General features: G+C 45.7%; 2 protein-coding genes and 1 long non-coding RNA gene across 5 annotated transcripts; 2 read left to right on the forward strand and 1 right to left on the reverse strand.

Moving 5' to 3' along the window:
- Positions 1-2,857: 2,857 nt before the first annotated feature.
- Positions 2,858-63,207, reverse strand: Fam120b (family with sequence similarity 120 member B). Of its 3 annotated transcripts, none has more exons than XM_060373311.1 (10): positions 63,066-63,207; positions 41,979-43,357; positions 35,065-35,245; positions 33,383-33,484; positions 24,522-24,694; positions 21,482-21,574; positions 14,050-14,256; positions 12,756-12,864; positions 4,592-4,643; positions 2,858-4,492 (listed from the first exon to the last, which is right to left on the reverse strand). In XM_060373311.1, exons 2-9 carry the CDS (start codon positions 43,338-43,340, stop codon positions 4,603-4,605), a joined length of 2,268 nt encoding a protein of 755 aa, XP_060229294.1. In that variant the 5' UTR covers positions 43,341-43,357; positions 63,066-63,207; the 3' UTR covers positions 2,858-4,492; positions 4,592-4,602. The 3 variants fall into 3 exon arrangements, with proteins under 3 accessions (XP_060229294.1, XP_021513086.1, XP_021513085.1); XM_021657411.2 differs by lacking the exon at positions 63,066-63,207 and adding an exon at positions 46,062-46,414 and having other exon boundaries at positions 2,858-4,452; XM_021657410.2 differs by lacking the exon at positions 63,066-63,207 and adding an exon at positions 46,062-46,414.
- Positions 46,425-51,086, forward strand: LOC132649487 (uncharacterized). Its single transcript, XR_009587941.1, has 2 exons — positions 46,425-46,897; positions 49,239-51,086. It is a non-coding gene; the product is annotated as an uncharacterized LOC132649487 (long non-coding RNA).
- A 665-nt stretch (positions 63,208-63,872) lies between the features above and the next one.
- Dll1 (delta like canonical Notch ligand 1) lies at positions 63,873-71,787 on the forward strand. The gene is made up of 11 exons (XM_021657412.2): positions 63,873-64,009; positions 64,244-64,537; positions 65,222-65,282; positions 65,498-65,755; positions 67,537-67,597; positions 68,188-68,318; positions 68,442-68,611; positions 68,726-68,942; positions 69,985-70,783; positions 70,899-71,016; positions 71,115-71,787. The coding sequence occupies exons 1-11, from the start codon at positions 63,956-63,958 to the stop codon at positions 71,118-71,120; spliced, it is 2,169 nt and encodes a 722-aa protein (XP_021513087.1). The 5' UTR covers positions 63,873-63,955; the 3' UTR covers positions 71,121-71,787.
- Positions 71,788-143,656: the final 71,869 nt, after the last annotated feature.

The following is a 143,656-nucleotide window of genomic DNA, read 5'->3' on the forward strand; positions in this document are numbered from 1 at the left end:
TTCTTTATGATTGGAGAACATTCTTTGCACATGTAGCTTTTGAATCTATTAAGACTCCTTTTATGCTGGAGAGATGGCTCATTGGTTAAGAACTCTGCCTGCCTTTCCAGAGAACCTGGGTTTGATTCCTAGCATCTACATGGTTGTTTAAAAACGTAACTTCAGTTCCAGGGGACCTGATGCCTTCTTCTGGTCTTTGCATTTGCCTTTCAAAGCATATAGAAAAAGCAGATTGCAAATCAAAATTACAATAAATTTAGCTTTTTAACTTCCCATGCAATTACCTCTAGTGGAGGTCTATATTTCTTCATTTGGTTTTGTTAGTCTGTCCTCTTTTCATTTCAATCTGAAGGACTTTCTTTTGCATTTCTTCCTTTAAAGACTTTAATCTGAGCGATGTGCAGTGAGTCATGCCTGTAATCCCAGCACTCAGGGAGGCAGAAGCAAGCAGATCTCTGTGAGTTTGAGGCCAGCCTGGTCTACAATGTGAGTCCAGGACGGCCACAGCTACACAGAAAAACCCTGTCTTAAACAAAACAAAATAGCTGTTTACCATTTTTTTTTTCGAGACAGGGTTTCTTTGTGTAATAGGCCTGGCTGTCCTAGACTCTCTTTGTAGACCAGGCTGGCCTTGAACTCACAGAGATCGGCCTGCCTCTGCCTCCTGAGTGCTGGGATTAAAGGCGTGCACCACCACTCCCGGACTACCATTTATTATGTGTTTGTATGTGTGCCTATGTGGGGATCTGAAGACAGCTCTTCCTTGCAGCTGTCATCTCCTTCCCGTGTGGGTGCTGGGATCTGACTAAGTCTTCAGGCTTGCAGCAGGTGCTTTCGCCTGCTGAGCTGATTCACTGGCTTTCTTTTTGCATTTCCTACAAGGCAAGTTTAATGGTAAATGAATCTCTTTAGTGTATGCTAATTGGGAATACCCTAACCTCGTCCTTATTTTAGGAAGATAGGTTTTCCTGATAAAGAATTCCCATTTTGACAAGTGTTCTTTTGCATTCATCTTTAAAAAGCTATTTTATGTATATATGCCTGCTTGTCTGTGCACCACATACAAGAAGTACTCGTGTGCCTGCTGGTCTGTATGTGCACCACATACATAAAGTACCCATGGAGACCAGAAGGCGGCGCTGGATCCTCTTAGTACTGACATTATAGGCAGTTATAAGATGCCTATGTGGGTGTAGACTGCTAAGCCATCTTTGCAGTCTCTCTTCTGCATTTTGAAAAAAGAAAATCAAGTCTCAATTTTTCATAGTTTCTAAGTAGAAGTTAGTATTGTGCCTTCCTTTAGAGTTGTAAGCATCTTTAAGATCTGAAGTCTTGTCCAATGACTGACAGTTTATCTGGCTTTTGAATACACTACATTTTCCTGATTATTTGTATTTGTGACTTTATTGATGGAAGTTTAGAATGTTGAGTCTTGGGGCTGGAGAGATGGCTCAGTGATTAAGAGCACTGGCTGTTCTTCCAGAGGTCCTGAGTTCAATTGCCAGCAACCACATGGTGGCTCACAACCATCTATAATGGGATCTGGTGCCCTCTTCTTGCATGCAGTGTACATGCAGATAGAACACTCATATACATAAAATACATCATAAAAAAGTTGACTCCTCTGGAATCTGAGAATCAGCACTTCTGTAGCATCCTGATTTGTCTTCTGTGACATCACTCCCTCCAGTGAATTTTTAAATGTAGTACCTTTATCAGTCTTTCTAAAACAAATTTCCAAGTTGTTTTCTCAATAAATATCTTAGAATGGCAAGTTAATTGCTACTGGCATTGTCTTGCCTTTATCTTTTTGCTGTGATTTATGTTATTTTCTTATATGTAGAAAACATGATTTTAATAAATTAGCTTTTTATTATTTTGACTGAGGTTTACTTTGGGGCCTAATTCATAGTTAGGTCTTAAAAACTGTCCACGTGTGTTCAAAAAAACCAAAAGACATTTACTGCTCTGTTTCTTTTAGAACAAGCTTATTAACTTGTTCAAATATATGTCATTATTTTTGTTATACTTGACCTATTCGTTCCTAAATAAACATGTCATACTGTTTACCTTTGCATTTTACTTGATTCCAGCACAGAATGTAAGCGGCTTTCTTTTTTACTCTTTTTTTTTTCTAGTGCATATCACATTTTACATTTTAGCATATAGTTCTAAAAATAATGACAGATGATGAAAATATTGTTTTCTAAGCAAGAAAAGGAAATACTCCTTTTCATCTCCCCCAGAGCTACTCATTGCTTTCCTTGTAACAATCCGGAGTGGTGGCTCCCCTGTTTTGTTGGCTTACTTGCTTTCATAGTTCAAAACTGCCCAGTGATACCTACATATTTCGCTGATGTCTTTGCCTAACCCTGCTTCACAGTCTCTGTGTTCCCTGGGGGGAGCCTTCATTCTACCACGATACACCTGTTTCCTCTTAGAAAGGATATATGGGTCAAATTTTTGATTCCTAAAAATGTGTTTACTTTTTCCTATTCTATGAATACTGACTACAGAATTCTGGGCTAAACATTATTTTTCAATAAAGAAAAAGGAAGATATGGCATGTCTCCCTAAAAAGGTAACAGAAGGCTATATACAAAAGGAGAATACGATTTAGGCCTCAGGACTCACAGGGCTGTCTGGGTAATAGAATAGGACTTTGTCTAAAAAAGAAGTGAAGCATGAGTTTTAAAAATGTGTTTTGTTTTGTTTTTTTTTTTTTTTTAATTTTAAGTTGAAATGTGGAAATTCTATCACAAGATTTGACTGGAAAACAACATAAACAATATTCTCACTGGAAGAGCTCCACACACTAGATGTTTAACTGTGGTAAACATTCCACCAACACAATGGATTATTTAAGCTTATGACTGACACATACATTTTATTGACAAGTCAAAATGGAGATTCTGTGACAGAAAAAAACTTTCATAGAAATATACTTTCAATCTAAGAGATCAGAATCTTAATTCAGAGTTGCACAAGTAAACAGCCAAGAAACAGGACTTCTAAAGGAAGCAATGTTTGAAAGTAGCAAATGAAGAATGAAAAGGACAGGAAGTAAATATTAGAGTGAAAGCCAGCTCCAAATCTAGGCAGCAAAGTCTAGGCTACAAGCTCTGCCTATGCGCTATGCAGAAGTCCTTCAGGAGCAGAATGAAGCTGAATAAATACAACTGTTTCCACATGTGGGAGATAAATATACCTTTCTTATAAATACAATAGTTTCAAGGAGAAACCCCAGAGCTCCACACAGCACATCTGAGTCAGTGGTCTGGGTAACTGTCAGTGTAAAGATGGAAACGAGCATTTCTAGAAGCTTACTGAAATCTTAAAGACAGCAGCACTGGAAGGATACATTTTCTAATGACCAGAAGTACGAGCATCTCCCCAGAGATACAGTATCGCCATAAGGGCTCCGGGCAGGCACAGCTACTCTCATGTTCCCCGTGGAGATGACAATAACCTCACAGTTTAAAGAGGCTCAAACTTCTAAGTTTAACCCAGCGTGTTTCTTTAAAAAAACGTTTTACTGACTTATTTCATCTTTATGGGTGTTTTGCCTCTGTGTATGTACATGACTCATTGGTGTGTCTGGTGCTCACAGTGGCCAGAAGAGGTTTTAGATCCCCTGGAACTGTAGTTACAGAGAGTTATAAGCCATCACGTGGGTGCTGGGAATAACACCTTGGGTCTCTGGAAGAGCAGCCACTATTATTATTCTGAGCCATTTTTCTTCCAAGCAGAACCAACTCTCACACAAGAAAGCAAGAATTTAGTTTTTTTTTTTCCTATCCAAATACTTTTGTAAGTCAAGAGAAAAAAATGGTTGAACACTTACTTCTGTTAGTGTTAGAACTTCTATTAAAAAGGAATTTCTGACAGATTGTATAGCTATTAGATACCATGTGTGGTGGTTTGAATGACAATGACCCCATAGGGTCAAAGAATGTTTGGTCTCCAGTTGGTGGAAAAAGATTAGAAGGCATGGCCTTGCTGGTGGAGGTGTGTCACTGGGGGTGGGCTTTGAGGTTTCAAAACCCCAAGCCATCCCCAGTTAGATAGTCCTCCTTATCCTGCCTGCGGTCATGTGCCCCAAAATGGTGGACACGGGCTCTACTACCCCCTGGAACCTGAAGTCCCAAATTAATGCTTTCTTCCGTAAGTTGCTTTGGTCATGGTGCCTATGCCCAGTAATAGAAAATAACTAAGATTTCAAAGAGAGCATTTATGATGGTAGCGATGAGTTCCAGGTCACGGAGTCAGGAACAACTCTCAAACAAACTGATGGAAACTATTTACAATATATGTGGGAGAAACCTCTGAAAAGTATTTTTCCTTCCTTTAAAGTGTGGTCCCAGTTGCCATCTCCTTGATGATGAGACTGGGTGACATCACATCTTGGGAGGAGGGCAGGGTCTAGGTGCTGCATCCTCTTTCCATACTCTTCTGGAAGAAGCAAACATGTCTTGAATTAGGTTGGTGGATCCTGTCGGGAAGCGGGCACATGGGACAAATTAACCACTTGGCCTTCAGCTATAAAGACAGAACATCTACTGAGTCCTTAGGATGCTGGTGAGGGCTTTACCTGTATGACACCTAGTATCTTCTCCACTGGTCATGCTCATACTGTCTGCTTCCTGTACCAAACAGAAATAAACACTGACATAAGAAGAAACATCTCCAAACACCAACTCAAAGAAGTGGCACAGTTCTAAGTATGCAAAAAGACAGAATGCTGAGTTGTACTGGAAGACATAACATTTTTCAGTTGTGACCACCTGTCATTAAATTTTGCTCTATAATTATTCCATTAAAGTGGAAGCAATTAATTAGGAGGTAGCGCTAATAGTAGAAGGAAACTGTCAAAATCGTTTCTCTTGGTGCCAGTTCTGGCCATCTGCAGGACATCTAGATGTTTATTACTGCTAATGACTTTGGAAATGGAAATTCATATGCAGATGGCTCTCAGAGGACTTCCTGCCAAGCACAGAAAGAGCTTTTCCAGGGCTGAGCACACAAGTGCCCCAACCCCACAGTGTAGCTGGCCACTTCCTGCCTCTGACAGACAAGGGGTGCTGGGAAGGAGCTTGGAGCAGAACTAGCCTTTAAGAAAATGGACAGTTCCCACATCTTTAAAACAGCTCTTTTTGGTTGGGTATGGTGGTATTCAGGACTAAGAGGCAGGTGGATCTCTGTGAGTTCTAGGAAGGATAATGCCACATAGTAAGATCCTATCTCAACAATAACACACTTTTCTGCAAGTCTTGCTCTTGGCTTTCTTTGGTACATGGAGCAATGGCTTTAAAACGCCCTGCCTAATGGCCCCTAAAGAGTGAGGATGATGGCTCAAACAGGTGTCCAGATTAATCGGACCTTCCCCACCTCTGCTGTTGTCTCTGCTTCCACCCCTGTAGTGTCCTAGTGTGCAGGTCCCTCTCAGCCACCTTGAGAAGGGGCAAAGTGAGGAATCTCATCTAAGTTTACAACCCTTAATGGAATTTAGCACATTTTCCCTCACCAGCTGGGCAGAGGGCAAAGCTCCCACGCTGCATCCATTTGTTTACAGTGTGACTTTGATGTTGGCTACCGGTGGGGTGCACTCCCGCCCCATCTGCCAGGCCACAGTCCCCGCGGTGACCCTGAACATGTGGTGGCTGCCCAAACTGAGCTGCCATTTTGAACATAAAACATTTGAGTCTTTTCTAACATGAAGAATTTTGTCTATTTTTCTAATCTCAAATTAGTAATGACTTTCTACTTTACATGTTGAAGAAATAAAAAATACTAAGGCAGGAAAAAAACCCACTAGCAAAAATATGCTGACCCTAGTTGAGCGCAGTGGCACACACTTATAATCCCAGCACTCAGGGAGGCAGAGGCAGGCGGATCGCTGTGAGTTTTTGAGGCCAGCCTGGTCTACAAAGCGAGTTGAGGACAACCAAGGCTACACAGAGAAATCCTGTGTCGGAAAAACAAAACAAAACAATAAAAGATGTGCTGGCCCCACACAGAATCTCAGTAATTTCACTGAAAAAGTAGGTTGCCTGATCTTCAAAACAATAACAAAAAGCTCTAATTATGGACCAACTGTGCAAAGACCACATAACCAAAGAGTGCAACACAGCAGCAGGTGGCCTGTGGACCTCTTCCCACATGGACAAGGTGCCAGTGAAGCACTGTCCTTGCTCTCAAACTATCCCTGGCTGCTTCTAGACTTACCTCTAGCCATTAAACCTGACATCAGCTGAGCCAGGCCACTCAAACTGGCTTCTTTCTCAGGTCCCTACAACCTTTTCCAGCTCAACCTTTACAATCAAGACTGTGATTATGTTTCTTTTTTCTTTTTTTTGTTTATTGGAGTTGCGAATTTATTTATTTATTATTAGTTACATTTTTTTTATTTTTTATATTAATCACAGGTTATTTACTTTGTATCTCAGCTGTAGCCCCTCCCCCATTCCTTCCCAATCCCACCTGCCCTCCCTGTCTTCTCCCTGCCCCTTTCCAAGTCCACTAACAGGGGAGGACCTCCTTTCCCTCCATCTGACCCTAGCTTATCAAGTCTCCTCAGGACTGGCTGCAATGTCCTCTTCTGTGGCTTAGCCAGGCTGCTCTTCCCCCATGGGAGGGAAGGGACATGTATGGATATTACCTAGAACCCCTGTTCGGATATAGCCTATGGTATCTCAGTGTCCAAATGGGTTCTCTAATAAGGGGAACAGGGACTATTTCTGACGTGATTATGTTTCTATTATAACCCACAGCAGTAAAGTAGAACTGTCCTTCAAAGTTCCAAGTCTCAAACCAGGATCAATGTCTATGTAGAGTTTAGGCTTTAACTAATGTGTTCAGGATCGTGTTTCTGTTTCCAACTGACCAGGAGTACATGGGCTTCTCTGGTCCTGAAGTAAGGTGATACACATGCCACTTAAGAGTCTCAATGTGTCAAGTTTAGTGTGGCCATGTAGGTGAAGGGTGGAAGCCAACTCCCAGAATTTTCCAGCCTGTTGGTAGCTGTAAATCAGTCAGTCGAGTAAAGAGGCTTATGCTACTTCATATTCAATCACCAGACCAGACTAACTGCCCAGGGCCTGTGTGCCCCCAGGACTTGCACATCAGAGCTGGTGAGGGCAGCCTCACACTGTTCTTTTTGGGGTCAGTAGAACTGCTTATTGCTTTTGATTATCTGGCCTTTTAAAAAAAATACAGTCTTTTAAAAAAACAAGTCTTCAAGACATGTATTTCAGAAACGAAATATAAAAAAAATTAGTAGTTGTGAGTGTGCATACCAGATTAACAACTAAAGCGCTGGAACATATGAGGAAAGCATGACGTTATTTACTGGGCCCAACAAGAGAAGACCTTTGTTTTTGTTGCCCTATGGAATTGAAGGACCATCCCACACTGAAGAACATACATGCACAGAGAACCAATGTAGAGCACATGATCAGGAAACATTTCTGTCCAGACCTCATTCACCATGTCTGTTTCTTTAAGCTGGTTAGTGCCGAGTTCCCAAAAGGGATGTCAATGCTGGGCTATAGGACTGTGGTCCAGAATGCAGACAAAGGGCCAGGAAGTATCCACATGCAGGATGCTGGGGATGTAAGGGTCCACAGCTCAGGGAGGACCATATCCTGAAGATGCAAAAACCCCAGAAGGACAGTTTCTCTTCTCAGGCCAGGCAGCTGGGACCACTGATGTGTATGACAGAGCTGTAGACCAGCTGGGTTGAAAGACCAGGAAATGGATGACATACATACATAGAACCAGAAGAGCTGAGGCTGAAGTCCTGAGTTCTTCACTATGCTTCCAATTCCCCATTGGTAGTAGCTGCTTTTACAAACATGAACTGAAGATACCTCCAGCTAGGATAGGATTACCTGAGGGGCTTTGGGGACAACTGAAGACCAGCCTTCCAGCTCACTCACTGTAGTTCCAGTCCTAGAATTCTGACTTCTGACCCATGGTTTCCTCCTCAGGTAGGCCCAGTAGGAGGTTGCCACCACTTTCTCACTAGCCTTCAGTCTTATTGTCCTAAAAGTTGTATCCACTCTACATGTGGCTAAAGCCATCTAGCCCCATACCACTGTCCACAAGGACAATATTGCATAGGTAGGATGCATTCTGGTGCCATGAAGATAGCTGTCAGACATACAGATGCCATGATGTCTCTGGGCTATTGAGTGAGGTGGGTTCTTGGGTAGACATCTCTCTAACAGAAACCCAGGATTCACAAAGCATCTTTCCCACAAAGTTACTCCATTATTTTCATCTATATGAAGACATGTTCACTTCTCTTTTAAAGAATGTGAAGAAATCAACACCTCCATGACCAACAACAACCCAAAGAAGGATTGATTACCCCTAGCATATCTGCATATCTGCAACATGTCCCTGTAACCTCTGTCACCTCACTAAGGGTGAGAATAATTCAGTCTTGTGACAGTCTTCCTGTCTAGAACAGGGCTCTGTGGATATAGACAGCTCTTTTCATTAGATTTCCTTGCTTATTGTTTTTTTTTTAAGCACAGAACCAGTATGGGTTATGAGATGGTAGTCCCTGTTCTAAGAGATGCAGGAATAGTGACTAAGGCCCAAGGCTACCCAGAGCAGACTGGCATGAGCCTGGCTCTATGGTCCCTTCCCACTTCCTTACTCACCTGGAGCAGTTGTACTCAGTCACCAAGCATGAATCAAAGAATCACAGCACTGCAGAGCTGTAAGTACACAGGCTCATTGATGCCACGGCCTGACAGAGAACAAGGAGCCAGGACAGTCACCTGAGACAGTCATCAGACACAGTCTGAGTGTGGAGATTTGACAACACTGGTGGTGCTCTAATGTAGCTAGTGGGGGTGCTAGCCCCCCTAGAGAACTATAAGCTCTTATTATTCACAAGTGTACAGTTGAATTCTGTCCCAGCTTTGAGACTCTGGACATGGAAATGGCAAGCCAAGGAGGACAAAAAGAAGGCATCACCTTCCTCAGCAAACCAGGCAAGTTGGCCTGCTGCTGCTGGCAGGGAAAGGCAGGGTGGGAAAATGGTGACTTCTGCAGGAGAAGAACCGTCAGTGAGACCGGCTGCCTCAAAGAAGGGCTACCAGTTTTCTCTCAGCATAAGGGCAAAGGGCAAAGCCTCAAGAGCATTAGCATGACTTTCAGCCTGGTGTCTTTTGTCAGGGATTCAGGCTATGCAAACATTTCTAGGGTGGGATATGCACATGGCTGGGCCTAGGCCTGGATCCTACCTCACCCAAGTGGCTAAAGCCACAACCAGTGTCATAGCTTTACAAAGAAAACCTACAGGTTTTCATTATTTTTGGTAGCCTTTGGCCCTAAAAGATATCGACTTAGTCAAACCTCTGTCTTCCTCCTTGCCATTTTTCTGGATAAACTTTTGTCTGGGTCAGCTCAGAGTCATCGGCCAGCTGGTAGCATGGCAGGAAGCCCCAGGCACAGGCTGTCCTGCAGAGCTTCAGGGAAACTTCAGCTGGGCCACCACAGGCCCCAGAGGTCAGTCAGTGGCAGGCTGTGGTGGGGTGGTCTCTACTAAGCTCAGCTAGTTCAAGGAGAGCCCAAAGCTAACCCTGTGCACTGACCCTGCTCCTCCTTCTCCAGGGATGAGTCTCTTAAGGGTGCCAACAAGGAGCTGAATTATTCTAAACTACAGAGCAGCTTCAACATTTTCAACAATCACGCTCAAGACGGTACGCCTGGGCTCTGTACACGTGTGCTGTCTACAGCCCGGGCTCTCTACACACGTGCTGTCTACAGCCTGATGAGAGACCTTCCTGGCCTCACCGCAAGATTGGCCTGTGCTCGCTGTGCCCAGGGACTGCTAAATGTGCCACTGGGTTGGTACTGAAGAGCAGCCCTGACGCATGCAGTAGTCTGAGCAACACGTGAATCTTCACGGTTTACGAAAGTAAAATGCACATTTGAGTTTCTATAAAAGGACAAAACCATAAATCTTAGGTAATTTCAGTCTACCAATTTTAGCTGTGAAACCTATGAGGGATTTGAATTTAAATACTGATGAGCGGTTCTCCATATATTTAAATGCAAATAATTATATAACAAAATAAGTATAGTGTGACTATCAATACATCTGTAACATATAAGAAGCTGTACTTCCAACATTTCAAATATAATCCATGATATGAGAGATACAAGACCAATCCTATTTGAACCCTCTATTAGCAGCCTCCAGAAAAGCCTTTGAATAAATTATGAAAGTTTTTAAGAGATGAATGAACTGGTAGAAAATAAAGCGGTAAGGAGCAGACATCACCATCAAGCAATACCATTATTATTTGTCTCTATTCCACTAGCCAAAGAATTAGGAAAGCCAGCACACTGGTTTGTTTTCTAACTGTAAATATACAACTTGTTTTGAAACACGAAAGGGTTTTCAGCACAAACACAGTGTAAAGGGGTACAGTACCTACGAGCAGCTGGTGGCTGACACGGTAGCCTCTTACCTGGACCCTGATCTCTCCATGGCTGCCCTTGCCCAGAATGGCTACATGTGGAGCCTGTCCTGTGGGAGCTGGGGCCCTCTCTCCCCAGCCTCCCTGCGGGAACATGCTCACCACATCAGCACACTCTCACTCATTCGGTCTCACACTTAATAGTGTAGCAGGTGATACCAGGCCGATAAACCTTCAGTGTGCTCACAACAGCAGAGAGGGACTAGAGGGCTACAGATAAAGGCCCCAGAAGAGATGCAGCCAATCCGAACTGGAAACCAAATGGTAGCCTATGGCCAATACTAAGAAATATCTCACCATGTGCCTTTAAAATGGAGTCTTGTTGCTTACCCAGACTCTGCCCCAGAGGCAACAACTGCAAAAGCTATTTCCCCCAGCAAGGAGGCCCACCTCCAGGTTCTTTAGTAACACAACCATATGGATGTTTTTCCCTTGAGCATATTCCTGGGACGTGGTGAGCTCTTCCATGCTTCCTCAAATGTACAGACAAGTATTTTGTATACTCTGATGTCTTACACTTGTATCACTAATTTCAACTAATTCTACATTACCTTGTACTTTTTAAGGTATCTTTATTTCATGTGCTCCACAGAAAGAGGATGAGTTCCTGCCACATGTGCCAACCACAGACTCTGGGGTATGTCTGGACAGTACAGCATTTGGCCAGGAACCCCCAAGTATGATAGATACAACATATGATACACATATGATAGATACACACATGATAGATACAACCTTCAGAGACTAAACTCCTCTTCTGCTTGGAGCCACTGTGGACACAAAGGTACAAGGACCCAAGCAACACACTCATACTTCTAGATTCACCCAGCAGTGAGGGAGAAGATCAAAGCACAATTATGTGATGGCTGAGAGGCACTTTTCCCAGGACCACCTCCTGCCTGGGGCCCAGGACAATCTCTCGGCCATCTCCTGATCCCATTCCCCTCCACTGCTGGGACAGCCACTATCCTAAGAGCACATTTCCGATAACACCACCTCAAAACTTTCAAAAGTTCCTCAATTAGTAATGGATATAAACATCAGCTCTTTTAAATTTAGGATTAAGAATTCTATACCCAACTCCCACTGAACCTCCTTGCTTTACTGCCTGCTCCAATTCACCCAGAACTACAGTCACTCTTCCCTGGACCTTACTTACTTATCAAGGCTTCCTTATTGAGGCTACCAACAATCAGCTTAGAGGAATGCCTGCTACCAACACCCTCTCTTACTGCACCCTGTTACTGCAGAGTCCCTGGGTTGTCTAGGACCCACTGGCTGTGTGGCATTTTGCCAGGAACCACCCCAAGTACAATACGTGTATGATATGACCTTCAGAGACATGAACATATATGTCATGGACAATAGTGATAGAAGACTGGCCACTGTTTAACATGATGAAAAGTGCTATGTGGAAGGATGAGAATCTTGAATTATAAGACAGGAAGGTACTTCAGAACTTTATTATTGTTCAATAGTTGTCATTTTGGGTGATAGAACCATAAGTCTTTTATAGTTCCTCTAAAAATATTTTCTTTTTGAGATTATAATTTAATTGCAGCATTTCTCCCTTCCCTTCTTTTTCCTTTCTTCAATCCCTCCCACTTGCCCCTCCCTACTCTTCTTCAAATTCATGACCTCTATTTCCCCACTATTTGTTACATATTGAATTTTCTAATGTCCCTTTGTTATGAGAAAAACTAAACCTCAACTTTTAAAAAATTATTTATTTATTCACTTTACATCCTGATTGTAGCCCCCTCCTCTCATCTCAGCACGCCCCTCATATACCTCTCCTACCATTCTTCCCTCTTCTTTTGAGAGAAGGGGGAGATCGCCCATGGGTACCAACCCACCCTGGCATGTTAAGTCGCTGCCGAACTAGGCACCTCCCCTCTCACTGAGGCCAGACAAGGCAGCCCAGTTAGGGGAAGGGGATCCAAAGGGAGGCGTCAGTCAGTAAACCTCAACTTTTGTCAGGCAGACAAACACTATCCGTGTAGTCTTCGACTAATGGATCTGTGAGAAATCCCCTAGGGATGCATTAGAGAAAGAATTCTTCATTCAATTAACAAATGGATCCTTTTTGAAATGTTTTTCCTTTGGGGACCAAAATTTAAGCTACTGAGTACAGCCTCTTCATATTCATTTGTCAAAACTGCACCATTCTTTTAGCAGTAAACCGTAGGAAAGCAGATAAGTCTTCCCTGGGCCCCAGCACATCCAGGGACAGGTAAGGGGGAGGACCCTGCCCACCTGTGTGGTGAGAGCTCCAGTGTGTTCTGCCTACAATGCGGCGGTTCTCCTTTGAGCAGGCCTTGCAGACCACAGCCTTCAGGTTGTGGAACTTGGTGAGCCACGATCTCTGCAAACAGATCAGAGGAAAATGCAAGCTCTGTCAAAGAGCTAGATGGAAGAGAGCAGTGTGTGCAATGGCAGAGATGGGACACAGCCTTCCAGTGGTCTACAGCATCCACCGATGGAGGGGCATGCTCTGCACCAGGTGAAGGGCAGCTCTCCGTTAGCATCATGTCAAGAGGGAGTCAGATGACTGTTCTCTCCTGAGTCCCCTGTAAACAGCAGCAAATTTCTATGATGCTTGCTTCTATCTTGTATAGTTTAAACAGTCATGGCTAAAAACCTACTCATGTCACAACCTAGGAACACCAAGTGGAGATGCTGGAGACACCACACAGCAGCAGAGAGGGGTATGAACATTAGTACTGTTCTTGTAGCTTCTTGAATTACTAGTGAAATTTCCACCCATTCTTTTAAGTGGGCTTGGTGAGAGATGGGGTGCTTAAGAGGAACTATGTATTTTGAGGTACACAACAAGGATAACTGGCAACTGTGCTCAGGGCTGCATCTCCTTCAGTCAGTGCTAGCATACCATCCGAATCTGAGAAAAGGGCTTTCCTCTTGTTCCGATCCTCTAAGTCCTAAACACTCACAAATCCTGCAACACCCTGGAACTTTGGTGAGAAATGGTGACAGCAACACATTGCCAAATGTTTTCCCTTTGGTGTGAAAACTTGGGAGTGTTTTATCTAACAGATCAGCATGTTCTCTCACAATCACACCGCCTTCTCATCCCTGTGGGTAAGAAAACATTCCAAATGAGCTTGGCGGGAAGCCTCATTTGGAAAGCTTCCAGGAATCATGAAGCAATTGTACTTAGAGAGCTGGGGCAGCAGTCACTGTCCCCAGGACATGGGCAGCCTTTGTAATGGGAGAGTCTCCCCAACTAGTCTGCTGTCTGGGAAACCCCTCAGCAGACAGTGCAGGCCCTCTCAGTGCATTCTCCTGACAGAAGCTATTCGCTGTGTGGACCCCAACTGATGCTGCTAAACCAAGCTAACCTCGTGTGGAGGGCAGTTACAGAGGCGTAAGCACAGCCCTAACAGCTGTGTGAGGTGATGGGATGGCAATGGAGAGCACGCCTATTTTCCTAAAGCTTCCTGACTAGCGAGACAGGCAGACTTTCCAGGCCCACTAAAGTGACTGACTTCAAAATTACTTATTGATCCAATATACAATAAGCAGAACTCACATTTTGTTCCAAAAGAACTTCCTCAGCATACCCTTTTTCGGACTGAAGGTACTTCTGATGGAAAAGCTTGCCATCGAAGACATTCCAGGGCATCAGCTCGCTCGTTGTCCAGGGGAAGCCGCATGCGCTGTTGACTAGTACCAATGTGGTGAGGCCACGGACCAGAAGAGAACCCAATTGCACAGCTCTGGAGTTAATGTAATCCAGCTGCGGAGACAGACACACACAGAAAGCTCAAAGCAGAGAGCTCGAAGTACAAGTTAAATGTGTGCAGCAAAATGGTCAGAGTCGAGAGTCTCAGCCTTTACAATGTGAAATCTTCACAAAAGACGCTTGCCAAGCACCGAATAAGACAATGGGCCTCCTGAGCACTTTTGAAAGAGACTTGACAAGCAAGCTACACCAAAGAAGCATGACAGGAGTGACCCCCGTGCCCAGCATGCCTCTGTTCACCATCCACCCGCTAGGGCAGCAGGTGCTCGCTTGGGCTCTCTCCTTAAACGGATCTGTAGCACAGCCATCCCGGTTGTGGTGGTCAAATGGGACTAGCTCCCATGGACTCAAAGATTTGAATGCTAGGTCCTCAGTTGGTGGAACTGTTTGGAAAGGATTAGGAGGTGTGGCCTTGTTGGAGCAGGAGTTTCATTGGAAGAGCTGTGTTATTAGGGGTCCACAGCATTCCCACTTCTTTCTCTGAAACTGTAGCAGGCCCCAAATTAAATGCTTTCTTTTTTAAGTTACTTTGGTCATGATATCTTGTCACAGCCATAGAAGAGTAACTAAGACCCTGCTCTAGGAAAATCTGGGCTACCACAAGACGTGGCCACTAGGTAGAACTTACAAGATAATTCATTGTTGGCTTTATTCCCCTACAAGAAGGTTCTTCAAAGGAAAAAGGAAAGGGAGAGAAGCTCCCTGTGTTTCTAAAAACCATACTTAATTTCATTTCAACTGAATATCATTGATGTAATCTCAAAAGGTACGTAAGTTCTTACAAATTAAGAATGTCTTGCCTTAGCTCTGGAGAGATGGCTCAGTGGTTGAGTGGCTGCTTGTACAGAGGACCTGGGTTGGATTCCCAGCGCCCACACTGTAACTTTAGCTACAAGGCCCTTCTGGCCTCTGCAGGTAGAGGACAGAGGTGTACATGTGCACAGACGTATATAGAGGCAAAACATTCTGGGGTTTTTGTTTGTTTGTTTGTTTTTTGTTTTGGGTTTTTTTGTTGTTGTTTGGTTGGTTTTTTGTTTTTGTTTTTGAGACAGGGTTCCTCTCGGTAGCCTTAGCTATCCTGGACTCGCTTTGTAGACCAGGCCACAGAGATCTACCTGATTCTGCCTCCTTGAGTGCTGAGATTAAAGGCATGTGGCACCATGCCTGGCCAAGACATTCATACACATAAAAGAAATAAGCCATATTCCCTATAGATCTGTAATGCTGACCACACTTCAGGCATCAACACTACAAATGTCCAAGAAACCTCACTGAAAGGGGCACACAAGTGAGGCCATCACCCTCTGGATATCTGTTTCACTAACACTGACTAATGCTACCTTAAACACCATTATATATTTAACAGAGTTAACAAAACTGAAAAAAGGTAGAAGAAAGTAATAGGTGTTTTAACCCTTTTATGCAAAAGGCCTCTCTTAAATGAATCTGACAATTATTTAATACTGTATTATGTAGTTCCAGAACTACAGAGGCAGAGGCACACTGGCTGTCACAAGTTCATGACTCCCCTGATCTACACAGTGACTTTCAGGCCAGTAGGGGATACAGTGTGAGAACTTGTCTCACTAAATAAAAGTTGCTTATTATGAACCTGGATCACTGCAGACTCAACCTTTACTCTTAGGGGGAAGGCTAAAGCTGCACAAACTCTTTACGGAGCTGTCTCTGAAGTGTTCATTCTTTAGAAAGAGCCACTTGGCAAGTCTCTGTAGCCTCTGCAAGGGATCTTCACTAACATAAAGCTTCTATGCCTGGTCTGCAGTCTACCGTGAGCAGAAGTGAACTTAACAATATATGTCCAAAGCCCACGAATACAGCCCTATTTTCCTTTCATGTTCTGTATGAGTAAAGTGAACTGACTCTTGAAAGTTCTCCTCTGACCTCCACATGCATGAGTTTTCTTTCACTTGTTTTATCATGACTGTATTTTTTTTGGGGGGGAAGGGAGAGTAGGACTCTTTATATACAGGCTTGGCTGTCCTGGAACTTGCTTGGTAGATCCTGCCTCTGCCTCCCCACCCCATCAGGAACTAGAATTAAAGGTATACACCCACACCCAGCAAGACAGCAAACTTGGACCTACAGATCATACATATGTTTAATTTGTACCTAGGAAATTCAATTTAGGAAAACAATTATGAATGGCATTGCTTTCATAGTTCAGCTTCTGTGTGCTCACTGATAATATATAGAAATGTAATTGAATTTTGTACATAGGTCTATCATCCTGTTTGGTTTTGCAATTCCCCCAAGACCTTCCTTTTAGAGGACTTCTGGATAAGATGCAGGAAAGAAGCCATGTTGGACTCAGTTGCTGATTACAGTTTGGGAATTAAAGGGAATATGAATATTTTATCACTCCATCTGCTGCTTTTCCAAGTCCTCAAATAGATTTGATCAACACCTCAACAAGCCTCTTCTACCATGGGGACCCATGGGATAGCATGAATGGATTTGCTGCTGCCAATCAACAGCCATCCCTTCCAAAGCAGCATTTCCCCAAAGCAAAGTGGGATAAAAGATTCCAAACAGGAAATCTAAAACAGTAGTGGTAGGAATTTCACATAAGGGGTTCCTAGTGACTGCCACCAGGAAAAACAAGCTAGACACAGATTCTCAGGGGGCTTTGGGTACTGCACAGCCACTAGCACCTCCCAGTTCTGTGGGAAGGCAGCAATTTCAGCTCAACTGAGCTTACTGCAGCTCTCCACAGCCCACAAAATAGTTAAGAAAACTCCATGCACACGGGAGCTGGAAGTGTGCAATGGGGAAAATGGGACTTTAAAAGTAAAAGGGAACACAACCTAATCCAGGACCAAGATACAAAGCAGCAGGCCAGCCAAAGAGAAGAAATCAACATTGAAGCCCGTGCCCACATTTCCTTTCATGTCCACCCAGCTCTCCTTCCCCGCTACAGCTATTGCTTACCTATAGCACAGGAAGGCACTGTAACAGGCCAACACTGTCCCCTACTGTTCACATCACACTCTCTTCTGTTCCCCTTTCTCTCTTTTTCCTTTCTTTTAAATCTTCCTTTCTCTTTCCCGATACCCCTCCCACTTGGTGTAGTTCCCAAAGCTCAGCGTGACTGACAACCACGAAGTACATATCTTTATCTTTTTAGTCTACAATTAATTCAAACCCCCACATATCTATCCATCTTCCCCTTTGCCTTAATTATCAACAGTCCTTCGTATGCCCCCTCTTCTGCTTCCCATATGACAACCTAATGCCTATTGCTAGTTTCACCATTATTGTTTACCTCTTGTTTTCTACTTTGCATTCATACTAGCACTGTTATTATTCATCATACCATAGGCATCCATATACTTTCTAAACAAATCCCAATTCAACAAGTGTTTGCTCTGCAGTCACTTGAACTCCATTACTGGAGTAGCTTAATTACCAGAGCTGCAGACAAGACCCAACACACAGGGCAGAGGGCAGACAGAGCCTGGTGCCTGGAACCACAGTCTAACAGATGAAAACATCGTAATTATATGATAACCTGTCTCTTCCAAACATTGCAAACATGACTACTTAAAGAAGAGAGGCAAGCTGAATTAAAAGAACACAACCAACAAATCTTTACCCTATAATCTAACTGCAGCTGGGCAAAACTCAATGCAAAAACACAAGTAATATGAAAAACAAAGGCAGCTCATCGCCTCCAGAAATTATCAACCGCATACTAATGACTCATAACTAATGTTATTTTGATAAAATTCTGATGATTAAAGAGAATGATTATAAATATGGCAAACATTATAAGGAGGACTCTAATATTTTCTATGAGAACACAAGCAGGCTGCAGAATGAAATAAGGAAGCCAATCTATAATGTAAAAAGAGAATGAAAGTCCAGTGGAAAGTCTTGCCAACAGAATGAATCACATGGAAGCAGAATATCAAGGTATGAACTCTGCTCCTTGGTGTAGACCCAGGATCCCCCTAGATTTCTCCCAATGCCTCTTACAATCTTCCTTATAGTCCATCCCTACCCCTTTATGATGCTCACAGACCCATGGAACAGTCTTCTGCCAGGAACCTCCAGTGGCCACACTAATCTTGGGGCCTAGCAGGCAACCTTTATTATCCTATCTGTCCCCCATTCCAGTCTGTCCTGCTGAAGTCTGCCATTGGGAGCCCCTCCTCTCAGCCCACCTTCACTCCCTGAGGACTCTACCTCCTGGCATGGACCTAGGGTCACTCTAGTTCTTTCCCACAGCCCTGTTTAGCCTTTCCTTCTAGCCCATCTCCATCCTCTGTAACCTCTAACCTCTAGAAATGCTCTCTACAAGGATTTCCGCAACCACCACACCTGACTAGGATCCAAAGTGAGCAACAACCACCGAAGAATGAAATACCCACGCAGCGAAGACTAGACAAGATGCTTACAGCAAGAAACACTCCAAACATTATAACTCCAAATGCCTAGGTCTCAACAAAACACAAACATGAATAGTGAAGACAGTCTGCCCCTACAGAAGGCAGAAATCCTATCGTAATAGGCCCCGATAAAAGCAATTTAGCTCAAGCACAGAACAAGGACTTCAAAACAGCAATTATAAATATAAAGTCCATAAAGAGAATATAAACAAATACCTGAATAAAAACAAGCAGCTGAACAAAATATATGAAAGTCGATTTTAACAAAGAAATAGGATCACTAAAGAAAAGTCAACTTGAAATAAAACCAGAAATGAAAAAGTTAGGATGCCAAACAAAAACCTCAGCGGTAAGCCTCACCATCACATATGAACTTAAAAGCCACTTAGAGGAAATGAATAGCTCAGTCAAATAAAATTCTAAATCTAACAAAATTCAGACACAAACATCCAGGAAATCTGGACACTATGAACAGACCAAACCTACGAATGATAGCTACAAAAGAAGGAGAAGAAACCCAAGTCAAAGGCACAGAAAATACTTTTAACAAAACTCATAAAAGAAAATTTCCCCAATCTAAAGGAAAAGATGCCTATAAAGGTACAAGACGCAAAGAGAACACCAAATAGATAGGACCAGAAAAGAAAGAAATTCCCCGTGACAAAATAATCAAAAGATTACATGTACTGAACAAAGAAAAGACATGAGAACCTACAAGGTAAAAAGACCAAGTCATATATAAAGGCAGGCCCATTAGAAAAACATCTGACTTTTCAACGGAGGCCCTCGAAGCCAAAAGAGCCTGGATGGACTGTCCTACAAACTCCGAGATACAACAGATACCAGCCCAGACTACTATATACAGCCAAACTGTCAATCACAATCGGCAGACAGTCTACAATAAGTCAAACTTACGCAATTTCTGTCTACTAGCTAGGTTTATAGAAAGCACTAGAAGAAAAACTAGTCTCAAGAAGCTAACTACACAAAAGAGGACACAAGGAATAAATAATCCCAGAATAGTAAAACAAAAGAGGGGCAAAATCACCTATACAACAACAACAACAACAACAACAACAAAACACTGCTCACTGGTAACTCTCAATATTAATGATCTTAATTTTCCAATAAAAAGACAGAGACTAACAGACTAGATTAGGAAACAAGAGTCATCTTTCTGTTGCACCTGTGAACTACACCTCACCATCAAGAAAAGATATCACCTTAGGGTAAATTCCAAATGTATCTTTGTTAATATTTTCAGAGGGGCTGCATCAATTATTTGTCATGGATCATGTGTTCTGTTTAAAGTACCAGAAGCAGGTATGTCCTATGGGAGTATAAGCTGGAAGTCCACACTGAGTTATACCTGTGAAAAGAAGACCTGAACACATGGTCTGCATTCAGAGGTGGTGCAGTTATAACCAGGCAAAGAGCTCAGTTCTCCTGCATATCCTTAGGGCCAAGTGGCAGCAGACGTCTGTGTCACAGGAACAGGACTCTCCTTTGCACACTTCCAACAAGAGGTGATAGCTTTTCTGAACTGTAAGAAACTACCTTTATTTATAAAATTATTCTAAGTTATGTGTAGTCCTTGATTTCACGGTAGTTGATTTATACATATGAATAATATATATAAATAAATTAATGTTCTTCAGTAACTACAAAGGATTTGTTCCAACACACCAAAAATCCACAGAAGCAACAAGCCCCTCATACAAAATGATTCAGGAATCTGAGGGCAATCTAGCCACAGTGTCTGTACCACACTGATTACCAAGCTTGATTCAGCGGAGTGGCTGGCTGGGTGGGTGTTCCCTGGCTCCCTCGCCATGCCACCGTCCTTCCTGAAGCGGCACCCAACCTTAGAGAACAACTTACCCAAACATGTCCCCTGCTAGAACCTCCCAACAAACTGATTCAGGATTTGCGCATGCCCCGCACACATGCCCCTAAGCACTTCATGCCCTGCGCACACACTCCTTTATACTCCGTGGCCTGCATACATGTTCCTATATGCTTCAGGTCACCTCTAGATCAGTTAAACCCAGTGTAATATAAATATTATCTAAATAGTTGTTATGCTATGATATTTGGGGAATAGTGACAAGAAAAAACATCTGTACATGTCCAGATAGATGCAGTTAAAAAAATTATTTTCAATCTATGGTTAGTTGGGGAACCTATGGCTATAGAGAAAACGTTGGTATAAAAACATGTACATAGATCTTGATACATATAGCACAAGCCTGGATTTTTAAAACAGTGTATAGATAAATATATACTTTTAAAGCAATTATGAATGACTGTATGCTCAACATAAGCAACTTTGAACAGCAGACTTTGTACATGGCCTCTGGGGCTCCATGTCCTCACAGAAAACAGGACAACAGAACTACAAAGTGAATGCAGAGCAGGCCATGATGGGTGAGGATATAGGAAGGGCAGCCTGGCTTCACCCTGATGTGCACACAGTGGACCTGACGGGTGAGTGTGGACCAGGGAAGCCACTCTGACATCAAAGAGGCTGACAAAGGCTTCTCTTCAAACTGTGAGATGACCAGGCCAGGACCTGGAACAACCTGAGCTCCCGAGAAGTAGGGTATAGCAGCTGTCAGCGTCCAAAATGACAGCCATCTTGGAGCTGCTGACCAAGGACGACACTCCTCCTTTTACTTGTGCAGACACGGTCACCAAACATGCCTGCCATGCACTTGCTATGAGGTACCAACTACAGCAGGAAAACGGCTGGAAACAGTGCTGATGCTGTGATCACAGCATTGCTGTCTCCATGGCTGTGCTGACTATACCTGTAAATTCATAAGCTGAGAGGTTGATTTTCCTTGGAGGCACAAGGCCTGAGCGATAAATGCATGCAGGTCTTCCAGGGAAAGAGTGTCCACCTGAAAAGCACAGAAAAGGGCCAGTGTGAGCCTACTGAAAAATCAACACTTTTTATAAGTGTATCTCAGTTACCAAATATGGGTATGTTTACCACACACACATGCACACAGAGGTGCACACACAGGAAAACATACATGTGTACATACACATGAACAGTGATTGAACAAGTGACATGACATGGGGAGATGGAGAGACCACAGCCTCTGCTCTCATCATTCACAACCCTAGGCCACAAGCTCTCAGCAGTGTAATGGGGCAACCTGGTCGCATGAAATGTACGCGACAGATGACTCAGAGACTGAGGTGGTGTGCCCAGGGCTAAAGGAGCATCCAACTTCAACAATCCTGGATGTAACCTTTGTCTTTGGAGCCCAACAAAGTAAACCAGGGCCCTCCCACTCTGTGGAATCAAAAAGCAAAAGTATGGAAGAAGGCCAAACGGAGACAGAGAGGGGCTAGCTCGGCCTTTAAAGTAAGTTACTAGGTTAAGAGACCTAAAGACACGGTGCCTGTGTCCACTCAGCCTCACAGATCCCGAGGCTGACATGGCCTGTGCTTAGCCACTACAATAGTAAATCTTCAGTGCCGACTCTATTGGACTTTGGGTAACCATGGAAACACACACTTCTGGGTGTGTGTACAAGGGTGCCTCTAGAAAGGCTTCATGTGGAGAGAGACCCACAGTGACTGTGGGTGGCACCACCCCATGGGCAGGGGTCCTGGACTGACACAAGAATGAGCTGAGCATCAGATTCATATTTCTACGCTTCCTGATTGTGAAAGGAATGTGACCTGCTGTCTGATACATCACTGCTTCCCTACCTTCCCACCATGAACTATACCTCCCAAAATAAAGCCTTTCTCACTTAGGAGGTTGCTTCTGCCAGGAATTCGAACATAGCAATGAGAAAGGTAGCTAAAATGACCATCTAGTTAGCTTTCAAGTACTGGGATAAAACAGCATGAGGCAGTTTGGGTGGGGTGGGGAGTATGTCACTTAAATTTCCAAATCACAGCACATCATCAAAGGAAGTCAAAGCACCTGGCGGTAGGAAGTGGCAGAAGCCATGGAAGGTAATGCTTACAAGCTTGCTTCCTGTGGCTTGCTCTGCCTGTTTTCAGATAGCACCCAAGACCGACAACCCAGGGATGGCATCAGCAATAGTGAGCTAGATCCTCCCATATCATTTATCAATCAAGAAAATGCACCACAGGCCAACCTGGTGGGGACATTTTCTCAACTGAGAGTCCCTCTTCCCAAATGACTCCGGCTGGTGTCAAACTGGCATACAAGTGGCTGGAAGTGACCTGCATCCTGACCACACTGGTTATCAAGTAGAATCAATATGTTAACCACTCATGAAGCAATTCTACTCTTATGCAAGAGCTCTTTCTGACAGGAAGGTGTGCACAGTGGCAGCAAAAACCAAGCAGAAAGAAACAGAACAATAACAAATCCATTCATGAAATTTAACCAAAAGCACCTGAAAAATAAAATGCTTGCATATCTCCTTCAGATCAAATGGCCCCCACAAACAGAAAGAACCCTGGCTTTATGCCACCCTAACCCTGAAACACCCCTGGAAAAACACTGTGCAGCCCTTGACCCAGGCACAAAGCTATCACTAAAGTGTTCAAGGGAAGACACAGGCCACTGAGATTGGAAACGCTGACCTATCTCTACCCTGTTCCGTGTTTAATCCAAAGGAGGCATCACCGTTATAAAAATGAAAACAAAATCCTGCAAACATAGGGTTTGTGACAAGGCTGAGCACATGTATGGATTAAAAACCCATAAACCACCATCTCTACTTAGACTGAGGTTTGCTAGTATGTAATTTTGTCCACAATTAGTTACGTTTGCAGGCTGGTCTTAAACTACCAGCCTAGCGGAACCGCCCATCTCCCATGTGTCTTTTCTCACAGGGAACTAGGCATGATTGGTAACTCCATGGGATTTAGAATTCACTGTGGGTGTGTCTGTTGGGGAGTTTCTAGGCTGGGTTAGCTGATATGAGAAGAGCCACCCCAAGTGTGGGTGGAACCATCTTGTGGGCGAAGGTCCCAGGCTGAATCAAAGAGGGAAAGTAAGCTGAGCACCAGCGATTACCATTCTGCCACATGAATAGGTTCAGCTGCTGTGAGCGCCTGCCACCATAGCCTCCCTGTCCTGAAAGGCTAGGCCCTCAAACTGTGCGCCAAAATAACTCTTCTTTCTTTGAGTTGCTTTGGCTGGGAGTTTTATTGTAGCAATAATCAAAGTAACTGGTATAAACCCATTTCCAAGATTTCCCCAAATCAGACTTAAGTCTTGTGAAGTAGGCTGGACCAAATAAGACTAGTTTCAATTCAGTTTTCATATAATGAATGTTAAGCAATTTTATTCCATGCTGCACACCAAAAGGGCTAATTGAGGAGCTGGCTCAGTGTTTAAGAGCACCTGTTGCTCTTGCAGAGGACCAGGATTCAGTTCCCAGCACCCACATGGTGGCTCACCACCACCCGTACCTCTGGTTCCAGGGAACACAACGCCTTCTTCTGGCCGCCATCGGCACCAGGCACACAGGTACACATGCATACGTGGAATGGTGGAACAAAATACCCATAAACATACAATGAAATAATAATTTTAAAAAGCCAATTTAAGCTTAATTATATAAAACTATGATACTTTATAACTTATCCTCTTAGGATTACCACAGTGTTCTGAGAGAAAAGTCAACCCTGTAAACAAATATATATGACCACTGAGTTGTTGACACACTAGTTTTTTGTGTGGAAAGTCCTGACTTAACGTCTCCATGAGCACGTTAGAGGATTGTGTTCTGTGGAAAGAGGCCGTGGGAACTGGCCCATGGAAACAGTTACTGCATGCCAGGAAGATAAGGCCAGAAACGCAGGACTATCCATGCTCACAGAATCACAGAACTGTTAGCTCTGCTTTACCTGGACAAAGAGGTAGATGAGGAGGCAGCATAGCGCTCGCAATGGGCTTTCCACTGCCTGAAGCTCTTCTCTGGAGGAAGAGAGGTTGAAGCAGGCTAGCAATGTGTCCAGGCGCCGGGCCTGGGCTTCTGGCTCTTGGCTCAGCCACAAGACTTCCAAACTAGGTGTACCCCCTTAAACAAAACAAAACAGAAATTCACATAGCATGATCGTAGTACACTTTTGGAAGGTCAGTGAAGAACAGTCACCTCCTTCCTATCTGATTTACTTGGGGACTCGAGGCTTGACAGAACCAGAGGGCCAATGTGAGCACAGCTTCTTAGTTTCAAGGAAACAAAGCTAGTGGGCCAGCACATAGCCCAGTGAAGACCCGTCCTGATAGCTAGGTTTTTAGGGAACACGGGACTTTCACTTATGTTCATGGTGCACACCTACAGTTAGGAGTGTTTTCAGAAAAGACACAAAGATCTAGTAACAGGATGCCATCCTCTGAGGAGATGCCATTCCCCCATCCTTTCAGTTGGCTCTAACTCCTCTAAATTGGTGGGTTTCTTTTCCTTTTTTTTTTTTTAAGATTTATTTATTTATTTTGTATACAATGTTCTGCCTGCACATGTGCCTGTAGAAGAGGGCACCAGATCTCATTATAGATGGTTGTGAGCCACCATGTGGTTGCTGGCACTCAGGACCTTTGGAAGAGCAGCCAGTGCTCTTAACCTCTGAGCCATGTCTCCAGCCCTAGTAGTTTTTTATATTATGCAGGTATATAGACAGTTAAAAAGAAGAGATTTCCTTCCTGTTAACTTGGCAAGGACAAGCTGCCATGAGTGCGGGTGACAAAAAGCAGCAAACTCTACACAAATATGAAGGTGCTGCTCCAAGAATTCTCCTGGCAGCTGTGGCTCTCTGCTGGGCACTGACTGAAAGCCAGTGCCAAAAGTCCAGAGCAACTACGGTGGAATGTCTCACATGAAAACAAAGCAGCTAGCCAAATGGCATCACGAGCCAGTGACTTAAAGGCAATTCTTCTTCCTTTGTCTTAAACACTGTCATTCACTCCTCCCCTAGTGAATTTTGCATCACCAGAAGCAAAACAATGCAATAAGCCGCTTGCAGTCCTGAAAATGGTAAAGTGTTTCATTTACCAAATACATTTTTTTGTTATTAACTTTGGGAAAGCATTTTCTCTGAGAGGAGGAAAATGCTGTGTGTGATTGTCCTACAAGACACTGGCACTTAACAGACCGCACACCAAGGTCACACAAGGGGTGTCTGAGAATCCGTCAGAAACTGCTCCCCAGTGAGTATGACGGGGTGCTGCCTGCAAGCCTGTGACCTAAGAACTGTTTTCTGTTTAAATGGTTGAAAGGAAATAAAAAGAAAACTGCTATTTCCTAGTACAAGCAAATACAAAACCCAGCATCAATTGAGTGTTCATCGAGTGTAACCGGAAGGTTGCTGGGCTCACGTGTGCACATATTATCTGTGATTATTCCAGTTTGATGACACAAGTTCCAAGTAACGGAAAGCCACAGGGCCCACAAAGCCTAACACGTTTACTATGAGACATTAAGAACAAAAGGCTTGCCAACCTCTGATGGAAGGAAAATAATGAATTTCTGCCATCATAGTCATTTTAAATATTAAAGTACTATAAATAAAAAAAAAATAAGCAACACTCCCACACTTTTCTACCCAGACATTACAGTATTTTAAAATACAGGAGTAGAACAGTATGAAGACTGTTATCTCTCCCTGAAGAACACTGAAGTAAAGACTGAAGAACTTACCTAGCTGTTCAAGACAGTGAAGACCATTTTTCCATGAAAATGATACTTCTGGGTAGTTTAATATTTAAAAAAAAAAAAGATTTGTGAAATATATCCAGAATCACAGGCTTTGGAGATGAGGAAATTAGTCATTCCTTGAGTAAGTGAGTGATGATACTCACTCATGGCCTTCATTTGTTCAGGGACTCAACTCTAAGAGACAGCTTTAGATATCAAGGTAAGATTTTAAGCATCTAATGAAAAAGTGCGTGTCCTAGGAGGGAGGGGTACTCAGTGGCAGAGTGCCGACACAGCATCTAGAGGACCTCCCTTTGATCTTCAGCACAAAGAAAACGAAAACAAGCCATAAAAATGACGGCCAACTGCTGCAGCCTGGGAAGAGCTTGCAGTAAAAGGTTATGCATTAGTGCAGTGCTGCATGGCTTTAATCTCAGCATGCAGGAGGTATCAAAGGCAGGTGGAGCTCTGTGGGTTCAAGACTAGCCTGGTCTGCACAGAGTCCCAGGATGGCCAGAGATACACAGAGAGAGCCTGTCCCAAAAAGAAAAAAAAAAAAAAAGATTATGCAAGCAAACTGAAATTTAAGAATGCAAATATTAAGGGCTGGTGTTTAGCATGCAGAAGTCCCTGGGTTAAATCCCAGCTGTGTAAAAGAAATGTAAAGATTTTACCACAAAATTACTGCAGGTCAAATGGAAAACCAATCGTACTCAGGAAGGGGCTCTGAGCAGATTTCAAGAAGAAAGGCAGGCACCTGGGCACTGTTGCCATTGCAGGCAGAGCAACGTGCATGTGCTAAGATCAAATCCTTTCTCCCCTTCTAACCAAACAGCAAGCACAGCAGAGCGAAGAGCCGCTGACACGGACGTGAGATTTCACCTGGTGCTCCCTTCCCTTACACATAAAAGCCTAATTTCACATTAGCTACCAGACAGAGCATCTAAAGAGCAAGAGTTATTTCAGCTCGCAGTTTCGGAAGATTTCAGCATGTCACAGTGGTGATGACAGCAGGTGACGAGGCAGCAGGCGCTCACACTGCCACCCACAAGTTGCAGACATTGGCCATAACCTGAAGCAGGCGAGGCTCACTTTTAGTGACCCACTGTCCCAGCCATACCCTGCCCCAGAAAGCACCACCACCCGAGGACCAACCGATAAAAATACGAGCCTGTCGGGAATTCTGGATGTAAGGAGTAACAAATACAAAAATGTCTAATTTGTGGAGAAAGTTCAGAGCGATTATAGACGACAATCAATCCACGTGACATATGCTTCTGAGTAACCACACGTGGCACAATGGTGGGTACCGAAGGCCCAACTGGGAACAAGACAGACCCAGGGAGCTCACACATGGCCAAGAGGAGCAACAGGACACTAACACAGCCACGACAAGAGTTCCATGAGGAAGACGGACATGAGCTAAGACTGAAGAAAGAGGACTCAGCCTGGGTGAGGAGACACTTGGGAATGGGAAATGTCTCAGGCCTTTAGGATGGAGCCATGAAAATAAAATGGAGGTGAGCACAAAGGGAAGCTGTGATCACGCCTGTGAATGAGGACTATGGCTGTAACAGGAACTGACCAAAAACATCAGAAAGGAAACACAGGGGCTGAGGGTGGGGCAGACACAGCAATCCTAAATCAAAGCTGAGGTGCCATTCCCTGCACTCAAGAAGAGGCATCCATTTCAAAGTGTGGCTCTGCAGTGGGGCCTCACAGGAACCAGTACCGAGCCAGAACTGGAGGCAGCAGTGCATAGGAAGAGACAGACTGCTTTTTTGGCTCCTGGTCTTCAAAGGCTGTGGACACACTGGTGACATACCAGCAATGAATAAAAACAAGCTTGCAGTTGACAGGCTCCATTCTCTCCTCCCAGACCTGTGCCTTTCTGTAAGAGTAGCAACTGGTAACTCAGAAGTACAGTCCTGGGCCCATCCTACTGTACCCAACTAAAAATCTTGGGAGTCAGCTAGAAATTCTGTTTTTGCACTCAGATCAGGAGATTCTGATATATGCAAAGTCCAGTATCCTTTACAGCCTTCAGCATTTACAGGCTAAGATATGTTTATCAGTTATTAGAAACTGGTCCTCGAGAAGCCTGGAAATGTTAGATGGAAAGACCAAACCCCAAATCTCTCTTTTAAGATTTTTTTTTTTTGGCATGTGTGTGTGCTTGTGTGATGTGCACGCAGGAGCCCATCAGATCCTCTAGAACTGCAGCTACAGAATGTTGTGAGCTGCTGTGTACTGGGAACCAAAGCCTGGTCCTCTGCAGGAGCAGTACACTGCTCTCTTAACAGCTGAGCCATCTCCCCACTACCTCAAAACCAACCCCCTCCCTCCTTCTTTCTCTTTGGAAGGATAATTTCATTATATATTATGTAAACAGAAAATAGCAGTGTACATTTAACCCAGTCTGGTGGAGAGTTCTTTGGTCTATGTCTTTTCCAGCTTGGCAATGCAAGGCATAGATTCTTGGACCTAGAATGTTACCTCTAGGCAGAACTCATCATGTCTGCCACTGTAATTATTCCTGATAGCTTCCACTAGCTCAGCCACAGCTACTGTGTCTCCTGTTAACTTGTGTGAAGGTGATGATGGCGCATGTCTTTCTGTGGACCAGTGCTCCAGATTGGCTTTCTCCTTGACGATATAGTAGGTGACATCATCTTGTAACAATATAGACAACCAACTCAATGGGGTCTACCTCATGGGTGACTACCACCAGTCCAGACTTCCTGTTCCCCACCTAGGTAGTATTGACCCCTACTCAAAGGACAGGTGGTCTCTCAGTGGGGTTGTCCCCTTAGCCAGCAGCTTACTTCTCCGCATGAGCCAACAATTCTGCTGCTTTTCTTGCTTTGTCTTTGGTCTATACATAAGAAGCTAGTTTGATGGTCTAGGGCCTAGGTGAACTGGTTAATTGCGGGAGGTACTTTCAGGCACTTGTAGCCCTTTGCTTCTGCAGCTGAACGGACTGGGGTGAAAACTCTTTGGGGCTAGATGACTTATCTAAGGCCCCAAAACATAAGCCTTTTCTCTTTATAGTAGCAGCTACAAGGGCCACTTTCTTTCCCTTGGCCTTCTTTTCTGTTGGCATTTTGGTGGGGTGAAGGAAATAGCCCCAAATCCTTTAATACCAGAGATTTTTATTTCCAAACGCAATCAATAATTTGTTTAGTCAAGAAATACCAAATGCCCATGTATGCTGACTGTAGGAGATAAACCGTCTCTGTGGCTTTCTGCAGAAGCTGTGGTCTTACATGACACACTGCCCACAGCAAGGTTTTTGTCTCTAGATATCAAAAATGAATATTCCCAAATGTGTGACCCTCTGATGCAACTACACAAAGGCTTAAGGACTTTCTCTTCCTCCTCCCATTGGTCTCCAGTATCGTCCTCACCAGGGCAGGGTGGGGTATGTTTTGAAGGATGCCTAGATTAATTTTTTATTTTTATATTATTATTATTATTATTTGGTTTTTTGAGACACAGGTTTCTCTGTGTGTAGTCCTGGCTGTCCTGGAATCACTATGTAGGTTGGCCTCAGACTCACAAGATCTACATGCCTCTGCCTCCCGAGTGCTGGAATTAAGGGCGTGTGCCACCACCGCCTGGATGATTAATTCTTTTTAATAGTAAGCTCTAAGAAAAATGACTCACTGGTTGTTGAGACTGCCCAAAAATAAAGGAGATTTTTAGTTAAATGACTGTACTTTACAAAAAATATGTTTAGCTAGGCATGGTGGCACACACTTTTAATCCCAGCATGTGGGAAGCAGAGGCGGGGGATATCTGTGAGCTTGAGGCCAGCCTGGTCTACAAAGTGAGTCCTGGACAAGCCAGGGCTCTGTTAGACAGAGAAACTCTGTCTCCAAAACCCAAACAAACAAGCAAACAAATAAAAAGTATGTATAACAAAACAATAAAGTGATCAGTTGGCATAGGAAAGAACTGTACACGTATCTCATCCACAACCACACATGCACACATATACATGCACACAGATGCACATACGCTTTCACTCACATACACTCATACTCGTCCACACTGTGACACACACAATCACACACACTCTCAGACACTCATTCTCTTTCAGTTCACACATTCACACACACACCCTCATCCAGAGTCCAGGCTAAAACAAACCATTGAGGAACCAATGGAATCCCTAAATTTTATGCACAAGAAAAGGGAGGCTGAGGTATTTACAGCCTGAATTCAGAGACCAGAATACATACTCTGGTCTCCAGATCACAGCGAGATAACATCAGCTTCAAAACCCAATTACAAATGTAATAAAAGTCTATGTACAGGTAGACAGGATGTCTAGACTTCAGCAAGGATGGAGTCCATAAGCCAAGCAAGGGGAGGCCACTTCTGAGGCCTGCAAGACCTGTGGGAGACCAAAGTGGGGTTCCCCAAATAAGTACAAAGCAATGCCCAACTTGTGCTCTCACAGGAATAACCACAAATGAATGAATAAGACACAATGAATACATATATGAATATGCAAAGCCAGTACTTCTCCATACTCTTCCTGTGGAACTAAGCAAATTAGATGCCAGGGATTTTTAGTTACCTTAAAAGTATTTCTCAACTCTGTTTCTAAGGTGGTAAATCTAATTAAAATAAAATCAAAACAAGCAAACAAACAAAACTTCCAGCAAATATAGAACTGCCTGGCTTGTGTCCACTGAGGATATTAAATGTGAAGCTATCAATTAAGGAAAAAAAAATAAAATAAAACCCCTGCATACTCACATGCAAGTGAATCTTATTGGAATACATTTCAAGTGGCTATTTCTCATAATAAAAAATTCTTCATACATAAATGAACTAGATTGCATTAGAACACTGAATTCTACACATGGCTAAGAGATCTAATTTCATGTTTTCTTGTTACAATGTTTCTATCTTAGTATATGCAAAACTGTCACAATGGTTACTAAAAAGTATAGAATGAAACACTTATAATACATATTTGTGACACCTGTTTGACAGTGTCACTGTTTTTATAGGTGGTCCACATTATTTGTGGAGGAAGTTGCAGAGGCAGACAACCTTCCACATGGCTGTACATGTTCGGGACACAGAAATCTTTCCTGATCTACTCAGGAAAGGAGTACTAAAACAAGAACGCAGAAACAGAAGGGGTCAAACACGGTACCTTTTCTACAAAACGTAAGGCTTCACCTTCTTTATACTGTGAGACTCTTCTAAGATGTCCTGTGAGTTCATGGTAAGTCAGAGGCCCTTAAGTAGCCAAAAACCATTGCTTACTTACAAAGTGCTGAACCATACTTAACAGTTGTTCAAGAGAGACAGGAATTCAACCAGACTCAACCCTCATGGTATAAGACCATAAATGAGGTGGAGAAAAAGCTGGAGAAGCAGCTCATGGAGGAAGACATACACTCCTTGAGCTAGGGAACAACACTAAATCCCTTCCTGTGTTACCAAAATACACCTTTCATAATGTCTTGTCCAGCGGAATAACGTGCATGCACAAGCAAGCATATCAACACAAGGAACACAGAAGCGATATGACTATCAGTGAGCCCTGAACACAGCTGACCCACGCCGCGGCCCACTTGGGCTGCTATAACAAAGTACTGCATGCTGGGAAAGCAGTTAGACTCTGGAAGCCTTGGACCAAGGTGCTCTGTGTCTGCTGAGGGCTATTTTCTGGTGCACAGGCACTGTGTCCTCGAGGGGGAAAGAACAAGAGCATTTCCTGTGGTGTCCTTTTATAAGGGCACTATCCGCACCTAACCACCCACGCATTTCCCAAAGGTCTCCTGCCTGTCTAGAACTATTACATGTGTGGCTCTGCCCTCAGCACATAAGTCTGGAGAATACAGCAAACAGAGTGCGCGTCCTGCCGTTTCCTTGTTGTTCAACTTCCAGTTCCTTCTTCCTTTTGTACCCTCCCTCCTTTCTGAACTCCCTCCTATTCATTCTCTTTTCCTTTTTCCTTTTAGACATAGTGTCTCATTATGCAGCCTAAGCTGACCTTGAACCTGGAACCTTCTTCCTCTTGCATACTCAGGTCACAAGCATGTGACGTAACATACAACTCTCCTCCCTAATTTTTAAAGAATTTATGTTTTTTTAATTTTTATTTTTTTCCTGCAATCCTTTACTTCCTTGTACTTTATTCAAAATATCTGGTTTCTTTTTTTATTACTACTAGTCAGGGAAGCAACATCATGCCATGGGTGCTGTTGGAGGGAAAGGCCTTTAGTGAACTGTAGAAATGATCCAATAAAGTCTGAGGAAAGGCCTTTAAAAAGAGAAAGAACAGAAAGCTCAACGAGCTCAGTGAGGCAGCCAGCGGGAGCTATCTTTGAAGAAAAGCTCCTATTTGACATGGGGATAAGACACCCAAGGCTGCAACAAAGCCTCTAAGTCTCTCCTGATGACGGGACGGGGGGGGGGGGGCGATGGAATCTCTCTCCTGATGACGGGAGGTGGGAGCCGATGGGATCTCTGTCTGTGTCACATGCTTTGTGAGGAGAACGCCTTCAAAGGCACATCCTAGGCACCCACCTCCCCCAGCTGGAGGACCCAGCTCCTAAGTTCCCAATAACACCATCAGATTTTGACTCCATTAATGGCCAGTGCCTTTGTGATCCTGTCACAGAAACTCAGGGAGTTGGAGAGGTGGCTTGGTAGGTAAAATGCCCACAGGAGGAGGGAGGACCTGAGTTTGATCCTCCAGAATCCATCATGCTGCATATGCTGCCTGCAACCCTAGGTCTGAGGAGGTGGAGACAGTGCAGCCGCTGTGGCTTTCTGCTCAGCAAGTCTAGCCAAATCACTGAGTTCCAAACTCAGTCAAAGAATCAAAGTGAACTTAAGAAGATACTCAATGTTGGCCTCTCCCTAAGCCCCCTAGCCCCTAACACACAAAGCCTATAAGTTAATAATTCTTTATCCCTGGAGTCTTTCAGGGGATAAGAATTGAAGTGGACATTAGTCAACTCGTAATTCTGCAAACAGACATTCATACAATGCATTCTTTCTTGAGCTGACCCCCTAAGACGAAGAGCTTACGGCTGTGCATACCTTCAACGGTCATCTGCAGAGGCCTAACAAGGTCTGGGTGCTTCAGGGAGTTTCCAGGGTACACAAACCACTCCTTGACCACTGGGCCGATGCTGGCTCCATCTGAATAAAGAAAACAGGTCAGTAGGTACAGGACCGCAAAGTCCTTCCATAACCACTTGCCTCATGGATTTTCCTTCCCCAGGGATGAAAGCAATCATGTCACCAATGGCTACTGTGCTTCTCTAGCCTAACAGTGGCCCACTCATTCCTTCCACATTGCTTTGCTAAAGGGGAAAAAAACAACAAACACAGAAATCTCTGAACCAACTGAAATTTTACAATAATTCCTCACCAAACATAGAAAGGGACTTTTGTTTTGAAAAGTCTAATGTAAGTTTTCTAAGTGGCTTCAGATACTGAGTTCAAGGCCAGAAGGAATGGGCTGGAGAGATGGTTTGGTGGTTAAAGGCACTCAATTCCCAGCACTCATGTGGCCACTCCCCAACACCCGAAACTCCATTTTCAGGGGATCCGACGCCCTCTTCTGACCTCCACAGGCACCAGGCACGCACAAGGTGCAAAGATATACATCCAAGCAGAACATTCTTTTGTTTGTTTTGTTGTTGTTTTTCAAGAGAGGATTTCTCTGTGCAGGCCTGGCTGTCTTGTACTTGCTTTGTAGACCAGGCTGGCCTGGAACTCAGAGATCTGCCTGCCTCTGCCTCCCCAAATGCTGGGACTAAAGGCGTGCACTTCCACACCTGGAGGCAAAACACTCATATGCATAAAAAAATATTGTAAAGCCCCGAAAGGACTCTCATAGACATTCACACATGGATCTCCCCCCAACCCCCACGCCTCTTTTAAAGATCTGTTTATTATTTATACAGCATTCTGCTGCAGGCCAGAAGAGGGCACCAGATCTCACTATAGAGTGTTATGAGCCTCCATGTGGTTGCTGGGAATTGAACTCAGGGCTTTTGGAAAAACAGCCAGTGTTCTTAACTTCTGAGCCATCTCTCCAGCCCCACAGATCCACTCTTGAACCGACTTCCTACGATGAACAGATCAAGGCTGACTGTACCTAATGGAGTCATCTCGGTTCAGGGATGGGTCCTCATCAGTGAGACCTCCACCATCTCCCCCAGCATGCTTTACACTTTGAAAAATCTTTTCTCTATAACCCGTACTTGTTTTCCCCAGGACTATTTAAATATGGAAGCCTGCTTATATTTCTGGTTTCTTGCCTGAAAAGCCATGTGTGGATTACCTGTACACACTTCCAAGGGTTGTTTGGCCTCTCTCCTCAGGCAGAGAGAAGAGATATTGATTCTGACTACCTGGGAAGGAGCTGGCATTGGGCAGAGACAAACAACAGCAATGTTCACTCTAAATTTCATCACTCAGATGCTCCAATCTGAAAACAATCCTCCCAGCTCACTTGTTTAGAGGGCAGGGGTTTCCCCTTGGTTTTTTTTATCAGTTTGTTTTTGAGACAGGATCTCTCTACCTTGTCCTGGCTGTCCTGGAGCTTGCTATAGTAATGTCTTGTGGCGTTAATCTTTAACGGTGTTCTCAAGTACAGATCTTGCAGACAAACAAAAGCTGCTGTCTGCTTGTCCTCTGAAGATGCACTCCTCTACACTTCTCAGAATCCAACTCCAAACAGTCATTGCTAAAACAGACCACCTGGCTCTCACCTTTCCAGTCTCCAAGTAAAAGTGAGTAAACGCGCTGGCGGACTGGGCGGTAGATGAAGGCTTGGCTGGGGAGGGCCTGGTCCAGCTCGTCCTCCAGGGTGTTGCTGCACTCAATCTCCCCGCTGCTCAGGATGTTGTACACCAGGTAGCTTTCTGAGTGGACGTGCTGCATCCTGGCCACCTATCAAGGAGCCAGACTTCTGAGTTTGACACACAGACGGTCAATACCACTTATCACTTTATTTAAGATACTCACACGAGGAACTGTCATTCCAACACGACATCAAGTGGCATTTAAGTTTTCTTTATGTTTTTTTAGACCATTAAGTTACTCGCATTACTCTTCTCCTGTGTCCCCCAATCTACCACTACTTATACTTACCTGTGTAATGTCTTATTATTATGTCTGCTTGAGGCCTCCCAATAAACACCTCCTCACTGCTCTCCATTCTGGTTGTTACAAAGGCCTCCTGAACCTCCAGCTTGAGCATTTCACCCTACCAACTCATTCACACTCCCACCATGCTGTCTTCTTGGAGACAGATTAATCTGCTCCCCTGGGTAAGACATCCAAATGGCTACCACAAACTTTACTATGACATTCTTGGTCTCACTAGGCTTCAGACCTCCTTTATCTCTCAGAGAAACTGTGCTATACTCCTCTCAGGGAACAAACAGCACTGTCTTCCAATAGCAGCCCCCTCTTTCACCTTGTGTCTAGAAGCACAAATCTCCCGTCTTTCTTTCCACAGCTTCCTAACCTCCCACTTCATGACCCTCCTGGACTCCCCTCAGTCATGACCTATGTTCTCTATAAACTATTCCCCCTTCCTAGCTGAAATTAAACCACCGTTTGCTCAGGAGACTCAACTTTCAGTTCTCCTATCACACAGCCTGCTGCTAGAAGTTGTGCTGTATTTAGTTGTTTGTTCAATTTTTCTTACTCCCTCCCTTCTTTCTTTCTTCTTTCTCCCTTCTCTCTCCCTTCTTTCCAGCCACTGCACCTGGCTTCAATAATTAACAAAAGCCATGTCCCAGCATATGTCTTTTGACTCCGCATTAGAGGAAGGCCATAAGATGTGACTTAAACTCAACTTTCTCATGAAGTAAGCAGCTTAGATCAAAAGGTCTATAATGACCTACATGCAGTTTTTTTTTCAAATCTCATTATTGTGGGAATAAGGTTATTCTATATCTATAGGATTATTTGGAATTTTAAATCTAAACTGTCTACTGAAAGGCATTTAAAATGTTATGTTAGGATGACTTAGACTGTCAAATATTTGGATCTAATTTATATGCACCTAAGTAGGCCAAATTGTATGGATTCATTGTTGAGATCTGAGTTTCAATCACCCTATTCTTTATAATGCAAGTTTTATTTTAAAAAGCCACTAGATCACTGAGAGGTTTAAATGAGCTGATCCACTTAAAATGTCTGAATGTTTACGCTATCAGTAAATACCAAGTGAATCACTCGGGAGTAGTTAACTACTTGCTCTAATTACTAGACACATACATGCGGCCTAGCACACTGTTGGAACTTCTTTAAACCAAGGCAAACCCACTACCAGGTTTTGACTATTTTTGTTTGCTTTTGAGATTTTAATATAACTACAATGTTTCTCCCTTCCTTTTCCTCCCTCAAAGTCCTCCCAAATACTCCTCCCAACTCTCCTTCAAGTATAAGACCTTTTTTCATTAACTGCTATTGTGCGCATATCTGTATCTGTATACACATATATACTCCTAAATATAACCTGTTGAATCCATACTTACATACATGCTTTCAAGGAGACAGACCATTTGGCACTGGTGTGTCCTTCCCTTGAAAATGAGAAGGCAGCCAGGTGGTAGTGGCACACACCTTTAATCCCAGCACTCTGAAAGCAGAGGCAGGCAGATTTCTGAGTTCAAGGCCAGCCTGGTTTACAGAGAGAGCAAGTTCCAGGACATAGAGGTCCTGGCTCTAAATAAAACAAAACAGACAAACAAAACAACACATAACAAAAAAAGAGAAGGATCATGAGAAACACTGTTTTTGAGAAACATTTTTAATGAAAACTCTAATACAGACATTCAACTTAATAGATTTTATGGTATTTTTTTACAGTAAAATTACATATACTTAATTTTCAATTGCCTCTTTCACTTCTGACTTTGTGTATATATGTGTGTTTTGAGACAGGGTCTCTCTGCATAGCCCTTGTAACTCACATGTATACCAGACTGACCTTGAACTCACAGAGATCCTAGGATTAAAATAATGTGCTACTATCCCCAGGCCACTTCTTACTCTCTGTTTCAAAGTTTGTATTTTTACAAATTTACCTAGAAAATAATAATGAATTATGTATACTTACTCTTCCAATAAAAACTTAATTTTAGCATATACATGTAGATAGAGATAGACAGACAGATAGATACTCCCTTCTAAAGGCATAATGCTTGCAGTTAAGTTATGCACTTAGGGTTCTTAATTCAGTCATGTTAATATCACCTAAGCGCTCTTTGGTTCTGCCATGCCCTTTAATTATAGTTTACTCAGTAACATAAAAGCTATATAATGGGCTGTTCAATCTGATCTTTAAAATGACTGGAAGAAGTATGCACGAGTAGCTGTGGCCATGCCTGCCATGGTTCCACATCAAGCCTATGAACAAGTGATTGTGGCCATGCCTGCCATGGTTCCACATCATATGAACATGTGACTGTGGCCATGCCTGCCATGGTTCCACATCAAGCCTTCCAAATATGTGGAAGTCATGCCTCTTAGACAAGTTTGCAAGACTCGACTAGAGTATGGGTGGAGGCAAGGGCAACACAATTAAATTCATCAGTAAATGTAAGACACGCTCTGTGACAACGCATAGCACTTGCTTTTGCCTGTGAGGTCTTCTTGACCCCTTCTTCCGTGCTGCCCTTTGCAGATCCCAGCAAGCAGTCTACCTACACCTTTGCCGTAGCAACTGTCCACAATCACCAAAATAGTCACTAAAATCTCCCTACTGTCAAACCCTGATGCATTTTGGTCCAAGCCCTACTTAAAAAAACTGAAGTCTTTTTAAAAACACTTTGACATATGCAGTTACCATACTTTCCCTTCCTACCACTCCTTCCCGCCCTCCACCCACCACCTTCTTCACAAATCTCTCTTGTGTCTTTATGTCTATTTGATTTGTTTTATGATCTACCAAGGTTAACCAGGGCCATCTGTGTTTCTGTGGACTTAGAGCTAGCCATTGGAGTCTGGTGGGCTTAGCAGGGGCCGCACCCTCTTTCTTGACCTTTGTAGTACTTACACTCTATCACTTTTCTCCTCTTATAAGAGAATTACTTTCTCCTCATTCTCCTTGTCTCTAAGTATTTAAGACTCCATCCTACATACTTTTACTGTAGGCTTCGAAGACACATAAAATGAGAATGGCTTCTAAGGGAAGAATGGAACTTCAAGCCCGGACTTCATTGTGTGCGCATGTCAAAGGGGCTACCCTCCACCCCTCTGTAGTGGAACTCAGTTACTCACCTTGCTGAAAACTGCACTTCTCCTCCCTTAGCTGCTGCGGCTACTGTTTCAGGTGTGCAAGGAGGAATTCTATGACAACACAAACCTATTTACTGCTGGTTTTACTTCTAAACCAGGGTATAAGCCAATCACAGTGGCACATGCCTGCAAGTCTAGCACTTGAGAGGCTCAGGCAGAAAGACTGAGAATCCTGGCAGAGGTCAGTCATGATCACTTCTGGAGAGACTAATACCCAAAATTCTTTCTCATATTTCTTTTCTTTGCACTGAAAACATAAATTCAATTTTTGACATCAGATCTTTATGGTTATTTACTTTCTTGGTGCCAGGGGTTGAATCTAGGGTCTTGGGAAGTATGTGGTCTACTGCCAAGCTACACCCCACCTGCTATCAGACCTTTAGATCATGCTACTTGATCAACAAAATGATCCAATCTGCTGCTCCTCTTGTGCCCCTCAGCATTTGCACCTAATTTATAGCAGAACTGGTGCTAAATCTCTACTGGCAGCATTCTTTCAATTATTAGTTTGTTTTTTTTTCTTTTTTTAAACTAGGGTGGGAGACCCTCAAACCAAAAGGCACAATGTAACTGCTTTTCCGCCTGCCATTTCCTAATTCTGGCTCATTTACCCACATTTGTCTTTTACTTGAGTTTTTGCAGTAGTTGAGTTTAAATCTGTTCTTTGCAGTATAATCAGTGTTTAAAAACAAACATCAATCTCATCACAGGTATTTCAAAATGTGCAACACTGCTTCACTAGGCACAGAAATGAAGCACTAAATTCTTTCATAGCAAATGAGGTTCCCTGCATGGTCTAACCGGAGTCGTCGGGCCCACCCTCTGTGCAAGAACTGAGAGAGCTATCCAGACTCTGGACTTGGTAGGAGGCAGAACAGCCCTCACAAGCAGACCCTGAGTCACAGAGAGCAAGTGCAGGACACAAACAGGAAATAATGGGAAGGGGACAGATGAAAACAGGCAAGCAGAATGGCTGCAGAGTCATCAAGGCAAACCAACACCATCTCCCTCTGGGATACCCAAGGCTAAGTTTTGGGACAGCTATCACCTCAGATGGCACATGAGACTAGGAGAGAGAAGCTTCAGGGGATCCCATTTACTTCTGTGCTGTTGGAACTCCTAGCTATACTTCATTTCCAAGTGGCCAGCAGAGAAGACAGTAGTAAGCTTGAGGTCAGATCCAGAGGCTGGATGGGGATCCTGGCATTAGGACCGGATGTCATGAGCCTTGGACACTGCCCTCAGTTCAGAAGGCAGCCAAGAGCTTCTCGCTCTGGTGACTGAACAGACATCATGAGCCTTGGACATCTCTGCCTTCAAGTCAGACCGAGGCCAAGAGCTCCTACACAGAGCTGGTGACTGAAAAGGTGCAATATGAGCTCTGCCTTCAACAAACAAGAATCTGAGGAGAGTCTTTGAAGGAGCTGTATTAAAGTGGCAGTTACATCTAATCTGCATAATAAAACTGAACGTTAAGCAAGGTCAGCCTCACCTTCTCCTTACCCTGAAGAGTGCCAACCTGTCCACCATGCCACATCCACTTTACTGCTCTCACACTGCCAGCACTGTCCTGAAGGGCCCCTGTGTCCCTCCATGAAGGTCCTTCCATGAAGCACTAGCAATACCTCCAAGTGCAAACAATCATTTTGTTTTCTGAATTTTTAATATCTGTCCACCTATGGCTCTCCTCAGGAATGTGAGAGTCTACATTTTACTGTGATCACTGTGACTTGCCATTCGGTAGCTTGCTACAATCCATTAACAGAAAAGAGGTCGATGGCTTTTTAAAAAGGGGAGAGACTGATGTGGCTGTCGCAGGAAGGAGTCACTAAGGAGCTAAGCTACAGTTGGGGAAGAAGTCATTTATCCCACAAACACTTGAAGAAGAGCTATTAAAAGACAGCATGTGAGGTGTAAAACATACAGCATTGGGAAAACAGAGGGATGCTGATCACCCAACAAGATTTCAACTGAAGTTCACAGAGGGTGGGTAAGACATACTTTTGACAGTGGCTGTAACAGAGGGGACTGGTGAGCACTGGGTAGGAGAAGGTGGAAAAGCGTGTACACTACTGTGAGGACCATGTGACCAGACGAAAGGTAGGAAAACCAGCCTGACAGAGGCAGGAGACAGGCAGAGGCTAGACACCATTATTTCTTGGCTATATGTTTTTGTTACAAAATAGTAATTATAAGAAAATACAAGATAAAGAGCTTTATTTCCCTACACAGTGTGACAAATGAACTAGAAAGGACAACAGCCTACTCAGGAGACGTTCTTGACAATTAAGATAGTAATTCCTACAACAGATAGCTGTGACTAGTGAAAAAAATACAGCTGGAAGAAATGGATACTGCACAAGCAGAAAACTCCTAAGGCTAAGAAAGGTTGGCTATGAAAAGTGAGAAAGTCGGGTATGGTGGCACATGACTTTACTCTTAGCACCAGGGAAGCAGAGGCAGGGAAATTATTTTGAGTTCAAAGTTAGCCTGGTCTACATAGTGAGTTCCTGGACTACACAGTGACACCTTGACTCAAAAGTGAGACAGAATTCCTAGATCTGTAGCTTGAAAGATGGTGACACAATGCAGCGCTCAAAAGTTTGTGGTAAAATCCTGCTTGGTTCTGAGCTTGCAATCTTTAGACATTCTTGTAGTTATCACCCTATCCATACAACCAAGATAACAGGACTTGGGATGTAGCTCAAGGTTAGCATATAACTTAGCACGATGGCAGAGTAGGGGATAACTAGAAAGTGCCTATTTCACAGGGCTGTTGTAAGAGTCAAATGAGAAAAGATAAACACAAAAAATTGAAAAACCAAACAGTAACTCTCCACTAAACTGAACTCTTCAAAGCTTACATGTTAACTTAGAATCAGCCCAAACTCCTAGCATTTAATAACTTTATAGTGCAGTTACACTCTGTCTTCTCCAAGCTTCCCTTTCCACAAGCCCTAGACTCTTGCCTGGATAGTTTACCAGTGTGCCTCACAGTGACACTAATTTAATCCCTACATCCATAGGGTTCCCACAACCCCACACTGCCTTATTCCAAGCAAATGTTGTCCTCCAGGAGGAGGCCTGACTCCATGAGGAAGCTTTCTCTTTATAGCTAACCCACAACATTCTCTCCTTAGAATTGCTACAGCCCTTTCCCACCTTATTTATGAGACAATAGCAAATGTATTTACAGTATGATTTCACGTACATAGTGACATCTTCCTAATTAGACTCAAGAGGTTTTTAGTCTGTATCTTCCCACAATGCCCTGCAGTTAATCAATAAATTCTCAGAACAAATCCATTAGTAGGCATACTTCCAAACATAACATTGTAGATGGAGGTGGGGGAGGGGCACAGCCACTTACCTTTAAGATTTCAGAGTTTGAAATCATGGTTACTTGTTTTACTTCAGGTTCCATATCCATGGCGTCTTCTTGTTTAATTTCAGATTGTGTATACATGAGTGCTTCTAGATTAAACTCAGAGTCTGTTTCTGAAGGTAATTTTTGCTTGAACTCTGGGAATGCATATATGAAAACTTCTTGCTTGGATTCAGGATCTGTGCACATAGGCACTTCTTGTTTGGATTCAGGATCTGTGGACATGGAAGCTTCTTGGTTGGATTCAGGCTCCATACACATGGGAACTTCTTGCATGGACTCAGGATTGGTGCACACGTGAACTTCTTGTTTGCATTCAGAGTCTATACACATAGGAACTTCTTGCTTGGATTCGGGGTTTAAACTCACCACCTGCTTGTCTGTCATGCCTTTGGGTTTTTGAATTAACCATGGAGACTTCTGTCCTGGCAAAAGATATGATGTCACTCCTTTGTAAAAAAGAGCTTTGTTTGTCCCCAGGGGTAACATCTCTTCTATCTTTTTCTCACCTTGATGCAAGTGAAGGACTTTGGAGATATAGTCTGAGACAGCTAAGATAATGTTTCCTTTCTTGCCAATATTCTCTTTCACAGACGCATAGGAGGACAAGCACTTGTACCGAAAGCTTTCAAACATGCCCTCTGGGGTGATGTCATTGCCAAGCAGACAGGCCAGCAAGGGAAGGTCGGCTACGTGGAGGCTGAGGCTCTCGCAGAGCTTCTCTCGACACAGCATGATGGTTTCGAGACTCTCCAGGCAAAGGTCGCCGATCGAAAAGTAGGGACAGGTGTCATAAATTAAGTAATCGGTGTCTTCCCCAAGGATCCCAAGACAGTTGTGCTGGAGACCGTAAGAAGCCACCTCGTAGTCTGCCTCCCGTAATGAACAGAAAGTCTCCTGGCCCAGTGTCTTTAGAGCAAACCTTGTAAATATGGCCAGGCCGGAGGGGATGAAGAACATGTTTCTGCCTGGCTGATCTCTTTTTGACTTGATATGGTGGAAAATCTTGGATATCTCCCTGTTGTTCTTAAGTCTTCGCTTTACCCACTCATCTCTCTTACCTGGTTCCACCATGCCATCAAAGAAGAATACCAACTTGATGCCCACAGATGTGAAGGCCATAACAAAATCTCTCAAGCCAGAAAAGTATTCTCGCCACTGGCCACCGCAGACCCAAGACTCTGGCGTGTACCAGTACCGCAGGCAGCACATGGCGTCCACCACGATGGTGGGAGTACATTCGGGGTACTTGTTTCGGTGCTGCCTGGCCAGCTCGGGGATATTTACCACTGAACATATATGTGGGCAGGTACTTCCCACAAACCCCTGCAAACCTCTCACACCCATAATTGAACTCGATGAGTCTGCAAAAAGCAAAATGAGATAAATCCACAATTAGTAACGATAACATTACTTCTAGACACTCATCATTTAACGTTCTAAAAATAAAGTGTATCACCAAGCTACATGACATACTGACTAGGAGTGTTTTCAATGAACATAAGGAGACGTTTTTATTAAGTATGCATTAATTTCTAGAGCAGGAAATTGTCTTTCACAGCAGCCATTTTCACCCACTAAGCCATCTTACCAGACTGAGTTAAGTTTTTAAAAGGGTAATTATCTCCCACCTAAGATTTAAGTATAAGTTATTTTTAAAATTTAAAATATTAATTGAAACATAGGTCATCTGCAAATTGGTACTCTTTTTTTTTTGAGATAGGGTCTCACAAATGTAACTCTGATAATAGATCAGGATAGCCTTGAACTCCTAGAGACCTACCTGCCTCTTCCTTCTGAGTGCTGGGATTAAGAGCTTGTGTCATTATACCTTGCTTGAATTACTTTTGATAACTAAAAGTAGCCATACACACACACCTGCAGTCCAGAAAAAGAGCATGCTGACTTGATGTACATAAAATTCTAGTTAACTGACAGATAAGCAAATCTGTGGTGATAAAAGCAGACCAGTGATTGTCATAAACATAGTAATAATTAATCTTCATCATAATAATGATGGCAGGACAGGGTGGTGGTGGCTCACACTTTTAATCCCAGCACCTGGGAGGCAGAGACAGGTAAATCTCTGTGAGTTCGAGGCCAGCCTGGTCTACAGAGCGAGTTCAGGAAGGCCAGGGCTATTACACAGAGAAACCCTGTCTTGAAAAACAAAACAAAACAAACAAAAAAAAAATGTTAAAACTTGAAAAAAAAATAATGATGATGATTACTGATTTGTAGAAAAGAAGTTGACATGATTTCCCTTCAGACGGGACCTTTCTTAAAGTTATAGCTGGGATGGCAGCCATATGATGGAACAATGAAGTAGACCAAGTCTTCAGGTCTAAAACAGAGGTTTATTAATAGAGAGAGAGGATGACAGGGTTGGTTAATATAAAAAGCCAGACCGTTCAGGTCCCAGAATACTAAGCGAGCTATAGCACCAAACCACAGATGGCATGGTGAAGTCCTCAAGGAAGAGAGAATTTTTTCTGTTTACAAGAAACAAAGGTAGTTTCTGATTGTAATGGGGGGGGGGTGTTAATTCCATGCCATGTGACCCAGCCTAATTGCCAGGAGTCACAAGGCATGAAGGCACCAGATAAAAAGTAAAATTATTATTCAAGGTTTTCTTCAGAACCTGTATGAGGGGCTGGTTCTTGCTGTGTGACACAGGCCTCTGGCAGGTCTGTGATCTAACAGAGCTGTCTCTGATGCCCAGGAATATACTCTGAAGTGACAGGTAAGAACACTACTGGCTATGCTGATAAACATATTTAATACAAATGTTAAAGCTTATCACACTATGCAGGTAGATGTGCCAAGTACACTCAATAAAAGTGCTTAGAAAACTACATAAAAATGTAGATAAAGATAAAAATAATTGCAATATTTGAGATAGTGACTTCATGAAAAAAACTATAAAATGGTTCAAGAGTCAAAATTTAAAATGTGGGAAAGTATCACATTTTTTACTTTATTTGGTAAGATGTATTTACATATGTCCTTATATATAATATAAATGAAAGACATTCTTTAGGCAGACAACAAGGTCCATAAACAGTAAAAAAAAAAAAAAAAAAATTAAAACCTTTTAAAATCCACAAAATTCCGAAGAACCCACCCCAAAGTTACAAAAGCAGTAAGTAATTGCTCAGGAGAAGAAATCTCTGAATAGCCAAGATGCCTGCAAGAGAGCTTCATGGATGCAGTTTTCATGAGTTGTTACTCATGCTGGAGTGGGCTTTTTGGTTATAGAGCAGCCTTTGAGTCACCCACGTCCCTGTAAATAACTTCAACATACACACAGGTTTGTTAAGCCTCACTTAGTTGGAATCTGGTTTTTGGTCTGTTGTCAGTGGCCCACCTGAGGTGAACAGGCTTCCTGAGGAAGTATCTATCACACAGCACACAATGAGCACACTGTAAAATAAAATTTCCCAAAGCCAGAAAGCTGCAGATATTAAATTATTATTCTTTTTCTTTACTGCTAAAAGCAGGTAAGGAAGTTCTCTGCTCCCTAAAGTAGTTATTATAAGATGACTGGAAAAAGAAACAACAACATACAAATAAATTAGGGACTTTTTACAGCTGGGTAATTGGGTAAGTCTTAATAGGTACCTAAGCAGTAAATAATGCTGAGACGAGGAAACTCTCCAAACAGCCCACTCCCACTGCTGCTCGATGGAAGTCCTACTGCTCAAAACAACCTGAGATGCCCTGGGAGGTGCTATAGTCAAGGTGGGTGGCAAGAGAAAGAATGAATCTGTTGTTGGTGCCTTTCTAAAATGGGTAAGGAACAAGCAGCCAGAGCTCCTACACCACACTAAAGTAAGGTCAGTAAAGGTCAGGAAATACCCACTAATGGATGGGAGATGGGGAAAAAGATCAGAGGCTCCCTGAAGAACGTGGTTGTTGATAACAGCAAGTCCCTGAGATGGAAAGGTCGGAGAGCACGTGCAGAGAAGCCTAAACCAACAGGATGACCAGGGGAACTGAACACAGCGGGGGCCTCTCCATCACTGCAAGTCCCACTTCTCCGCTACCCGAGCCTGAGTGCGACTCTACCTCGCTGGTCCTCAGCGTACTGCGGCTGGGCTCAGGAAGAGCCTCCAACCCGTTCCACCAGCAGGAGGGTGGCTGCCTCTATCCTCCGCCCGGGCCGCAGCAGCAGGGCGCCGAGCGGTCGAGGCGCAGGACGCGGAGGGGCGTGGCCACGGCGGGGAGAGCGGACTCGGTGCTGGGAGGAGCCCCGGGCGCAGAGACCGAGGGCCGAACCACGGCCCGGCCTACCCAGACGAGCTCTGCGGTAGCTGCAGACGCGTCAACCCGAGTTCAGACCCGCAGTCTCCGGAGCGCTCACTTCCGCTTCCGTTATTGCACTTCCGCCCGAGGATGCGCCTCTTTAGACAGGGCGAAGCTTGTGCTTACATAACTGGAAGTAAAAGGACGGAGGGACGAAAGGGATGTAACACGCAGGCGCTTGAGAGGGAGGCCGGGTGGGTGTCGCACAGACGCAGGGTAAGAGGGACGCCTCACCCCGTTGCCCAGTAACCGGGAGGCGGGGCCTAGGAGTCCCCCTCCCCGCAACCCCTGGGTAGTCCGACCGCGCAGTGGGCTTGTCCTACGGACCGACACTAGCACTCTGCTCCGGTAGTGCATGCAGACTGGGCGCAGCGGATATTGAAAATCCGCAACGGGCAAAGTGTAGCTCCCTTGTGTCAGTAACCCCCCAGCTTGGGGTGTTGGAAACACTTGGATCTCAAGGTTACAGCTTTGGGCTTTAATAACCGTCGAGTCAACACACCCAGCTGCTTGTGTTAACCCAATGGTATCAGAGCTCTCAGTCTTCAGCCAAATCTCCAGGATTTTTTTCCTCAGCTGCCAGAGGCAGCAGCAACTCGGTGAGTTTGCGCAGCAGCTGGAGCTTGCAGTAAAAAGATCTCTTGTTTACTGTCATGAGGTCTGGCGTAACTGAGCAGAGTCGTCTAAGAGCTGTCTCATGGCGTCATGGTCAAAGCTGAGTTTCCCAAGGCAATGCCACAGCAGGGGCAGTGGTGGATTGCAGTGGTTCCCTTGACTGAAATAAGGTCTCTCTGGGGCAACCGCAGCTGACATGAAGTCTTCTCTGGGCATTGGTGGCTAGAACAGAGCAGTTGTAGCTGCAGTTGCCCTGATGATGGCTTGAGGAACCTCCAGGGGCAGCTACTTGATTTATAGTTCCTGCTTGATTGACAACCCCCATATCTCCAGAAATGGTGAGACCAAAGTTGCAATCGCCACCCCCCGCATAGTGCTCAGTCCTTCAGGAGTGACAGCAACACCATTTAGTCTTAGCAGCCTTGGGGATGGTGGAAATGAGACAATGGGTCCCAATTTAGTCTTCATTTCTGCTGTCTTGGGATAGCTTCTCACTATCTAGTTACTTTTCTATTGTTTTGATAAAACACCATGACTACAGAGTCAGTCACCACCCCAGTGGGGAAGTGCGACAGACAGCAGGCAGGTCTGGCAACTCGTGTTTAAAAGAAGGAAAATCCTAACTGTTCTTTTTTATCAAGAAAGACTAGGGAGCCAGATGCTGGGGAGAAAACCTGCTAGCTCAGAGAGGCAGAGAAAGTAACCAGCTAACCTTCCTTCTCAGCTCAGGTCTGGATCAAAAAAAACAAAAAAACCCAAAAGGCCCACTAGCTCAGCGGACAGCCCAGGAGCAAAAAGCCAAAAACTCCCAAGGGCAAAGGCTTGCTAGCTCAAAGACCAAAAAGCCAGAAAGCTGAGGAGCTGAAACCTAAGCTAAAGCCAGAGCTTGAGCTAATCCTTTTCTTCTTCTCCACACTGTCTTAACTCTCAAAGCCCCTCCTACTTTTTAATCTCTGTTAGCTGGTTTCTTGCTCTGCCTCTTGACTTAGGGTTTACTTTATTAAATCCAATGTACAGAAATTTCTTGGATTAAAGGTATGTGCTAGGGCTGGGTGAACCACACCATAATCACTTGTTTACAATAAACAGAAAGTTTTTGAATTAAAGACGTGTGATAGGCCCCAACCACAGGGTTTTATAGATGACAATTTTGTTGTTCACAATGTGATCAAATATCCTGGAACAGGCTGGAGCAGCTGAGAGCTCTCATCTTCAACCGCATGCAGGAAGCAGTAAGAGTGAAATGGGAATAGTTCAAGGTTTTAAAACCTCAAAGCTCACCCCCAGACACACACTTCCACCAACAAGGCCACACCTTCAAAATCTACCCAAACTGTCACCAATTGAGGACCAAGTATTCGGACATCTGAGCCTATGGGAAACATTCTCATTCAAACCACTATACTTAGTTTCTCTGTCAGGCAACTGCTTCTGTGGCCCTGATGACATTTTTTGCATTTTTGGTTGCATTTTTGCCAGTCTGACACAAGCTAGAGTTATATAAAAAGAGATCCCTCAAAGGAGAAAATAGTTCCATCAGATTGCCTATAGATAACTCTGTAGGATATTTTCTTGAAAAATTATTCCATGTGGGAGGTTCCAACCCGCTGAAGGCAGTGCCACCCCTGGGCAAAGGGTCCTGAGTTATGTAAGAAAGCAGGCTAAGCAAGCCAGTAACTAGCATTCCTCTATGGCTTATGATTCAGTTCCTGCCTCCAGATTCCTGCCTTCTCTTCCCTCAGTGGACTGTGCGTGACCCAGGATACATAAGCCAAATAAAATCTTTCCTCTCCAAGTTGCTTTTGGTTATGGTATTTTAACATAGTAATGAAAGCCCTAAGGAAGATAGAAATTGGTACAAGGTTCATGGGATATTGCTGTGACAGACCTGACCATGTTTGGGGAATGATCATGGGAGGACTTTGGAGCTTTGGACTAGAAAAGCGATTGAGTGTTCAGAGCTGAGCTATTGTGGGAACCTAGAAGATAATGCTGAGATCAGATTACATGATGAAGATCTGGCTTGTGAATTTTCAGAGGGAAGTTTGAGCATCTCTTCAAGGCTCTATCAGGACCATTCATATTTTAAATTAAGAATCAAGGAGCTAGAGAATTGGCTCAGTGGTTAAGAGCGCTTGTTACTAGAGAAGGGATGTAAGTTTTATCCCTAGTATGCACAGGGCAGCTTATCATCATCTATAATTCCAATCCCAGGGGATCTGATGCCCTCTTCTGACTTTCTAGGGAAACAAGCAGGCAGGCACATGTGCACATACATACAAAAACACTCATTATAGAAGAAAATAACAATAAAAGAATCTGTAGTTCTTTTTCAGCAGAAACTAAAGAATAGGCTGTGTTTGACAAGAGACTAGAACCGTTAAAGTGAAACTTGCTTTACCGGGACAATCAATATTGGCCAGCTGGGGCTGAAGAATCCTCCATGGCTAAGAACAGACCACCATCATTGAGGCAACATCTGGGAAACATTTTATCAGTGTCAGCACACAGAAACTGTGGTCTATCCGGGGCCAAGTCTAAACTTTGTGCTGGCAGCCAAATTTGGTAATGTGTAAGAGTCACGGAGGTGGTACTGGTTTTGAAGGTGTGAAGGGGTCATGGAGAGCAGCTGAAGCTTGGTGCCGGTGAGAGGCTGGGAGAGCACAGAGGAGAAGTTGCAGCCCACTTCCAGCAGAGACCCAAGCATTTTGGAGGCGTCAGTACCATAGATGTGGCCATCAAGAGCAACAGCAGCTGTGGAATGCAGTCAGCCTGAGAGTGTGAAATGCACTATGTGTGCTTGGATGGAAGAGCCAGAGGGCTGGAGTTGCCCGCTCCCTTTAGAGCCCAAAAGATCAGGAGTCCGAGACATCTGTCACTGAGCTTTACACCACTGGTCTTGGTTTTACTTTGACCTGAATGTAACTGTGTCCTGGTTTTTCACTCTTGGAGTAAGAAAATATTTAACTTGTTTTGATTTCACAGGTGCCCACAGTTGAGAGACTTTGGACTTTTAAAGAGACATTGTGTTTTTAAAGAGAACTTGGTCTTTCAAAGTGTTCAAAAATGTAAAGCTGTGGAACTTTTAAAGTGATTTATATGTAACTTTTAAAGTGATTTAGTATCAAGTGTTTTATACTGTGATATTGACATTAACATGAGGTCTTGGGGATAAACAAAAGAAGGGAAGGTTTAATAGTAATGTATTTGTGGTGTCAGGTTGGCAAGAGATCAATTATCTTGATTGTTTTCTCTTTCTTTTCTTTTCATTTTTTTTTTTAACTCAACACATACTAGAGTTATCTGGGAAGAGAAACCTCAGTTAAGAAAAAAATATTTCCATCAGATTTCCTGTAGGCAAGTTCTGTAGAGCAGTTTCTTGATTAACGATTCCTGTGGAGGAGCACAGCCCTCTGCAGCCGTGCTGCCCCTGGATAGGGAGTTCCGATTTGAATAGTAAAGCAGATCAAGCATGGCATGGAAAACAAGCCAGTTCTTCCATGGCTTCTGTCTCAAGGTTCCTGCCTTTAGTTCCTGCCCTGATTTTCCTCAGTGCTAGAGTAGAACCCGAGAGTCATAAGATGGAATAAACCCTTTCCTCCCCAAGCTGCTTTTGGTCATAGTGTTTTATCACAGCAGCAGAACCCTTAATAAGACACAGCAATTGCTAGAGGAAAATACTAAAGTGAGCTTTTAACAATGATTTCACATGCAGTTAACACTTTTCTTCAGTGAACATTTCATTAATTATTAACCCCCACGCTTCAACAAGTTCAATAAGGATTGAGTCCTGATATGTCTGAATGGGGGTATGTGCACTCAAGAGATCCTCAGACTTGTAGAAAAAGGCCACGTCACATGCTCCCTGTTCCTAGCTCTTAATTACACACAATTTCTCTCATTTCTGTAGTTTCCATTCCACCTTCTTCTATACAACCAGGAGAGTATTTGTTCAGCCACTTGTAAGACCTACTGAGCTTGGGATCAATGTGATTGCTTAATGTAAACGCCTGACAAAATTCAATTATTAATATATCGAATTATTAATATTATTAATACACCAAATTGATTAAGGTGCATCTCCAAACTTATTTGTTCATTCCAGTGGGGATTTTCTGGTTCCCAGTGAACTATTAAAGCTTCATTCAAGGAAATAAAGTAGAGAAAACAGTCTATTATTTCCTTCAGAACCTCTGGTAGGACACTTGATGGAGCATTCAAATACATACCTAAGTTGAAGTTACATCATGTACACATTAAAGGGTTTGGAAAGACATCTTTTATGATAATCAAAGCTGCCATTTCCTATTGATTTTTTTCTTTTTCTTCCAAGTAAAACCAACGAACAGTGCCCAGACCTGCTGGTTGAGCATGGTTAAGTCCCAGCAAAAATATGTGAAATGGTCTCTAGTCTTAAGGAGTTCCTTATGGTTGAGGACACAAACAAATACACCAGATACCACCATATCAGTCAAACACACAGGATTAAGATGTTTGTACCCCAAATAGTTCAGACTTTGAAATCTATGCTGCTATTTGAAGTGTGGGGTGCTTTGGAAGGTGAATGGGTCCTGATGGTGGAGCCCTCATTTGATGATGTGACCCTATTTCTATCACTTAGGTAACAAGGAGACAGCAACAGACTCAAAAGAGAGAACTTACCAGAACCCAACTGTCCTGGCACTCTGATTCCAGGCTCCACCATAAAGTCTGTGAGAAAAGCCTATACTCTACTGCAGTATTTTTATTTAGAGTAGCCAAGGACCAGGACAATGATGACAAAGGGCAAAGACTCAGTGGAAATGTGGGTGGGAGATGAGAGAATTAGAAAAGAAAGGACAGATTAGCAAAAGGTATACTTCTAAGAGAGAGTTGAATGTAAAACCTTGGGTGTTCCGATACCATAACCAAGGAGATCACGTTCTCAAAGAAGGGGTGTTTCATAATGAGACGTAAGAGGGAATTAGGGTAGACTGTGGAGGTAGGCAGAACAAAGTCCCATGCAATTGCCAACCTGACAGTCCTCCTGTACCACACAGAGCTTCCCAAAGCGTTTGCCTCCTAAAATTACATAACCATTGAACAGAAAAGCTAACAAAGATAAGAGTTACTAGGAAACATTTTTTTAAAAGCAAGAAAGAGAAAAATGTTATTATGCAAAACTCTATCTGCCATTGCAGAAGATATTGCATTTATATATATAGAAAGACACAGAGGGAGACTTAGAATAAGGGAATTTTTTTATTTTCTTGTTTTGTTTTTTAGACAGGGTTCTTTTGTGCGGCTCTGGATGTCCTGGAAATCACCCTGTAGATCACCTTGGCCTCTGACTCAGAGATCCACCTGCCTCTGACTCCCAAATGCTGGGATTAAAGGCATGTCCCACTACTGCCTGGCAAGAGGGAATCTTGAAAATTAAAATGATATATAAATTTATGAATGATAAATTGATATATAAATAAATTAACAAATGATAAGTAGGATGACATCTTTAAGATGATGAAACACAAAGAGGTTGAGAAAACAGAATACAAGGCAATTAGATTAAAACATGTGGCCTGGGTTCCAAACATAGAAATTACAAAACAATAAAAGAGAGAATTTTTTCAATGAAGAAAATAAAAACACCAACAGAATAATTTAAGAAATCTTCTCATGTCTAGAAGACATGTTTTCGTGTTGAAAATGACAATCAGTATTCGAAAAGCAAACCTCCAAAGATCTATATTAAGCTCCATCCTCACAAAACTTCAAAACACCAGAAATAAATGATTTTGAGTTGCTGGGTACAGTGGCACACACCTTTAGTTCTAGACCAGGGAGGCAGAGATAGGTGAGTCTTTTGAGTTAAAGCCAGCCTTACCCACATAGTGAGAACTCTGTCCAACAAAAATAAAAACAAAAAATAAAAAACAAACAAAAACTAAATTAAATCTCTGGAAGAAGAAACGAAAAGCTCGAATTTAAGAGACCGGAAGTTATATTGACATGGAAACTCCACGGGATCCTAAGACATTGGATACAGTGGTGCACTAGCCTTAAAATTCTAAAGAAAATAATGCCAGTATTTTGACTCAGGCTGAAATAAAATGAATCAGGCAAATGAAGTCCTCAGAACATGCAGTATATTAGAACAATAAAGGGGGGGGGCTTTAGGATTTAGTATAAGTAATAACTATAAATGGAAATCAATAATCAAATAAACCAGAATTAAATCCAATAAAGACAAAACAATAAACCCCCTCATAATCACATTCAGATGTGAATTCGAATTACATGATTATAAGTTAAATACTAAATAGAAATTTAATAGGAAAGGATGCACAACCACTTTTGTGTTACTCTACATATAATATGAAAGTAAATTCTAAAGGTAGTTGAGAGATTAAAGTGGTGTTGGGAGCAGGGTTGTATGGGGTGAGCAAAGGCTACTTTTGTTACAAATCTAGAAATATTTGAAATTTTAATCTATTAATTTGATAAAAGAAAAACATTTTATAAATTTAAAGTGGTTAAATAACCAATAAGTAATAGGATTAAGTATCACAATTTTATTCAAATTCTAAATTCTAAAGCTTATAAAAATTATTATATACAGCCAGGCATGGTGGTGAATGTCATTAATCTTGGCACTCAGGAGCTGGATACAGGCAAATTCCTGAGTTCAAGACCAGCCTGGTCTGCAGAGCAAGTTCCAGAACAGCTGGGGCTATACAGAGAAACCCTGTCTTGAAAAACAAACAAAACCCCACAAAATTTATCATATACTCCAATGGAGGAAAAGCCAGTGAAAGACTTCTTCAAAGTCACTTTCCTGAGAGACTAGAAGAAAACTGTCCATAGAAATTGGTAGCTACCAAAACTACGCGATGAGAGACTTTCGGTGAAAACACTGAACACTGACTGCAGGACATAGAGAAAGCAATCTTAAGTCTACTGGAATGATTCCCTTCATAGAGTCAGAGGTGCTATGAAGTTTGCTGGGGCACAAAAAGGCTAATGGTTTCACCCAGGACTGGACCCCCCTGTATGCTGCAATGCTAGCCTGCCAACCCAAGATGTGCCTGTTGGTACAATAGTGGCACTAATGTTATGTGGTAACCAACCCCCTTCTGGTTGGACTTGAAGCCTGCTCCACAGGAGGAATTTTTTCCTTTTTTTTTTTTTTTTTTTTTTTTTTTGGCCTGGTATTATATATAACCTCAGTCAAAAGCCTATGGCTGGGAAGGACATGGGTCCTAAGGTACAACCTGCCACTGCTATTTTGCTAAATGATCATGCCATCAAATTGCCTTCCAAATGTTTATGCCTATATCCTTAGATAAGGGCTGTTCCCATCTCTGGTTAGCAAAGCTTCTCTTTGCAATGAGCAGCAGAGAGATACATAAGTGGCCAAAGTGCTGAGAACAAGAGACTGAGTGCTGGGTCCTAGATGGGACATCTGTAATAACCCCACAATCACTAAGAGTCCAGGAACACGGGAGAAGAGGCAGAAGGAATATGAAAGCCAAAGGGTGAGGAGGAGTGCTATGAAATGCTTTCACTTGCATGTGACATGGCTGTCACAATCAGGAACTCCAAATAGCTGTGCTTACCTACCTACACAGGACCTGTACAAGATCAAGCAAGCCGAAATTCCAGCCTATGGCTTAGGGAAGACTGAGGAGCTGTTGGTCATGAGTAGTTGCTAGGAAAGGGAGAATCATTCTTTTCTGAGGCTGTAGCTTTTCCATATTCATTTCTCTTATCTATCTCCTATATCCTTTCCAAAATACCCTCGCCAACTTTGTTTTGTTTTTGTTTTTATGACCCATGGAGTCCAGTTAGTGCCGCTCAACTGTGCATAGATGTGAGCTTATCCACTTGAGCATGGGGAACCTGCCGGTGGCTACGTGCTCAAAAAAGGTGATCACTGTAATGAATGAAGGAACTCTTCTACAAAGACAGGGGAAACAAGGTTGAACTGAATGTCTTTGAATGTATCAACCACATGGTTGGCAGAGTTCATCTGAACATGGGAAAGAAGAAAATCACAGCTCTGCAAGCGTGGCGCACATTGTTATTTGAGTGTTTCAAGGTGATAAAAGGTATCATCTAGGAAGAAAATGCCCCTCTTTTTCTGACAGTCCCTGCCATATGAGAAATTCCCCAGCACATAGGAGCTCACCAAGCACAGGGCAGATGTGCCTGGGTTGAGTGAGAAGTTGAGCCCATCAATTACTCACACTCAGAACCCCCCCCCAAGTGGAATAAAATAAAGTCTCTCCATGTATTAATTCTGGAACTAGGATTTTTCTGTTACTTGCATCAAAAGTATCTGTTTCAGCCTCCACCTATGAAGGCATACTTATAATTCCAACAGAACTTTTTCTCCCACTTTAAACAGCCACGATGCTTGACAAAATAGGAATTTAACATATTCAGACATCAAGAAATGAATGAGGTAAGACTAATGGCTACCCCAACAGCTGCCTAGATCTACAGAGAGAAATCAATGAACAGAAGGTTAGCTCTCTGTGATAAAAAGAGAGGAGACACAGAGATGACCCTACTAACCGTGTCAGACTATCTTACCATAGACCTCACCCACAGTAAAGAGATTAAAGAATATTTAACAACTTAAAGATTGATTTTATTTTATTTTATTTTGTATGTATACGTATGCATGTATACACAGGCACACGTGCATGGCTGGTACCTGCAGAGGCCAGAAGAGGGAGTCAGATTCCTTGAAGCTGAAGTTGTGAGCTGCCGTGTGAATACTAGGAATCTAACCCCAGCCCTCTGAAAGAGAGGCAGATGCTTTTAATAGTTGAGTTATCTTTCTAGCTCCAACTTTTAAAACAATTTTAGATGAGGAAATTTCTTGAGCCATGTAACTGACCAAAGGAAAACTAGAAGAGCTGAGTAACCTTACGTGTATTAAAGAAATTGAGCAAAAGCATTTTTGTGGGGTGGGGGTGGGGTGGGAGAGCAAACCAAATATTGATGGCTTTCCTGGCAAATTCTGCCATGCTTTAAAGGAAGCGTGCTAATCTTGCACAAGCCCTTTCAGGAAATGGAAAAGCAAAAAAAGCCTTTTGGAACTCATTTTATAGTTGTTATAGAAGCAGACAGTATGTCTAGTTTCAGAGGGACTCCAAACCCTGTGAGCAGAGAATGAACAGCCTTCCACTTCCTGCCATGTTTGACCCTATCTGCACCTCTGACTCATTCTTGTTTCCCACTGACCTGGAGAGAGGTCATGGAACTCCATCTTTCCCTGAGGAGTGAGGGATCACCAGTGAGCAAGTGATGAGTCCTTAGGACCTTCATAAGTGGAAAGCAGTGATATTTCTTGTCTCAACTTACTAGCGGAAACGGGAACAACCCTAGGCATCATTGACACAGGTTGAAGTTGTGATCATAACTAAAAGTCTGGAACCATCACCATGTGCTCACTGGCTAGCAGTGTGCACATTCTGAAAGCACTGGGTGATGGGCACGCTCCCATGTCCAGTTCTCATCTTCCTAAAAGAAAAAAGAAAGAAAATAACACACTTTGAAAACAAATATTGATGGTGACTCAGTGTTGTCATTCTTGATGGAAGTGGTGGAATGGAGAAGTGAAAAAGAAGACAACATTCGAAATGCAACATTCGAAAGTGTGTTTACATTTTGAGATCAAGAAATGTGCTGACTGAGGTGAAAAAGTATGGCTTGTCCCCTTCTTTCCTCTCTAGTACTTGGACTGCTTTTTGGGTCCCTTTCTCCCCAGCAGATTTACTGGAGTAGAGCTTTGCAAATCTGGTCTCCTAGCAGCAGAATGCAGCCAAAGGCCCATTCACAAGACAATGGGCAGAAAGGAAAGAAAGGGTTTGGCTTGTTTAAACTGCTTCTGTCTTCATTCTCAGCCTGATGTCCCTGTGCATTGTGACATCCACAATGGCACTAAAGGATTCATTGTGGCCCAAAACAAATCAAAATGGAATAAGAGATGCAAAGATAAAAGAGTTCTGCAACAAAATTGCTTAAAAAAAAAAAAGACATCTGAGATTTATGTTACCTTTGGGCTGTATAGCCTATTGAGCAGTACTTATAATAACCATTAGAGTTTAATAAACATAAAGATAAATGGGAACTATTTTTAAAGGTGCTCACACAGGCTGGGTGAGTGTGCCGAGTTGCTTTGGAAGCTGTTTAATTATTATTGTTCTTTGTTTGCACAACATTTGGGGACCCGCGCTCCACATTTGATATTCATTTTCCTTCTGATAAACACGCGATAGCCGTACTCCTGTGGCAAGCAGTACCCAGCACCGTGCCCTCCACTCACCCCCTGCCGGAACCGACATCAGAAGTTGCAGTGACCCGGCCCAATACAGCAGGCAACAGGTGGAAAGTTGAATAACTTCACACGTTTTTCTGGAGAGGGGGTGGGCGGGAGGGGAAGGCTTTTGGGAGCCGATTTAAGGATTAGATCAGATGTTATTGCTAGTGAAAAATTAAACAGCCCGGTGCTCTGGGGAGTACAGATTAATATATTTAGTGACTCTCTGCACACAAAAGCCGCTCATTGTGCCACGTCTGAATGCCTGTGAATAGGACAGAGCATATGCGGCCTGTCACTGCAGGTGCCCACATCTGTTCTCCAGGGCAGATGCTCTCAGAAAAGGGAGGTGGGGGAGGCCAGGGAAGCCCGGAGCACCGAAAGCTTTCACGGTCCCTAGGTTTGTCCAGGGCTCCCTGGGAGTGGCCTTTGGGTGTTGCTGTGTCCAACAGTGACTTTCGTGGGGAGGCCGTGAACCACACGTGCACACCCAGCAAGCCTAGCCCAGCCCCTAGCGAAGCCTCAGAGCGCCACGTTTTTTGAGGTTATTGTCTCAGAGACTCTCCCGCCAGAGGCCAGAACCTGGGGAATTAGGTGGGAGGCGAGGTGGGGGTGGGGCGGCGGGGACCACGACGGGGAGACGGCTCGTCATTCTGACGTCGGTCCTCGTCGATGCCGGCTGAGGCCAGAGCGCTGTGGCCGGGGACCCAGCTGCACGGAACGGTCACGACTTCGCCTCGAGGCCCTGTGACTCAAGTAACTACGCCCTCAGGTCGCATCCCTATCCCCATCCCCAGGCCCAAAGATGACCGCCCTCTCCTGGCGCTAGACCTCCCACCCGCACCTCTCCCGCACCGCCATGGTCTGGAAGCCCTCAGGGATGCTAACTCTAGCCCAGAGGCATCTTCCTATGGGGAAACAGAAAGCAGCCTCTCCCCTGTCCCAGCCTTCCTCCCGAGAACTTCTCAGCCCATCGCCACCCATCCCCGACCGAGGGCCGCCCGCGGGAAGTTCCGAGCGAGGTGCGTGCGTGCGTGACTCTCTTCGGCTGGCCACGAGCAGCTGCTAGGGTAATCTTATCCCGGGACAAAGGCCCGCCCGCCCGGGCTGCAGCCGCAGGTAAACACGCGCTTTGTCATGGAAATCAGCGCAGGACAGCCCGGAGCAGACAACCCACGATTCCGAGGAAGGAGAGGCACAGGGGGAGGGGCCGCGGGTGGGGCGATCTGTCATCTGCGCGGCAGCCGCCAGCTGAGCCACGCGCCTCCCCTTTTCTCATGTAAATCAGCACATGCCTTTGCAACTTTCTGCAGCCGGCTTCCCAAGACCCACGCACCCCAGGGTGAGGTGTCCTCCGGACGCATACAATGGCTCCAAGTTTCCTCTCTACATACCCACAGGAAAAACACCACCAACTAGTTGGGCAGGAGGACGCGACAGGCCGTTCCATCAAAAAAGGGCATCGTGGAGTTTGGACCCTGATCCGCTCTGGGGTTCGCGGAGCCTTTTGGGCCCACTACCCTTTTGAGTGTGCTACCAACAGGGTTTCCGGGCTCACCTGGTGCCGGTGAATCTGAAGCTCCAAGTGTTTAGTTTAAGTGGGAGCCAAATGTTAACTGCACTCAGTGAGTGCACGTGTCTGTACCAACATAAAAGTGGGTGTGCCAGGATTGTGGTTGGCATGCTTGTGATCTCAGAATTCAGAAGGTTGAGGCAGGAGAATCTCGAGTTCCAGGCCGGCCCTGCACCACAGAGAGACTTTGAAAAGGGAGCTCTGCCTAAGACTTCGTTAAGTACTTACGATAATCACACCAGCCAGGTGGGCCACAGGTGCCTGCTGGCTTTCCATCTCACTGCAAGGAGCGTTTTTCCCCCCTCTAATATTTTAACTGCTTTTGATTCTAAAACTGGCTTAGGAAAATGGACAGAAGGGCTGCTGGGCAAGATGTGATACCAGTCCTAATTAATACGCAGGCTCCTCCTCCTCCTCTTCTTCCTCCTCCTCACAAGCAAGCTGGCATGTTTGATCAACACCAGATTTGCTCCTTGGAAGTTTCGGTTTTGTTGTTCTGAACAAGGATCCTAATTCTTAGGAATAAGAGAACCCTCTGTTGTGTATACAGTGTTCAGTTGGTCTGAGAAAACACAAACCCCAGTCAAGTCTCCAGATTTGTTTACACAGAAAACTGAACCTGTGCTGGCCTAGTCTGAAAACTGTTTGGGAGCTGTTCACGGATACCAACCACCCTATCAGCAGCCATGGTTATACCCATATCTTGAGAAAACTGACCCTTTGGGGTGTATATATATATATATGGAGGAGCCGGGTGACCTGTGCTGGGGGTGGGCACATTTAATTCAATAAGATTGCGCCTGGGAGTTTTTAATACCACGTGGACCAGTAAAACGCAGCAAACAATCAGGCTCAGTGGCAGACAGAACTCCAGATGCATTTGCTGTGGCAGTAATTCTGATTCTTATGCAACCTGAGTCTCCCCTATCCACCCACTGCAATTATTCAGGCTGGGAGGGGGTAGGAAGAAAATCAACACTACCACCAGACAACAAATGATTTCTTCAAGCCCTGTATCTGATGTATTCCGTGTCTTCTCAGTTCTAATGAGCCACACTTTGTACAGTAAATTTGCTGAGACATCAAAAAGCATTTAAAAGAAAGTTTCCTTCCTTTTTGGAATGGTCAAGGTGAGGATTTATGGTGTGTGGGGAGGGGAAATCTGTTGGCTAGGCCAACATTCAGGCAAATCTATTTAACACACTCTGGCTTAAGCTCCCTCTTGCATTTGGGGGGTTCTGAGTGCTTAGCTGTGGGAGTATAGAGACATGCAGTTAGGGAGTGAAAAAACGCCATTTGGTTCAGAGCAGATGGCTGGCTAGGGGGCTGATGGCGTCTAAAGGCGTGTCATCCCCCTCCAGCTCCAATCCCTAAGGGCTCCCCTTGTCTTCCCAATCAATGAAAATTAAAGTGCAAAGAAAGGATGAATAGTTGGATCCCGAGTCTCTCCTTTGTTCCTCTCAGCTACTGGTACGCAGGAGTTAAACTACAACAGGCTCCTATAGAAACACTGAAGTTAAACAGTCTCCCCCGTTAGCTCTGCGTTTGAAAGAGACAGGAATAGGAACCAACTTAGGGGAGGACGACTGAGAATGGGGAAACAGGAGGATGAGGAGGAGGAGGAAGAAGAAGAGCAGAAGGAGTAGGAGGGAGGGGGAAAAAGAGCTTTCTGCTTGATTTCCCCAATACAGAATGGTGTGGCATAAATTAAGTTGGAAAAGAATGAATGCTTTGGGCAGGATTCTGATGGATTTTACGAGGCCTTTCAGTACTGCTTTGCCACTGTAATCGAGAAATCTGTGCCATGTCAGTTTAACAAATACTTGATAGTAAGGGGGGTTTGTTAAAGATTTGGAACAAGTCTTCCCCTCAAGGTGTAAGCCCTTTCGCGTGGAACTTTTCATTCCCAGTTTTCTAAACAGGCATTCAAACGAGTCTGGTTTCCACTTCCATTTTCTAATTAAAAGGTTCCTGATATTTCTTGTCTTCTTGTAATCTTGAAGGCACAGAGAAGTCTGCATTTGACTTTGTTTCTTTTCTTCTTTGAATCTTCTGGGGCAGGAACCCTCTCACCTGAATAACTCCCCCTCCCACCCCCACAGGGAGCAGCTTCTGAGCTCTGAGAAACAGGCTTCTCAGAAAGTAACTTTCAGAGGACAGAAATGCTAGTCTAGTGAAAGAGGGACCCTAACACTAGGTGGCAAGATTAAGTTAGGATTCAAGCTAGCCCAGCCTTGTGCTGATGTAGCAAGTCCCCACACAGCTTTCAAAGGACAGGGACTCTACTTTCGCCACTGCCATGGGGGCGTGCCATAGGGTGGCGGTATCTTTTGAAGCCTCCATTTGTTCTATAATAAACAGTTTTGTTTTTTTTTCTTTCTTTTTTTTTTTTTTTTTTAAAGTGGGGTCTAGTCCTGCTTTTCCCACCTCAGCCTTGGGCGTTGGCACATGGTTTTTGGTTAACTCTTTGATTGTCTGCGAGTTGGCAATGACAGCTTGAAGTACAGATTCCTGTTGATTCTGAAACTTTGAAAGTGTTTGGGAGACAGGATAGCAGGAGACAGGCTAGGTCATCAGAAAAGGAGCTGTAATTCCAGTTGCCAGATGGCCCAACACAGATGATTCTGCCAAGAAACTGCTTAGATTCTTGTTACCAGTGTTTTCCTGGGCATGGGAAGATTTTTCTCCCTTTCTGTGGATTATATACATCTTGATCCAGATACTGGCCTAAATGATCAAGATACTCTCTGTCAGGACAGGGCTCATTCTCACCAACAGGGCAGCAAAACCTACAGTGTACCTGTCGGGCACACCTTAGGGGCTGTGCCATAGTCAAAGCAACATCAGGTCCAGCAATCACACCTTGGGATTCTGCTGAGGCTGCGTAGGTGTGGGGGTGGGATAAGGAGGACCCTCCAGAAATGGAAACACAGCTCATTGCATGCTCAACACAAAGCTAGGTGCTAAGTCAGAGTCTATACCTCCATTTACTTTTCTCTGGAGCTTGTAAGCAGTGGGGAGGGGGCCAGTTTAGATATTTCATTGTGATACGTGGGTCCCGGGCCCTCCCAATAAACTCATTTCCCTTTAAAAAAAATAAAAATAAAAACAAAAGTTCCAGTGTCTGATGGATGTGTAAAAACCTAATAAGGTGACGGTTGTGTAAAGGTTGTGTGTTGGGGGGCGGGGTGGGGGGGTCTTTCGAACATGTGCCGGACATTGTCGCAGAGGCCGCGGCGTGCGCGGAGGGGAGCTTTCTCTCCGCATTGTGCGGAGAGCAGGTGCTGTCTGCATTACCATACAGCTGAGCGCACAAAGAGCCACTGATTCAGCCTCGCACAATAACAGACTGCCTTAATGACAGCCACGCGAACGACACACACCAAACTCACTTTTTACCAAGCAGAGGGAGGCCTGAGGGGAATACCCAGGAGAGTGGGACCGGACACCAGGGAAGGTGGTGGTGGTCGCGGGGGGGGGGGGGAAGAAATCTTCCGGGGGAGAGGGTGTGTACACTGGGGAGGGGTTAAGCTTCAGCTTTGGCCCTCCCCGGCTCAGGGAGCACACTGCCCGGACCCGATCCCCCCATTTTCAAGTGATCGTGGACAACACGGGGACACCAGGGCTCCCGGACGCTACGGTCTCTGGGGGCGCCCGGCCGGGACCGCAAGCCCATCGGCGCTCCCCAAGGCTCAGTCGCCACCCTCCAGCAGAGGTAGAAGCGTGCCCAACCTCCCCAAACTTCCCCAAACTGCCTCGGTGCCCTCGCCACCCTTTGCCCACCCCTTCAAGGGTCCCTTTCCTCCCCGGTCCCCGCCCCCCGCCCCCCTCCGGGAGACTCCTCCTTTGAAAGAGCCTGCCAGGGAGGAGGGGCAGCGGCGGGGACTCGGGCCTCTAACCTCTCCTCGCTTCCTCAGTCCCCAGGACCGAACCAACGAGGAGAGCCTAGGCGGCCGGCGCTGGGGACGCCGGGGTCCCGGGGCCGCGTCCCGGGGGCGAGGCCGGCCGTGAGCGCGCGCGGGAGGAGGCACAGGCCGCCCGGCGTGCCCAGGGTCCCCGGGCCTGCTGCGGGGCGGTGGGCGCCGCGGCCTCGGCCCCGGCTCCGGGAGCGGAGCGCTTCGTGCCGGCGAACCTTCGGCGGGGATGTAAATGAGCGGTTCCTGCGCCGGGGGAGGGCGGCGGAGGGGCGAGGAGGGCGGAGGCAAGAGGGGACGAGGGGGCGGGGAGGTGGGGGCGGGGAGGAGGGTTGCACATTTTACAGCTCACTGACCATTTGGCGATCCATTGAGAGGAGGGTTTGGAAAAGTGGCTCCTTTGTGACAGCTCTCGCCAGATTGGGGGGCTGCTCATTTGCATCTCATTAGCTATGCGAGCGGCCGGCGGGATTTAAGGGTGGCAGGCGCCGGCCTCGGCCAGATCCTCCGGCGCGCCCCCGCGGTGGCCCTGTCCGACCGAGGCGGGTCACGGGAGAGCACCGGTGCGGCGCGGAGCCTCCCACGCTTCGGCCTCGGGTCCCGGCTGCGTGTTGTCGCATGGCATTGGCTGAATCCCCGAGGAAGACGCGGGGCTTTGCGGTAGCGCCGGAGACACCGGTCTGATCTGGGGGACCCTGGAAGCGGCAGCGGCCGCCGAGTGACGCCCCGGCCGGGGACGACCAGGGCGTGCGCCGCCGTCCCTGCCGCCGCCGCCGTCTGTTCCCACCGCGCCCCTCGGGGCCCCGGATTATCGCCTCGCCGGTGGGATTTCCAGAGCGCCGCTTTCTAACAGGCCTCCGAAGGAAGCCGCTGCAAAGCTCTCTTGGGAATTAAGCCGAACATCTGGACTCTCTCCCCTCTGTGTCTTCCCTCCTTTCTCCTCTTCTCCCTCCGAGAAGAAGCTTCGAACAAAAAACCAGAAGGGCAGGCGACCCTCACCTACCCGCGGACCGAACGGCAGAAGAGGAAACCGAAAGTTGCCCTTTCTCAGTGCCTCGTAGGGCTCCGCCAGGGACCTATCCGCAGCACCAGACCCTCCGAAAGCCACCGGCCCTGACCGTCACACCTGGAGAGACGCCTTTCCGCCGGCGCTGCTCGGCTCACGCAGACTTGCCCGGCACTCCTGGGTCTTTGAGGAAGAGGGGAAAGAGGATACCCTAGGAGAGCCAGGGCTGCCAGCGGTACCATGGGCCGTCGGAGCGCGCTGGCCCTCGCCGTGGTCTCGGCCCTGCTGTGCCAGGTAGGGGGCCGGGCGGGGCTGCTGCGCGGTGGAGGGAGGGGAGTCGGACGGGCCGCTCGGCTGTCCATCCCCGAGTGCCTCCGGCAGCTCCGGCCCCTCGGGCTGCCCGGCCGCGGGCGGCTCCCGGACGGGCTGGTGCTCTGCGGTGCGCTCGGCCTGTGCGCCCTAAGCGAGGGCCCGCGCGCCCCGGGCCCCTCTGTCGCCGGTGCGTCCTCACGCCCCTTCCCTGCGCAGGTCTGGAGCTCCGGCGTCTTTGAGCTGAAGCTGCAGGAGTTCGTCAACAAGAAGGGGCTGCTGGGGAACCGCAACTGCTGCCGCGGGGGCTCGGGCCCGCCGTGCGCCTGCAGGACCTTCTTCCGCGTATGCCTCAAGCACTACCAGACCAGCGTGTCCCCAGAGCCGCCCTGCACCTACGGCAGCGCCGTCACGCCGGTGCTGGGGGTCGACTCCTTCAGCCTGCCCGACGGCGCAGGCATCGACCCCGCCTTTAGCAACCCCATCCGATTCCCCTTCGGCTTCACCTGGCCAGTGAGTGGGCACCTGCGCGCACTCGCCTGGGCCTGGAGGGCTAGGGGTGGCAAGCGGGTGTCTGGGCAGTGGGAGGAAGGCTGATAAAGATTGGGGAATCCCACAAAGACACGCCTGTGGGCTTGACTTCTTACCGGGAATCGACAGTCAGTCTCTGGAGGTTGAGGAGGGGATGTGGAACACCAGAGGCTTACGCCAGCCCGGGGTACTCACACACCTCGGGGGTGGAATACTTTTCCCTACCCCCGGAGTTAGGAGAGGTCTTGTCTTGTTCCCTAGCTCCTAGGCCTCTGATTGTGTCACTACCAGAGCAGCGACTGCTCTCCACCCTAGAGGTCCCATGCCCAGAAAACTAATGACAGCTGTCCTCTCTTCCATCACCCCACCTCTGCTGGCTCCAGCACTCTCTCCTGTTTAGAAAACACAATTTCCTGTGTTAACATTTTTTTAAAACCACACACAGGGGGAAAAAACCCTCTTTAGAATGCTTCTGTTTTCTTAAGGAAAGTGATAGGAGTTGCCCTTCATTGACACAGCACAGAGTGGGACTCTAGTACTTGTTCGCCTTTAATGTCCTTCATCCCTCCTCCCCCCTCCCTCTCCCCCCTCCTCCCCTTCCCCTCTTCTTCCTCCTCCATATTTCTGGCTTATTAAGCACCCTCTCCTTTTTTTTTTTTTTCCTAGGGAACCTTCTCTCTGATCATTGAAGCCCTCCACACAGATTCTCCCGATGACCTTGCAACAGGTAAGACTCCGAAGCCCCAAACTATGTATACTCCATGTGGATACACATTTCATCTTACTCCCTCACCCCAGTCCTCTGATAATCTTCCTTCTGCACCTGGAGTTCAGAGAAGAAGGGTTCTCGGCTTCCAATCCGTGTTGAGAACATCCATGCCACTCCTTTGGTTCCTAGCTTCTGGGCGTTATCAAAACCAACCTGAGCATCTTCTCTCTCAGAAAACCCAGAAAGGCTCATCAGCCGCCTGACCACGCAGAGGCACCTGACTGTGGGGGAAGAGTGGTCTCAGGACCTTCACAGTAGCGGCCGCACAGACCTCCGCTACTCTTACCGTTTTGTGTGTGATGAACACTACTACGGAGAAGGTTGCTCTGTGTTCTGCCGACCCCGGGATGATGCCTTTGGCCACTTCACCTGCGGAGAGAGAGGGGAGAAGGTGTGCGACCCTGGCTGGAAAGGCCAGTACTGCACTGAACGTGAGTCCATGGGAGCATGACTCCTAAGGGTCCATCTGTGGGAAAGACACGGGGCATGGTAGAGATGGCCCAGTGGGGAAACTGAGGCCTAAAGAGTAGTGTCTTGCTAAGGTCTTACAGTCGTGGCAGAGTTAAGCTCAGTTCAGACATTTTTAACAAGGAAGACCTTGTATCCACTGTAGGAAGCTGCTTTTCTTCACAGGGAGGAGTTCAGAGACAAGGCCAGGGGTCAGGAAGTAAGGCTGTACTCTCCCTAGGGCCTTTGTATTAGAAAGGGAAGGGAGGAAGGAAGGGAGGGACAGAAAGGGGATGTGGAGGGCTCATTTTCCAACAGTTCTTGCTGCAACAATATCTCATTGGGAAGCCCTCCCTTTCCTCCAGAGTTAGCATGCTTGACCTGCCTGCAGAGTAGTCCGTTTCCAAAGATTGCTTGTGCTGTAGTCTGTGTGGCCTGTCCTGTAGCCTTCAATCCTTGGGGCTGTGGAAAGCTAGCAGGTGTGCTGGAGTGCATGACTGAAGGGCACCTGATCTGTGCCTTGTCTTGTCTAAATGCTTATAATACCCTGTCTGTGAAGAAATGCAGCAAAAGATGTCCTGCAATCCTCCCGCAGAGCAGGGAGGGGGCCAGGGCCACAGGGAGGACTCCTGCTCTGGTTCTGGCTCATATGCCCTTCTGGGGGGACCTCTCTCCAGCTCTCTGAGCCTCATCTGCCCAACCTGTAGGAATGGCATTTCATTCCAAAGTCTGGGCTCAGTGAACTTTTGTTCTCCTGCCCTGGAACAGTTGAACATTGGACTCTGTGAAGCTCAGAATCTCACTTCCCTGGAGGATGATATGGAGTGGTTTCTTGCTTTAGTTTTTGCCTGAGGATGAAGGGGTCCATACTTCAGTGAGAACCTGAATGTCATTGTTGCCTAGTTTCCCATATCCTTAAGGGCTCTGGAACGCCTTTGATGCCCTGCCTTGGCCAAGAGCTGGTTGTTTTTTTTAAGAACCGGAGTTGCTGATCATTAATGAGTTTCATAACTGGGGAAGTGAGCCAGCTCAAAGCCTCAGCCTTGGCCACCTCTCCCCCACCCCCCAATCCCTTCAGGCATCTCTGGCCTCCCACCGTAGCTTTCTTCTCTCAGGGCCAATAGTTCTAGGGTAGCCAGAAATCTAAAGTTTTCTTCTTATTCAAACACTGGGGTCTCTCCCGCCCCTGCTTACACGTGCCGTAGATTAGATCTCTCTGAGAATAGGCGGTGGGGACACTGCTTGCTCCCATTGGTAGAAGGTATGTGCACACACGCGCTTGTGAGCGCATACACACATGCTAGGGCTGGGGGTGGGGTGGGGGCAGCATTGTTGTGCTGGGGCAGCTGCGGGAGGGACGAGACAATGGAGCAGCTGTCCTGCCCTGCGCGCTGCACACCAGCTGTCCACTCTTATCTGCACACACACTTTCTGGGATATTAAGAGGTGGGGCTTTGTGCATAGAATTGGGAAGTGGGGGAGGAGGAGGGAGAAGACTTCTGACCCTCTTTTAGAAGAAAAAGGGACAGGGGTAGGAGTGGGGCCTTCTGAGAGCCCTTTTGTCCTGGAAGCACTGTGGTAAGAATGCTCATCCCAGGCCTGAATGAAGTCCAAAGCCACCAGCCGGGGTGGGCTCTGCACCCTGGGACTCACTCAGCTTGGACCTGCAGAGTGGGTACTGCTAATTTCGCCTCAGTCCCACCACCTGGTGATACTGGGGAATCCCTGGGGTGGGGCTCTAACCTATGTTTTTATTTGCTTACAGCCATCTGTCTGCCAGGGTGTGACGAGCAACACGGATATTGTGACAAGCCAGGGGAGTGCAAGTAAGTTTGCAAAGTTGCTTTCCTCTCTCTCTCTCTCTCTCTCTCTCTCTCTCTCAGACTGTCTATGTAGCCCAGAGGTTTTCCTATGTAACCTGGATAGGCTTGAACTCAATCCTTCTCCTTAGGCTCATCAAAGCCACCATGCCTGGTTCACCTTTTCTTCTTGCTTTTCATTTTTTTTAATATATATATATATATATATATATATATATATATATATATATAATGTTAAACACTCCAGGTATCAGCTGAGTGGGAGCTGTTACTCTGATAAAGGCCTGAAAAATGTATTAGCATAGATCTCCATTAACTTAAGCTCATACTTAATGAAAATATACAGGCCTCAGTTTAAAAGTTTGTATGGAAAATGACATTTCACATTCATAGCCCTTGTGCATGTTAAGAAGCAATCAGGGTAGCCCCTGTGCCTTTCTTCAGAGACTCTGAGATGGCTCAGGGGTTTCAAGTGGCCTAATGTCCTGCCTAGTTTGAGGGCAGGTAGGTTTTTGGCGCTGCTGGACGATTTTTGGTGGGTGGGAATACTATGAGGAATCTAGAAGGTGGTGTGATTTTGTTTTGCTTCTTCCAAGGTGCAGAGTTGGCTGGCAGGGCCGTTACTGCGATGAGTGTATCCGATACCCAGGCTGTCTCCATGGTACCTGTCAGCAGCCCTGGCAGTGTAACTGCCAGGAAGGCTGGGGGGGCCTCTTCTGCAACCAGGGTAAGCTCCTCCCTCTGTGATAGCCAAGTCTCCTCAGAGCAGCCCAATACCCACTGGAAAAGTAGATTCTTCCTGTATTTGACCTTGGGCTTCCTGCCCCCATTTCTGTCTCCACCCTGGCAGACCTGAACTACTGCACTCACCATAAGCCATGCAGGAATGGAGCCACCTGTACCAACACAGGCCAGGGGAGCTACACATGCTCCTGTAGACCTGGGTACACAGGTGCCAACTGTGAGCTGGAGGTGGATGAGTGTGCTCCCAGCCCCTGCAGGAATGGAGGGAGCTGCACGGTGAGTCGGGTGCCCTGTGCTGTTCTATCTGAAGACGGGATCCTTGGTTTTAAATAAAGCGTGTGGTGGTTCTCAGAACAGCTCAAGGAAGCCTTGTGTGGTCTCCTCCTACAGGACCTTGAGGACAGCTACTCTTGCACCTGTCCCCCTGGCTTCTATGGCAAGATCTGTGAGCTGAGTGCCATGACTTGTGCAGATGGTCCTTGCTTCAATGGGGGACGGTGTTCGGACAACGCTGATGGAGGCTACACCTGCCACTGCCCCGTGGGCTTCTCTGGCTTCAACTGTGAGAAGAAGATGGATCTCTGCAGCTCTTCCCCCTGTTCTAATGGTGAGGGGCAAGGGAGAGGTCTGGGGACTGGCTCTAGAAGCGTGTGCATTCTTATTAGAGGAACACATTGCTCTGTGAGTCATCTTGGGTTTGTGGACTCCCCGAGTCAGTTCTTTGAGGATTCAGGAGGAAGGAAGACATCAGGAGGGTTAGTCTCACCTTCATAATGCAAGGAATGCCCTGGTCAGCAGGCCACAACTTGCTCAGGGTCCGTGGCCCTGCAGGCTCTGTTCTGACAGAGGAAGCCCAGTCACGGTGCTTTTGGAAGGAAGTATAGCTCCATAGAGCAGTTTGGGTACCAAGTATGAGGAGGCATGCTTTGTGTACCATGAGCCTCTTCCTAGTGAGAGAGAGGTCAGGGTACCCAAAATAGAGTTAGGAGTGAAGCTAGGCCCAATAGATACCTCTCCGTCCTTCCCCCTCCCTCCCTTTCTACTTCCTTCATTCTTTCCTGTCTTCCCTCCTTTCTGATTGTTTTCAGTCCTGCCCTTCTCACTCTCAGTATGCTGTCAGTGAGCAGGACATTCTCTTTAATCCTTAATTTCTCTACCTGCAACCTGGATCTACTACTGTGTTATCCCTTGTCTGGTGGTTGTGAGACGAATGCAGTGATCAGGCAAAATGTTTTACACCAGTGTTGTCAAAACACTGATCTAGAGCCCAGATATGGTGCCTCAGGCCTGCAAACCCAGTTACTCCAGAGGCAGGGACAGGAAAGTCATGTCCAAGGCCGTCCTGGCCAATCTAGCAAGGCCCTGGTTGAGGCAGAAATGTGGGGACCAGAGGTATTGGTGATGTAGAGAGTCTGCCTGATACGTGCGATGAGGAAAAGGCTCGTTTTATTTCTGTTGCATTAAGTCTCCAGCTGGAGTAAACCCCACAGCCTTGTGTTTGAGGTCCTAGGCTATGCAGTGCAAAACTAAACTCTCCCTGTACCTGTGGTGTGTGTGAATGATGGTCTTAGAGTTGCTGCGTCAGCACGTGTGTTTGGTGAACAAACCACTGTGTGCCCATGTGTGATTGCGCCTGCCCTGTCTTGCAGGTGCCAGGTGTGTGGACCTCGGCAACTCCTACCTGTGCCGATGCCAGGCTGGCTTCTCTGGGAGATACTGCGAAGACAACGTGGATGACTGCGCCTCCTCCCCGTGCGCCAATGGGGGCACCTGCCGAGACAGTGTGAATGACTTCTCCTGTACCTGCCCGCCTGGTTACACAGGCAAGAACTGCAGTGCCCCTGTCAGCAGGTGTGAGCATGCCCCCTGCCACAACGGGGCCACCTGCCACCAGAGGGGACAACGGTACATGTGTGAGTGCGCCCAGGGCTACGGAGGCCCCAACTGCCAGTTCCTGCTCCCTGAGCCACCGCAGGGCCCCATGATGGTGGACCTCAGCGAGAGGCACGTGGAGAGCCAGGGCGGGCCCTTTCCCTGGGTGGCCGTGTGTGCCGGGGTAGTGCTTGTCCTCATGCTGCTGCTGGGCTGTGCCGCTGTGGTGGTCTGCGTCCGGCTGAAGCTACAGAAACACCAGCCCCCACCTGATCCTTGCGGGGGAGAGACAGAGACCATGAACAACCTAGCCAATTGCCAGCGGGAGAAGGATGTTTCTGTTAGCATCATCGGGGCTACACAGATTAAAAACACCAACAAGAAGGCAGACTTTCATGGGGACCATGGTGCTGACAAGGGCAGCTTTAAGGCCCGATACCCGGCTGTGGACTATAACCTCGTGCGAGACCTCAAGGGAGATGAAGCCACCATCAGGGATGCACACAGCAAACGTGACACCAAGTGCCAGTCACCGGGTTCTGCAGGAGAGGAGAAGGGCACCTCGACACTCAGGGGGTGTGTGCTGTGAGCTGGGCAAGGAGGGCAGGAAGGCCGTTCCGTGTTCTGGATATGTCCTTGTTCAACCACCTTCCTGTGCATTCATTGTGGTTCTCTCTAATTTTCCTTTCAGTGGGGAGGTCCCCGACAGAAAAAGGCCGGAGTCTGTCTACTCTACTTCAAAGGACACCAAGTACCAGTCGGTGTATGTTCTGTCTACAGAGAAGGATGAGTGTGTCATAGCAACTGAGGTCAGTGTGCAGCATCCTAGGCACAGACCTGGGTAACGCGGAGAGGGTCCGTTTCTGTCTGAAGTTAACCTCCTCTCCTGTCTCCCGGGCCCTTCTAGGTGTAAGACGGAAGTGATGTGGCAAAATTCCCATTTCTCTTAAATAAAATTCCAAGGATATAGCCCCAACGAATGCTGCTGAGAGAGGAAAGGGAGACCCCAGGAGACCCCAGGGACTGCTGCTGAGAGACAGGTTCAGGCGGAGCTGGTTCTCTCGGAGTTAGCAGAGGCGCCGACACTGCCAGCCCGGGCTTCGGCGGCCGCTGCACTGCCTGCTGGATGTTCCCATTGCACTATGGACAGTTGCTTTGAGAGTATATATTTAAGTGGACGAGTGACTTGATACATTTAGGGAGCCCTGCCGACATGTCTATCTTGGATTACTATGAGCCAGTCTTTCCTTGAACTAGAAACACAACTGCCTTTATTGTCCTTTTTGATACTGAGATGTGTTTTTTTTCTAGATGGAAAAAAACGTGTGTTATTTTTTTGGATTTGTAAAAATATTTTTCATGATATCTGTAAAGCTTGAGTATTTTGTGACGTTCATTTTTTTATAATTTAAATTTTGGTAAATATGTACAAAGGCACTTCGGGTCTATGTGACTATATTTTTTGTATATAAATGTATTTATGAAATATTGTGCAAATGTTATTTGAGTTTTTTACTGTTTTGTTAATGAAGAAATTCATTTTAAAAATATTTTTCCAAAATAAATATAATGAACTACAACCTCAGGTGTAGATTTTGCCTTCTCAAGCATCCATTTCACAAGACTATGAGAAGAGGGGCAGGGCTAGTGCCTTTATGAAGGCCTTGCCTGGGTTCAGTGGAGCGTGGAAAGCATTTCTTCTGCTTTCTCTGGAACTGCTGATTGGCCGCCACAAGTTGTCTCCCTCAGAGTGGTACTTGCACCCTCAACGCCAGATTTGAGTGGTAGAGAGATATTCTGGAGAGCTTGTGGCTTCTTCCAAACTTTATATTTTTAAAGACTTGGAACAAAGCTCCACTAGGGTCAAATGTCAGTCACTTTTATGTTACCATGGCAAAGGTGTTCTGTGGTAGAACAATGCTCACTCACTCACCTTTTAGTGAATTTACTTCTAGCTAATTCCAAAAGCTCGTTGCCGGTTAATTCAAGCCCAGTCGTGGTGGGAAAGAGAACAGCAGTGGGCATGCTCTTTGTTGAGCACCTGTCGTATGCCGGGCCCTCATGTTCCACCTACGAGGTTGGTACTATTATTCCTTCCTTACAGGTGAGGAAAATAGATCTCGTGGGTGAAGCTACTGGCCGTGGATTCCTAAGTAGCTGTATCAACATTAAGATCCAGGCAAACATGATCTGGGAATTTAAGATCTACCTTAGTGTGAACTGCTGCTTCCGAGGAATCAGTAGACTCTGTTCTCAGACGGTAAGTCCGCACTGGGAAAAGGGGCTTTATTCGGCAGGTGATGGGAGAGAGCATCCTATGGCTATCTGGAGGGATCAGACAGAGCAGTTCACATATCAGTCTTTGTATCAAGGGCCAGCAGGGTTGATACCAGGGACGGTCACTGCTAAGAAGGCCCAGTCCACACATTCTTCCTTCTTGAGCATGACCAGGCACTGTCCTCACTGAAGACCATCTTGGCTGTTAGTTTAGAATAATGGAAAGGTCTCTAGTGAGGATGGGTGACCCAGCCTCTCTCTTCCTTACTGAGAGGCTCTTTGCACCTAGGGACCTGGGGAGAAGTAATGGGACTTATGACAACTCTTTTCCTTCTATAAGTGGCCTGGGCTGTGTGGTGGCTGTATGCTCACCACACCAGTTTCAGGACTATGTAACATGCTAGGATTCCTGTGGAGCCCAGGCTACAAAAGCGTTTAAACAGAACATTGCTTTCATCTTCCCAACCTTCTTGTAAAACCAAAGGATAATTCATCTTTCATCTAGGGAAAGCAAGTGACCTGCTAAAGGAGAAAGTAGGTGACTTAAAGCTTCTGGTTGTGAATACAGAACCCTACTTAGAGGCCAAAACGTGTCTTCAGGTGTTTTCTCAGAGTCGGAGTTGATGCCACTTGCAGTGGGAAATTCAAGTACATCAGTGAAAAACAGCCATATAAAAGCATAGACATGAGTGGGCCAGCAGTGACTCACCGCCCCAAACAGCGCCCAGCCATGTTTAGCCTCTGGTCATGCCTGCCAAGGCCTGCACTGTGTTTCTCTCCAAGTATGCCATAAGGAACGAGGAAGGAAGGAACAATGAATGCACTTAAAATGATGGTGTAAAAATAGAAGATCCTTTTTAATGGGAATAATACTTGAGCTGGATCACAGTATTTTTCAAGTTCTGAGGAGTGCTGGAGTATGGCTGGCTGCCAGTATAGTAGGAAAGATATGTGCCAACACGGAGCTAGTGGTCAGAACGGGAGGCTCCAGCCCCCAACCCCCACTTCCTCCAGTCAAATCCCATAGCCAGTATCTTTGGATTTCAGTAAGACCACAGGTCAGGAGGGAGAGAAGAGACATTCTTGTTTACAGATTTTCCTTTCTTTCTTTTGTTTGGAGTTAACGTGGTGCTTCCAGAAATGTGTGAATACTGGGAAAATACTACTAAAATCATGGTCTTTGAGGGCTTTCTGTTTCATCATTCTCCCCGTGGATCAGGTACTTTACAGTGAAGGTGAGTGAGCACTTGGGTCTTCCCTCATTCACAGCTGCATCAACTCCTGGATAGCTGTCACTCAATGGAGACTATTGTGGCCATCCATCTTGATACTGCAAAGGAGGCAATGGTGCTGAGTGGGGCTGGCCTCTTGGCCAGGGCTGTTTCACAAGACCTTGTGTTCTGAGAACTTACATCTTTGCAGATTCATCGTATGCTTACCTGCAGCTTACCTTTCCTCAGTGTCCCTGGTTCCTGTTGGTGGAGAAAGAGCAGTAATTACTTTGTTAAGTTTGTGTGTTTATAAGTTCAAAGTAATGGCGACCACCAAAATATAAGTGTGCTGACTTTGCAAATGCTTCTTCAAGGGCTCGCTCGGTGCTCAAGCTTACTCATCCGATGGGCAGGGCTGCACAGGTATACTTCCTGCTGTGAGCTGATGAGTAAACATTCAACACTGGTCAACAGTGCCAGGGACAAAGTATTTTTTTCTTCAAATTGAACCTGCATTTGATAACAACTCTAATCTCATGATCATGCAGAGGTGACTAAGAACGCCCTCAAGGACACCAGGGTCTATATTCAGCATGCCGGGAACTATGTAGGTCAGATAAGCTGCTGGGACAACCAAGAAATTGATAGAGAACTGACAAATTGAAAGGGACTGATGTGTATCAGCTGACTGCAATGTCAAGATCTGGTTCCTGTTTCAAACAGTTTAAAAATTCATGAACAAACTGGAGAAGCATAGCTGGCCAGCTACCTCCATGACTGAAAAAGTGTATCTGCTCAGTATTTAGGTGTGGTATGTTCTTACTGTTGAATTAAATAAAGAAAAGACTCCTTATAATTTAAAGAAAAACTCGGAAGCATTTATGAGGGAAAATATTAAGAGGTAGGCAATTTGCTTCAACCCCCCAGATGGCATGTTCCGCCAAGTGGGAGTACAGACAGAACGGGGCTATACCAAGTCATTAATGCTGATAAAGGTAAGCAGTCAATTTCCCTTCTGCCTCAAATGCTTGAAGATTCCCATAAGCAGAAGTTCTAAGATGAACTTTTGGTGAACGTGGGTTGAATGATCTTCCTTGTGGGCTGTGATGGTCTAACAGGTGGTATTTGTGTGATGGGCTTAACTGAGGTTTTCCGTTTTGGCGTATGTATCCTTCAGATGAAAAATCTTACAAAACTCAAAGCAGTCTATGTTGTGTGAAGAGAGCAGTTTTTTCAATGACTTTGGTACCAGAATCTTGGGTCTAAACTCTGCTACATGCAGGCTTTGCCCACGAATGATGGTCTTTCTGCTCCACCGAGCCTATGACGAGTTGGTGATGCTGTGTAGCAGATTGTTGAAGGTCCTATTCCTGTTGCTACCAATGTGCTTTTCAAGCCACTAATCTGAGCATGTGCTAAGAAGAAGAATAGTTTCTGACTGCTTTCAGCATAGGGTTCCAGATTCTTAACTTTGCCACTCGGGCCTTTCTATAATCTGGCTCCTGACTGTCTCTGGAGTTTCATTTCATGCTCTTCTCCCTTTGACCCTTTAGCCTTTAGCTCTAGCCAAATAGGCTGTGGGAAGCTCCCTAAACCTGGAACTTTGCAAGTAATTCTCCAGCTGCTTGCATGCTGTGTTCTGCTGTCACTCTGCTCTCATTCCGATCAACTCCCTACAAAATGTCCTACAGTCAGGAGGCCTAGCCTGAATATTTGATCATGATCAGTGTCTCAGGAATTTGTAGCCATAGCATGAATCCAAACATGGAAGTTTCCTGAGTGTATGACTATGTTACTTTGTGTTTATCCTTAGAACTGGTTATAGAGATATAACCCGAATGCATAGTGAGTGAGTGCACTTTTTGCTGTTATCAGTTGAGAAAAGTGTGCTATTTTTCAGTCTATGGGCTTTGTGACAAGCCTCAGGGAAGATAATGGTTTTTATAAATAGCACCTGAATACCCAGAAACCTGCAGAAGAGGGAAGTGTTCTTTCTGTAACATGGCTCACACAGAAAGCCATAGTGTTTGAAGGTTCCCTGACATTTGTCATTTGAAAACAAGCCAGAGATGATATTTAAATAGTATTTGTGTCCCTGCAGAATATTAGCATCTTTTAAAAAACACAACAGCTTGTATTTATGTTCATTTGCACAAATAAACAAATGTTTTCATCTCCTATCACTGCCGATGGTGAAGTGGGTGCCATCATTAGGTCTTCTAGTTGAGGACCTTTAAAAAGCAATACACTCTGATTATTCTTGCTTCTTAGGAAACATCTGAGTCTTTTCAACCAGCATCTTTTGGGTATTTATTCTTAATATTTCAACTTCAATAAAAATGAGATTGGGTACTGGAAGCAACCAGAATAAAACTGTGTTGTGGGGTGTACCATATCTTGCCAAAGCACAGATGGGAAAAATGACAAGACTAGAGTCACTCATTAAATTCTTAACAGAGAAATTGAAGCTGCACGAGAGAAAACTGTTCAGGATTGTAGGCTGGGCCTCCAGCTGCAAAGGAGAAAAGATAGCACACTGTCCATTACTGGCCAGGAGGTGGATGGCCTTTCAGCAGAATATTGAAACTGAACCAATGTTCATACAGAAAAATGGCCCTTCTTAGGTCCAGAAGCTTCTCTGTCTGTGTCTACCTTCTCCCCCACCCCACAACAACAACAACATTGAGGAAAAGCCTGGTAATTTTTTTTTTATGTTAACTTAAGCTTCAAAGTTATCAAAGGAGAAAGATGGCTGTCTGTTTTGAGGTACCGGCTATATCATGAAATTTTGACAGTTCAGTGAGTCTTTCTTCACAATTGGATACTAGACATTCGCTGGGTAAAATCCCTCTGAGATAGAACCTTGACTTTCTACTCCCTGATGTCTGAGCCACAGCTAACCTCCATGTGGACATTACAGATATCAGTGGTGGTTCAAATATCAGTGTGGGTCCTGCTTTGGTCTGGATGTTCAGGGTCATTGTGACTTTCAAAAAAGTAACCTGAGATGTATCTTTGATAGGATTAGTATTGTTTCTGAGTTCCTCTCTTGCAGCACAGCATTCTAAGGAGTAGGGGAGGGGATAGATAGAAAGAGGGTTGGAAGGAGGGAGAGAGGAAGGGAAAAAGACAGGGAGAGAAGGAGGGAGAAAGGGAGGGGGGAGGGAGAAAGGAAGGAAGGGAAGGAAAGGAGATGGACCTTTGAACTCCCAGGGAATTTTCTCACTTTCAGATTAACGTTTCTTTACGAATTAGAATTGTGCTGGGTGTGGTGACATACAGCTTTAGTCCAGACACTTAGGAGGAAGAAGCCAGCAGATCTCTGTGAGTTAGAGGCCAGCCTGGTCTAGCAATTTCCAGGACAGCCACATAAAGGATCCGGTCTCAAGAAGAAGAAGAAGAAGGAGGAGGAGGAGGAGGAGGAGGAGGAGGAGGAGAAGAAGAAGAAGAAGAAGAAGAAGAAGAAGAAGAAGAAGAAGAAGAAGAAGAAAAAGAAGGGTACTAAACTAGTATAATTCCTAGCTGCATTTATAAACACAACCAAAGATAAATGTAGCTCTCATCCGTCACAAAATAGTTTCTTTTTACTAAAAATAGAGACCACTACAGAAAACCTCAACTGATCAAAATGCAGAGAACACCTGGTTATGGGATACCCAGCCCCAGTGGGTACATTTACATAAAAAAACCTGCATCTCAGAACATCACAGAAGAGGGGATAGAAAGACTGTAAGAGCCAGTCTTACGGTGATGAGATTGCTTCTCCTAGAAATGACAGGGAACCTTACCACGAGGCCTCAACAATTTGGCTGCTTAAACAAGACCTGAGTAAGAACAGCATGAACAGATACGCTAACATAAAAAGGGGAAGCCTCATGGGGCCTCCCTCACCCCTAGACAAAAAACCAAACCAAACCAAACCAAACCCCTATAGCCAAGTAAAGACTACTTAGAGAGGGAGAACTGGTCTTCCCAGGGATAAGCCCCTTAACTGGTTATTTATTACCAAGTGGTTAAGCCAGAAACCATATACAGACAAGCAACACTAAACAGACTCAGCAGGCTTGGGTTTAGCTCCATGATTATACAACCAAACCAAATAAACTAGTACATGAAAGATTAAAAAACAAAACAAACAAACAAAAAAAACCAGACGGAGCGGGTTGCATTTATGTATTTATCTGTTGATATGTATGTAATAGTGAGGCTTAAAGAAAAAGAGGCTGCACATCTGACGTGACGGGGCTGGTTTGACCTTGGAAGTGAGAGAGTTACCACACAAGTGCCCATCTGCTGTTGCTAGGACTATTTGTTCTTGCTCTAGACCAACCGTGGGTCCTTAAAAACAGTTTATGGGTCCTTATGTTTACTGAACTCTATGTCTGTACCGGTTTCCACAGCAGGTCAATAACAAACGAAGCCCACATTTGCTTTGAAGGCACAGATTTCTCTGGAATGACAGGACACGGAACTGATGCCTCAGGGTTTGGTTTTTCTTGGAGCGGGCCTAGAGGTTACACTTCCCTCTGACTTGGGGTTGCAGACCATGTGACCATCGAGGCCAAGGATTCATAGTGGAAGATTCACCTGGACTGGAAGTAGTTCATGCCTTGCTCATGGTCTGGGCTCTCTTAACTCATCCCCAAAGCCCTAGCATCCTTTGTGGGTACTACACCCCATCCTACAACAATAATCTGACTTTAACCTTGTCAACCAACCAGCCAACAAACCAGTAAACAGGCCTGACCAACACTGATATTGTAACAGGCAAAAATCTCAAATGGAAAGATTGCCGCAGCTTGTTGTCTGGATGCTAACATATTTTTACCATTTCCTCTACTTAGGTTGATTCAAAACATTGATAGTCTAATAATATTTTACTGAGTAATTACACACAAAGCACACCGATTGTCCCATTTTTAATTACGATGACTTTCTAGCAGTGAAATTGTTTTGTCGAAAGGAATAAACATTCTAGAGAAACACATGCCATAAAAGTTGTGTATTTCTGAACTCCCACCAGAAAATTTATATCAATTCATAATATCACACCAGCTCTTCTTTCACCAAAGAGAGACTATGATTTTAAAAATTCATTTGTAATTATGAGAAATTTAAAAGAACACAGTTCTTCCAATTCTTTTTAATATAGCCTGATATGGGTATCCCTGTCCGACTGAAATGATGGATATCGCTCTACAGATCATTGGACCTTGAGCTCATGCCCCAGCCTTTTGACTGTTGGGATTTCAGGCAGGTGGCCTGTCTTTCTTTTTAAAACAAGCATTATTTTAGGCTTGATTCACATATAGCAATATACATACATATTTTTAATCTACATAGAGATGTACAAACTGTCAATAATTTACACACACGGATATATATGTCTATATATATGTCTCTCTATATATAGATATATGTCTATAACTTTAATGCAGTGACGTGAACATTTACCTATGAATTCCACACAGTGAAGTGGATGTGTATCTGTGACTTGGACATAGTAGAGTGGATATGTGCCAATGGTTTACGTACAGTGAGGTGAGTTATGTCGATAGTTTATGCACAGCAATGTATTTATCAGTGGCTTAATACTGTGAGGTGGATATGTGTTTATGGTTTACATACAATGAAGGGAGATATTCTTCTACGATTTACATATAGTCAGATGCACATGCGTCATATGCACAAATGAACATATACTGTGAGACCCAACCTGTTATCTAGGCAAAGCATATCCATTATATCCATCGCACCTAGAGGATACCCTTGAGATCTCTGGGTAGTCCTTGCCATCAAGACCGCAGATCTGGCCTCTATAACCAGCTTGAAATGCTGTATCTGAGTTATACCTCAGCATTTGTAAGAATTGGTGCTGTTTTAATACTTGCGTAGCAATTCCACAGAACTGTAGAATGTGTGGGACAGATGGTTGGGACCCTAACCTCATTCCTCACTCACATGAGAAGATGGGATCTGGCTTCTCTGCTCAGTCTATCTACTATCTTGCGGTGTCTCCCAGTGATGGATGCTAATGGCTTTGATGAGCTCCCTGTCCTACTTCTTGAACCCTTATGCTGATTTTGCATAATGGATCATTCTGTTTATTTGAGGTTCCTTCTCCCTGGGTGAGGTCTCAGCCATTTGCTTACATGCCAGTTCTTCTAGGGAGTTTGGAGGACAGGGCTAGAACTGCAAGGAATGGCTCTCCCAGTGGCTTTGGGAAGGAGCATGAATAGCTACTTCCCCCCCTCCACCCCAACCCACTATCTGTCAGAGCAAACCATCACTTCTGGATGACACGTAGGATGGGGACTTGGAGAGCAGGTGTGGGAGGGTTGGATACCTAGGGGCTGGAGGGCATGAGCCAGTGTCTGGAGACTTGTAAGTGTGAGGATGGGAAACACACAGGACCTGGGGTGCCTCCCTACCTCTATCTTCCTGGGTCTCTTATCAGGACTGTGGCCTCCCAGGTTATTTCCAGAGCCGGAGCCTGAACTTGACCATTTGCATTCAGTGAACACATCTCGGCACTTACTCTTATGCCAAGCAAGAAAGAGTCTAGTCAATTATCTGCTCAACTTGAAAAACTAAAAATAATTCAAAACCCGAGATCAGTATCACTGTTTAAATTACTGGATCACGTGTGTCAAATGACCGTGTAATTGCAAATCATCTTCTGGTATCGCATTGTATACAACTATACGAATAATAATAATAATAATAATAATGATAATAATAATAATAATAAACAGTGTATAGTTCAGCTGGCCATCACTAGCAGCAGATGATAGACATGAGTCTCCCAGGTCCCTCATCAGATTTTTCTGGGTGGCTTTCGAGAAACTAGCCTTGCAGCCATCAAAGTTCCATCAGCCTCTTTAGGTGATGTTGCCTGGTGGACACATGGCGATGGGGCACCAGGGCCTCTTGCTGATAGATTCCAAGGTAGAGAAGGATGCGACTGTTCCAGTGCTTGTAGTCTCTCCCTCCTTATAATCCCAAAGGATTCGGTCACAAGGATGTGTCCACCTCAGGGTCTTATTCATCTGACCACTTCCCCCAAGCTCTCCTGTTGACCGTCACGATCAGATGAGGTGCCTAGAGCCTTCACTCTGCAGCGGGCAGTGGCTAGAGAAAGCCTTGTGAGTATTCAGACCATAGCCAAGCCATGGTATCTGCCTGCTGCCCTTTCACATTTTAGATAACCCCAAGTCGAGGTGTCAAGATATTCAGCCACCCACTGTGGGCCACATGACTAGCAAGCATGAAGCAAACTGTAAGCTACACTTCCTACACTGTCTGAGCCCTGGGTGACGTAGAAAGGTTTTTTTTTGTGGTGACTCCTTTGGGGTCTGAAGCTGTTTCCTCTTCACACGGTGTCAGGCAGATCTCTTTGTTCTTCTGGCCCACTTAAGAAGTGAAAATCCTAAATTAGCACATGAGGCGATTCAGGTTAATATGGTCTGTGGTATGTTCCCCCCCCCCTTCGAAGATAGGACCTACTGATCACAGAGTCCTTGGTTCTGTGTTTATGTCTACAGCAGAAATGTCAGGCAATGTCCACAGGGTCCTATTCTTTGTGGCTACACTCTGTTCAATGGTAGCCTGCCCTAAATGTGACCTGGAATCTGCCATCTTTCTTTGTCTCCAGAATGGTGTCTTGTGTGATAGATACTCATCAATATTTGCTGAGTAGATTACTGGTGCAAGGGAAAGATAAAAAGAACTTTCTTCCCACCCCAGGCTAACACTTTTAGAGTTCTAAAGATTACCCCACCACAACCACCACCACACTCCGAGGCCAGGTATGGTAACTCATATCTTTAATCCCAGACCTTGAGAGGCAGAGAAGGGAGGATCACTATAAATTAGTTTGAGGTCAGCCATGGATATATAGAGAAGCCCTGTCTCATAGAAACAAACAATCCACAAAGATTGCAAGCCAAGTCAAAGACTGGGTGAAGAGGTCTGTGGCATGGGACAACAAGAAATTTGGTGGTCACTAAGCATTTATGGATGTTAATAATGTAGACAGAACAATAGTCCTCTATGACGCCATTATCCTAATCCTGGAACTTTATATGGGAGTAGGTTGTTGCAGAGTGACTTTTTTTAATTTTTTAAATTTACTGTGTGAGTGTTTGGCTTGCAGGTATATAGGTCCAGCATGCCACCCTCAGAGGTCAAAAGAGGACATCAGATCCCCTTAGCAAAGTATGGATGATGTGGGTGCCAAAAACTAAATTAGGGTCCTCAAGAGCAAGAACGACAAGTGCACTTAACCACAGAGCCATCACTCTAGCACTGCAGATCTGATTAAATTAGGCATTTTCCCTGAAAGGACCTGAATCAGCACAGGACACACCAACACCAAGTTCTCAGTCAGCACAAAGGAGATTTATTTGCTCTAGAGGGACAAAGGGCAGGGAATAAGAGACAAAGTCAGGAGACAGAGGATGAGGGAGAAGGGAAAAGAAACAAGGGAGGCGGAGGGAAGGGATATTTGCCCTGAGGGACAATGGATTAGGAGGAGACAGACAGAGGTGTGGCCTGTAGGCAATGGCGGTTTATAAAGGGAAAAAGGCAAACCCCGTGTAGAATGAGTTGGTTTGTTCTGATTGGGCATGCTAATTAGGGTAACCAAAAGGGGGCTTTTGATTCCTGAGCTTCAATCCTTCGACAGCTGGACTTTGGTGATCAGCCTCAGCAGGAAGAAGTGGCCAATAAGAGAATAGACCTTGGTGGCTAGCTTTAGGGTTGTAATCTATGGTTTAGAATGAGGAAGGACAAGGCCTGCCTGCACCATGTTTGCTGTGCTAGGGCTGGCCAGAGTCTCTTCATTCCCCAAATACTGGGGTCCCTGAGAAGAGGCAGGTGTAGTAAGGGTTAGGGTCAGAGAAGGAGGCAGAGCCCAGAGGGGCTAGTGACTCAGAGTGTCTGGAAGTGTTCTGAAGTTGCGGAGAAGCTATGAGCCACTGGGGTGGTTCCTGGGAACTGAGATGAAACAGAGATGGGTTCTATCTGAAGTTTTCAAGAGGAAAGATCCCTAAGGACCCGTGGACTTTAGTCCAGCAAGGCCCTAGTCCTGACCTTCAGACTCTAGTGATTACTGGTCTAGTTTCTTGCAGTCTAAAGTCATTGCTGTGATATGCTGTTATAGCAGCCAGAAAACTAACACACAGGACCTTTGGAAGGAGTCAAGGGGGCAGACAGAAGTTTCCAGGGCAGGTTCTTCGCTCAACATCTTATACAGTCTGTCAAGATATTGGAATTTTATTTCTTGTGCCTTGAAGGCTTCTATTACTCCAGACACTCATGATAGTAGAGGCCAGCATCCTGGCTTCTACAGGATACCTGTGCCCTTGTGGAGTGGGTAAAAAGAGGGAGGGAGAACACAAGGAAGTTTGGGGTCGATGTCAGCAGGGACTGGTTCTTCTGTGGATCCACTTCTCGGCCCCTTTGTCTCCACCACCAGTTAGATTAAGTAAGTTGAGTGTCCAGAGCCCAGGGTACTTCTTCAGAGAAAAATGCAGAGTTCTTTCCAAAACAACATTAGAACTTCAACAATGGGGCTAAGTAACAGGTGCCAGGAACAGCTGCTGGTGGTTAATAGTTCTTCTTTCAAATATATTTTGTGTGGGGAAACCAAGAACTTTCAGAGGTGCTTTGGTCTGGAATGTTCAGGGCTAGTTCCTGTCTTTTCATACTGCAGCAGCTTTGGTATTTGTTTGCTGAGTCAGGAGGTAAGGCACTGGGAAGCCACTAGTCCGAGGGAGAAAACCCCAGTCACTAACCCCTTGCAGTTGCTTTGAACCAGCATTTGCTCCTTCACTGGTATCTTCCTGAGACACATGTACAGTCAGAGGGCATATAAATTGTGCAACTGTCTCAAAGGTACAAGGGAGGGGAAAGGAGGGGCACAATCAAGCTAGAGATGGTCTGGCCTCTGGCAGACTCCTCCTACACGAGTGTCTCAGCATTTCTAGCACTGTTGTGTGTCCTGTGAGGAAGCCAGGGCACAGGGAATATCCCAGGCTGTAATTGCACTCGCTCACTCACTCCACAAATATTTATTGAGTTACCTGGCACTGGGCCTGTGCTTGTTCACAGCGTGACATTTATGGCCCACAGGACAGATGTGCAGTGTGTCTACTGTCCATAGGAGATGAAATGAGGCCCCGTGCCTGCAAGCTGGACCCTGGTCCCACAGTCCCACAGCACTTAGACTACACAGGCAAACCAACAATTTCTGCTCTTGATTTGCATTCAGTGACGCCGTTTCTTTACGTTGATGAATTGACAAAGGATGTTGCCTTCAAGAACCCAGACCCTACTGAGTCTCAGGCATGAAGGCATGTTACACATGTCATTTTACAGTGCAGTGCCCCAGCTGAGCCTTAGAGCTTGACTCTTCCCTAGCCCTGCTACAAGCTAATGCCATGAACTCGTAGCCTATAACTAACCAACTACTCAGTTTTAGGTACAATCTCCTGGTTTCTACTTAGGAAGAATGGGGTCTGGTCTTTTACTTTCTGTGCTGTTATAATCCCATAGTAAAACTGGAAAACTGCCTAGTTAAATCACCACCTCTGAAGCTACTCTGGAAGACACTTCAAGCTGACACAAGAAGTTTTTATCCCCTACACTACCACTAGCTCAGGCTAGTGTTAATTCTTAGGGCTCAGGTGTAATGGTTTGAATAAGAATAGCCCCTAAAGGCTCATATATTTGAAACCTTAGTCACCAGGGAGTGACACCATTTGAAAGGATTAAAAGGATTAGTAGGTGTGGCCTTGATGGGGGTGTGTCAATGGGGGTGGGCTTTGAGGTGTCAAAAGCCCAAGCCAAGCCCAGTGTTTTTCTCTTTCTGCCTATGGATCAGGATGTAGTGCTCAGCTACTGCTCCAGCACCTGCCTGCGTTTGGCTATGCCTCCTGCTATGATGACAATGGACTAGACCTCTGAAACTGTAAGCAAGCCCCCAATTAAATGTTTTCTTTCATAAGAGTTACCTTGGTCTTGAATTACCCTGGCAATAGAACAGTGACTGTTTCTGCATTTCTGCAAGCATCTCTGGAGTGAGACTTCCTCCCTATGGTGACGAGGACATGGCTGGGAACACTAGTCTCATAAAATTGGTCTTCTGTGGTAGATTACTTAGTCTCTTTATGGCATCAATGAATTTAGTCCATTGCAGGTAGCCTCCATCAAGGGGAAGCCAGGCTGTTTGGGGGCTTAATCCTCTCTTTACCCTGAATGCTTCATTCTAGTTTCAATCTGTCTGTCTTTGGCTTTTCCTACAATCTTTAGAACTAATACTGCAGGTTGGTAGGCTAGAATCCCAGTTCACTCTTTCACAACTGAAAAGAACAGATCTCTGGGATTGGTAGGCAGGGTGAGTTTTTCCTGTTCCTGGCCTCCCAAGCCTCTGCAGATACTCTAGTCTACACTACCTCATCTGCATATCATCTCACACACTCATCTATACTACCTCAGTATGTAGATACATCCTATCTCTCTGTCTTTCTTCTGCCCTAAATTCCTCAGTCTGTATTTTGGTCCCAGTCTAGTCCAACCAGACCTCTACTCATAACTATAGCAAAGGCACTTCTCTAGTGGGGGTATTGTGGTGAGGCCTGAGTGGACTGAAGCTTGGAGGTCCCATCATGTCTTCTACAGATGCATCAAAATCATCATCGACCAAGGTCTCGCAAGCTCGTCTGCCCCAGGCTTTTCTGTAGCTGTTGACATCTGAGACCTCTACGTTAATGTACCCAGGGAAGTGAGCGAAGCTGTAACAAAGTTCCTCAGATGGCCAGGGGGTTGTTGATGGTGCTCCTGCGACCAGCCAACCACTGCAGGACAGCCTATATGAGTGGGTGTAAAAGACTGCTCTAGATCAGATGCCAAGTGTGCCAGGCACTGCAGAATCCACGGGAAACTCTTGACACGTAGTGGGTTGGTTCCGTCAGCAGATGTAGCTGTGTAGACAGGTGGCAAGGTCTACCGGGCCTGCTTTGTCCAGGAACGTGTCCTAGATCAGTGGAGCTGCAGCCATGGCTGGAGATGGCACAGGGCAATGGAGAACCAATCATGTGCTGTCTGTCTAGAAAAGTCTGTTCCGTAGCTCTCTCCACCCCTTAAACAATGTTGAAATCCCCTTATCTGGAGACAAATAGAAAGTGTATGCTCACAGTGAATAATTTAAGTTGATATTCTTGCCAGCTGCTGAGGGGACATGTGAAAAACAGAACAAAACAATGACATCTGGTTGGCATTGACTTTTTTTTTTGACAGAAGTGTTTCTCCTGGTAGGGGGGCTGTTTTCTAAGAAGCCACATTGAATCTCTGGCCTCTCCATCCTAGGCCTCCAACCTTTGAAAACAAAGAGGAAAGTTAATGCTTGTCTCAAGCAACTAAGGCCCAAATCACAGCCGTAACAGATGGGGGGAGGTCACTGTGGATTGGGTGCTAAGCAGTCTGCAGCATCCCGGCTCCAGCCCACTTTTTTCAGGACACAGGAAAGGGCTCTGAAGAAGAGTTCCTGGTCTGCACTTATCTCTGAATCACTCCCTGCTTCTAGGGGAGTGGCCCTCAACCATCCCAATGCTGTGACCCTTTAATACATGTTGTGACTCCAGCCATAAAATCATTTCATTCCTACTTCATAACTGTAATTTTGCTACTATTATGAATTGGAATGTAAATATTTGTGTTTTCTGACGGTCCGTTGGAGGAGGTCATGACCCACAGATCAGAACCGCTGTCAGAGTCTTTTCAAAAGAGTGAAAAGAGTGACTGTACTCTTGGGAGGCAGAGGGAGGTGGGTCTCTGAGTCGGAGACCAGCCTGGTTTGTAGAGCAAGCACAGGATTACACAGAGACATTCTGTCTCAAAAAAAAAAAAAAAAAGTAAACACCTTCAGTTGAATGAAAATTGAATATTTTCTCTGAAATTGTTCCGTCTTTGTTTTCTAGTTTCCCCCCAAAATGCTGCTGGCATGAGCCATGGAGAAGTTGCATTGTCTCTAGACTGGGTTGGCCTTTTGCAGGTGGCTAACCATCCTTTGTGAAGCCTTTTGCTGAGGGCTTCAGCCTATGGGACTCCTTTCATGCCTGCCGCCATGGACATCATCATTCACTTGTGTGGACGCATCTGCTTGTGACTAGTCCCAGTCTCAGAGGACAAACACCCACAATGCTTTGGGTAGACTTTGGGTAGAGCTCCTTGATAGGGGGAACTGAGTTTCTGTGCATTCCGTCAAATGCCCTGGCTTCCCTGCATCCTGGGTTTGGGGCTTTGAACTGTACCTTCTGCATCTGACTATAGTAGAGAGATTGTCCTTGTTCCCTTGTCCATGGTAACAGGCCCTAACCTGGTCAAGAGAAATACCTATATTTTAGGAAAGACAGCTATGAGTGACAGGCTCTTTTGTACAGATCTCTCCTCCAATGAGGATAGCTGCATGTATGTACTCTGCCATGGAAAAGGATCTAAAGTCTGTCCTGTCATCCTCCACCTTGGTACCTGGGTGGCATGATGGGTCCAAAGAAATCTGGAAAGAAGGCCTAAGTGTGGCATACCTAAGCAGGTGTGCTGTGTCCAAGGTGGTGATAGTGGTGTGTGTGTGTGTGTGTGTGTGGTGTGTGTGTGTGTGTGTGGTGTGTGTGTGTGGTGTGAGTGTGTTGTGTTGCCATGGTATGAGCTGCCCGAGTTCTATCCCCAGGGTGCTGCTGACAATGTACTGCCACAGTGCTTTGCTCCCCGTGTTCTGTTGCTAAGTGTGCTGCAGGCAATGAGCTTCTCCCAGTGCACTAACCTCAGTGTTTTGCCCCTGTATGTGATGACCTCAGTGGGCTGTTCCTAAGCATGCTGGGGGATTTATGATTTTTCTTTCCCCACTGTCTAGTAGTGTAGTAAAGGCTTTCCTATGAACATTTTGCATAATGAACACTGCTTTTTTTTTTTTTTTCCTCTCAATATTGGTTTAACTGCCATCAGAACGTATCAGGAATCTTAAGGGTTTAAAAATTAGTTTCTTCCTAGAACCTTGCTTATTTCTACTTTGATAGGCGTTACTCTTGTGTGGGCCAAACGTACATTTAGCTTGCAAGGTTGGTAGCTGGCCCACTCACTGGTCTCGCAAAGATTGCTTCAGCCACGGCAGAAGGGCCTGAACAGCTCTTCTCTGCAACAGGAGCTGGAAGGCAGGTCAGGAATCCCAACACCAGCTTCTAATGCTCAGCTCATAGGCTGCTTCTTACCCAGAGCCATCAATGTACAGGACATTGGCTCAGTTTCTCGGGGTGGTTGTTGGTCAATGAGGAGTGGTTGGCTCTGTCCTTTAACATGTACGCATAAAAAATCCCAAATGACCTGTATCCAATGCATGGAGAAAACTAGGCCAATGCCAGTTATAGGCAAGTATCCACCACTTGCCATGTGCTGGTAGCTGGCTGAGTCACTGGCAAAGACATCCTCTAATGCAGTTCTTCAAGGCTGGTGTTGCTGACCGTGGCTGCATGTACTGGCAGCTCACAGAGGTGACAATATTTTCCTGGTGACAAAGTTGGCGAAGAATGGTGCCCAGGTCCTCTCTGATTCTTTCTTACTGTTCATTGGCTCAAGAGAAGACTTGGGAGATGTCCCACACCTGCATCTCTTTGAGATTTCACCATTGCTCATCAGAATCTCTCAATCAAGCTGTTTAGGGACTCACTTTATTCTTTGTGCCTTTTTGTAATTACAAGATTTTCAGCAACAAATTCAGCAAGTACTTTGAACATTTTCATGAAGCAGATGGCTATATGTAAAGGCAGTCATGGGCAATTGGCTCAGGGTAGAAGAAATAGCCCTGGAATTTCCTTCTGGAGTCTGACCAAGCCAGCTGAGATGAGAAAGTGGAATTGTGTGCCCCTTACCTACTGCTGTGACAACTTTTCAATAGCGTTACCAGAAAAGTTTGAGGTATCTTTGGTTCTTATGAGGGCTCAGGCCTTAGTCAACAGCGTTCTGACAGGGCTCTATCATATGCTCCATGTGAGTTCTTTGTTTGACTTTGTAACATCCTCCCCCTTTTAAAAGTAGGAATAGTAGTTCCTTCTTTATTTGCTTCTGGGGGGTATGATGCCATAAGTAGATGTGAGAACTTAGAGACATGGTCCATATGAATTCTCAGCCAACATATTTATTCCACTCAGAAAACAAAAACAAAAAACAAAAACAAAAAACAAAAACAAAAAGAGTCATCTCCTGGGTCATACTTTACTTTATGGCTCAGAGTATTCTTGGATGTAAATAAATTTGTAAGAAAGCTTACCAGTATCTTAGGCCACCGGTTCTCAGTCTTCCTGATGCTGTAACCCCTTAATATAGTTCCTCATGTTTCGGTGACCTCCAACCACAAAATTATTTCATTGCTACTTCATAATTGTAACTTTGTTACTGTTGTGAATCACAATATAAATAACTAATATGCAGAATAGCTGATATGCAGCCCCTGTGAAAGGGGTCAGGACCCACAGGTTGAGAACCATCGCCTTAGGCATCTGTCTTTCCTGTTTCACTTCAACTCTTTGAGTGGGTACATCTGTGCCCAAGTGAGTAGGCATGTTTGTGATCGACAGGGCTACGCGCTGTTTGAAGGACGGAGCCACGGATCAATGACCGGGAGTAGCTGGTCTGCTTTGCTTCTGTGAGAGGGCCTGTGGTGTTGCAAGCAGCAGTACCGCCACATGCTGGCAACGGAGCATGGAATGTGCCGGTGTTTGTCAACCTTCTCAGCTTCCCAAGAGTCAGATGAGGGTGGAACCAAGTGCTCTGAGTGCCTCAGCTCATCCCCAAGATAGGTCTATGTGTGGCAGCAGTAAACCAAAAAAAGAACTTCTATTTTCATTTGCTCGTTTATTGGCATGAAGGTTTATTTTTGCCCCGTGTCTTTTGTGCTGATGACAGCCTTGGGGAGGCCCCAAAGTGCCATGTGCCCTGGGCCGACAGGAACAACTGGCTGCATGGAGACAGAACCTCAGTTTCCAGGGGGTGAAATCCCCCCAGAAGCCCACGGCTGCATCATTGCACTTGTCGTTAACCCAAAGAAAACTCGCTGTCACCAGCAAGCTCCTGGCTATGAACTGGTTATATCCTGTGTGTGGTTTTACACGAAGTGGATCCAAGGGTAAGAAGAAATAAAAGGAGAATCAGAGAGAACACTGAACATCTGTAGTCCCAGCACTTTAGAAGCGGAGGAAGGAAGAACAGTAATCTGTCACTTTCCACTACATAGTGAGTTTGAAGACAACCTCGGCTATGTGAGATTCTGCTCCAAAAAGAGACAAGAATTAAGAATGAGTGGTGGGGGCTGGAGAGATGGCTTAGCACCGAAGAGCACTTGTTACTATCTCAGAGGTCCCAGGTTCGATTCCTAGTAACTACATGGTTCATAACCATCCATAACTCCATGACTCCAGTTCCAGGGGATCTGACTCCAACTTAGAACTTCCCTGAGCATCGGGCATGTGCTTGGAATGTGTCCATATAGACAAGCAAAACACTTATACACGTAAAATAGAATAAAGTGATGTGAAGAATGACCAAGGAGTGAGCCTGCCTTTTCTTCCTCATCTTGTGTCCTTGAGCTCAGAACTTTGGTGAATGAAGCCAACAGTTTGCAAATGTCTATATATCACATTTATAGCTTCCTAGTATGATTACGGCATACAAGAGGCTCCATAGCCCAAGTTGTTCATGTCGGGACTCAGGTGTCCTCACCATTAGATTTACTTGGGAATGATTGTTTCCCTGCAACCAAATTTTGTCACGTGAGAAGTAGACCTCATCCCCATTAAGCTCGAGCCTGCATTTAGCCTGCTGCTGCTGCTGGTGTGTACTGTCTGAGAAGCTCAGCTGAGCCCGCTGAGGACTTGTTCCATTTCTGAGCAGTTGTGGATTAGCTGTTGTTTCCAACCTTGGCAGGGAGGAAGGCTTAACCAATCACAAGCTGCCTGCTCTCAGCCTCTTTTCCTATGGCCATGACTGCCTCCCTAGCACTCACGGTGCATCATTGTGAGCCCAGTGTGGCAAATGGAAAGTGTTCATCAGTGGGGAGCAGCACAGAAAGCGTCCTCATCGAATATTGTGGGACAGGCGGAGGGTGAGCAACAGGTACGGAATGCAGGGAGGTGGTGACTGTTGTCCCAAATTGTCTTCCTCTAGTCATTTCACAGAAATACTCTTGAGGATAGTGGGAATCCTGAGTGTGGACCCAGCAAACGTGAGGTGGACAACAGATCTGAGGAAAGGGATCTCTGCCAACAATGGTTCTGAGTCTGATCCTGGTTTATTCTAGGCAAGTGCCAGAACTATAGACCTTAATTTCCCACTAGAAGCAGCAATAATATTCAGATTTATGCATGTAAATGCCAGTGTTTGCCAGAATGAGGATCTTAAGGTTGAAATGGGAGAACACATTTTTATTTGTGGTGGAGTTTAGTGAGGACTGTGCTGTCATTGGTCAGGGTGTTCATTCAGCCACATGAAGCACCATTTGATCTCTGCTGTGTGCATGGGTCAGGTTGTTCCCCTCCTCCGGCAGATAGGGTAGATCCAAGAGAGATGTCAGCCTCCACAGGGTGGACCATTATAGAAAAGTAAGATGTAGAGCTCTTTGAGGTCTCACCGGTCCAGGACCTGTCACTCAACCTGGAGCACATCACCAGTTACCAAAGCCGAGGACAGTTGGAGGACAGAGATCTGGAGAGACAGACATAGACGAAGAGATACAGAGGCACAAAGAGAGGCAGAAGGCATGGAAAAACTAGACAGAGAAAGAGGGAGGTGGGGTGGGGCGGAGGACACTAGTTATAAGAGATGGAATGACAGACCAGACACTAAGGGTGCTAAGAACTGCCCTAGGTCAGTGTCCTCTCCTGCTGAGTGGTCTGACCTGTGTAGTTCATCTCCTGTCCAAATGCTGGAGCAGGTGGCTCCCTGCTTCTGACTGTGTGTGTGTGTGTGTGTGTGTGTGTGTGTGTGTGTGTGTGTAATTCTCTATGGCTGAGTCTCCTCTCAGGATCTTAGCCTTCTCTCTGAGTGCTGAGCTTCCCCTGGAGGCATTTTGCCCAGGCTCTCTCTTGAGCCTGTGATAGAGCATCTAGAGAGGTTTCCATGGGAGATGCACAAAGAAATGTCCCTCAGGACTTAGCATTTCCATAGCCCCTAGTTCAAAATCCACCAGAACACTGGCCTTGAACAGTGTGGGGTTCTTGGCAAGAGTCTAAGTCAGTGACAGGAGAAGAGTTGTTGGTGACCCATATGTCCTCAGGAGATGGGTACTGAGCCCTGTATGGTTACTCTGAGCTGGTCACCCTGCCTTGCCTTCCTCAGCTGACCTTTACACACTGGCTGAACAGAACCTGCTGGCTCCAGATAACTCCAACAGTTCTCTTCCCAAAACTATATCTCACATGCTGTGACCCCAAGAAAGTGCCATTTATCTTCCACTCCTCCAGGAAGCCTCCACCTAATTGCAGTGTGGGGTTAATGTTTCTCCAGCAACGCTGCGGTATATATGTCTGGTTTTACCCCAGAGGTGAATGACTCTCTATCTCTTTCTTGAGTCTAGGACAGTTCTTGTCCGTATTTGAAGCTCATTTGGCCTGTGGTCAGCCAATCAAATGGACAAAAAAAAAAAAAAAATTTACTGTGTTCGTCTATGTATTGGGAATTTTCATCGTCATCAAATCTGTGACCTCTCTTCTATATGTGGAACCAGCTTCTAAAATGGCCAGAGCACTTTCCCATGCTGTCGTAGCTTCCGCAGACCAAGCAGCCACACTGCTGTGAGCCTGTCCTTCCCAGCTGCTCAGCTAACGGTGGTTCCACCTGTCTCTCAGTGGTGTCTGTGCTGCCACAGACAAATGAGTGGGCTTATTACCATGACTTTTCAAGGATAATTACAGGGCTCTTGGCTTGCCATTGCTGGCTGGCAAAACTCATAGCTGGAGACCAAAGTTAGAGGAGATGAGATCTCATAGGTAGCACAAAGCTACATGACCATGTGGTTTCTTACAGGATCATTTGGATGCAGCAGACAAACAGGTGACATTATATTTTGGTTCCCCTGTAAATTTCAGTGACGAACAAACAGGATTAAAACTGTAAATACTTGCAGTGGGCTATGATAATGATCAAGCCTGGCCTGAAAATCTCACCGGCATAGTACCTGACCTCTGTGTATTGAGGTACAGTGAGGCCGTGCTTCCTCCTCTGTAGGGGTCAAGATGTCTAGCACATTCACACGCTTAGTGAATAATGAGTTGTGATGTTCCCCATCTGCCCCTCAGAAATGGTACCCCAGTTCTGACTCTGAAATAACTTCTGTTTTTCCAGGGTCCAAAGTCTGGTCCACATGGGCTTCCAGAGAGCAAGGGTTGTGCTGGAGAGTTGCACCTTATCGTGCATCCATCTTATCATGTACCCCGGAGTCAGCTCTATCAGAGGGCGCTCCCAAGGTCTGGGCTCTGGCTGCAGGGTCTTCTGAGCACTGTGAGTCATACTGGGACATTGCTCAGCAGGCCATTCCTGGAGTCACACGCCTAATTCTTCAGGAAAGGGCCTCACCAGACCCAAGGCAATAAGATCTGTCAAGAGTTAAGCTGTGGGTCTGAGACAGGTGACATCTCACAGACCACTTTCACCTGTAACAAAAGTCAACAGCATGACTTGGCTCTCTAAGTCCACAGTTTTGTAGGAATCTCCATCAAAGATGAGATGGAATGAGAGTAGCCCTTGAGGATCCTGCCTGAGGTTCAGGATGATCTTTGGGAATATCTTTGAATGCTAGGGACCATGACTTGCCTTTTGCTGAATGTCTACACTGGCAGTTATAAACCAGTCAGTGTGCACCCAATATTTTTTTGCTCACGCCTTCTCTTTTTACCTTAGATTTTCAGCCCATCAAACCAATTACCTAAACACAATGGCTCTGTTGGGTAGCACTTGTCACCTCTTGTCCTAGCATACTGGAATAGGGGCCCACTGTTGAGGGGGACATCAGGAGACTTCCTATTAAAAATACAGTTTGCTTAAAATTATAAGCTCATAGTTTCACAGAATCTGAATGTTCTCCTCCTGTTACCCCACTTTTTACCTGATCCTTAAAAGTGTCCTCCCTTGTAACTTTGTTTCTTCTCTTAAAACTTGCCTTTATAAACCCATTTCCATCTTCTCCTTGAAGGCAGTGAGACAAATAGGCCATCTCTAGCAAAAGTTGAGCCAAAAAAAAAAAAAAAAAAAAAAAAGACAAACTACTGATAAAAGTATCCAATATCATCACCACCACAGCTAGCCAGCCTGCCCAAACCAACACACAAAGCTCTAAATCTGTAGACAGGTCCAGTGTTGAAGGTCTTGAGATTTAAAGTGTTTTTAAAAAAAAATGATTTATTTTTTTATTATTTTATGTGCATTGATGTTTGTCTGCACGTATGTCTGTGTGAGGTTGTTGGAGCCCCTGGAACTGAAGTTACAGACAGTGAGCTGACACGTGGGTTCTGGGAATTGAACTTGGGTCTTCTGAACGAATAGAGAATGCTTGTAACCACTGAGCCATCTCTCCAGCCCCAGTTCAGGGCTTTTTTGTTTGTTTGTTTGTTGTTGGTGGTGGTGATTTCTTCAGTGTTCCTGGCAGCTATGAGGAACAGGATTTGTGCTCCCAGAGAGCCACTGAGAGCTGGGTGACCATCAGAGGGGAACAGGAAGAGAGAGGTTTCTGTAAAGGTCACACTGTGCAAGCTCCCTATTTTGTGATGTAGCGTGCTTGTGCCTTGACTGCTAATGACAGCTTTCCTGAATGAGAGCCCAGCCCTGCCCCATTGTATTATACCATGACTTGAGTTTGATAGGGATACTTTTGAAGTAGGCACCAGCATAGGTCATGGGTGTGGAATGCTGGGTATGCGACCCATAAACCTAAATCTAACCCTAATCCTGCAGGGAAGTAGAGGCCTCAAGCACCAGCAGATTCTTGATCTCTGTCTCCTTCATTGCTTGTATTTCTTCTCTGCTCCACAGACTTATAAGGATCTGTCGTTCAGATGGAAGCAGGAACAGGGGTACCCCACAGGATGACCCAGGCTAATACGAGGTCTTGGCTGGCATTTGTTTGGGATGTGTGGTCAGAGAATATCTCAGAAGTAACTTGAATGACTTGAAAATGGAAATGAGATTCCCTGGATAGAATGACATCATGGGAAAGGCCACAGGAAGAGGTCAGTGTTCTATCAAGCTTGGGCATTCCTAGGCTCTTCAGGGGAGCTTTAGACTTAGAGTTTCAACCTGCTGGTCAGGTTGAAAAATCCATGTTCTTGATCACCCCAGGACTGCAGTGGAGTTGTCTCCTGGCATGTTATGCATTTATCTTTTCTCTAAAGTTTATGTTTACGACGCTTTGGTAGCTCAGGCCAGGCATGTCCTGTCTGTTGGTTGTTAGAGCAACAGTACCACTATGTGCCCGGACCTGGCACAAATTTTTATTTGCATGAGGTTCAGTGCAGAGCGAGTGAATACTCTATCAACAAATTGCTACTTATGTACAAATTTGGAATGTCCAAGAATTACTGAATACCCGGTATATTATTACTGTGAACATTAAATTAAATCCTCTCCCCACATTAAATTCTTTTAAAGGAAATCAGTACTTTTCTTTTCTTTTCTTTTCTTTTCTTTTCTTTTCTTTTCTTTTCTTTTCTTTTCTTTTCTCCTTTCCTTTCCCTTTCTTTCTTTCTTTCTTTCTTTCTTTCTTTCTTTCTTTCTTTCTTTCTTCCTTCCTTCCTTCCTTCCTTCCTTCCTCTCTCTCTCTCTCTCTCTCTCTCTCTCTCTCTCTCTCTCTCTCTTCTTGTTCTTCCTGTGTAGTTCCGTCTGTTCTGGAAATTCCTCTTCAGCCCTTACTTTGTGGTCTTCCATCATATGCAAAAGCAGTTGGGTAGTTTTAGAGCCTTAAAGTGTGTCACACACATGTAGGTCACAGAATACCTGGGCAACAGCATGTTCTTTTCTGTTGCTCTGTGACTTTGAGGGGTTCAAAACCTCCCCGCCCCACAGGGAGGGTGCCGTTCAGGTGTGAGGCCTCCCCTGAACTCTCGGAATGTTCAGACCAGGAGAAACCGATGCCCTTGATTTTTCTCTATTTACTGTGTGACTAAAGATAGCATTAGAATTAGAAATAGCATTGGGAGGAAGGACAGATGCCAGCCCTGAAAGTCCCCAGAAGCAGTGGGTGTGCCTGGAGTACACAGGAAGGTGACAGCTTGGATGCTGTGTGCATCATCAGTCAAGCTGCATCCTGTCAACAGAAGGTGTTTGAAGAATAGATGCATGAATAATAGTATTCATACATATTTGTTACAGTGCTCAATACCTGGATCCGAATCCGGAGAAAACTAATGCATCCTGTATAGCGTTTTAAGAAAAAATACAGAGGAGTGAGATCAGGCTTGCCAAAACTACTTCTTTCTGGACATGTTCCGTTTGTGCCAGAACCCTGTGGACCTTCCCAAGCTTTCAAGCTTCCAGGGATAGAAGCCTTCCCAATCAGAGCTGCCTGCCTGTGAGCCTAATTGAATGTCCCCGTGCATAGGGAGGGGCTAATGGCATGAATCAATCACATAATATCTTGGATTACAGACAGACAGACAGCAAAACTCAGCAGCATGGCAGCGAGGACAGCACCGTGGGAACAGGCGGGGCAGACAATGCCGGGATTGACAATGTGCAGGGAAAGGCCACCTTTGGGAGAAACCGTATCTCACAGCGTGGTGGGGAAAGTGAGAAATAGTAGCAGATGCTGCCAGACCAGGAGCAACAGATGCCTTCTGCTGGAGCCAGCCAGCCAACCAGCGGGCTGGTGCTGGGCAGGGAGCGTTTCCTCCCCGCCCCCACCCTTTGTCAGAGGAGGCAGCAAATACAGGCATTTCGGAGGAATTAAGCCAGCAGATGGTGGCAGCAGGGTTTGATGAGGTCAGGGTTAGGTGTAGGCATTAATCACCCTTCCTCTGGGGGCTGGGTGTCCTGTGCTGCGTTAAGCTGACCACCTCCTCTGCCTTTTACTGTGACCCCTAACAGAGGATGCCTGCACTCTCTTTCAACAATTGACCCTTAAATCAGCTTTTGGAAGCCTCATCCGATTTAGCAGAATCTAAAAAGAACATATGTTGAATATTTTGTTAATTCTGTTTGCATTTAAATAATTGATGCTGCTCAATGCCAAATGTGAAGTTTTAAAGGCCTTGCATGCTGGTTTTGATATGTTATCTATCATCTTATTGTACGGAGTCAGCTGTTTTCAACATAGGATGAGTGTTCAGAAGCCTTTGCAATCTTTATCTTTAGGTCTTCACAAGGGACATCAGCCGAGAGTGTCCCTGTTTATGTCACCATGTGTGCCTGGAGGAAGTTCTTGTGATTTGCAGATTCCTACCTGAAAGGCTAGTGAACAAATGGCAGAATCTAATTCTTCATGACCTTTTGGGTCATGAAGAAATTCTCTACTGGTGACTTTCTTAAGGGGAGGCTTTTTTTCAGTAGAAGATGCTGAGTTTGTCGGGAGGACCATGAACATGGGAGAAGGCTTTGGTTCTTCGTGTGTGCATATGTCTGGGTGCAGCTGGACTATAGTTTAGTGTGTATGTACATGAGCTGTTGAAGTAAATATAAAGCTGAAAAAAAATGAAAAACCAAAACCAAAACAAAAAACCCTGTTTTTTAGTTTATTTATTATTATTATTATTTTTACATTTACTTATTTGGGGTAAGGAGGAGAGAGAGGCACTTGTGCCACACAGCCACACTTAGATGTCAGTGTATGTATGAGTCAGTTCTCTCTTTTCATCATATGGTTCCAGGGACTGAACTCAGTTTATTAGCTTGGCAGCAAGCATCGTTATTTCTTGAGCCATTCCACTAGCCCTAAACTGTTTTAAATGGTTTCCAATGTGAGCTTATGACTTTTACTTCTAGAACCTACATAATGGAACATGAAACACGAGCAAGGCATGTCTCATGTTTTAGGGCACCTTCCAAGAACTGGGGTGGTTTGTAGAAAGCATCACTGCTCTGAGACAGCCTGGGTGGAGAGGTAGTTTCTGCATGGCTGGCTTGGCTCTGCACATGAAGCCCTAGGCTGGTTGCAAAAGGTCTCAGTTCCAGAGGGCAAGTGTGAAGGACCTTGGAGTCTGTGATTCCTTCTTGAGGTGAAAAGAAACCTGACACTAGTTTTATGCCTACAAATGAAACTTCATCGCTTGCTCTACCTCTGAAATAATAGCTGCTCAAGACAATTTAGAAGCAGAGACAAGCACAGAGTGAAGGTTTTCATCGGCGGACATGTCCCTGTGCTGTCCTGTGTGTATGGCTATCATTTTTAGACAGTTATGAATAATGCACCACATGTCACTTTATATCTTGATATTATTTACATAACTCTGGGTACCATTCTCTGTCCTGTAAACACTGGCTTATAATATTCTGTTAATTCTATAGATTTGGTTACTTAAATTTTTCTTTTTAGTATTAATTATTTGGAATGCTAAAATGTGTTCACAAATAATGCTGGGATGAACTTTTTCTGAAAAAAAAAAAAAAAGAGTTTTCTTTCTGGTATTACACATATTTCCTCAAGCTAATTATTCAGTGGTGGGACAATAGAGTAGATGTAGAAAAGGGGAAAGTAGTTTCCACTTCTCTTCATGGAAGGAGCACACACTCAGGGCAGCCAGCCTGGAGAGAAGTCACATGGGCTGAAGGAGGAGAACCAGCCAATTAGGGACCCTTAAAGTCTGTTACCTTTATTTATATCACGTAAATCCTGTAAAAATTGAGTCATCCTATTTTGTTTGTTTTTGTTTTAAGACAGGCTCTCATAGGGCTCTGTCTCTACTTCTTCTGCACTAGAATTAAAGCTGTGTGATATCAGGGTCAGCTTACTCTGTTTCTAAGGAATTTAAAAACAAATAGAAAATCAAACCCCAGAAATTCCCATATGTATAGGACAATATTACCAACTAGGCATAGACTATTATGCAATGATGACACTAGAAGATTTTACTTACCAAGTGGTACTCCCTGTCACTGAACACTTTCTAAATATGATTTTATAATGCCTACTGAGTGTTCAATTGCATAGATATTCTAAAATATATATAACTGTGTTAGTTTCCAATGCTGTGACAAAAGACGTGAGCAAATCAACTTAAAAAAGGTAAAATTTATTTTGGCTCATAGATTCAGAAGTTCCAGTGCCTGTTTGCTTGGTCCCATAAAAATAAGCTTGTGAGGTAGAGCATTACAGGAGGGAGAAAATATAGACTAAAGCTGCTCACCTCATAATGGCCAGGAAGGAGAGGGAGAGGTGGCTGGGAGGGAGATAAGAAAAGAGATAGAAAGATCCTTCAAAGGAATGCCCAGCCCCCCCCACCCCATGACGGGTTTCTTCCAGCCAGTCCTATTAGTTTCTACCAATTTCCCTCAGTGACATCATATTGTGATCACATTTTGATCCATCAAGGATTAATACAGCAATCTGATCACAGCCCAGCTGATCCCACTATCAGATCGAACCACCTTACCCCTCTCCCGCTTCTGTTTTTGTTTTTCTGGAGGAGCCTGCTTACCTTCTTAAACAGGCACCCGGGAAAACTGGCCTTAAGGAGAAGGTCTATGAGGTCAGCCCGTACTTCGTCTGTGGAATAGGTGAATCCCCCAGGGACTCATGCCTGATGGGAGCTGGGGCTCAGCTTGAGAGAAAAAGCAATCATGTGGCTCACTGAGATCTTTGATGGTGACTTCATCAAGATGGAGGCAGCCATGTTACTTGGCCATTTGGTTAATGTGTAATCATATGACATAAACCAAGATGGTAGTACCCATAAAACTTCTTAGTTCTACTGGGCCTTCTGGGTATTGTTGCTTTTTTTTTGTTTTTTTTTTTAGACTTAGGAGGCAACACTAGACCTCTGAGGTGTTTTTTTCCCCCACCCCATAATGTTCTGTTTTGTTTTAATTTGAGACTTTCAGTTACAGTAACAGGGATTAACAACAGTAGCAACAACAAAGTAGCCTAGTATGATCACTTTCTGAATTCTTTCAAATGTCCTTTTGTTCTGCTTTGTTTTCTATGTTTACTAACCTAGATTACAAGGGCTAAATCCCAATTTACACATGGTAAATTATTTTTAAAAACCTCCTAAATTATATAATATTATTTAAATAAAAAGTCAGGAGTGGTTAGAATGCTCGCTTTCTATGTGAAAAAAAAATATACTTATAGCTTTTAAAAATGTATAAAATGGACATGATATCATGAGACCCTAAGGCAGAGCAACTGATACTTTTTGTTTAGGCTACTATTTGAGGTACACTGAGGCCCTATCCCCCCTCCCTGAAGAATCTAGGGGGCTGCTTGAGTTTACATCACAAGAAAACAAGTCATTATTTAGATCTGGGGGTAGGGGTGGGAATCCATGTCATTATAACTTTGAACTGTCTGTCCTAGAAAGGAGGTTAGGAATCAGCTAGCACGCTCTCTCCCTCAGTGTGTCCTAAGGAGGAAATTTGGAGGGAGCCAATGTCTCTCAATAAGGACACCTGGGATGTAAGTGAAAGCTGGCGGGGACTGGAACTGCAGGCCTGGGGAAGAGCAAATCAGTCCTAGGGTGTTTGGGTCCTGCCTCTGCCAACCACCCTGGGGGCCTGAAGCCACTCCCTCCAGATGCTGGCTTGAGAGAGTCAGGAGGATTAGGTGAACCCTCATCCCTCTTTCCCAATCTTGTTTTCACTTCACGAATGAGGACAGAATCCTGTGAGAGTCCTTCAAGCCCTTCCCTGGACAACTGGAGAAAGTTAGACCCACAGGTGCTTAGAAAGGGAGCCTTAGTCTTTTTCTCAACCCTTGCAATGGTCTAGATATCCTCTAGGGAAAAAAAAAAAAAAGAAAAGCGGCTCCTGGGAGAAACTCGTTATTATAATGCCACCCTTCAATTAGAGCTATTCTGTAAACTAGAGAAAAAGTGTCTCCCAAATCCCCTATGCTTAACTTTTTCCTTTAGCTGTGTGACCATCCAAACCTTGCTAACTGCCTGCAGGATGGCTCCAGAGACTCCAGCTGAAGGAGCTTTGGTGTGTCTAATCAAATTTATTTTAAACATTCTTACTTTTTGCTCAAGCTTCACCTAACCATTATAGATTAATTAAAAACAACAAACTGGTGCAGCTGACCCTCTAGGTGTTCAATAGCCATATTTGGTGATGTGGCGGGAGGAATAAAAGGGATAATATTTTCCAATTGTCCCAGAGAACTGTGGGGCATCTCCAAGTGCCCTGTAACTGTGCAAAGTCACCTGCTCTCTTGTCAGGGAGGCATGGAGAACATCCCTGAGCATGCTCTGATCAGTCTCCAGTCTGTAAAGGGGAGGGCCAAGAAAGAAGAAATTTTTTTTTCTCACTCTTCCAAATAAAGCAGCGGTCAAACAAGGCCTTTGACTTGTCCTCACACTGATGGATTAACTAGAACAGGTGACTAGAGGACTCACGGGAGTTCCTCTCAAGTCCAAGCAACCCCTAAGGACCAGCCCTTCAACTGTCCTTGACAGCAAAAAGAGAGTTATTAATTTTGCCGAAATGGTCTTAAATGCCCAAAAGGAAAGTATGACCTTGATTAATATGGCATATATCTATGTTTCTTTGACAGTCCTCAGACCGTGTACTTAACCATGTGAGACGTTATTTGGACAGCTACTTGCCACTAATGATTTTTCCTGATGATGTCATCTGTGTCTAGGAGAGTACTTCTCACACCTGTAACGTGATGTCCTGTGTCTTAACCGAGAAGCTACCAGATACCCTGCTGTCAAATTTATAGATGTTAATGTCTTATATGTTGTGACTTCAACAAGTGAAACCTAGATTTCATTCAGATGTGGCCCATATTGTCCACCTCCACTAGGTATTACAGCTGGTACAAGGGCAGAGGCATCTCTTACTGGAAAGGCACTGCCAATAGGCCTTCTACGGGATCCTGATAAAATGTTTCTGGTTCACAGTTAAGCTACCTACAAAATGATGCCTCACCTCGTTCAACAAAACATCATGATGTCAATTTTTTTTTTCCTTGTTAACCTTGTCTCTTAACATTCCCCATGAGGTTACAAGAGAAGAATCCTAATGGCTAGCTTGTAGAGAGAATCTCTTGGGTACTGAATGGAAGCATCACTTGTCAATAAAAAGCTGATGGCCTATTAGCCGAGGAAGGAAATAGAAGGTGGGAGTTCTGGCAGAGAGAGACAAAGTCTGGGATAGAGTCAGAGGGGAGATTTGCCTAAACTTTGAGGAGGACAGACGTGACACATGAAACAGAGAAGAGGTAACCAGCCATCTGGCACATATAGAATAGGATAAATGGAAAAAATAAATTATGAGCTAGTTGGGGAACAGGCCAAAACTTATGGCTTAGGAATTTATTTATAAATAATAAAGTCTCAGAGTCGATATTTTCAGAACTGGGGCACAGGTGGAAAAGCCTGTAGTTACACTAGCTTCTAAACTTAAATTGGCTGATAAAAGGCTCTTTGAACTCTCAAATCAGAAGAATGTCTGTCTCCGTGGTGTGCACCTTATGGTAGACGGCGGCTGCAGAGAAACCATCAGGCTTGCTGATACCTACGACAAAGCCTGTCGAGGATTCTTTGGATGGTTTTCTTGCCTGTTCTCTTCCTCTAATAGGGGCAACACTGGATCGGCTATTTTTCTAACTATACGTATGCTCAGTAGGAATTGTAGGACTACTTATGGTCTCATGTCTTATGTCATACAGATGACAGCTCACTTGTACGACAAGCTCCAGAGATATTCAACCATCACCTAACAGCCATCTAATGCTCTGGCTCTTTGTTAAATTTCTTGGTGGTTCCTTAGACAGATCTTCCTTGGAGGCAATCTGACTGCTGTCCCCTTTCCCCCATTGCCCATTGACTACCCTTTGTCAGCTGGAAGCAGCAAAGAACAGTCATTTCCCCATACTCCCTAACATGGTTAGGTAATAAAGGTGCTAAGTTTCCAAGATGGCCAGCTTCTTCCTCACCCTCCTGACTTGAGACAAAAGCCTGGCCTCTTAAAAACAGAGGCCTTGTATGCTCTTGTCTCCACCAGCAGGCCCTTTGATGACAGACTGGCTTAATGAGTTCAAGGCCTGCTTAGGACACACCATCAGTCATCCTGTATTTTTTTCACATTGATCAACCCTACATTAGAGGAGGAAAACACTTCAGAGGCTTTAAAAGCCCCCAGCCCCCAAGGAGACACTGGAAGTTTTAGCTTTCCTGCTTCTATATTGCATTGGGCCTTTTCCTCTCTATGCTTGCTGCATATGTTTCTTCATCTCCAATAAACACTTTTCTTCAGTTGTTAACAAACAAGCAAGCAAACAAAGAAACAACTGGCTCTAAACACTTCCCACAATCTGCATCCTGACACCTCTTACTAGCTGGTAAGTCCAGCCCATGTTGGTTCCAGAGACAAGGGGCATTTAGGGGACAAGAACACCCTTACCTAAGGAGCAGATCTTTCTGGGTGCAAGGAGAGCCAGTTGGAGGATCATGCGAAGCTGTAGGCAACCCTTGGCCTGGCTGAGTGATGGTCACAGGTCATTATCTGGATGGAGCTACATCCAAGTTTAGCAATGGAGAACCAGGACAGATCCAGGAGTGAGACCTTCAAAGCCAAGAACAAAGGCACAAGGCCTGGGGCAGCAGCTCTTGTGATAGCTGTCTTCACAGGTCTGGTGTCCTATTCTCAGCAACTTCCTTTTGTTTATAGATGGCCTTTCCCCTCACTGCCTCTCGCAGGGTCTGGCTTGAAGCCCAGCCCCTACTGTGTTTCTTTAGGTGAAGTCTACATAGTATTTATTAGAGAGCTGACATAGCTGCTTGTCTTTTTCATGTTACCTTGCCTGAAAGAATGTCACAGATACAAGGGACTTCGTCTTGTTTGGTTTTAAGAACATAGAGCAACAAAGTGTCACCAGAGGCCCTCAGTCCTACTGACAAGTTAAGCTCATTCCAGTGGGGATAGCCTGTAATACCCACTTATACTCTGGGTTTAACTTCCATGTGAGCTATTTGCTGTCATGTCCCCTTGGACTGATTTGCTCCACTCCTAACCTAGGCCAGGCATTGCTTGGCTGCCAATGCCTGGAGGTTGGGAGGAGGGAGCAGAAATGAGGCCGGCTAGCAATGAGAATCTCTATGTGTGCTCTTCGTTTAGTAGGACAGAGGACATTAAGGAAATGTTTGGTCTTTGTTAGTGACTCAGGTTTTATAGGTGTTGCAGATGCCCTGCCAGAGCATTGGCTAAAGCTGCCCTCCAATCTTTGCTCGTTCAGCTCTCTCAGGGTTAGAGCTGTCTGCATAGGATGGTCAATAAATAGGATGGATACATTTGGTGCCCACAATGTTGTTGCATGGGCAGCTGTTACCTCTGGCCCTTCCTGGGTGTGAGGACCTCTGGCCCTGTGGCGTCTCTAGGTACTCTGTGCCTCTATGCTTGTCTTTGCTCCATCATTCAGCCCTCCTGGTAGTGTAGCTAATGCCCACAAATCCTGGCAATTGGACCCTTTTCCTTGTGGTGGCTTTTTTGGCTAAAGCAAAAGGAATTAAAGTGTTTTCTTTCCACTCACTCTAGCCAACATTGGCTCCCTTGGCCAATGATGAGAAGGTCAAGCCTGGGTGGGAGGGAGGAAAGGAAAGAGCAGAGAGCCTCACTCCAGATTCCTTCTTGTTCTTGAGGTAGATGGCAGGGCAAAGGGTGGGTGACAGGTGACAGCCCTACCTCAGGCCCACCCCCTCATCTCTGCCTGCTCTTGCCAGGCCACTATCTTCTTGCCTGTGGCTTTCTAGTACAACTGCAAAATTCTCCACTTTGTGCTTTAGGAAGGAAAAAGGTTGTTGATATGAATCCCTAATCACAGTGCTAATGGTCATGGGGAAAAACTATCATGATGGCAAAATGATAATTTTTCAGACAAAACAGAAAAGGGCCACACGTTGAATATTTCCCATCCCCAGCAGTCTTTGTCTCTCTATATCCAGTAGGAAGTCTCTTTGTTTTAATTTTCCCTGTCAAGGAGACAATTAATTCAGGCTCCCCTATGCATAAGGTCCAGATGTCAAGGGCCTGTTCCACCAACCCATCATCGTGAATAGGAATTAATCAACGCCATTAGAGGGAACTCTCCCACTTAAACTTCATGGCCCTTTCTTTACAGCCCGATGGAGATTTCATACCTTTTATGTGGAGCAGACTTCAGAGCCTTCACCTATTTAAGGAATTTTTCAATTAACATTTCTTTCCCTCCAAAGAGACCAGGGCCTTTGGTTCTCCACAAAAGAATGGCTTTGCTTTTCCTATAGCAAATGTGTTCAGGCCCAGCCCTCTGAGCTGAAGGCCCTATTATTTGGCAATGATGATTCAGTTTGGCAACCCCCCCCTAATCAATAGCTGATCAGTGCCCAGCAGGGAGTCTCTGCATTCAGACCCTCTCACAAGCTAAAATGGTTTCCTTTGAATAAAATCACGCCTAGGTCGAATTTTAAATCCATCTAATTGGCAGTGTGTTTTTTTTTTTTTTAACAGAATAGAAAAGATGTGCAAGTGAAGGAAACAAAACCCTGATGGCTTTGATGGCTGTTGCTTCTACGTCTTGCAAATTCATGTTGGCTTCAACATACACATTTTCATTGGCACAATTTTTCTTAAATATCTTGCTAATTGGATTTCTTGATGGAATTGTCATTCACTTTGGATAAAATTCTTATTAAATCCTTTGTAGATTTCACAGAATCTTCTATCAGAATGTATATTTAATCTTTTAGAGACAATTTTAAACAGGTTCTTTACTGACAAGTAATGTTTAGTGAAGAATTCAAATGGTTTTAATAACGAATTTTGTTCACATGACATTAGGGGATTTTGAGCACTCTGTGCTAAGGGCCTTCGGTCAGAGGCACGATGCTCAAAGGCACTACTGAATGGGGGGCAGAGAACAGGAGCAAATGTTAGTGCCCAGGATGAGCAGTTGGCTTGGCTGACAGCTCAGGAGGCCGCATGCTAGCAAGGGTTGTTGCTCATGCCAGAAGCTAGCTGTGTCCCTCTGAGCTCAGAGCAAAGAGGACACAATGGTGAGCCAAGCTTTCTTGAATGGGGGAAGAAAAAAAAAATCAGACATTAGAAGAGAGGTATTTCTTCTTTGCATACTCGATTTGAACCACAAAAAAAAAAAAAAAAGTAAAAAAATGCTAACTTGATTTGTAAAAATCTACCATGCAATGAGCTTTCTGAATTAGGAGGTTTGGTTAGCTGGTTGTCTGATTGTTTTCTGTCTGTGCCTAAAATACACTTGTGTCTGGCTGGGTGAGGATGGCTCCGTGAGATTGCTGTGTAAATCTGGCAGCCTAAATTTGGTTCATAGAACTCATGTGAAGTTGGAAGAAGAGAACCTAATCCACAGTTAGCCTCTGACCTCCACATACCTGCCATTGCATGGGTGCTCCCCCCATCCATCCTGAGTACACACACACACACACCATAATAAATAGATAAATAAATAAATATGCTTGAAAGTGATATTTTTTAGGTGGCCCTGGACCAAGCAGTATGAAGGTGGGTAAGCATGCAGGCCCTTTGTGTTTCACTCTCTGCTTCTAGTCTGCTGACCACGTGACATTTGGAGACTGCTGCAAAGCTGCTATTTTTACCTAGTGTAACAAAAAACGGAAGCTTAGACCCAAGAAAATACATAGAGAGCTTAACGTTGTTCCTGAATAAAGGGTTTGCTGAGGGTTCTGCAGTCCCTTCTGCATCTGATCCCACGGTCCTTCCTGTGCCTGACAATACTGTGTCCATCGCGTCACACCTGGCTCCGTGCTCCTCTCTGTGTCTGACTCCGTGACTTCCTGTGTCTCATGATGTGGTTCCTTCTGTGTCTGTCAGTGTGGTCTTTCCTCTTTCTGAAGCCATCCCTGTTACTGACTCTGTGTTCTTCCTCATGTCTGATCCTGAGATTCTCTCTTGCTTGACCCAGTGCTCTTTCCATGTCTGACATGGTGCTCCTCTTCACAGCTGACTCCCCCCCGACCTGTCCTCTTCCTGTCTGAATTTGTAGTCCATCCATGTCTGACACTTCAGTTTTCTTCATGTCTGTTTCGTGGTCTTTCTTGGGTATGACCCTATGTTCTTTTCCAAGTCTCACTCTGTGTCTTGAGCCTGTCCTGCTCTGGAAACAGACAGAAGGTGCAAGTTCAAGGTCAAACGTCTGCCATAGCTCTTTGTCAGTGTTCATGCTGAAGGAACTCTAGAGAACTGCAGAACATGGGCGCTGTGTCCGGCCCTGTTCTCCCCATGTCTGACTCTGACAGCAGCCATTCAGTGTGGCCAGGACTCCACATCCAGCTCGGTGCTCTGCCTGCTGCAGGGCCACTTTCCATGCTGAGCCATAAGGGCCCGAAGGGAGGGCTTGTAGGCCAAGTTCTGCAGCATGCTTGTCAGGCCTGGACTTTTCTGAGTCTGACGTCATGATCAGATGGTGTCTCTTCAACTATGAATACCAGTGAAGGCCTTCATCCTTCTCATTGTCTTTCTGAGACTCCTGCCATTCCCCTGCCGACAATGACCTTACTGCATCCTTAGCAATGACTCGTTGCCCACAGATGGTGTTTTGGAAGTGAGGATGTAGTCTAGAATTTGCACACCTTCCCTGCTGAGGCCTGCATAGGAGTTTTCTCATCTCAGGAAACAGATAAGAGGTGAGTCTAGGCTTGGCTCATGCATTGAAATTAGAGAAACTTTAGACATAAATTTGGAATGTCAGATACAAAATGAATATATCAGCTGTTATATAACAATTATTTTTTAGGACAGACATTTTAAGTATGCCTTAGTGGAAATTGCCCTGCCTGTGTAGGGTATCGCAATGGACGACTCTTGGTCTCAGGTTTTACCTTGGCCTCGCCTATCTGTAGAAAACCAATTTTCTTAAGGCTGTATAGCAGGTAGAAGTCTTTTCTTAGAAGCAAAAACTGAAAGGAAAAGTAGAAGGACCTGCTGTAATTAACATAGATCAGACAAACAAAGGAGTTTGGTACTGTTTTATGGCCGGTGGTTTTATGTTGATGGTTGTAATAAAGTTAATTGAACCTAGAATTGATGAGTGCCCAAACATTTGTTTCTTAGACTGTTTTTATGCCAGTGATAAAGCAATACATGCATTTGTAAGGATATTGAAGACCTCTGACAGTTTTTAACATTTATGTATTTATTTTAATATTTAATTTAATTTTAATATTTGATTTTTTTTTAGTTCAACATGGAATAAATGGAAGAGAGTAGGCAGAAGTTCTGATGGGCAGACTTCTGACCCTGTTTTCTACAGTCTCAGGAAGCTGCTTTTTCTCCTTTCAGCTCTTTCTCCTTCAGGAACAAGCTGGACCTCCAGCACACAGCGAACCTTCCCTCCCTTTCCATGTGTCCCAATATGTTGGTGGTGGCATTGTGAGGATAGGAGGGCAGGATGAGGGAAGGCAAGTGCTTGGTCAGATGGGGCTGGGAAAGCCCCAAGAAATATCTGATTTTCTCCCTGTGCTGGAATTCAGAGAGATTGGGGGTGGGGGAGTCTGCAACTGTGATAGAGAAGAAAGTCTTGCCTGTGATAACTGACATCCGAATGTGGTACGTACTCTTATCCAGGAAATGTCTGAATACTCCACCATTGCCATCAGAGCTGTTTGATGTTCAGTGGGCATAACCTTTCACTTCAGCTGAGAACTCTTGGCTCTATTGTGAAGGTACGGTATACCTCAGGGCACCAGGACCCTGGCACGTTACTCAGGAGTGAGGACTCTTCCTGCTGGAAAAACGTCTTTTTCTCAGCCTTCTCTCAGACAGCAGAGCTTTGAGGTCCCCCAGCAGGCCCCTGGCTCTTCCTAAGCCCCACATATCCCTTGGAGGGAGCCAAGTCTGTGATCTCTAAATAGCTCTGATGAAGATGGGGATCTAGTAAGTTGCTTTTTAACATGTGCTTTATCTGTGTGGAAAGCTGCCGCCTAGGTCCCCACAGCCCCTCAAGACCCACATGGCCCCACACGGCAGGTGCAGAGCTCTGTCTGGAGTCAAGATATGGATCTTGGCACCAGAGTGCCTTGCTTTCCAGGATTGGGCTGTGGTACACGCGCACACACACTCACATGTCCGCGAGCACAAAGCTGGGGTCTCAATACAGTCCCGAGTCATTGTTCTTGTGGCCACCAGGGACCACCAGCTGCAGAGCTCAAGTTACAGCCTCCGGCAGACCCACGATGGTGACTTCCATCATATGTCACCCTCTCTGGTGTCAGTGTCATGTGATCTACTGCTGGTGTCTATTGCTTTGGGGCATGGTCCTCCCCAAGGCCATTCAGTCACTCTGTCCCTGAGCTCATGTCCAGGCTGACTGGGGAGGGTGCCTGTGGGACAGACAGCCCCTGATGTCCCGCCCATTCTGCCACTGACTCTGCTCATATTACCTCCTACTAGGACTTACTTGCTGCTCACAGCCAAGTTCTCCGAGACCAGGACTGTTGGCTCTCAGGTTCCAGAAGCTTCTAGAGCAACCACAGTGGAAGATGCTGATTGGTACTTGTAAGTCTCTATTGTATCAATTATTTGGTTCCTGAATAGAAGGAAATAATTTGGAAATCACCACGAGAATCTAGAATCCCTTTGCTTTCTCCATGGCTTCCTCTGCTTCCTCTAAACTTATTTAATTGTTGGTGTAAAAGGTTGATGTGCATTGCATAGAAGCTGAGAAATCAAGTGTTATTTAAGAATATGGCACAGCCCTGGGCCTAGAAACAGACCAAATAACCCAGAAAACTACTAATGAGTTGCCACCTGACGCTCTGTCATTCTTTTTCCTACCATGGAGAGCAGAATGTCTCACCATCCAGGGATTCTTAACTTCATCCGCAGCTGTGATAAATTTCTAGACTTGTGGCAACTTCTGGGACACAAAACAGTGAGTACTGGGTAACCCTTATGTAGTACTTATGAGGAGGAGGATAAGGAGGAGGTGAGGAACCAGGCAGTGAAGGGCCTGGCTCACAGGGAATGAGAAAGTCTGCTAGGAAATGTAGTATTGGAGGTTTGGCCCTCCTTGCTATGTTTCAGCCACAGAACCCCGTGTCCTAGATGCCTGGGAGACTTCTGAAGGCAAGAAACAGTGTGGAAGTATGTCTGTGGTGTGGGAGAGGTGAGGTGGCAGTGTCGGAGCCTGCTGGGAGGCCAAGTCAGTAGTTTTTAATGACCATTCCTGGGGCTATCGTTTCTTTTTTATTTCTTCTTTGTGTAATAATTTCTTGCCCTTAACCCTTTGCAGACATCCCACCTTCTTTCTCTCTTTCATGATTCAGCTTATCTGTAATCATACAGTCCCTGTGACCACCTGGTCTGTATCTCCACTGCTCTGAACGTCTGCTACTTTAGTTCTTTACCTGTGTGCATTCATATCTGTCTGTCTACGCCCGCATGTACACACTTGTGCAAATGCACATATTTTCCCATAGTCCTATTCATTTTTCTTTCTGTCCAAAATTAGAGTAGATGTAGTGATGGACTTTAGCCACACCTACCTCAGGTCCCTTCCTCAGGCACCAGAAATCCTGAAAATAGATAAAAAAAAAAAAAAGCATTTAGAAAGCATTTAGTCTTAGCAGTAGTTCACCCCTAATGACCAGATGGTCACATTCCCCGTGACAAGCACAGGGCATTCCTCTGTCCTGCCCTGGAAACTGGCTGAGCAGGTGTCTCTTCCCTGCTCCACAACAATGTGCCAGCTAGCCCCCTCTCGGGGATAAAGCAACAATGGGAAATGGGGGATGCCCAGCCTATGTAGGAGGCTCATGTTTTGTGTGCTCAGGGCTAAGCCCTGGCATTCATGCTCCAGACTGGCACTGGACCACTGGCCCTGGGTTTCCATGCGAGCTCTTGGAACCGGGCAGAGGCCAGCGCCCTCATCCTCGCAAGGCTTCACCTCACCACTGCGGCACACTGTCTGCTCTGGTGGGGAGGAGGGGAAGAGCTGTGGGTGGCAGAGGGCCAATTAGTGGTACTTATGCTGAGTTGCCTGTTTCTGTGACCTAGTCCTTCCTGATCACCTGCTTGCTGGTGATGTCTGAAGGGAGACCTGTTGGGAACACTGCCCACCTCCATGACCTAAAGCTGTGCTGTATGTAAATGAAAGAGAGGCGTTTTGAAGAGAGGGTGGTACTCCTGGGAAAGCCTGTGACTTCTCTACGCTTTTTCCAGGGTTTTGGTTGGTTCACTTCTCAGTTCCTCCTAATTGTGTTTCTCTGTCCTTCCCTAAAAATGAACTTATAAAGTGCTTAAAGGCCTTGTGTTGTAAAAATGTACTCATTGTAACAGAAACTAAGCGCACTTAATTTTGGACAGTAAGAGTGTGACTAATCAGGTTGGCTATTGCTCCAGAGCGAGGGGCTTTTAGAGTTAAACCAGGGAAAATCCCGGGCAAGCCACAGTCCTGGGAACCCCAAATTAGGGCATAGATTGACAGGAAACAGTGGGAAGGGTCCCCTGTAAAATAGGGGACTGCAGGAAATCACTACCACTTCCCATCGCTTGGAGAAGCATTCCCGTAAGCTGAAAGAAAATCATGGGTTTCTTTAGAAAAGCATAAACTACACCTAAATGGAAACTTATAAAACATAAATAATTTGATGGCAGCGAGCATGTTGTGGGGTAGGCAGATGAAGCTAAAAAAAAAAAAAAAATGAAGAGCACCACATTCCACGTTTGGACTCCATTTATTGAGCATATCTGTATTTCATGAATTTGTCAAATATTATCTAAGAGTAGGTTTGTTTTTGTCTGCACTGAGCATGGCCTCCAGGAGTCATTTGGGATGAGCTCTTTCTCTAAGCTCCTGGCTTGGCATGTCAACAGGGAGTGTGGGGTTGCCGGCATCTGCAAACAGTAGGTTCTTGCCAGGTCATGATAATACTGCAGAGGCTTCGTAGGTGCCAGGAACAGGGGCCATGGTAGGAAGATTCCACCCAGCAAGTGTGAACTTGTTCAAAGTTTAGAAAGAGGACTTATGAAATATAGCAGGTTCTGATTTTCAAGTTCTCCCTCTGATGTGGACCTGTGTCTCTTCTGCAGCACCTAGGGGCAGGGTGGACCCAACAGCCAAAGAGGGGTAACAGGAGGAAGGGGGAGAGCCGGAGCAGAATCAGACTCTCTAGCTAACAGACATGAGCCGTGTCTCTTTGACTCTGAAATGTCAGCAATGGTTCACATCAGCAGCTGGTAATGGACTTCTGTTGTGGCTTTGGACAGGATGACAAAGGGATCGATTTTTCTGGTAAACCATTGAGAGAAATAAGATCTAAACAGATTCTACTTATAAAATATGTGGCAAAGGCCTAAGAAAAGAAGAGCAATGACAATCTGTCTGCACAAAGCCTGCGCCTGTAGAGAGTCTAAAATGCGAAGAGTGAGGTCTACCTGAGAAGGTGAGTCCAGGGTGGGTGGGTGGAGACAGAGAAGAAGGGCTGGGCATGAGGTGGTGGCACACTGGATTCCTAAGCAGGGCCAGCTTGTAGCCAACCTTGTGCATCTGGCAGGAAGAGATGCTAACCAAAAGATTAGCATGTAAGCCAAGGCCTGCTCCGCACCAAGCAAATACTGGGAGTGCCGGGCGTGACCCGTGCCTCAGGATTGCTCCAGGTAACTCTTCTGTCTTTTGCGGCTGTTGCCTCTGAGCTGTTGATCTTGGAAGCTGTGCTTCTGCCTGACTAGATTGCTTCACATATTCTCAAGCCTTCCCAGCAGATAACATTCTTGTGGGGTGACAGCAATCCTCAAGCCCAATCGGTAGCTTCACTGTCAGCTCTGCCTGCGCACACCTGGGGGACAGCGGAGCGCTACAGACACTGGGGCCTGGCTTGAGAGGTAGCCATGTGCCACCCAACACCTGGGAGCCAACTTGTCTTTAGAGGCCTGGTATGCAGTGAATTAATCTCACCTTATTTGATGTTCAGAATGGGTGTCACCTGGCCTCCTGTGTTTAAAAATTAATGGTCTACAGCTCAGGGACTTCCCTCTCTGAGTCAGGGCCTGCTGTGCTGCTACCTGCGAGCAGATGGCACTTATGTTAAGCCCTCAGGCCCTTGGGCTCAGGCTGCTACAAGGCCAGGTGAGAGAGTGAATTCCTAAGTCAACTCTTCCTGCCTCCAGCATGGTAGGAATTTGAAGCTGCAGGCCAGGCCAGAAATAGAGGGCAGAGGGAGGCAGGTGACCTGCAGAGGGAAGCGGGCACAGGCTTGTTTCAGTCCTGTCCCCACAGGCTAGGGGTCTGGGCAGTCAGTGAGGGCAGGGGCTAAGAGTGACCAGGCAGGCAGGTGGCAGAGGGCCTGAATGTGTGTCTGTGGCTTCCTCCCGTCTCTGGGATTGCTCCCTCAAAGCGCAGACCGGATGTTTACTTGTGAGGAGAGACTCTCTCGGGTGGGCCACTGTGGAAGGTGCACAGAAGCAAGGACCAGGGAGGGTTGCCTGCACTGCCTAGAGCTGCCAGTAGGACCCCTGGCTTTTCCTGCTTCTCCTGTGAGGTGTCTATTTCCCTTTTCTTTCTCTGTCATGTTTCTTGCCTTCTCCTGTAGATTCTTTCCCCCTTCTTTCTTCTTCTTATCATCATCTAGAGATTGGCTTTTATTTTTTTAATTTGAATGTATTTCATGTTAAAAGCGAAACAGTAAAATTTTAGTTTTTCTAACTTATGTACAAAATAGTTTCATTACAAATGTATCAATGTTTTGCATTCTATTAAACATTAGTATTTATTAAAAGGCCTCCAGGATACACTCCTAAGTTAATGGCATAAGTCTATCTTGGTCTGTCTGTACTACAGACATCTATTAAGGGTGTGTGAAAATAGTCCATCTCGAAAATTCAAGTTTTAAAACGGATTTTCTCTGCCTGAAAAAATTTCCCAACACTGTCCCTGGTACCTTGATTCCTCTTTCTTATTTTAATTATTTTTTTTCATTTTTTGAGATTATAATTACATCATTTCCACCTTCCCTATCATTCCTCTAAACCTTCCACATACTCCTCCTTGGTCTTTTTTTCATTATTATATATATATATATATATATGTACATATACATATATGTATATATGTATATGTGTGTTATATGATACATACATATATACATATGTATGTATCATATAACACACACACAACCTGCTCAGCCTGTATACTGTCACTTGTATGTAGTTTTTCAGGGCTGATCATTTTGTTTTGGATAATCAATTGGTCCACTCTTGCCTGGGGAAGACTCTCCTGCCCTCGGAATTCCTTCGTTGCCTCTTGCTCTTTGTGTAGGGTTCAGGCATCCTGGGCTTCTCCCCTGCAGCTCTCCTGCCACAACCTTATCTGTGTTAGCATGCCTATTTAAGCCACAAACTCATGTGTCATTGTAACTGTATGGGTGTAGCTTCTGACATTCCTGGGAGACAAAACAGTGATTTGTTCTTAAAACAAGATTGTTCTTTATCATAATAGTGATGTAATTAACAACAATACTAGGTCTGAAATGGATGCTGAGGCAATTCTTTGGGACAGACCCCCAGGTGGATCCAATTCTGTTTTAGAAAAACAATGGCAACAACAAAACCCCATTAGTTTTTACTGGTAGCTTTGTTGGGCTCTTGGCTCTACCCATTGAAAACCTATTTTGGTGCTGGTTAACCTGGAGACAGTCAGAGCCCAAACTAGCTGGAACGTGAGTAAACAAGGGGAGCTCTGAAGACGCCAGCTGAATAGAGAAGATGGATGGGCGGTGGGTGAACATGCCAGGCCACTCCATGGCATGTGGAGGGGTGTGGACGGTAAAGACAAGGAAGCTCCAAGGAGCCAGACTGCATGCTTAGCAGGCAGGGAGCAGGTGGCCAGGGCTGTGCCCCGTGGAGGGCTGTGCTTGTTTGTAGACAAACAGCTCTGGCACCTGTGCAGCCCAAGCAAGGCTTCATTAAACACAGTTTCTGCCTCAGATCATTAATTTGTTTTAATTAGGTGTCCATGGGTCCATGGGGTTGAGAGGGTCTCAGTGGATGGAATGCAGGCAGGCTGTGGTTCCCAGCTGGGCCTGGCTGGAGAGTGAGGAGTTGTCGCGGGCAGGGAAGGGAGCGGGTGGCCTCCAGGAGGTGGGGTGATCCTTGCCCTTCAGGGTTGGATCCTTCTCGGCTGACAACAGCACTGACTGCCTTGGGGTGGGACCTGACAGGGGACCCAGGCTGTCAGCTGTGAATTCTCAGCCACCAGCCCCTCATTAACCCTAAGCTACGTTTTCTGTCTTCGTCATTGCTTAATGAGCTTGGGTGCCTGTAGGCCCATCATGGCCTGGGCCTTGACAGGATTTTTTTTTCTTTTTTTTAATTCTCCTTCTTCTTCTTCTTCTTCTTCTTCTTCTTCTTCTTCTTCTTCTTCTTCTTCTTCTTCTTCTTCTTCTTCTTCTCCATCAGTAAGGAGGCTGTTGCTGGAGGTCAGGGGGGTTCTAGCCTCATAAACACTGTGGGGACATGAGCTTGAAACAGTGCCATCTCTCTCCTCCATGGAGCTGCAGGGTGAGACACACTGTAGTTCAGAGAAAACTCACGATGTGGGGAATTACTGACTTTAGATTGGAGGGCGGGGATCATACAAATTCCACTTACCAAAGTTTGAATAAATGATATTTCCCTCCCTCCACTTTTACTGTGGTAACATACACATAACAAAATTTGCCATCTTAACCATCGCTCCAGTGAGCCACACTTTGCTGTTTCTCGCTGACATTATTGCAGATGGTTTGGAAGGGAAGGTGCGTGACCTCTGACCTCTGCTGACCATGGCGTGAAGCTCATACTTTCACTGGACTGCCTTCCCTTCCATGGCTTCTATTGCTTGTTGGACAAGCTCGCGTCTCCTCGGATGAACCTTATTGCCTGAAACTCACTAACTGGAATCCCTTTTCTGTTTCTTTATTCTGTAGTGCTCTCTACCTGCTCCTGGATCAGAGCTCTGGATAGGTAGTACTTTTGTTGTCTCATCTCACAGGCTTTTCCCGCGTGTGGTCCTGAGTGGCCCCTCTGCCACATTTCACTTGGTGCCTTCAGTTTTTGGCTTCTATTTGTGGGTCTTCTGCATACGTGTTGGGCTAAAATTTCACAGTGACCATCCATGGCCAAGTCCATACTGGGAGAATGAAAGCACACTACAGCTGTTCCAGCTGCTGGGAGTCTAATTTTCGTCGTAAGGGAACAGTGAGTTTTCAACATGATCAGTTTTCCCTGTGGGCACTGCTGGTCATTCTCTCTGGGACTGTACCTCTGGATTCAGCCAATGGGTTCCCCGTGCTGTGGCATCCCAGGCGAAAACCTGAGTTTGAGGCTAGCTGTGAAGAGATCTTGTCAGGCTGGAGAGATGGCTCAGTGGTTAAGAGCCCTGTCAGCTATTCCAGAGTTCCTTGGGTTCAATTCCCACCACCTACAGGGTGGCTCACGACTGTCTGTAATTCTAGTTCCAGGGAATCTGATACCCTCACACCAACATGCATGCAGGCAAAACACCAATGCACATAAAATAAAAAAGGAATAAATTTGTAAAAGCGAGAGAGATATCTTGTCCTAAGTGGCTGCTGAAGGGGAAGATGGATTTTGTTTCCCCGAACACATAGGCTGAATTAGTCAGCGCCTCGCTCTAAGGTGAGAGTCGTGCCAGTCTGAGGAGCACTCACTTGACCTGATGAATTTGAGGGGAATAGAGGAGTCTCCCACTCCTGGGCATTGGTGCTTTAGTTTGGAGCGGACACTCTGTGCCTGCTATTTGAGAGACAGCCTGGGCAGATAACCTCCATTTTTATACACCTGACATGTTCTTCCTTGCCCCTCCCCAACACCTTCCTTGTACCCCATTCAGTTGGTGATTTAGAACCAACAGTTCCATTTTCTATAAGACAAAAGTGAATAGCCTGACCTTCCTGGAAACCTTTTCCTTTTTCTGTGGCACCCTTCTTGGCCTGCTATATGCCTGCTCTGTGCCATTTATGCTATGGACTATTTTAATGTCTCCTTTCCAGCTTGGTTGCAAATAGAAGGAGGAATGTGTATCCCCATTCTTTTCTGGGTAGTCTCTCTTGCTTGTCTGTGTCAGACTCATACACCAGGAATAGGATAAACAGCTTTTGTGCTGTTTTGCACATGAGGCTGGTGCTCTCTCCGCTTTTCAAGTTTCTGTCTACTCAAGGACAGAAATTGAGTTCTGCTCATACTCTGGAGTTCTCCATACTGGGCACATAGGAAGAACTTTGCTGGCACCTTTCTTGCATGGTGGATATAAAATAGACTACCGTTGTAACACTGGGCCAAGAAGGCTGGCTTCGAGGCAGGTGGGCCTCCCTGATGTTACAACTTTCTAGGGACAGGCAACACCTGCTAAGCTCTTCTGACCCTTTCCAGGGGCAGCACAGGTCATGGAGGTGGAGAAGAAGGTTTGCTTTCAATGCCTGTCTTGTTTCCGTCCTTGGGTCAGCTCAGGGCTGCAAGATGAACACTGTTCAGCCACCGCAGACACTAAGTTAGGAAGGGCTCCATCTTATTAGTCAAAGTTCTCTCACGTAACAGAATTGATAGGATAAAAATCCATTAAAAGGGGATTTATCCGAATGTCTCACAGACTGTAGTCTGGTCAGTCCAACGATGGCTGTCTCTCAGAGGAAAGGCCAAGAATTCGACAGTTGTGTGGGCCAAAAGCCTGGCGAGCTCAGCAGTCTCAGTCTAGACCTGTAGTTCTGAAGGATCCCTAGAGCTGCCGATTTTCAGTCTATATTAGAATCCCCCCCCCAAATGGGGTTGGGGATTTAGCTCAGTGGTAGAGTGCTTGCCAACAAGCGCAAGACCCTGGGTTCGGTCCTCAGCTCTGGAACCCCCCCCCAAAGTTCTAATACCAAAGGAGGAGTGCCCCAGCATCAGGATAGATGACTTTGCCATCAAGAGTGAGAACGAGCAGGCAAAAAGCAAAAGCTTCCTTCTTCTATGTCCATTTACATGGCTGCCACCAGAAGGTCTGACCTTCCCACCTGCAGGACCAGAGTAAAAAAATCCCTCACAGGTGTCCCCTGCTGCTTTCATTTTAGTTGATTCCATACGTAACCAAGTTGACAACCAAAATTAGCCAGCAAGACTCATATATCTCCATAGTTGTTGTTGAATGTATTCCTACCATGGTGTGGGCTGTTGTAGTTCAGAAGTTGCAGGGCTGTGATCACAGTTCTGAAATCTCGGTAGGTTTGAGAACTTCCACTCCTCTGTGTGGCGACTTCCTGTTTTCCACAGCCCATCACCAGCGTGGGCCGCCTGAAGTTCTTCCATGGAGGACCAGTCCTCGGCAGCTGCTTGTCATCACCGGGCATGTTGCGAGCTGGTTCCCCATGCTCTTCTGTCGTGCATGCCACTAGCTCCCTAGAGATCCAGTCACAATGCCAGTATGCATTTCACAGCCTACACATTCCGCGTGCAGCAGGCAATGAAGCCTTCTCCTGCTTGAACTCTGAGTTCTTTCCCTAGCTACCTTTCATTCCCCGAGGCCTAGGGCTCTCCTTCCTTCCGTCCTTCTGTGAGAGCCTTGCCTCAGTTAATCAGCTCCCCACTATTAGTCCCCAGCCTAGGGCTGGTCTTTTACTTTGTGTCTTTCTGGGTCTCATGCATCCCTCTCTTCTCTCTAGGAAAATGTACACAACAAAATTTTATTTTCTATCCATGATACAGAACAAATGCCAGCAAAAATCTTCTTGTAAGTCTATCAAGCCCGCCATTGCATTGTAACCAGATCTCACAAACCTGACTGTCACTAGCAGGACTATATTAGACTTTCTATGTTTTCTAAGTGTGATAGTAGCAGAGGAATCCATCCCCAGGTTTCCTGTGGACCTTAATTCACTAGCAGGAACTAATCTTCTCTCAGGAACCTTTTAAAAAAATATGTATATTTTAAAACATCCCCAAACCAGGTAGGAGAGAGAAAGGGTTAGTTGGAGAGGAGGCACAGTTCTCTTAGCTGCTTCCTGTTGGGTAGGGTTGTCAGGTTCCTTAGTGCCAGTCCAATCTTTGTTTCAAGAGATCTCCAACTTCTTGTCTCATTGCATCAACAGCAATCAGGAGCCACATCAGGGAAGCAGCAGCCTTGTTCTTTCTCGGAGCTCCCAACACTCTCTGGGCTTTGGCATTTATTCTCTCTCCAGAGACCTCAGATTTAAACTCTCTGCAGCTGGCATAGTGCTCCTCTCAGAGTCTGCATGGAGCAAACAATCTGCTGCTGTGGACTATCCAAATCAGTCCCATATTCCACACCTAGGATTAAAACAAAAACATATTTATATCCACAACATTTTCCCCCTCTTTCCTTCTTTCTTTCTTTCTTTCTTTCTTTCTTTCTTTCTTTCTTTCTTTCTTTCTTTCTTTCTTTCTTTCTTTCTTTCTTAAAGGCTTTTCTTTTAATATCTGCTTGCTGTTCAGGGTCTCAGGATGGAAATTTCTGGAAAGCCTGCACAGGTCACGTGTCTTCAGCAGCATGGTGGAGCCGCCTTCTACTAAGCTTGTACACGGACTCTGCATCAGGACAACTCACACAGAGGGCTGTCCGTTTTCCGTCAGCTACCCTAGGCTTCAGGCAGGAACTCTAGGATGGCAACATTCTTGGCTTGGGTTTTCATTTTGGGGATGCTCTTGTCATTTATTTGCAAACTGCTGGGTGGGTGGCTCTCAACCTTTGGGAAACGGGCAATGACCTAGTCCGTACCAATATGCCTGGAAAGTGTGGCACTTGCTTAGAGAGTGGACAACTATCTCTGTCACACCCAGTGTCTTTGGAGTCTTTTACACCTCATTGCAAACCCAGGAGTGTCTGTGATAGGGTTTTGCCCTTTCAGGTCAGGCAGTGGGGGGAGCTGTGCCCTCAGAGCCTGCCCGAGCATGCGGGAGTTACCCAGTAGCCATGTGACAGACTCCCTTTCTACAGCCTGCTCTCTTCATTGGTGGAAGAATCTTTTGGGACATTCCTTATTCATCTGGAGAGTGTCTTCTTGTTTATGTGCCTGACTGTGCAGGGACCTTACCAATCTGGAGGGCCATGGCATGTCCTTCCATGTTAATGGGTTCCTCCAAGCACTTGCCAGGTGCTTACAAGGTACCCAAGGCACCGTACAGAATCCATCAAGCTTTACAGAAGCTCTAGGAAGGAGCAGGAAGAGTTTCTATTCTTAGAGAGCAATCCAAGGTATGAGGGCATAGGCACGGATCTCAAGTCCAGAGTTCACCACTTCAGTCTATGTCTATCTTGGATCCAAAGCTCCTGGGTTTGACCTTAATGCGTTTCTTTTCTTTAACACTTGCAGGCTTCCAAGTGTCAGGACATTTCAGTTAAAATCATAGCGAACAGCTTCAAGCCTTTCACTCTCCAACACAATTAGAATAATGACAAACTGTCTTCCTGATCCTATAGACTGCCTGCTGGTTTGTTCTCCCTATTGGTCAGCATTGCTCTTTACTTTCTACAAAGCACATTGGAGTCACGGAACTTGCTCAGAAGAGCTCCTGAAAACCCTGATGCCCTCAGCCCCCAGCATAGATTGTAAGAAGAGTCTAACCCTCTGTAAACTGTCCTCACCATCAGCAGTACAGAGAAACATCAAGATGAGGTCAGAGATGCAGGGCTGTTCTGCGGTGGTGAAAAGCAGGTTTTCTTCACTAAGTCCTGGGCAGGTAGGTAGGCAGGAAGGAGAGCTCTGTTGTCATTTTGGCTCTAGGATGGCTTATCAGCCAACCACAGTTAGAAAAAGCCCAAGACCCCATAACTGCCATGCACCAGTACTGTAGGGCTGTGTGACCCATATAAATATAGCCCTCCATGGTCTTCTTGGAACTGGCTTGATTGCATGGCTGTTATCAGGGACAATGGCTGAAGGTCATAGCTGTGAGCCCTAGATCAGGGAGCTGTCTGTTGTTACCTTTCTAATAGAGACAGTAGTCAGGTGACTGTTGAAGCCAATATTCTATCAGCACACACACACACACACACACACACACACACACACACACACACCTGTGGCTTGTTTATTGTGGCATTCTTTAAAGGATTCCACCGGCATCCAAATACTGTCCTCCTCAGGGATATTTTATTTTATAAGGTCTTCATGGTATTAGTGACCCTCTTCTCCTACCCCAGGCCCGAAAGACCTGCTATCATGAACGGAAGAAAGCCTGGTGCTGCCCCACATGTCTGGTCGCCGGCACAGAGGGTATGGGGTAGCTGCCTAGCCTGACACCGGAGTCTGGATAATGAGAACAGTTATAGCATTCTTTCCCCAGCAGAACTCTGTCTCCAGGGAGGGCCTTAGTTTCAGTATTTCCATGTTCTTGCCATGAACAAAAAAACCACAGGAAACCCAAAGGGAGGGTGATGTGGAAGACTGCTGGGAGGATCTATTTGGCTTGTTTTCAGGGCAGCTCAGAATCCTTTTTGGAAAAAGTTGTCTGTTTGATCCCAATAACAGTAACCTTGAGGTCCTGTTACAGGACCGGCAACAGAATCCCTCCCCAGAGATGTGAGCGGTCGGCCATCCACCTGTAAGTGGGTGCCTGAAGATAGCTGATCCCTGCTCCTTCTGGAACACAGAGAGGAGAGGTAGGGAACTGGGTAGTAAGTTCCTTCTCTTTGTGGGGCCTGGAGTCTGCACGCTGCCTGAAATGTGCTGGTTAGGGCCCAGGCCTTGATGACCTCTTTGCCAAGCAAAGGTTTTAAATAGCTGCTCAACCTGTAACCCCCTCAAGCTGACTTCTAATTAAAAAACCCCTGCTAGGCTAGTCCCTTTGTCCAAACAGAGAGGCTTTCCCCATTTGCAAGTCTAGGCTACGTACAGTAGAGAAAACGAATAGAGGATGGCTTGCTTTTGGCTAAAATCTCATTAGCCTGGCTGAGCTGTTAGCCCGGGGCTGACACTAGGTGAGTGTCAAGGGCTCTCTACCTGTTGTTGCACTGCAATGCTGGGGAAGCTTGCTGTGGCTGATAGGGCCTCAGAGCTAGCTTCCAGGGCTGGCCTTGCTCTTCATCTTAGGGCTCCCAGAGGCCTGCCTGATCCCTTCCACACTCCTGTAAAACTTGAGACGTTCTTCTAATTGTGAGCCGGTTGATGGAGTTGAGCCTGACACAGTGAAAGTGGCTCTAGGGGGAAGTGGGCTCTGGACCAGTGGGGCAGGGCTGGATGAGGCTTATCAGTGTAGCTCTTCCTGGTCTTCCTGCAACCAGTCTGGCTGCATGGCTGTTAGCAAGGACAGTGGCTGAGGGACAGATTGGAGCTGCAGATCAGAGAAAGGTTTCTCTCCTGCACCTCTTTTTAAAAACCCTATACATTTTAAAAATATCATTTTAAAATTTCTGGCTGGCTATTTAGTTTAAGTTGTTTAGCTGTCTTCTTTATGGTGTTGGTGATTTGGACGCCTAACTTTTCATGGTTGAATGTAGGAGAAAGGTGGCTTATCTTTCAGATATTGAGTTCCTGCTTTCCCAGAGAGCAGCTACTGGGTAGCTCCGATGAGCTTTGCACTCCCATTTCCAGACCATCTCTGGCCAACACTGCTCTGCCTGGACCTGACCCCTCTGCTGGTTCTGATCTGGCTGAGGCAGGTCTTAGGTAGGGAACAGGACTCTTAGAGAGCCAGACATGTGCCTCCTCTGCTTCTCCTTACCCTTGGACTGTCTTTTCCAGAGTTTGATGAGAGCGAACCCAGCATATGATCTTTTCTGTAGTCTTAGAATTGGATGCAATTCTATGACTCTAAAGTATAGCTAATATGTTGTAATCTATAAAGAAGATCGCGTCTTAGTGATCTAAGGGAGAAGTATTTCTAAGGAGGAAGTTCTATTTTGAAGACATTGATTATAGGCCAGTTGTGTGCTGATTTGCATAAATGTGAATTATGACAACAGGTTGACTATAAAATTCTCTTCTTGAGATATGGTCTTCTGGAGAAAGATTAGAATCTAGTGAAATGATTCATAACTGCTGAATGTTTGTGAAGCATCGTCCGGGGTTTCACATTTCTTGACATTTGGTTCCAATTGTGAGATATATGTTGTAATGTACTACTCTTGATCATTCAGTTCGCCTAATAAATTTAATCAGAATAATTAAAAGCTAAGAATGAAAAATTGGGTGTGACAATATCGACATTTTAACAAGTGCCAAGAACGAATATTTGTCTAGTGAGTGAACGAGACGCACCTAGGAAGGTTGGCTGAGTCACATGTCATGTCTTAGATGCCTTTCCCTCACTGATTCTTGGAGCTGGAGATCAGGTTTTAATAGATAAAGCTGGGCTTGGTGGTGCATGCTTGGAATTCCAGAACTTAGGAGGTAGATGTTGGAAGATCAGGAGTTCAAGGCCAGCCTTGGCTATAAGGCAAGTTGGACTAATGGAGGCTACAAGAAACTATGCTTCGGAGAGAGTAAGAGAGCTAGTGGGGAAGAAATAGTAGGAGAGAAAACTAGAGAAGAGAGAGAGAAGAAGAAATGGGAGGAGAGGAGAAGGAAATAAAAAGGAAGCGAAAAAGAGAGGTGCTTGAGCCTGACACATTTGCTTCACATGGTGTCTGCCTCGTCTTGCACTCTGCCCTGTGGTGTGCAATCTAATTATGCAGATCACGCTTCACAGGCATTCTGCCTTATGAATCTCAAAGAAGGCCTCCAAGAGCTGCCGTGTACACCTACTCTCAGACCCCAGATGTACATTAGCCATCTCCAGGGTGTGTCCTGCAAAGGCTAAAAGAAGAAAACTCAAACCACACAATTCTATAACAGGAAAGGACTATAAGGTGGCCCAAGCTATGTAATCTTTTCACCCACAGAAGAGAATAAATTGAGAGGCCCAGCCTGTGGCAGCTACATACACCTAAGGCTACTGGCATTTCTTCTACTGCAACATCAAAGGAAAAATACCAGGAGCTTGTGTCTACTGCATGAGGGAAAGAGGACCTAAGAGACACCTGTCAGCAAGATGCTTCCAGAAGAGCACCCGTGGGTGGACTCAGGCCCTGGGACCTTCAGGAGACCCGGTGTTGCTGATACTGGGCTGTGAGGTGTGACAGTTCTGTCTGGGCACGGATGCTACACAAGCAGACAACACGCGAGAGTGGCAGCTAGGAGGCAATGACAGTTTAGTTAGATTAGTAGGAAACAAGGTGAGACATCTGTCCAGTGCTTCCATTTCTTCTTCCTGTGGCCTCTGGCCATCCTTAGCTGGGAGGCACCTGAATGTGGATCTGAGCCACGGAGATGAGAGCTCTGAGTTTGATTTTCTTTCTCTTTCTCCATTTTATATAATATTGACAGTGCTTCCGTCTGGGCCCTATCTCATCCAACCCCTCCTAGATGTGGTTCTTATCCACTTGGGAAATTTCACTTCTGATGACTTGAATGAGCGTTGTGTGCTGCCAATTGATCATCAGAACTTGGGTTAATCCGCCTCTGGATCATGGGGGTCAGACCCTGCAAGACACGGAGAGTTACCCAGAGTGAAATTACTGTACATTTGTTTCCTATCAGGCAGACCCTCTCCATTCCTTCATTTGTAAGCTCTGTAATTAAGTCCTCGTAACTCTTTGATCAGCAATAATAGCTGTTTACGACGGGCGAGGCGTGGCTGTTCGGAGTGGCTGAGTGGGTGGCTCCTACCACATACAGTGCCAGCTGCAGCTCAGTACGATGGGAACGGTCCTGTCTTCGCCACTTCTCGACAGCTTCCCTGGAACGTTGCTCCTCCGTTCACCTCACGTTCTTGGGCAGAGTGAGAGTGAGCTAGGTAGACTGTGACCTGTGACCTCCTTGCTAAAGATAATGTCACATTTGCCTATAGAAAAGAGGAGGGAAGGAGCCTGAGGGACATCTGCCTGCCTGGTCCTGGGCTCTTTTAAATGGATGTAAGAGCCATTTTTTTTTTTTCACACTAGGGTATCAGTGTGTTGCTGCTGAGGCCCGAAAAGGACCATGGTCACTGGTACCTCTAGAACAGTGGTGCTCAACCTTCGTAAAGCCATGACCCTTTAGTACAGTTCCTCATGTGATGACCCTCCCCAACTGTAAAACTATTCAATTGCTGTAATTTTGCTAGTTATGAATCATAATGTCAATATCTGATAGACAGGATATCTGATATGCAACCCACAGGTTGAGAACTGGTGCTCTAGCATTTGCTGGCTGCTGAAGCAGATCAACCCAAAGATGTTTAGCTGGGATCCTGGGACTGTTTCCCTGACCCTCTTCTGACTCTGCTGACATCCTTGTCCTCACACCTCTCACCACTCCAGAATTCCTGTGGCCCAGTGGCTAGTTTTGGCTTCTGGCTGGTGGCCTTGGGGGATGTGTCATCTTCAGCAGGGATCATGGAGGCACAGCAATGCCTTAACTGAAACTTACCCCCTCAACCTCCCAGTCTCCTCTAGAGGTTACTTGTAACCTCTAGAAATCTCTAGAAAATGATTCTGATACAATGGTACTTGCATGTAATCCAAGCACACTTGGAGGCTGAAGCAAGAGGGGTACAAGTGAGTTTATTTGTTGATTCTTAAGAGTGAAGCTTAGGGAAGGGTGCTGCCTGCAGCTGCTCCCCTACGGTTCAGGAAGCAGTGTTCACGGAGACCTGGGATTCAATGGCTACAGAACATACTTGGTTTTCCTTCAGTACTGCTCACTGCCAAGTTTCCAGTCACCACTGGGCCACTTTTTCTACAACCCTGGGCCAATTTGCTTTAGCAGCTGGCAATCTGTCTGGAGACCCCTAACCATGGCTTCTTTATTAGATACTTTTCTGTTGATCTGATAAAACACCATGACCAAGGCCACCTAAGGGACAAAGAGTTTATTTAGGCTTATGGTCCCAGAAGGACAAGAAGAACCCACAATGGGACTGTTGGCCTGGCAGTAAGTGGCAGGCACGGCAGCAGAAACAGGACTTGATGGTTGAGGGGTTTACTGGGGAGTCTCCAAGTCTAGCGATTTGCTTAGGGATTGGCTGTACTGGCCAGTTGGTCTGCTCTGGTCAGCTCTGACCTAAGGCTAAGGTGTGTGCTCCCACATAAGGCTGCATGTACCACCGGGGTTGGCCTGGCTCTCAGTGACCCAACCCTTCAGGGTGTCCTTCAGCCCCTGGTTCAGTTATGTTCATGTGTCAGCATGGGACGGCACAGAGACACCGGGGTGGAGTATTTCCATTTAGTGAGCAAAGCAATTCCCAGGGAGGGAGACAGCCTCTGGCAGGGCACCTTCAGCAAGGCCTGAGCAGCAATGGCTCTCCCTTCTCCTCCTTGGCAATTACTATGTTCTCAGGAGAACCAGATGTTTATTCTTGAAGAAGCGAGGCAGTACAAAGAAGAAAACATCTCATAGAAGTGATTTTTGTTGACGTTTTACTGTGTAATATAAAACAGGGGGCTAAAGCTCTCCCTTGCTCCAGGGGCTTATCTGTCTGTCACAGTTGTCTGTCACAGGGGACACTATTATGTCTCCTTTCTTGCTCTAGTCATGTCCAGAGACTGATGTCTACTGCTCTTGTTGCTGGTGTAACCAGCAGGCCCTCCCAGGGCTATAGATTTCTCTGGGCTCCATCCCAGAGTCTACCCTCTGCCCTGATTGCCCTCACAACCCCCATCTCTGAGTACCCATATCTGTACTCAGGCTCACGGACTGCCTGCTCCTCCTACTTGTACAACTCATTCTCCAAAGCTAAAATTGTCCAAATCAAACTCCTAATCACCACCTCTCCAAATGTGCTTCTCCTGTGAATCCTTGCCAGGTTCAACAGTCCAGAAACACCCTCCGGTTATCTAAGGATATCCCTTCTGAAACACTCAAGAATGTGGGGCTGTCTTTTTGCTTTTCTCCAAAGGGTCGTAGAGTTTTTGAACATGGCCTGAGAAGGACATCAATCACTGACCTTCCATTCAGGGTCAAAGTGAGAAATGATCACAGTAATTAACTAGAGATGAACTAGCAGAGTGTGTCCACTCTCTATTGGACAGGCAGACAGGGCTATTTGAAGCTGTCCAGGATAAATGAGGGCAAAGATCCCTAGGAGCCTATCAAACAGCTGTTGGTTTCCCATAAACAGGACCAATGAAGACTCACACATGTTGTCATGGCTACCTCCTGGAGGTCCAGAGCTGATGAAGTCCAGTCCCCTGTTCAGGGGTCCTGCTCAGGAAACTCTTCCCTGTTTAAATGAAGGATCTGAAATCTAGATGGTACATCTGCTAAAAATCCCCTCGGCATCACTGTCTCTAGAGATGCACTGTAGGGTTCCTGGGAGGAACAGTGACTCAGCATCTAGTGAAAGAAGAGTACCCTTGAAGTCCCATGTGAATATTCAAAACCTCAGGGTGTGGCTCTACTCAGAGCTGGGGTCATTGTGAGGCACTGGGGTGATCTTAATCCAATATGGCTGGCATCTGTAATGATATCACAGTTGGAACAGACACTCAGCAAGAGGGTGTGAAAAGGTGGAGTTGTCTGCTGGCCATGGAGAACAGCTGGGCAGAGATGTACTGAGATGGGGCTGAGCACTGGGACACGGGTCTGGGTCTCAGGTTCAGTTCCAAAATAGAACAATGGAATAATCTTTATCTTGTGGGACACCTGGTTCGTGGTGTTTTCCAGCGTCTCAGAAACCAACATAGCACTTCACAGAAGTCTTGTCTATTTACAATACTTCCAATATCTAATTATTATCTCTCAAAGGCTTAACAGTTCTCTGGGTACAAAGGTTTTATGACTGCATAAACAACATGTCTGCAGCTCTTTGTCTGGCCTCTTTGCAGGTGGGCACCGACAACTTTAGTATAGGCTTCTCTTATGTTCCACTATTTAGACATGGGGTTACAGCCGACTAATAACTTTAGATAAAGTACTGAGGTAGCAACAGCACAGTGTCTTGCTCAGGGTTCCTATGGTTGCAATGAAACACCATGACCAAAAATCAAGTCTGGGAGAAAAGGCTTTATTTGGCTTACACTTCCACATCTGTTCATCATGAAGGAAGTCAGGACAGGAACTCAAACAGGGCAGGAACCTGGAGGCAGGAGCTGCTGGAGAATCTGTGGAGGAGTGCTGCTTACTGACTTGCTCGTCCCACTTTCTTATAGAACCCAGGACCACCAGGCCAGGGATGACACCACCCACAATGGTCCACCATCAATCGCTAAGTAAGAAAATGCCCTGCAGGCTTGCCTTCAGCCTGACCTCATGGAGGCGTTTTTCTCGATTGAGACTCCCTCTGGTCAGATGGCTTAGCTTGGTTCAAGCTGACACTAAATTATCCAGCCCACTCAGTATATACATATCCTCACAGAGAGGAAAGTTATGACAGACACACAAGAAGGTAATGTTTTCACCTTCAACAACAGAGCTGAGTGACCTCCAGGAGCCTGGTCAAGACAGTTTGGGTACCAGAGGCTGGGCTAGCCAGGGCTGGCAGCTGAAAGTTAGCTGTTGACTAAATCCAGTGGGTAGCATGTCAGTGTGACAGGCTGAATTTCCTGCAGTCTGAGTGGGCTCAGCGTCCCCCCTCCCAAGGTGGAATACTGAAAAGCCAAGATAGAAGGTGGACAGGTGGGTAGGAATGGATTACACTGAGGATTCTAAACGACATGCAGAATTATGACATTTGCTCCCCATGGCTTGCTCACCTAGTCTTTCTCTCTGGGGCATTTATTTCTATAGATTGGTCTTGGTCATGACCTCCCCAAAGGTGTCCTGTGGGCACATGAGCTTATCTCTTTCTGGTGAACCCCTCCAGCCCCAATGCCTGACCATTTCTCTTTCCATTTCTCTCTCCTTTCCAGGAAGCACCTGTGATGGTGTGTATTGTAGTTCCCATGCGTGAACTTGCAAAGAGTCTTTAGATATTCATGATATCTATGAACTCCTCTGGTCTTTGGGTCAGGAATGAAAACAAATCAGGGGAGGGGCTCTTGCTCTTTATTTGCCTGAATCAGACCTTGTTTCTCACCGCTGGTGGTGAAGCAAAGAGAACATAATCAAACAAGGGACAGGGTGACTACTGGAGAAGAGCAGAGCTGGCCAGTGAAATAACCAACACCTTTGCGTCTCCCGTGGGAAGAAAGGATGGCTTGCACTAGACGATTTCTGTCTTATGGATGGACCTAGGAATATTGAGGTTGGGCGTATTATTTGGAATGTCAAATTCATGCTGCAAAAATTCATTCCAGGAAGAGAACAAAAACTTTGGATTTACATGCTTCCCCAAGTGATACCAGGGTGGAGGAAGGGCATCTGGTCCTCATGGCCTCTTATAGCTGTGATGGCTTCTCCCTTCTGAGTTGGGCTGGCTCTCTGTGGCATCTTTCCCTTGAGCTCCAACGGCTGTTTATAGCCTCTCTCCTCATCTGTGATGGGCCCTCATGGTTTCTCTCTTCCCAGCTGGGCCTTCTCATTCACATCCACATTGAAGGGACCCTGCTCACACAGTAGATTACAGGGCAGAGCCAATGGCGAAGCCTTGTCTCCCTGAAAGCCACTGACAGAGGCTAGCCTAGGAATGGCTGAGGCAGACAAGCCACTGGCTCTCCCGTGTTATTTCTAGAAGCAAGAACAGATTCTCAAGTACTTGAACTTGTAATAACACCATTTCCTTGCGACAACAGTATTTCTGAAAAGTGGTAACAGAAGATGGCTGGGGCCATTTCGGCCCATGCTGTGTAACACTGTCACCATGTCACCATGGCAACAGAGAATGACATGTTTCCTGATGTTCTTAATTTGTGATACCCGCCACTCCCCATCTCCATATGTATTTCCCACCCATTCACACATGATAGCAAGTCAGTATTTTATTTTCTTGAGTCAGGGTTTCGCGTATGCCAGGCTAGCCTTAAACTGGTTATATCACCAAGAATGACCTTGAACTTCAAATCTCCCTGCCCCTCTCTGAGGTTACTCTTCCAACTGACCTGTAATTTGTAGTTGTATATGTCATTCTGTGAAATTCACACATTCTCACACTGTCCCTTCTGAAGACAGCTTGATCTTGTTGTGATCCTGAACTGACAAAAAAAAAAGTCTCAAAGTTTAAGACACATTGAGAAAAAGATCAACTATCTCTGAATGGTACTTCAGATTTCACCACACTTTTTCCCCCTTGGTTACTCTTTCCCCTCCTGTCTCTCCTCCATTCAGAGTTTCAACTGACCATCGCTGAATGTTTTCAACTCCAGAATGAAGGATTTTTTGTTTTGTTTTGTTTTCTATCTCCACACAATTGTGTTCAACCAAAGGTGCTTCTCTTTGAAACCCTGTTTTGCCTCCTGCTGACTGGAAAGTTTCTTGATGAAGCTGCGGAGGGGTGTTCACTGTCTGAGTAACGGTTAAGACAGATCAGAGTCAGGTAGTACAAGGCCCCCACTGGGCCCCAACTCTGTAAGGTGGGAGGGACACACCCCCTACGAGCTCCTGCATTTTACTGGCTCACTGTTTTCGCTGGGAGCGTTGCTTAGCGCCTCGGAGCTGGGCTGGCTGGAGGGATGAGTCCTTTTCTTGGAATAGGAAAGAATGTGGGAGTAAATTTGGAGGCTTGGGAGTTTGCCTGCATTGGAAACATGTGTGAAAGGCAGGAGTACAATTACGTATCTCAGTTTGTTCCTGGGAGAGGCCTGCAGTCAGTCACTGTGTTGGGATATTTTCTCATTGACTCGAGGAGACCAGGATGAAGTTCTGGGCAGGATTCCTCACTGTCCTTAAGGTCTCTAGAGCAGACTGCAGCTTGCCAAGGTTCTCCTCTCAATGGGAAGCAGAAGTCTGGGGCTGGGAGCCCTTCTTCTACCTGTAGGAGCAGCGAGTCCTCATATGTGACTAGTGTCTGAGGCAGGAGCTCACCTTCCACACACACCAGGTTTCCCCTGGTGGCCTGACTTGCAGTATCTATTGCTTTAGCCCCAGCCAAAGGGGCAAGACAAAGAAGTGCAGTTGGAGCTGCTACTGAGCCAAGGGACTTCAGGAGCAAACCATGAAGTGGATTGGTGGAAAATAGTGGTTTACATCAAAGTCGTTTTTCATAGAGTCAGGCAGTTCACCAGGACTCCTGGAGTCACGGATGCTAGTGGCAGTAAGGAGTAGATACATTGTCACTTTGCCACATGCCATCCGGAGGCTGTTAGGTCACAGACCACGTGAGGGAATGGGGAGGAAGCCAGCCAGGCTCTGTTCTGAATACAGTCCTGAGTGACGCCAGGGAGTATCCCTGAGCCCAAACCCTGGGTCTGGAGGATTTGTGGGGTTCATTCCAGCCTTCACTGTAAGACCTTCCAGGTCTCTAAGTCCCTTTCCTAGAGACTATGCCCTTGGAGCCCAGGACTGAGTGGGCCATCCTTATCTGTTCTACTGACCTTTGTCCCTATATTCAAGGTCTCCCACTTCAGTTTGTTCTGAATTACTGGAGAAGCAGCTGCCCTTCTGTTGTTATGAGAATAAACCTGGTGCCTACTGCTCCTGGATGTATGCTCTAGGACAAGAGACATATGTGACACTTTCTACCTTCAAGTAGGCAGATTACAGCCATTAAGACACACAGTGTCATGACTTAATGGCTTTTAAAGGACTCTTATACACCCTTCCTTTTCATGCTTTCTAGAAAACGCAGCCAGCATGTTATACCGTGCAGGTGGGAGCCCACTCTGGGCCACTCCAGGAGTGGCTGAGACCTCTCAGAGAGATGCTCTTCCCTGCCTAAGACCCTGGTGGTCTGACACTGTGTCCTTGTTAGGAGCTCCTGTGCTGACAGCCCTGGAAGGGAGACGGTCATATGCCCGACTTCCCAGGCCTCCAGTTTGCTAGGAGCTCTCCAGGGCCATTGGTTGTTGCTGTGAGCATTTCTGCTCTGCCCACCTTTCATCTGGTGGCTGACCATGAGCTAGGGAGGCTCGTACTCCTATCTGGTGACACATCAGGAACTGACTTGGAGTTTACAGCAAGTGGGATTACTAAGCACCGAGGCATAAACACAGGATGTGGACAGATTTCCCACCCTCTGGCCAGTCCTCATAGGGAGCAGCTGGAACCCAGCCAGGGTGCTCAGCAGGAAGGGTGTAGTTTGCAGACACGTGAAGGAGTGCACACGTGACCACTGTGGAAGGGCATGATGACATGTGCATACATGTATCTGTGAACACATATGCAATGAGTGTGTCCCTGTGTATAAGCCTGTGTCCGTAGGCATGTACGGCAGGTGACCAGCCAGGCTTTGTCGTGAATACAATCCGGTGAAACTCCAATGAGTAGCTTTGAGCCCATGCCCAAGGCTCAGTGTTCTGGATCTGGAGGGTTTGTGAGGTTCCTTCCTGCCTTTACTATGGGGCAGGAAGGTGTCTAAGACCCAAAGCTCTTTTCAAGAAGCTGTGGTCTTGGAGCCTAGGACTAACTAAGCTGGACTACCATTTTATATGTGCAAAGTTCTGGGCAGGGTTTGGGTCTGGATGGATGCTGGCCCTAGCCTATGAAGGGGCCTCTCATCTTCCTGGACCTGGGGCTGCTGGTGAGGAGAGGAGAGGCTGAGGAAGTGGGCTGCAATCTCAGACCCTGCTTGTCTCTCTCATTGTAATGTCCCCATGGCTCTTCTCTTGAAAACATGACTTAAAGAGGCCCCTCGGTGCTTGAGCAGGAAGGCGACCCAGGGCTTTCTGCTTAGGGAAGCTCATGAGTTAACCACACTTGAGGCACTAAGATGAGACATGCAGCAGTGGGCATGAGAAGAGGCCCGTGACTCAGAGAGGGGATGAATTTGAGCTGGGTCTTATTCTGTGGTGTGCTCCCATTGGCTGGTGCTGGAGGAAGTACCAGCACAAAGAGTAAAGGCCTTCCTCAGCTGACCCTGGACCTCACCCACCATTGTTGCAGAGAGGTGCCCCAGGAAATGGCACCTGGAAGGTCATTCCTGGAAATTCCTTGACCCCATCTTCTCCTACAACAGCTTTTCTAATCCATGCATCTTCTCCTTGGAGTGGGTATTTTCCCTGTTGAGGCTGTCATCACATACTTAGTAGAAAAAGCAGCATACATTCATCACCCCTCCTGTAGGTCACATGTCTGACCTGGGTCTTACCGGGATAGTGTCATGGTGTGCAGAACGGGCTCCTTTTGTAGGCTCTTGAAGAATCCTTCTCCATTTCTTGTCCCCTTCACATTTGGAAGTGCCACATTCCATGGCTTATGGCCCCTTTCTTCTTCAGAGCCCCAGCAGCAGCTGAATCTTTGTCGTAGAATGTTTCTGGGGCTCTTTTCCAGCTCCCTCTCTCCACCCAGGATTCCGAGTCCATCCTCCCCAGGCCAGCAGAACCTAACTGTTCTCTTGTGACAGCGTATTCGCAGGCTCTGGAGATGAACTCCGGACGTCCTTGGGGGTGCCATTCTTGTCCCTTGTGTGATGAGTTTGTACTAGGATGATGCAATAGATGTGGAACAAGCACGTAAGACCGTGAAACCCAAAGGTCGCTGTGTATGCCGAAGTGGAGGCCCCTGTGTGCACCCTGCATATGTGGGATGTTTTGGAGTCACGTGGGAAGGTTTGATCATGCTTCTAGGAGACTCCAGACACAGCTGTTTGCTGAGCGTGGCTCTATCACGGTGTGCACAGGTGAGCATAGGTTGTTTGTTGTAATGCGTATGTGTGTGTGCATGTATTCTATGTATTTATACGTGTGTGAACACATGTACATGTGAACCTGTAGGCATATGTGCAGCATAGATGTGTGAATTACATGCATGGTGGTATGTACGTGTTTTATGAGTGTGCGTGCATTATTTACACGTGAGCACGTGTGTATGTTGGATGTGTGAGTGAATTTATCCAGAATGCACAGAGTGCCTAGACAAACCTGGATTCCTGCTTCACTGGTGTTTGGCTATGACAGCGTAGTCCTTGGTTCTATCTGGGGTGGGATGGAACTCCAGGTCAGCTATGACAGCTTCCTCAGCTTCAGTCTTTGTATGTATGCAGAGGTTCTCATCGCCTTTCCTCACGATCAGTTCCTGGCACTGTTTGTTTGCATCTTCAAGTTCCTGCAGTAGCTCCAAACCCAAGAAGAACGAGCTAAGACTAACGTGGAAAGCAAAGGCACAGCCAATGACATTCTTTTTGTGGGGAGCACAGTCAGCATATTTGGGCTTAGAGCTGGGGCCAGAGCATTTGTGTGCCCTGAGGCTTAGCTGTGCTTTTCAGGGGACCCCTGGCAGCAGGCAATAATTGGCCTCTGGGGCAACAAAAGGCATTTTTTTTTTTTTTGAAGACTCGAACTGTGTGTTGCCTGGAGGGGCACATTTGGTGAGCTGCCATTCTTGAAATTGGTACATACATAATGCTGATGAACAGCATTATGATGAAAGTATAGAACTATGAAAAATAGAAGTTGAAACGGAAGTTAAACATGCTGTCAGCGAAGTAAGAGAGACACTTCAGAGAGCCAGCAGTCTTACATCCTCAAACTAAACCCCTTCTACCTCAGAAGATGATAGGGAAGTTCCTGCCCTGTCCCCAAAGGACTGGTAGTACCCAGGAAGATTCTCTCGCCCAATGTTTTGTCATGTGTCAACCTTAGGAGCTGCCCAAGTGAAAGGTTACTTTAGCTGCTTTGGGCAAGCTGCTTCTCCAGTCTCTGTGGGCATCGTTATACCCTCTCAGGAACCTGTGGTGTCCAGCTCTTATGCCTGTGTGGAAATGTCATTCTAACTGGAGTTGGCTGAAAGAGATTGTTGATGCTCAGGCTGCAAATAGGAGTATTCAAATACTCATAGACCCACAATCACGGCGTTTGGTTCATGCATTTGTCCTGTCCTCACTCTTGTGGAAGATTGGTACCAAGCACTCAGGTACTGCACTGTGGCCTTGACCCTCCAGAACAGGTGGTGTCAAGACCCAAGTGGCTGTGGACAGCACACCTGTAGTACGGAGACATAGGTGGTGTAGCCAGTGTGCGCATACTCTGACGCTTAGCTGTGTGTGTGAAGAGTATGCAGGTGGTATTGAGATAAGGTGGGAGAAAGACAGTAAGAATGTGATACTGAAACCCAGGCGGGCTTAGATGGAATACAGGTGGTGCTAAAAATCAAATATGTATGAGCAGTGTCCAGGTGTTACCAAATTAAGGCTGGTTGTGTGCAGAATGATGATAAGCACCGAGACCCAGGTGACTGCAGACAGTGTACCGATGGGATTGAGGTCTAGGTAGGGGGTAAATGGAGCATGTAGGTGGTACTGAGTCTCAGGCAGGTAGGCAGGTGTCACTTGGCATCTGGGTAATCATGATCTCAGAGACTTACCATTCAACACGCCACGTTTGTGTTGATGTTAAGATGAATATGGCCAGGTAGATACTTCAACCTATAAAAACTCTGTGAGCTTGTGAAATTAAACCTTTGGTAAGTTTTTCAGGAAAAATAAAAACCCTCAATTAATATCATACCACCCCCTTCTTAATCTGATCACATCAGGGAACTTCAAAATAGGAAATTAGGTACTAGCATGTTTGTAGTTCCTTGGGTTAGGACATTAGGTTATCTTTTGGGGAGCACCTTTATGAAGTAGCCCTCTTTTAGAGCTCCCAGAAAGTACCTTGTCCCTGCCATTCCTTGAATTTAGCCCCTAAAGACCTTTCTGATGTCCTGCAGCCCTAGCATACTGTGGCCTATCCCTAAAATAACCCATGGCATTCTTTTCTCTTTGATATATGGAAAATAAGCTTGGAAAAGCTGGGAGAGAGATCCTGAATGCTGTGGGTGCTAGTGCCATTTGCTTTGTGGAGAACATGCCCTACTCCATGGCCCTTTTTGTCCTCCTTGTTGATTCACCCCACCAAAGTGGACGTCTCTATAAGAGTAGGTGGAAAGCAGCTCAGGTGGGGCTATTTAGAGCCGAGTTGGCTTCTGGGGTATATGGGATGAAGGCACAGCATCTATGCCTAAAGGACAGTGGAGACAGGCTGCTTGGATGGCAACATGGTGGGGCGTTTATGCCAAGGGCATGTGCATCTATTTGTGCTTGGGGCTGAGGTCTATCTGCCCCCAAGAGATGCTCGTAACACTCCTAATGAGGTCTGCACATCATTTACCAGATGATCAATCACCTATTTAATCAATCTGGATTAATGAAGCAGGCAAGGGTGGGCAGGGCCAGGATAGGCCTGGAGCTTTCTAATTAAGGACAGGTGAAGCTTGCCGGCGGGTGCAGTGGGCACATTACCCGTCACCGAGGGGAGCTTTTGTATTCAATGGAGAGAATGCCCAGGCTGTGGGCACTGCTTCCATGGGCTGGGCTAGTGAGATGTGGAGGAACTGTTCCCCTCAAGACTTCCAGACAAAGCCCTTGCATCCTGCAGAAGTCTTCCTGAGTATAAAGGGTTTTCAAGTACACTTGTGGGGAGAGCACCATGAGAGCGTGTTTCAGGGGACCTGCCCACATTCTCCTTTCTTAGACGTGGGCAGTGAATGGACTCTGGCCTAGAAAACATTCTTGCTCTGGTAATCAAGACTGATTGTTGAAATGCTTGTCTGTAACATTCCGACAGTGGGTACCTCAAGAACTCAGTGGCTTAGCTCCCTTAGAGTAGCACAAGTGACCCTAGCCAAGGCTGGAGCCAGGGGGATTGTAGAAATGGAGACAGGAGTGCAAAGCTATGAGATCACATCTCTAATCAAAAACAGAGTGAGAACTGGAAGTGGGCAAAGCTTTAAACTCTCAAAGCCTGTTCTCTTCCATAACCTCTCCAAATAGTGCCACCAAGTGTTCAAATACCTGAGCCTATGGGAGGTATTTCTCATGAAAACCACTGCAGGCATTTTCTTTTCTCCCCAAATTTCCAAGAGCTCTTTGTGGCCTTATGTTGTCTCCATGTGTCCCAAATTGTTGTGGACACTTCGGTATAATGTGGCTCCTCCCTCTGCCCCAGAGTCTCCTGTACATTTTAGCCTCTGGGAAGCAGTTAGTCTGTCCATGAACTAGGGCAAGGCTAAGAGCCCAGGCTTTATTTGCTACCTGAGCAACAAGTGGCTTTGCTTTAGGGGCCATTTCTTACTCTTGTGTACATTGTTTTGGTGAATATGTGCAATGATTTTTCTTCTTTTCGAAGAGCTTCAGGCTTCTGCTCATTTCTTAACTTATAACCTACCAGGAAAATGCAAATTGTTAGAATGATAAATGTAAAGTAGAGTTTGCTGTGAGTTGCCAACTTTTGGTCCCTGGTATGGAGGAGCCATCAGACTGCAAAGAGGAAGGTAGCTCTAACCAGAGCAGCCCTTTTGGGACTATCTGGGCATAAATGGGTGGTTTTTTTTTGTTGTTTTTTTACCCTATCTTTGCACACTCCTTCATAGTTTTCAAACAGTGCCAATCAAACCCAAAGCTAAAAGCCATTCCGCAGCTTGCTGTTATGTAAATAGCATTCTATAGGGGACAAGTTGACGCCTCCGCCTCCGGAACTACTCAGTGCTCAGTGCACAGCACCTTCAGTGGCAGCTCAGGTGGTTTGGAATTGGAAGGCCTGAACAGGTGGTGAATTCCGGGGCCATTGCAGCCACAAGGCCCCACCCTGCACTTTGCCTACTCCCCACAGCCACCCCCACCCTGCCTACTACTAGCTGTGGCTTCAAGGCGTGCTGCAGATTACAGAGATGACATCATGGAACATTCTGGAGGTTTCCAGGGTAGGTGCAGATGCTCGGCTGTATTTATTACAGACTGGACGTTGTATCCCACAGCTGCTGTCCTGCTGCCCTCCCCACATTCTGGCTTTCCTATACTGGGAGAGGATTCCTCCTGGCACACAGCCATAAGCCTGTGATGGGTGAGTTTCATCTATACCAGCATTACGATGGCCTATGATGAATGAGTTCATCTATATTGCCTCATGGCGAGCTTCTTCACCTACATTAGTCCAAAAAGTAAATTTTTGCCTGCAGTGGCTGAAGGTGACTTTCTGTTCACGCTGAGAGGACAAAGTCACAACTCTCTGGTTGGTTGAGAGGTGGTTGCCTGAGTCCTACCTCTCGGTCCTGTGCCTCTTTTGAGGTTACACTGACCCTGCAGCTTGGAGGGAAGCCCAGGGTGACTGTTCTCTTGTGGGTTGGTTACAGGCTCCTTGACTCTCACACAATGCTGCAGAGCCTGACATTGGCTGTGAATTTATAGCGCTCAATTCAGCCTATTTGTCCACAAGGTGTGTAACTGCGCCTTGGGTTTTAGGGAAAGCCATGGCTTCCAGGTATAGGTGCCGTATAGGCTTGGGGAAGGAGCCAGGGAAGAGAAGTGGGGCTCTAGTGGCACTGGAAGAAGGTCAAGTGAGGAGGGGGCAGGAAACACTCAGAGATCAAAAGGAAAAAGTGCAAATGAGAGTGAGGCTGTGAGGAAGTTGAGGGCTTTGCAGAGGGAGAACAAATGAGTTTTTACTGCTCTGGGGCTTCACTTCCAACATCAGATAGGGCTGAAGTGAGAGGGTGGGGAAGAAGGGGGGATTCAGGAAGGTAGCCTCAACTATGGGGACCCTGGGGGACCTAGAATCTCAGGGATGTCAGTAGGTTCCTTGTCTAGACCTTCCAGGATGACACGCTTGCCCTGAGCGCAACATCCTTCTAGAAGCCTGGGCTCTTGGGAGCATAGAGCAGGCAGTGTGGGGGAACAGGAGAGTTGGACCTAGGGAAAGCATCCTTCAACTTCTTTTCTCGTTTAAATCAGGAAAGCAAACGTACTTTTCTGAGTCCCTTATATTTAAACTAACACTAAATTGAAGATGTAGCTGGTAAAATCAGGGCTCTCACCAGAGTGTAGTGGGAGGTTTTGGTGTCATTAAAGACTCAGTTATGTAAAAATGTTTTTGTTTTAATCCCAGGTGTGGAATATGGGGCTGATTCAGATTGTCCACAGCAGCAAAGTATTTGGTTTGTGTGGGCTCTTAGAGGGCTTCTTTGCCAGCTACAGAATGTTTAACTCTGAGGACTCTGGAGAGGGAATAAAGGCAGAGCCTGGGGCTCATGGAAAGAAGAAGGTTGCTGTGCCCCCATGCTGCTCCTGGTTATTGTTGTTGCAGTTTGACAAGAAAAAGTTGGAGATATCCTGAAGCAAAGATTGGACTTGTCCCAAGGGATCCAACAACTCTAACCAGCAGGAAGTAGCTAAAGAGAACTCTGTCTCCTCTTCCCACTAACCCTCTTTCTCTTCTACCTAGCGTTGGGGTGTTAGAAGGGATCGTGGTGGAGAAGGAAGGAAGAGGTGTTAAGAAATGTAAATAAAATAGAGTTAAAAAGTAGAGCTAACACCAGAGTCATCAGCCAGGGAGCCGGGATTTAGCCTGGAGTGTAACTGATCCAAGAAGAAACCCAGCTTAAACATGTATGTTATGGGGGCTTCAGCTTCCCCCAAATTCTAGGCCATCCAGTTGGTCTGACAGGGTTTCCTATGAACCCAACAAAGTCTTTCTCAGAAGAAATGCAAATTGTCTAAGCTGGTCTTGTGACTTGGAGAAAGCACTTTTCAGTTCTGCTATGGGGTGGTTGGAGCCTCCCACCCCAGTTCCAGAAAGAAAGAAGAAAGGAAAGATAGATCTATCTATCTGTCTACCTGTCTCTCTGTCTGTCTGTTTATTGAGACAGGATCTCTGGCTGACCTGAGACTCAACTGTTGGGATTTAATGTGTGTATGACTGCACCTGGCCTGAGAATGTATTTTGTATGTTGTAGGATTTCTAGCTTAGAGAGGATACAGGCAATGAAGGCTGGACTTGGGAGAATGACTCCTGGATCACAGGCGGTTCTCAGTCCTTCAGGATCTTCCTTTCTTATCCCTGAGGATTTCTTTCTGTGTTTTGAGACAGGATCTCTGTCTCTAGTCTGGATGTCCTGGAACCCTCTACATACCTCAGGCTGGCCTGTAATTTACAGAGATCTGCCTTTTGCCTCCAGAGAGCTGGGATTAAAGTCATGCACCCTGTTAGCCCTGAATATTTTTTCACATCCAACTTTTTTCAAGTCACATTTGAATTTTAAAATAAAATTTAAATAAAATATTTGCATTTTATATACATTTTATAAATATTTATGTTTATAAAAAAGTATAAATAAGAGAAAACATAGGTTCCCTAACCATCAGTTTCTTCTAGTGTCAGCATTGTGAACCTGTGGCCCAGCAGAGCTGGCTGGGCGTGTGGACTTGGCCTCCATTCCCAAGAGGGTCGGGGCTGGATTCTGTTTATGGAGTCTCAGCTCTTTTCATCTTGAGGAAGCACTTTATTGCCTCATGCCAAAATAGCTTCTGCAGGAATAGGCTGTATTTTTAGGACACAGGAAAGGCTTGGGACAGACCCTGTAAGTCTCTTAGGGCCAGCTGGCTTCCTATTGCTTCCCAGAAGCAAGCCTTGCATGCTCACAGGAGAGAGAAAACGACCACCTAGAATGAGAGCTGGTGCACACTCCTGGAGCCTATTCATTTGGGGGATAGTAATTACCGTGGGTCATCTCACCATTCCTAGCTTGTGGTCTTGCAAACAACAATATTACTTCACAAAACTGGAAAATAGTTAAGTGATGCTTAGGAGTACTTTAAAAGGAGCCTATTCTAGAAATGAAGGTGAGGAGAGAGTAAGTCCATACTGCAGAAGAGTCAGAGATCTAGATCTGGGCAGATAAGGCCTGGAGTTGAGCTATCAGGCAGGATCATTCTTGAGAACCATGTCCAAGCCCAGGATCCTTCTCACAGGTGCCAGTTGAGGAACACATGGACGGCAGGAGGGTCATGCATATTCCTAAGTTTCTGAGCAATATAGATCTGAATTACAACAATGGCTGATCTTTTCCTGCATTTGGAAACAAAATGTATTTTATTTTGTTTGGTTTTTGTTGTTGTTGTTTTGACAAGCAAGAGGGAAGTTTACTGAGACCTTAGGAGAAAGTTATCTTTATAGATGGGAGGGGAAGGAGCCTCACCACATCAGGCTCAGCAAACAAAAGTCCCGGGACCGAAAGACTTCCTGTCACCATTCTCAGAGGTTCCTGTCTCCTAGGATGTTTCCAAGCGGAAACGGCTGAGTAAAGTGGCTGTGACAGAAGCATCGTCCTGCTCTGCTGCTTTCTACAGAAGAGACTCAAGAGGCCCAAACCTAGATCTAGAGGAAAGCAAGAATCTACTGTGCTTACACAAGCGCTTAATGCGCCTGTGGGTTGTGACAATGAGTTAGCACGGGCTGCGTTTGTGCACGCTTCCCATGAACAGGCAAAAGTCGTGTTCTCCAGTGCAAGAGACTCTCCGGCCTTTGCCATATCCAGCTCCTCCTCGTGTTCATGGGCCTGGGCAGCAAAGGAATGAGGATCCATGCAGCTCTGACCTACTCCCAAGTGATTTGGATGAAGCAGCCTTGTACACAGTACTCTGGGATCACTGAACTTGAATGGTGCATCTCTTTGCAGTGATGACCTAGGGCAGGGGACAGGGCAGTGTTTGCAAACATATACACATCTGGCTTAGCTAGGAGACTTCACACCCTGTCCAAGGCTAGTGAGAAGAGGCTGGGCCTGTATGCACAGCTGTGTCCGTACATCTCGGCCTGTGTTTGTGAATGACTGGGTGTGATTTTTTTAGGGTAAGGCATTCTGTGGAGGAGGATGGCTCTGGCTTCCTTGACTGGACTCTTGTGTGGATCTACCTGGCAACAAAACTGTTGGGCCAGGAGCTTCTCAAGGGGTCCTGTTGGGAAGAGAGGTGCCCTGTCTCGCAATCAGCCTAAACATTGGTAGCTAGGGAGATCTTCATGCAGAATCCAGGAACAGGTCAATTTCCTGCTTTTTGCTTCTTTTTCCCTCTAATGCTTTCTGAGTGCCCAGTTCCCAGCTTCACCTTCATATCCTCTGAGAGACTGGTCCAGTCAGAACCCAGATTGACCAATGGCTTCAGGCTCATGGGTCCTGAACTCAGACCCTTCACCTACTTTCCTCATCCTCATTTTCCTTGTCTTTCCAAGGGATGTGATATCAGACGCCCATGCTATCAGCAGGGGTCACATGAAAACAGAGGCTAGCTCTGGCCAATGCTGGGATGTAGTGCCCCTCAACAGGGCCCCTTACAGCTGGTAGGAGAGCTCATCAGCCCTTCCTCCGCTTAGCATCTGAGCTCCATGGTTAATCATCAGAGGGAAGACACTGATTGTTGTGTGTTGTAACTGGATTTACTCCTGGTCCCCTGAGGTACCACAACGTGCAATCTCCCATTCTGTACTTTATTCCTCACGGATGCTCTTGCTTATCTTTAAAGCATTTTAACTATTTTCCCAGACGCTGGGCAAGCGCACTGGACTTCCATCCCGTGGGGCTGCTGTGTATTATGTTGCAACGTGGCTGAGGCCCCAGGTAACTTGGAGGCACTAATTATTACTCCACAAATGTGGGCATTAAGGAGGATTTGGCCTCACCTTTGTCAAGGACGAGCAGCTGTGCCGGTGGTCCGATTGTCGTTAGCTCCTGTTCCCCGAGCCTCATCCCCACATGTCTCAGTTTTAATTTTTTAAAAGTGAAATCTGTGTTTTCTTCTGTAAGACTGACTTTGGATTTGGCCCTCTCCATCTTCTTCACTGAGGGGAAATTTTACAAAGGTTCAAAGGCAGGATGGGATTAGGGTCTTGGCTCAGAGGAAGAGAAATCTGATAGGTCCACACATTGTAGAAAAAAGGACTTTGCTTGCCCCTTTTCCACCCCAATACAGAAAGGACATTGACCTACACATACACACACACACACACACACACACACACACACACACACACACATCTACCTAGAGGTAGATATCTGAGTTTTCAGACCTGCTGACCTTTGACATACCTCTCAGTGCAGATGGCTGCATGGCACACTTGGGATCCCTAGGTACAATTGAGTTTAAAGGGTGGCTGTGTCCATTGGAGCTAAGAATATTCTGACGGTCATGTCCAGCTGATATGAGGGTGTTCTATGGCTCATGTCCAGTGTTTTAGAGCTGTGTCTAGTTGACATGGAGGGTCATGCTAGCTAAGGAAAGGATGTTCTGAGGGCTCTGTACTGTTGAGACAAGAATGTTTTACAGCTGTGTCCTCTGGAGATTCCGTTGGACAGCTTCTCTGTGTAAATTGTTAAGCTTTGTTTCTGCATCACGTTGGGAGCAGCACAGTGCCTATCTCAGGACAAGGCAGTGAAGGAGGATCTGGCGTTTGAACCAGTACAGCAGCTTTCACAGAGCCCCTTTCTGGTCTGCTAGCCTTGGGGCCTTTATCTCTTTGAGAAGTTCTGTTCTGATATAGAACCTGCATACCTGGAAGCTGTGCTTGGCACAGGCCAACCCAGACATCATTTTCCCACTTCTGGGCAATTACTTTGGAGCCAGAAGCTGACCCAGAGGGTAGTTCTTTCCAGAGCTCCAATCCTGGGGCATCATTCTTCAGAACCAAAGCCATTTCCTTTTTCCAGAGCAGGTTGTCCGGCCCAGGCCGCAGGGGTTAGGCCTTACTGGTAGAGCCACTGTGTATGCCCTTAGAGTTGACCTGGCTCAGCTTCCCCAGAGCCTGGGCCTCCTCCTTTTCTGAGGTTTGGATTATATATATGTCATGTATAACATCTCAAAGGTAGAGGTTTTCAGTGTTTCTGTTATTCTGTCATGGCAAACAGTTTCACTGAAAACGAGGCCTGGAGAGATGGTCCTGCGGTTAAGAATGCACACTAGTTTTACAAGGGAAGAGTTTGGTTCTCAGCACCCATGCTGGGCAGCTCACAACCAC

The sequence above is a fragment of the Meriones unguiculatus genome, chromosome 20 (assembly GCF_030254825.1).
Source record: "Meriones unguiculatus strain TT.TT164.6M chromosome 20, Bangor_MerUng_6.1, whole genome shotgun sequence".
NCBI classification, from domain to species: Eukaryota; Metazoa; Chordata; class Mammalia; order Rodentia; family Muridae; genus Meriones; species Meriones unguiculatus.

What these genes read in the sequence shown, in the direction of transcription:
- Dll1 (XM_021657412.2), top strand. Translation starts at nt 63,956, where the DNA reads ATGGGCCGTCGGAGCGCGCTGGCCCTCGCCGTGGTCTCGGCCCTGCTG. An exon ending in CCTTCGGCTTCACCTGGCCA is followed by an intron (nt 64,538 to 65,221) that starts GTGAGTGGGCAC and finishes TTTTTTTCCTAG; the next exon opens with GGAACCTTCTCTCTGATCAT. An exon ending in GGAATGGAGGGAGCTGCACG is followed by an intron (nt 68,612 to 68,725) that starts GTGAGTCGGGTG and finishes CTCCTCCTACAG; the next exon opens with GACCTTGAGGACAGCTACTC.
- Fam120b (XM_060373311.1), bottom strand. Translation starts at nt 43,340, where the DNA reads ATGGGTGTGAGAGGTTTGCAGGGGTTTGTGGGAAGTACCTGCCCACAT. An exon ending in TCTGCAGATGACCGTTGAAG is followed by an intron (nt 24,695 to 33,382) that starts GTATGCACAGCC and finishes GTTTTGTTTAAG; the next exon opens with GGGGTACACCTAGTTTGGAA. An exon ending in CTCAGCTTATGAATTTACAG is followed by an intron (nt 14,257 to 21,481) that starts GTATAGTCAGCA and finishes CTGTCTCCGCAG; the next exon opens with CTGGATTACATTAACTCCAG.